Source organism: Centruroides sculpturatus, unplaced genomic scaffold (assembly GCF_000671375.1).
Source record: "Centruroides sculpturatus isolate CEXI.00-Female unplaced genomic scaffold, Cexi_2.0 scaffold15, whole genome shotgun sequence".
NCBI classification, from domain to species: Eukaryota; Metazoa; Arthropoda; class Arachnida; order Scorpiones; family Buthidae; genus Centruroides; species Centruroides sculpturatus.
This window is the reverse complement of record NW_019384585.1, coordinates 557885-682746: the sequence shown is the minus strand read 5'-3', so window position 1 is coordinate 682746 and position 124862 is coordinate 557885. Positions and strand designations below refer to the sequence as shown.

The following is a 124862-nucleotide window of genomic DNA, read 5'->3' as shown; positions in this document are numbered from 1 at the left end:
TTTCTTGTGAAAGAAACATTTCTTATTCAACGGCCATAAAAATTATTTATATTAATGATGTCTCCAAAGTTCAACGAAGTTTTCGCAGAAAAATAACATCAGAAATCGCGGCCGCGGTTTGCTGCGCTGTTCCGCGACGAAAACAAGGTTGAGCAACGGAGACGTCGAACGGTGCACACTCGGTAAGTAATCCTACAATTTTTTGTTTTTAGCGTAGTTTATACAGATTATTTTCAAAAAAAATATACGTATTTTGGAAATGTTGAGTCGAATTAGTCTAGAATCGATTAATTTTATGGAAGAAAACCTTTCAAACAGCCGTAGTCCGTAAACTTCACACGTGTCAGGCTGTGATTGACTGTGATTCCTACAAAATTGATTCATAAAGAACGGAACGTATCTACCGTCTTATAGGGGGATCGACTGTAATGCAATTATAGAAATTTTCAATAAAAATGATTTATGCAGTATATTGTTTCCAATTAATTAAACCTGTTAATCCTCAAAACAGCAATATTGAGAGGCACTAGATACTTGCATTATAGTACTGAAGATATTCATATTTATCCAGAACAGAAATTTTCAAATTCTGGCAACATGGCTTCAAATACACGAAATACTCAATGCAAATACAAATCTCAAACGACACGAAAATGTCATTTCCTTCTATGGACACTAATTGTTTAATACTATCATAATGAAATTATTTAATTTATTTCGGATAGGAATATTCTAAATTCGATGAAGAAAGCACATGCCATGCCTTTGCCATAAAGACGGATTTTCTTATTCTGTGTCAAATTTCTCCGCATAAGACAGGAATAGGTTTAACTTGCACCTGTTAAATTCCGTCCANTGAATGTTTTCCGATGCTAGAAAGATTAAATTAAGTGAGAATTAAGTTGAATTCGCTGTGGTGGGAGACGTCATATTTCAATGATTAATACCGTTCATTGTAGACTAGACTCATTCATAATGGGCCTTAGTCCATTAGGGATGAAACTAATCTCCAATAATATTGATAAGCATACAAGTACATTGAATTATAGGATTGACGCTTCGATTCAAACTAAAAGTTACAATTAACATAATGTGACGCCTTTTGTCTCTATTTTTTTAAAAGTGTTTTGAAGAGTATAATATTTATTATTTTGGACAGTTATGCAATTTATAATGAAAGACCAGCGTACGCTTGTTATTGTGATTCCTATGACGTAAAAATGAATAAAAATAGAATTTTATTCTTTACTTAAAAAGAAATTTCATAATATCTAAAATTTTAATTTTGAGGAATGTAGAATGCAACTCTATAGATTCTATATTCGATTAGAGCTTAGCAAATTGTATTATTCTATTTTGAAACTTTTTATTATAGGATTTATAATTTTGGATAATGCTATAAAGTTTTATTAGTCTTTTCAAAGGAGGTTTGGATTGACTACGTATCGATATACGTACGAATCTAGTCAAATACTAGAAAGCTTTTGCTCCTCTTTGTGCCTGGATCTTACGAAAAACTCTAAGCTATATTAAAGAAGATCGAACCTCTGGTATAAATTAGTAAATAGGGTTTTTAAATATTTATATAAATAATTAAATATTTGTAGTATTAATTTATTTTTACTAAACGTGCGGTATCATCTTTTCTCTAGAATATTAACGAACTAAAAAAAAAGAGAACATTTTGCTGTCTTATGCCAAACAGAAATCTATCGTATTTAAAACGTCGAATCGTATCGTATTTAAAATGTCGAATTTAAAACGCATTCTACTCTTAAAAATAAATTTTCGGAAAAAATTTGCTAATAATTAGAAATAAATATATTTTTAAAATTTATTGAACGTCAATAACGTATTTAAAATAAACGTAGTCTATATAATTTTTCATTAGGCTTATATACAAGCTTTTGAAGAGTGAAAAAGAATACCTTAAATTTAGTCTTATTCTAATTTTAAGTCTAAAAACACGTAAAATGTGTCTTAAATTCGTAACTATACAGTACATATTTTATACGTCTAATCTTATTTCTTTTCTTACAATACATTAATAATCTTTCTATCTTTGGATTGGTTTTCCGTTAGGTGAGACATTTCCATTCTGTTCTGGCAGAGTTTCATCGTGATATATTTTACTGTTCCTACACATTTGCATATTTGTCTAAGAAAGGAAATCCTAAACTTTTCTTTGAGGTTCTTTCCCTCAATATGTCCTACAGCAAGCTGTTGTAATCGCGTAATGTATCCCCACTACTCTAATATTCGTTTTTTTATTACTGAAAATTATTCTCCAATTTCTCTAGAATTGTTTCATTTGGTTTCTATTCTATCCAACTACTCGTACTTTTAATATATTTTACTTTTCTTTTTGTTATTCTCTAAAATATTTCATGTATTTATAGCCTGATAATCAGACTTTTGAAACAGTTATTTTTCACAGTCATAAATTATAATAAAATTTTGCACTTTCGACTTCATAAAAACAATACTACAACGTCATGGTCAGCCATGAATTGACAGAACTTTGTACTGTTCTAGCTAAACTTACCTTTCGCAGCTTATTAATAATAATTATGCGGAAATTTATGTTAAAATTATATATTTAATTTAATATTTATTAAAATAAGTTTATTAATTAAATAAATAACTAAGTCGGCAATTATATAATAGCCTGTACAGGATTAAAATTAATTACTCATATTCATAATTTATAATCTGCAATAACATTCAATAACACTTCCAAAATTAGCGTCTCATTAATCCAGGTAGTAATTAGTTCGATTTTATTTGTCTAATTTAGCTTATATTAAGAATTATTACTCTCAATCTCTCCTTTAGAGATGTGATTAGCGTGCTTCAAATTCCTCAGCAGATTTTATTGATTTTATTGTTTAGGAGAGAGGGCTCAAGTTACTGGAAGTGACAAACATGACTGACAAGTGAATACATTTCAATTATAAATTTATTTATTTTCATTTAATAGAATGGATATAAATAAATTTAGAATTGAAATATGCTAAAATTTATATGGTAGTGGATAGAGCTGCGTAGAGGGGGTCCGGGAGTATAATGGGCTCCCTCTTCGCCTTAGCGGACCTTTCTTTTTAAAACAAACGAAATGCATAAAATGTTTCTTTATTAATTAAAGGCGGTCTTAAACAACACTTGTTTGTTAGTAAAAACAACACTAATTTTTAGGGGTTAAAAACACTACGGGCCGCTAAGTTTTCTCCGGACTTGAGGAAAATTTCTTCGCTCTCCATCTTTTTCGACTTGTAGGTCTATGTGAATGATTGATGGTTAGCCAATAAAATATTAAATGTTAAGTAATCACAAAATGGAAATTTAGCAATTATTTTGAAGTAATTACGTAGTAATTGTCGTAAACAACAATTACTACTTACAATTACATAGAAAGAAAAATGTAACAACTTTCTTTCAAAGGTAGGACGTATCAAGGATATATTTAATTATTTCGAAAGAAAATAATAAACTATATCCTTGATATGTCATTTTTTTCTAATGTAAAATTTACATCTTTAGAAGATACTTTTGATATATCTATAAATTATATTTAAATAGTACAACCATTATTAAATAATTATTTACATGATTTTATATCCCAGTAAAAGTTAGAGGTTGTCTATGAGTATTCAAAGTATCCTATTTTCCCCTTCAATTTTAGAAATATTTTTGGATTAAATAATTAATAGCTGTAAAAACGTTTTATCGTGTATATAAAAGTATTTTGCATATAAAAGAAGGAAGTGAACTGTCTTTGTACCGGAAATCTAGTGAATTGTCACTGGTTATGAGTAATGAATATAAATAATAAATTTAAGAAGGAAAACTAGGAAAGTAATTGAATATGTGCATTACTCATATTAAGTGCTATTTGACTTAATTTCCGTTATCAAAGATTTGTCTGAAGTCATTGTTTAAGTATGCATAATAAATACGTATTTTATGAAGAATTGTTTAATACTCGCCTGATTTAACTTTTTAGTACTTTTATTGAAATTCTTTTGTGCATTGTCAAGCTTATTGAGAACGATTTGATAACTATTATGGCTTATTCTTTGATAAAATATTGTTACCTCTGAAGAATCGCTAAGAAATCACATGTGGTATGAAGACACAGCGCGGTTTTAGCCACAAGCAATTAGAATTTTACTTCATAATCCGTGAAAGACATTTCTATATAAAAGCAAATATAATAACAATAATATTTAAATTTATTTTTAATAATTTTAATGAGAATTAATAATTGAATGAACAAATAATAAACATGATATAAATCACATGAAATACAAATGAGAATAAGATAAAAATATTACACATTTATATCTAACTTATTAAAAATGTATGAAATGAAAATGAACATTAAAATTTTTAATATACTAATTTAGTGTTAAATATAATAACTTTTAATAATATTTAGAAAATAATATTAATAATATATTTTTATTTTACAGTAAAACTGGTGTAAGCCGGAATCGCAATACCGAGTACATTATCCGGCTTTGAAGGTTTCCGTTTTGAACAGGTCTTTTTAACAGAGAAAATCCCTCTGTTCCGAAGAATTTTTTCCGTTTTATTTAGGTTCCATTTTGGACAGTTTTTACTGTATATAAAAATTTAGATTCAGATAAAATTCGAAGAATAAACTAAAGTTTAATTATCTGTTTATTTTAGTGAAGGAAAATAGGTGTTAAAATTGTTATTATTATAATCATTAGATTTTAACACCTAGTTTCTTCACTAAATTAAACAAATAACTAACCCTTAAATTATTCTTCGAATTATTTATTTATTTATTTATTAAACCTGATTCAATCAGCGGTACTTCTGTGAAGCATATTCTGATTGCCAGATGTTTCACAAAATAAAATGCTCAAATAAATTTGTTATTGTGATGTAAATAAATGAATGTATAAACATAAAAGTCATTTTTTTATAAACACTAAATCTAATAGTATAAATATTTGATGTTATGTACCAACGAAAGAATTCACAAAGTTTTTAATAAAACAATAATATTATTATTTCAGATTTGTTGGGAAACACTGAGAAAAATTTACACAATAGAAACCGTAATAAGCTTATAAATTTTTCCATACAGCAAACTCTACACATTATATACCGTACATTATTAATCACTGACGTGGATGAGGAGGTACTGTAGTTTCCAAAAGAATAATTTAATAAAAAAACTTAAAACTTTATTTTTTTTTAATCAATATTAATTTAAATATAATACTCGTATAAACTTATTATTGTTTTAATATAGTTCTCGTTTTAAAAACATTCTATGTTCTTATATTTTGTTAACGTAATAAGTTTTTATAGCCCCTATCAGACTTAATTCTTGACTATACCACTGATATTAAACGTTGGCAAATTTTAAGTTAAAAGTCTTTAAGTTCAGGAATTTAATAAAGAGTCAGGAATTTAATACTAATATGACCTCGATCGTAGGACCAATTGATCGAAGGTATTACTGTAATACTTTTATTACATGCTTTTATTTAACTTGCTTTGTATCGTGTCCTGAAATCTTACAACTCAAATTTCATTCACTTCTAATTAAGACAAGAGGCCAAAATTTTGAAGACACATCTAAGTCCAATGATAATGCATCTTAACTACTCGTATATTTTCCGAATTATCAAAACCATTTATTGATTGTATTTATGGGTTACAGCTACAACATTTGAAATAATTACTGTTCTCGTAGTTAACCGATTCAGCGTCTTCCAGTTCGTTTATTATGTTGTCATTCGTGTCTGTTTCGAAGTCGTTTCAGGAATCAAGATCTTGACTCCCATTTTCTAGTTTAAATTCACCGTCTCTTTTGGAAAGAGATGATGAGTTTGAATCAGTTTTTTCTTAAATTACCCTTCGGATGATAAGCTCTCGACTAATGAATTCGATCGCAACTTCTCCACGCTCAATAATACTCCTTATCTACACTGTCCTATACATTAACATATACAGTTCATTACTTTAACATATTTCTCACGCATTTCAACCCAGGATTTAATCGAAGAACATTTTATATCATATTAACAATTCAAGTTTTCTTCAAGTAATATGCAATTGCGTCTACATTATAATTAATATCCCAGTATATTAATTATATTAATAGTTATATTAATATACAATTTGAAAAACAAATGTTTTAAAAAAATCACGTTGAAAAATATTTTATAAATTAATGGGCAATAAAAGTTAATAGGTTAGGCACGCCCAAAGGGAAGCTCTTCTGAATCCTATTTCCTGAAAAAAATCCTTATCAAAGTGAAAAAACGAAATTGAATCATCAATGAATGACTATTCGAAAAAGTATTTCGATTAATACAAATAAATTTATGCAATTTTGGAATATATTGATCTTGTACATTCTAGAAAATTTCTTTGAATTACCTAAAAAAAAAAAAAGCGATTTAGAAGGTGTTTATAACGAAAAACTCAACGAAATATGATATAATTTCAACGTTCCTTTTTTTATAGAAATGAAATATATTTGTTAGTCTGTGTGATAATTTAATGGCAGCTTATTTACTAAGTGTTGAAAATTCAATTATTTTTTGAGGCTATCTATCGTCTATCAAGATATTTTGTTGGAATTTGAGGCGAAAATTTCAGAAATCAATGAAATTTTCACACGTTTTGTAATGAAATCTAAAGAATTTATGTTTTGATTTTCTGAAATCTTAATGCAACTTAACATACTTTTGGTATTATTGAGTATTACGAAGTATTAAAAGATACAATAAGAAATGTCCTAAAAAGTGTAGTATATTAGATTTAAACAAAATAAATTTGGATATTTAATTATAACTTATAAATAACGCTGAAAGGATTCATATAATTATAGTATATACTGTATACGGTAAGATTTATCTATACAAATTCATCTAAATTCTGTTATTTTGTATTAATAATTACATATTAAAAATTTTCCAATCTTAATATATGTCAGATTAAATATAATTGTATTGATACATAATGAAAAACTCTCATAAAAGAAGTAATGGTGAAACAAGAAAAAGTTATCAAATTGAGGTACCGCTATTACAAAAACGTTGAAAAACACTGATGTAGAGCATATACAAGCCAAGATTTTGCGGAAATGAGGAGAATGACGTTGAGATAAAGTAAATGAAGTAAACGAAAATGACGTAGATGAAAATAAGGAAACAAAGTGGATAGTTCTTCAAGATTTTACGTCACTATATTCATAACTTATCTAATAAATATTAGTAATAATTACTCATAGCAAAACAGTCAATCAAATTTATAATTAATTACAGATGCGTATACAAAGGCTTTCGAATAAATAAAATCTAAGAAGTCTAGTTTCAAAAATTACATTTTATACTTTCCCGGGTGTTATATATAGCCTAATAGAGAGAAAGTACGGCATTTAGTCAAAAATGACTCTTCCCAGATTTCTACATATTGAATATTTGGACTCAGGAGACCTTACAAAGTCGAGAAATGCAAAAAAAAAAAAAAACTCTGAAATTTTGCAAGTAGGTTTGTTTATTAGGAGGATTAATGCTATTAAATTTTGGTGGTTAAAGATCGAGAAGGTGGGAAGATAAGAGACGGTCATGTATCGTATATCGAGACTTAACAAAGATTCTATTTATTATTAGCATTTACAACTTTTTTTTTTAATAAAATTCGTCTCTATCCTCAAAATTAGGGTTTTCGCCATTTCATAATAATAATATAAAGAATTTTTAAAATAAAATATTATAACAAATGACAGCACTACAATTTTAAAATTTTGCGGGGAAAGTTAAGCAATTCATTGCTGGATTGTTTAGATTTAATTGTTGATTTTCATAAGTTCTCAGGAAAAAAAATATATCTTTATTACGACATACGTATCTTTAATAATCGAATAAATTATTTTAAACGCAATATTCTAATAACATAACAAACTGTAATTGTCATTAAAGTCCATTCCCCTCCATCGATACTAAAAAAGCTAAAGTGACTTCATTTCCGGGCCATTTAATTGCAGTTAACACGATGGGTAAAGCTAAAGCAAGTGTTGAAAGTACAGTAATGACAAATATGAAGAGAACTTCACATAAAAGAATGATTGATAGATAACTAAAATCAAGGTTAGTTTTATTGTTAAAAAGATGTTGCAATATTCTGAAATTCCGGTAAATCGATAATTGCACAGCTTCTAATGATTCGTTGCATCTAACGGTGAAATTGGAACAATTTGCAACTTGTTTTAAGTGATAAATTCCAAGTATTATCGTGACAATAGACACTAAATTCTCTAGAAGGAGTGGTAAAATAATATGACTAAGCTCGCACCTTTAAAAAAAATTCCGAGAAGAAACTACCGAAATTAGTTGTAAATATCAACTTCCATAAACACTGTTTTATTTTAAAATTTTCAGTTTTAAATAAATAAACAATGTTTTTTAATTTCAGAAATATAAAATTAATTAGAGGAGCTGTTCATTCGCTGTTATTTTTATTTGTTTAGATATATTACAAATTTGAATTACCTGTATAGAGTTGCCATATGCTCTTTATTTTAGCCTAACTATCCTTGCCCTTTATTAAAAGTTATATATCAACAGTACCGTAACTAGGCAGGTACAACAGGTGCATCCACACAGGGCTCACTTGAAAAGGGAGGCCAAAAATGCATGTATTATAGTTGGATGCACAATTAAGAGGCCTAAATCCAAATTCTTGCACAGGGCACAGGAATGGCTAGTTACGGCACTGTATATCAATCTACATCCTTCCTAACAGAAAGCTATGATTTGCCATTAAATATTTTATATTCTAAATTGAAGTAAAATTTGCAAATGTTTATAGTTAATATGAAAACTGTAATTTTTAAAATCAAAATCTAAAAGAAAAAAATATATATATAAACAGAATGTTAAATTATTAACGAAAAAATCATTTAATTTTATTTTCGGAGTGACAAAGACGGAGTGAAGTTAAACTTAGAGAATGATGACATTAATCATTTTTATGTGTCCTTTAATCCAGTTGTAGAAATCTGACAAAATTGTACGTAAAGGTGATGAAAATATGAGAAAAACGTAATTAAATTTACACGATTCAATTTTAAATAATGTATAATTATTTAATGTTTAAATTAAATTGTTTTTGTTGTAAAGAAAACTACATAGGGCCGGCCTGACGTCGGTTTTTTGGGCCCCAGACTGAAACCTCGCCTTTTCACATTTATAAGAAAATTCGATTAAAAAGAATTCCTTTTTTGCAAATATTTTGGGGCCTCACCAATAACTTTTTCTCAAGGCTCACAAAACCTTTAGCCTGCCCTGAAAATACATAAAAATCTAATGATAAATGTGAAGTAAAAAATTCCGTAATTGCTCAAGATCGATATTTGTTATACAAATATAAAAATATCGAAGAATTATATTGCGTGGCAATGAATAAGGGGGATTTTTAAAAATTTGTAATAGTACTTTTCCACGTAAATAATTAAATACAGGTATAAATATAGTGTACTGTATGTGTAAAAAACTTATTCTATGATTATTTATCTCACGCTAATCAAAAGAATACGAAGAATTTTTCATAATTTTTTTATTTATAGTATGGCATAACATTAACTCCGTGCTATTAATCTCATTAGCTCTTTCAATTTCCTCGAAATTTCGTGGACAGACAGATGTTTTGCGGATGGCAAACAGACCGATAAAATCAACAAAAAACTTATTTTTTAAAAGATAAAAATATAATTTTAAATTTTTATGAAAATATTTCAAATTCAAAAATATTATTTTGAAAAGATTAATTATAATATACTGGGTGGCCCAAAAGTCCACTCACAGTAAAGACTAGAGAGGTTTGAGGCCGAAGTTTTAACGCGAAAACGTGTACGTCGGACGTTCAGCGCCGCTTTCCTGTAAGCTTAGAAGTTTGACAATGGTATTTGGAATGTCGAGCATGATTCCACTAACTATCCAAACACCATTGTCAAACTTCTCGGCTTACAGGAAAGCGGCGCTGAACGTCCGACGTACACGTTTTCGCGTTTTAAACTTCTGCCTCAACCTCGCTACTAACTTGCTATCTTATTCAAACACTTAATTGCTTACAACTTCTTGTTCAATACAAAAATTAAAACACTTGTTAAATTTTCTGGTAGAATATAGTTAACTGATTTTTAGGACATCCTGTATGTAATTTCATACGAGTAATTAAAATTAAGTGATTTAATCATGGGAAATGAAATTTCTGGTATTAGAACAATATTACAGATGAAATAGAAATTATAATAAAAACAACCAGACAACATGAAAATTTCGAGAAAATTCAGATTAAATCTTTTTCATCTGATATTAGAATATCAGATGAAAAAGGCAATCTACTTTAGAAAGCAGATTGCCTTAAAACTTACATATTAATAAATATTCTTAAATAAATTTTAATTATATAGTATTATTTATCATGAGAAATTCCAGACTGTTAAAACAACATATTAATTATTTTTATTCTTGTTTTTGTGCAATTTTATGCTTGTTCACATTAGCATAAAATTAATTTATAAAATTATTCAGTTAGATTTTTTTAATTTTTATTTTTTATAAAGTTCGATAGAACTCCTAGCAGTTCAGAAAACAGTCATTTACAAAGATTCTTCTAAAATTAGAATAATTAGAAAACCCACAACTGTTAAAAACAACAGTTACAAGCTAATTTACGGGTAATAGCATCTGTTATTAACGTAGATCATTGTGTAATCCTGGAGTTCAATAAATGTCAAAACAACTTTAAACATTTTTATTTATCGCTGTACGAACAGGACTATTTTATAACTAAAAAACTAAGTTTATGTTTTCTATAATCCTTATTTTTTTATTTTTGTTAAATAGTCTTTTTTTATTAAATAATCTATACAAATATTGTTTAATTCAATTATCCGAAAATTATAGTTTACTATGAAATTTGTAGGTCAAGGTCGGCACGCAGGGGTTTTGGAGATTTAATTTCCCTCCATTTGCCAATTCAAGCAGAAACATGTTAGTGTGTTAATAAAACAGTATTGTATATACTGTAATATTTATTTTTTTTACCCGTTCAGTTCGTATTGTGTATACTGTATGGTATATAGGCCTATCTAAAAATTAATGAACTACGTTATGAAAAAATAATATTTTGTTTTTAAAACACACTTAAAAATCCTACGCACGGTCCTATCGTAAGTGTATAATTATTTTTAAAAAGTCCATAAAATTTTATATATGCTGTTAAAAGATAATAATGCCTAACTCGTAATCAGTTATCATTAAACAGAACATCATAACAATTGTTTCGGTTATATTTTCTGTGTTAATAAAGCCCTTCTGTAAAGTAAATGTGCATTTCCCCAAGTCCCATTAAACAAATTCAAGCAGTTTTAATTATATAAATCATATAACCAGAACCACGAAAACTTGTATGGAGCCTGGGGATAGAGCGGACCCCTTTCTACCTCGAGCCCCCTTTTTCCATGTGTTTTGAACAAAGGAACTATGTAGAATGTTTCTTTATTAATAGAATGCAGTTTTAAAGATTTTATTAGTTATTAATAAAAATAACACTAATTTATAAAAATAGGAATCACTACGAGCCTTTATGCTTTACCAAAGCCCGAAGAAAAATCCCTACCTATCCCTCCCGATGGCCCTGTATATTACTGTATATACTGTATTTTATATTAAACCCTAAATTTTATAATAAAAACTAAGAAAAAACATTTGAAAAAACGAATAGAATATATTAAAATCTATTAATTAAAATCCATTTCCTTGAAGGAAAGAAAAGTAGGTTATTTAGATGGATGCACAAGACAGTAATTACATCTATTATTAAAATTAAATTTAATAAGCAGTTTATGTCCTGCTTAATATGCAGATTATCATTTGACCGAATTAAATTTCATTTTTATAAGTTTATAAATTAATTTTAATGTATATATGTGATGTTTAGTAAATTATATCATTTAATTCGTACATTGTGGCCTAAGGTTAGTAAACAATACGAAATGGCCGTGAGATATTATTTAGAAGTAAAAATTTATCGACATCTGTTAATTCATCTAGACATTGACAGATTAATACTAAGAAAACTTATCTAGTTACTCGTGTTGTTGTATATAGAAAACCGTACCCTTCGTGTCACATATTATGCTGTGACGTAAGTGAGTGTGACGTTGCTTATCAGAGTCCTAATATGATCATAATATACAATCTTCGTTGATGTCATATTGATATTTAATACGCACTCGTGCAAAGAATTTTCTTAAGAATATTGCAGCTACTGGTTTTAACAATACAGAAAAAAATAATATCGGTATGCTGGATATAAAATATTCAAACAGAATTTCTGATATGCAATCTACGAATGTCTCTAGAGTGATGGTGTGGTGAATATTTTATCTACATGAATAATTCATATTAATATCACTAGATGGAGCTTATTGTTTTATTACTTTAATGATAACATTATATTTATATAGTGTGATATTGGTAGTCGTAGCGCTTTAAAGTGTTGTAGTATATTTTATAAGTTAAATTTATGAAGTCAGATGTGGAATATCGAATATTATATACAGACATGTGTACGAACATTGCCTCTAAACAACCTGTTGAATCTGATATGGCAGTTTATCTCAGTTTACAAGAGGAATATATGAATACAGTAATGCAATTAAGCATCAGATTTACGAACTAGACAAAGTGTAAATCAAGATATGTGAAACGATATATATAAAAAAAGAGTTTTAATTATGCGTGTCTACAGGGAGAGAAACGTAAGAAGCACTTACTTTAATCATTTGCAGCCGTATTTATTAGATGGAGAAAATTGCTTGGTAGGGAAAAAATACATTAATCTGCCATATCCATAATTAATTAGACCGGGGATTGCACCCAATAATCACTGATTGAATGGATAAAGAGTAAATCTGAAAAAAATATATTTTATTGACTTATTCTATATGCACGTTTCTTGATTAGGTTGTAACTTTGCTCGTTAACTCACCTGCCACTTTGAAATTCGGCATCCTGCTTAGTTTAAAGTATAGATTTGCAAAACAGTACAGTGTACTTAGCATTTACATCGGCTTCGTTTAATTGACGAAAGTTTCGAGCTGTTAAAAAAAAGAGAAAAAAAAACTTAAATTTAAATCGACACCTGTTTGAATAGAATTTTATCTTTAATCTTTCTGCATTCCTTTAATAAAAAAGACTAAGGAATACCGCGAATGTTTTCTGTAACCTCCTCGCAACTTAAAAAGAAAGTTGAGATGTAGTAAAAGTAGTCCCGGTCAAAAACCGAAGTATAAAAGTACTCAGGTTTCGTTATTGCTATTAAAGTCGAGGATGTATAGCTAACCAGTGGTATGCCGTGTCTCGCGATCGTTAAACTTGCATCCAAGCATCAGAGATATCGAAGTAGTAGCTGCATTAGTTTGCTATTCGTCCGCCAGGTTGAGTAAGTAGTGAAGTGCAGGCGAGACGGGAGGCCAGACAAGTTTTAGTAGAAAGTGCTTGTTGGTGCGCGAGTGTGTGGAGAGGTATGGCGGTCTTAGGAAGGGTGACTGAATGTCTGGCTGTGATGACTATATGGCTTTCTGCCCAGGTGTGCACATTTAACTTAGAACCAAGGCTACCTGTGATAAAACAAGGAGACAGAGGATCCTATTTCGGATATTCAGTTGCAGAACATCAAATATTAGAACCCGCAACTAATGAAGTTTCAGAACAAGTGTAAGTGACTCGTGTTTACCTTAGAGGTTCGTAACTTTAAGCCACAAATTTTAAGGATATTCAGAAAATTTTTCTTATATACAGTATGTGTAAACTTATTTTTAGCTTATGAAGTAGTTTTAAAATAATAATATGCTAACGAATATTAATATATAATCGAGCAATGGTATGTATTGCTAATGGTAGAAAAAGTTAACAGATTTAATAGGAAGAGACAAAAATGAATCTGAAATAATTCTTAGTAGAACTGGTTTGAGAAGAATACTTTGTGGGGGTTAATTTCTGTGGGCGTGCCTCACCCTAAGGCTTTGCTAGGGATGTCATCTAGGGATATAGTTTGACCCACACACACTAGTGGGAAGAGGAAAATTGGTCAACTTGGTGAAATCATCAATTTTATTGAATATAAGGTCATGTGCCAATGATGTTTATACCTATATTTGGATGTGCCAATTGCTTGGTTACGTCGGTTAGAGGTTTTTCTTTTTTGACCCACATAACCGATTATGTAATTTTTGAAGTAGGTATATAATCAAACGAGACTTTAAACTAAGTGGAATGAGCCACTTTTTAATGCGGGGGTATGCGTAAATTGTTTCATTTATGAATTATTGGTGAATAATATATTAGGTGTTGGTGAAACTGAAGTGAATAATATAGGTAAACTAGCATCGGTAATAAAATTTTTGTTGCATAGTATTTTGTAAAAGATCAAAAACCGATATGTCAGTCGAGTGTATCCTTATACAAATCTCTGACTGAAGATCGATTGCATTTTCTCTAAAGAAAGAAATTCTCGAAAACAGTCAGACATTTCTATTTCTAGACGTAAAAAAATAAAAAAAATGAAAGTTGGTGAAGTGTCGGAAAAAGGATTAGAGACCACCCACGTGAGCAAAAGATTGGAAATCTCTACTTGGTAGTTTATCGACTTTTGCCTTTATTGAATTTTAAGGACGTTGACATGAAGAGATGTCATTTTTAGAATTATACGTTTTCACTACATTATAGGATATATAGGCTATATATATATATATGAGTGTATATCTGTGTTTGTGGATATATGTTATATAACATATATATATTAATAGGAAATATATATATATATTTTTTTTTATAAACTTTGACCTTCTATTGTAGGCTACTGGCTATAGTCCAGGAATTTCCTTTTCGTGCAGCCTGTCCCCCCTTTGTGCATTGTGCTATCAACCTTGTCCAGGGATTTCTCCGCTTTCTGCTCACTCTACCTGTAACAGGTGTGAAGGACCGAGCTTTATTCCTGTGTAAACGCTTGATTTCTGGCATATTATGTCACGTGATTTCTTTTTATCTGATAAGGTAGACGTTTACGATGTACTTTGGTCATTTTTTTAAGTAGGAGCGTAGACAACTTCTGCATAATGATTTTTACTTGGGAGGGAAGAATCGTTCTTTGTATAATCCCGACTAGCATTATCCATAGAATACACTCCATCGACTTACATAAGAGACAGATATCCAACTGAGAGTGTACCGAATGTATAAGGACGTTCAAATGATGTCCGGCTACATGTGAGTCATCTGATCAGTAGAAGTTAGACAATGGGCTCTGTTTCTCCGAGTTTCTAGTTAAATTATCCTATTCTTCCGCTAGAAGAATTCACTTTTAGGTCAAAATGTATACACAGGAATGAACGGATGGTGTTGTAATATTACCGAAAAGTATCTTAAGAATCCCTTTTCTCACTTGAAAAGTGACCGCTGCAACGTGATCTAATGTCATGTGACTACAGTGGAAAAGGTTGGTTTATGCCAATTATGCGAGAGCAAGAAGAGGATAATCAGTTTTAATATTGAAGAAAATATGCCAAGAATTTATATGAGAGCCACGTGAATTATTTCAAACCTATATTTTACGTTTTATTATAAATTAATAATCGCCAACTAATAATATAAAGTCTATTTAAACACAGAAGTTTTAAACAAGTTTAATATATATATATACCCTAAGAGGTCTTTAAAGCTGGTAGAAATAAATTTAATTAAAAATTATAATTTCGAGTAATAACACCACCTTAAATTTTTAAATAATTATTATTTAACGTCACCTGTATTTTTATTATTGTCACATGATCGAATTTCAAAGCATAAAAGACTTGCTAACGTTTGCGTCACGGATAATTATATATTTGTCACGTGGTTTTAAATTTGAAAAAAGTTGGAAGATTGTGATTGGCTGGCAACTTCACGTTCATATTACGCTAAACAGAAGCAGACGATCATTTAAAATTCGCGCGATAATACAAATTATCTTCTTAAAATGTAGATAAAATTCGAATATTTTACTCGATTTGAAGTTTAAAAATCTTTAAGAGCTATTCATATTTAATATAGAAAAACTAAATTTAACATTCGATTTATCACGTGATAGTCAATCGATCACGTGATATTACAGTAGCAGACGAACTTTTGTTAAGTTCGATTTTTTCGAATTTACGAATGTAAAAGGCGAATTAAATATTGCAACTTATAAAAAGTCTAGAAAATATCAGTAAAATACTTGCATGTGGGCTGATGTTTTCATTTTTCGATCGCGAATGATTTAGGAAGAAAGCAGATAGGAGACGCGTTTTTAAAACGTCATTTGACGTCATTCTAGCGTCATCGAAGTAAATTTTTACCAATTAGAGATCAGGTTACACTAGAGTGAAAAAATAAATTTTTTTCTTAAAACAGTTATGTAAATTGTCAAAAAATCCTAGTACGTTCTCGAAAAGTAATTAAAATACAATAACGTAGGAAAAAAAAAAACCTATCTAAAATTACGCGCGAGACTCCTAGTTTTCGTCACATTATCTATATTTAACTGTTACGTATGCTTTTTTAGAAGATAAAGTGGAGGTGGATAACCTCAATTATTTGGCAGAATAATATTAAAGAATGTTAATTTAGATGTTATAAATGAGAGATTTGATCGGCGATGTCCAAATTAAAATGTTATTTTAAATTTTCCCCACGGGCTTCTCACGTGACTCTGACGTCATTTTCAAAGACGATAATTTAATTGCTCCAGTTTTGCCGTCAGTTTAATTTTATTATTTTGTAGAAACAATTAACCCAATACTTGAGTATTTGATGACACATTTATAGTAACATTAAAAATAAACTAATAGTGTCTGATACAGTAATTGGATATTTTTATTTATAAATTATAACCGATCATTTGATAGAGGCGGGTCAAGCGTTTAACAACTATTTTAAAAAGATTTATTGTTAAATATTTAAAAAGAAACATTAATTTATAACTCCTAGTTTAAATTCCTTTAAAATAAACATGCGAAAAAAATTTTTCTTAGCATATAGCAGTATTACTGTTAAGAAACATGAGCCCGACCTCTGGCAGCTGAAGTTAAGACGTTTGACGAATTCAATCATAAAATTAAGCTTATACTCTTCATTATAGCATATTAATAACTTTTAAAGAATTTATTAATTAAAACTTGTAACTAAACGTTTCTTTCGGTTAATTTTGAAATAAATATTACCAGTCAAAGTTTAAATAATTGAAAAATTTGAATACGATTGGTCAACATTAATCACGTGACAGATTTAAATGCAGTAAAATTTTTAGATTGAGTAAAATTTATATCTTCGAATCTTATTCGTTAATAATATTGGACAGTTAAATTAAAATATAAATTGCTTAATGGTGCAAAGCTAGACCTAAATACGAATTTAAGCTTTAATTAATTACAGTTACTGCATTCAAATTAAAAATAAAAGGGACGCTCCCTTTCATAATAGAGCCTAATATGATACGGCCTTTTGTCCGACCTGTCTGGTTCAAAACAATAAAAGTTTCGTATTTCCGGGAAGCAGGTATTCTTCATTTCTCAGTAAAGAAAGTAACCTGAACCAGAAAATGTCATTCGAAGAGCGAGAGAAGGAGAGAGATTTATCAAGCAGAAACTTTAATATGTTTACTTAACCCCAATCAAAAAAACATGCCTAAGTATCCCGTGTGACACGAAAAAGTCTTTTAACGAATGGAATTTCAAAAAAGGCTATCCTCTTCGATCACAAGATTAACTTGTCTTAACATAGCTCCTTTACCTCGTAGAACATGTGGTGCAGGGTTTTCCGATGTCATATTCCCCCAACCTACCCCCCAAAAAAATGCAAAAAAATATATCAATTCCCAAGCTTACGTCCTGAGACATAATTTTTAAGTAATTTATGAATTTAAACACACATCTAAACTTTGCTTTCGATAAAATTTCAACTTCTATAAGCTATAATTTAAATAAATCGAAATTGCTCTTTTATTGGTTAAAATTGATCATGTGATAAATTCGAATTTAAATCGGTAACGATTATAGGCTAATTTTAATTTTGAATCTGATTGGTTAAAACACAGCATGCAGCAAAATTTAAATTTGAATCGATAAGCGACAAATTCGAAACTTTAAATAATTGAATAAATGTGTAAAAATATTTAAATTCCTTTGTAGGAAAGTATCCAACATCGATTGGATGGAAGTTACGCTTAAAATGTTATTCTTATCGTTGCGATTTTCTTTTAACATGATGACTTTTTATTGTTCATCTTGGAAAATTGCCACTTCTCAACGTTTTTGGCAGTGGATTAGAGGTTATACTGTATTAAATTCTGTCGGAAACATGTACATTTTTCGAGTGTGAATGTTCTCTTTTCGTTATTTGCGTGCCTTGTCCTTTGATAACATTACTTTGCGGTAAAAAATGGCCTGTAATTTTACTTTTTTCTATAGAAAAATGTAGCACGAAACTCGTGCAATTCTGTACTTAAATTGTATTTATTTAAATTTCAAAATGCTGCTTAAAATTATATAATACTATGCTTTAAGTTTATGGGTCCTTTTTTTGTAAAGATGAAATATTGTTTATTTTGTATTTTCAAAGGAAAAATTTTTGTAGAATGTTCCAAGAAAGCGAGATAAAGATTTTATTTATTTATTTTTGTAAACCTTTATCCAGCTTCTTAGAATTTTGTAGGAAGTAAATTTCTTGTAAGAAATTTAGCCTTTATAAAGCCCTCTATAAGAAATTTATTCCTTACAATTTCCCACAAAGATTTCTAAAGATTTTTCAGAGATGTATGGGAAGAAAATCTTATAAATTATTTGCAAGAAATTTGAAAATAAATTTAAAATATTTAGCAGTAAACCTGAAAAATAATTATTGTAATTTTTATATTTTGATTATAAAAATGTAATAATTTAATATTAATATTTGATTATATTTCTATGAGGAATTGCTATAGGAATTGTAAGATATCTTGAGTTTTTTCCTTGTAGAATCGTTTAGTATTTGACAGAAAAAAGTTTAAATATTCTTTCAAGAAAACTCTCGAATATCCTCTGTTAAGGAGAAGTTAAAAATGGAAAATCTAGATGCTACAGTAACTATCCGCAGGAAATTTAAAACCAAGAAACCAGGAAGAATCTTGATGCGGTATCAACAAGCATTGAATTATTTAATGAAAACTCATTCAGGAAGTCATATATATAGTTTAGATAGCGCGCTCAGTTATTTTTGGTGCAAATGTAACAGCATTTTTACAATGAGAATTTTTACAGTTTCTTCCAATTAAACTGTGTTACAATGGATTACACACGGTAGAACTGTTCATTTAACTTTTTCCCGTGTGCATGATGTAACCATTTTATCTTTTTGTAATGTTATTTTTGTTGAAATTGCTACAGTAAACTCACCACTTTGCACGTTATCTTATAATCAATCACCATTTGTAGTATACTAACCGAGCAAATAATAAAGCGTGAGAACTATGCAAAGAGTCACTCGTAATGCATTCATTCACGTTCATTTCGTGCTGGAGCATCATGCTGAAAACCTGTCTGTTTATATTTTTCTTTCCCTTCCTTCTAATGTCGTAGGTCTTTCATAAAGGGAAAAAGTAAATGTTCTTTCCTCTTAATCTGATATATTTTTCTTTCTGTGCGTATTTTTCTGTTATTTTTTAGGATGCGTCACACATTATTCTTGAGCATTTTATTCCTTTCTTAATTAAAGATGCAATTCGAGTTATGACAACTTTCAGTTATGGCTTTACAGTAAAATCTCTTTGGAATTCCGCGTTTTGTTAGTGCAAGATATGAAAAATTGCTAAGTAAACGAATTTCAGCAAGTTTCATATTTCACCGTTTTGTCGTCACTTCAACAGAACTGCGACTTTTCTCTATATTTAGAATATTTGAAACACTTGTATAATTGATGTTACCACGTACTCATAACGTAAAAATGATTATAAAAATACTCTACGACTCCGATATTAACAGAGGAAGTTGCTAAGAACAAATTAAATAGAGATCAAAGTGCAGAATAGATAACCGAAGGCGGTTCAGCATGTCTGTATAAGTAAAAAAATGGATGCATCTAGCGTAACTTTTTCCGATTTATTGAAGATGTACTCCTGAGAACTACAGTGATTTTTTACTCTAGCAGGGTAAAATTTGGGGAAAAGCAGGCGTCTTTCATTCACTGTCTTAGTTGGATATTTAATAAGGCAGCTGTCCGAACATTTCTCACTGTCATTAAATCGCCTAGATAGGGTAGGAGGTGGGGATCTAATTGACAAGACCATTACTTATTAACTACGTTAGGGTCTTTCTACATTGTTCCTCGACGTTAACTAGCTCCGTACAATAGACGAACCAATCAATTTGTAAAGTTTTCAACAATAATAAACGGAAGGTTAACATTCTAAACAACCGCAAGAGTTTTTTTAAATCAGATAAAAGGAAAAAGATAAGCGAAGTGGACTCTGAAAGACAAACAACAAAAACGATCTCTCCTGGGTTTTTCATGCAACGGATTCGTAGCTCCTATACTACGCTTCGTTGCAATGTAAACACGATTAGCAGTAGTCCAATTAAAATATGGTGTTTGCTGTAACTTTATATTTTTCAGCTGGTGTTGTATGTCGAACTGTTTTTTTCATTATCTTCGTCACTCAGCTATGCAACATCTTCCCTCTCTATATATAGTCTACTCATCGAAACTGTTGTGTAACATGCATTACATGTGAAAATTTGCTAAACATGAACGATAACAGTTGATATAGCACTGTATTATAGAATTTACTAGTATAAATGTGTTTTCTGTTTTGTCGTTTACTACCGACAAACGTTATCTGTCAGCAGTAAACGGCGAATGGCTCTTCAGAACTTGGTTGTTTTGAATGAAATTTACTACGCTGGGTGATCGTGTTTAGTTCTGTAAGCATGAATGAAATGAGGGGGGAGAGATATCCTTTTATTGTGACGTAATTCGGACTGCGATTGGATTCTTTACGGTCGAACAGGACGTATCACTCATTGAGCCATTTAGGGGCGCCTACTCCCTTCTTGCGGTCGATCCTGTGGGAAGTTTGGTGTACAATTCTCTTTTGCAACAGTCGAAAATATTATCCTGAAGCCACAGGAAAAAATTACAAATATCGTACGTCAGCATGACCGATGTTAAATAAAAATTAAATTACACGCTTTTTTTCTTGCATTAAGGTAAATACGTTACAAACCAATTAATCCAGATGGTGTATCACAGGTGGATAGTTTAGTGTGCTGAGTCACGTGTCTAAACGACGCCATGATTGCAGATTGAATGATTTGTTACACCGAACTTGTAACGGCTGAACAGACGGACCCTTAAAATCATTCAACCAATAAAATTATGGAGATAAGTCACGTTTTATGACGAGCATGTTCTGGCCTCCAGGCCCATATTATTAGGCGCCTTATTACGTTTCTAGTACATTAGAACATGATAAAAAAAGTCCATTCAACCGAGAGAGGAATTGTTTAATTAGGCTACACTTCACTGCTTTTAAACAGGATATCTTGTAATTTTTGGAAGTTCAATTCTTTTTACTTTTCTACCAGCGAATTACATGCCAACTTGTCCATTTCTCGAGATTTATTTGCGAGAAAAAGAAAAAAAAAAAATGTTAAAGTCGTGCCAACAGTAGAGGTTGCCACCCCGCATAATCGGTCAAATGTTAATGGCCTTTGTTGCTGACGTCAAGCTGGACCCACAAGGTCAGATTGTTAAACATTGTTTCTAGATCGCCTAATTTTCCCGTGATTTACGATACACGAGTCAATGCAATTTGCAATTCTGCACTAAGTTGGGCATTTTGCACGTCGTTCACAAGAAATCGTCAATACTATCTTATATTTTTTGGCACAAATATTACTTTTTTAAAACATTAAGTTGGAGCCACGTAAGTAGAATTGCATTAGATATCCCCCGTATCGATTTTTGCACATGTTAAAAATGCTACCATTAATCAATTTTCCTCTTACCCACTGTTTGGAATCGTTTTACAACAAACGAAAGACACTTTAAACAAGTCATCGAACCTATACACAAGGGATCAAATATGCATCGTATAAGATTACCATATAAAAAAGGTTATGATTCAGCATAACACGAGGAAACATTAATTCATTGTCATTACTGTGACTGACATTGATTAAAATAAATGCAAGCAGCACACAGAAATCACCATTGTTGTCTGCTCCCAAAGAAACAAACTTGACGTCAAAAGACAAATGTGGCGCCTGTAAGGTAAAAACTACAGGTGATAATGGTCGAGTCCACCTGACCTGAACAACTTCAAGTGAAGTGGAGTTGGGGTGAATGTTTTTTCTTCAAGTTTCTTATTCTTTCTCTCAATCCCCGAGGGTAGATAGACGGAAAAAGACCTTGAAAGAAAGGCGTGTATCTTCGCTATTGTAGACGACACAAACAGCAACCACCCTTCGCCTTTCGTGTCCTTCGCAATCGTCTTTATTTCTTTTCTATTGTGTTAACGTGTGGGACAGACGGAATGATTGAATTTGTAAAAATATACTTCAGTGCTCACGAATTATGAAACATCACACAGAAAAGGATGTAAAGATTTTTTTTCTTTTCTTCAATATTTACCCACGCCTACCACGTCTAAACATAAGTTTGTTATCTTATCTACATTGCAGGCTGGTACGACATTGATAGATTGTTTTAAAACGAATTTTATTCTGCAAGATTTATATTTGTTTACTTAACAACCATTAATCGCATAACTATAAAGTGATTAACATCGACTTTGCTACCTATTTTAGACGTAATAATAAGGCGAAGTGAGGTATTAACGGAAACTGGAGGCGGCAGTGAGTCGTCTGCAGAAAATCCCTCTAATTTTAACCGTTATTTATCGTTTGCAATAGAAACAGACAATTACTATTTGTTTCTGTCTCAAAATGGCGTCGTTTATACTTCAGACCTGTATAGAAGCGAATAAATTAGCTGCAACAAGGAGGAGTTTCAGAGCATCGCTATAAATGACAAAATAATAATACTTTACGTGTTTACAGAGCCATAACGAGTTTCAATCATCCGAATTAAAGATTAGATTAGCCATATCTAGTTACTGAAGATGTGCAGGAAGGTGAAGACACCGTTTCCTGTTCTGCCATATTTCACGCCGGTGACACGTGCTGATAATCGTCCCTAAGCCCTCTTGTATTTGGGGGCGTCCATTTGTCTGTACCTAAGTGATCATCCGGGTTTAGTACAGTGCTTGGGGGAAATTTATCACGATCAGCAAAAATTCGAAATCTTCTAATTTAAATCTAACGCTCGGAGGTGAAGTGTCATGTACAGGATAGGAAGGAGCAGATGTGGGGGGACGTAAAAGCTTTGTTCATTGAACGAAATCTTAACAACTAGAAGTGAGTATCGGGTTTCGTACGTGAGTCAGCGTATACTATCGAATTCGTGATTCATGTAGGCGAACGAAGCCGAGATAGGCACGATCGCGCGATTCTTTCGTGTTTGTTACAAAACACCTGTGCTAATTTGCATAAGTCTTCCATAAATAGGTCAGATGTAAGTAACCGAAACGAAATAATATTTTGCCATCATGCCACACCCAGTTTAGTTCATTTGCCAAAATAAACACGAAAGCAGTTATGAACATGACTGTTAGAGGTAAGGTTCTAGTATTACAAGACGTGTAGGGCAATTGTCGAGCATCTGTTTACGAATCTAACCTGGTTAAGGAGGAGGATGATTTACCAGCAAAGTACCATTATGCCTAAACATTCGTCTTGGCACGATAATATCATTCTGTTTAACAGAGACAAAAGTTGCGCGCAAGAGTGTTCATCAGACGATCTATATATAGAGAGAGCAGGAAATGAGGTAACACTCGACTCATTCGACGAAAGTAGGACTCGCTTCTCTGTATACTGTTGATAGCCAACTGTTCTATTTTAGCAATTTTAGCAACTAGTAATCGGATCACTTCCGTAACCCTTCGATTTATTTCTTTATCGATCATCCACACTTGGCATCATCTCTTCATATCGACTTAATACCTTAGACTTCTACTCTCGTCCATATGGCGTCACCTGCTCCTAACCTAATGGCACTCTTAACATCATTCAGATAAGAATTTTTATCGTTCTGGTTCCTGTTCTATCTCGACCCCACCGGTGCAACCCTTATCTCAACTCTCCTATCGCTAATAATGCATTAGGAGGTACAAGAAGAGTAGCAATTTGGCATTGTCTCGTAACTAAAAGAATATTATAATATCAACGCACGTGCTGTTTATCATAACAAAATTTATGCTTTATTTATAAAACAGAAATTAATTTACAAAATTAACGAATAATCACGTGTTATGGGGAGTGTTCATCGGAAAGGCACACTTCAGGAGGTTCGTGACGAACCGCAGGAGTCATCGCCACCAACGGTGGCTATTTATATTTGACAAATGAAGCAATGCAGGAAACATATTTCCGTCGTCTTGTCATTCAGCACTTTTTGATGTTTGAAAAACTATCCCAATAAATATTGTTAGAGTTTGAAAAGCGGAAAGAGATCAGTCAAGTTACAGAAGGAAGAGTTAGTCAGGAAATGTTCTTCCGCATGAGTAGGAAGTCACATTTTTTTATTTTATCGTTTGTTTCTCACAGCTTTGGGATGGTGAATCAACTAGTAGCTTTTTCTTTTTTGTTTTACGTAGGCATACAGGTCAAATCGGTTGTGGAGGTGGCTTAATTATACATGCATCTCTCGTATACCTTCTGACACCCACTAGAAACGTGCTGATATATCTTAATATAGCAATAAAAACAAACGTTTTGTAGGCATTACCTTGAAAAATATCTGTATTTACATATTGGGATTGACAAGATAAATATGACACTCCAAGGAAAATTCTTGTAATCAGCACAATGGAATTCTATATCATAGATTAAACTATGGAATTTAGTAAGAAAAATTTAAAAAGTGGATTAATATTACAATTAAAAAATTGGGTGGATTCATTTTAAATATCAGTTTCAGATATAGAATCAAGCATGAATGTGTTCTGGTTTGTTTGAATATTTAAAGTTTTTTTTAGGTAGACATTTTAGCATTAAAAATCTTGATTTATTTCGTGAAAGTCTTAAGTTTGCCTCATAACTGATCTTAGTTATTAATTTCCTTTAATGCAGATCAGTACCTGTAAATGTATTTTATATTGATATATGAAATAGATTTACAGTTATTGATCTGCATTAAAGGAAATTAATAACTAAGATCAGTTATGAGGCAAACTTAAGACTTTCACGGAATAAATCAAGATTTTTAATGCTAAAATGTCTACAAAAAAGAAGTTCAAATATTAAAAGCCCCCGATATTGAAAATCTTTAATCCCTGGGTTTTAGGGTTTTCAGTGTCAACCAGATATAACCTAATGTTTTCCTTACAGTAGAACCTAAAATATTGCACCTTATGATTCGATCCTTAAGCTTAAGTATCTTCAAGCTTAAATTTAACCTTAGAATTCACGGTTTGAAAATCATAAAATTACCAGGTTGTAAGATTTTCAACAATATGTAAAATAATCTATAACAAATGTCAAAAATTCTAAGAATTAAGAAATTGGAAATACTGCAGATCTTAAAAACAAAGCATATGATGAATTTAATCCAAAAACAAACTTGTATTCAAATACAGACCAAAGTATAAACATTGAATTGAGAACACCAATTGAACCTTTAAATAGATTCACAACAAATTTTAGGATAAACAATCACGCAAAGATAAGATAGAATGAATTTTACATCATTTAAAACAAAGCTGAAGTTAGACAAGATGGACGTACCCCCAAGAGACTATTCCCATTATCTTGTCTAACTTCTACTTGTCCGTTTTGTAAGCTTTAAACGAGTGAACACCCTTTAAAACTAGACAAGTACAACGAGAAAAATACCTTCTATGCTTTTTCAAATACGAGAGCAAACAAACTAGACGATTAAACAGTAGAATAAATATCATAAAAACGTGCTTTGTTTAGGCTCTAGTGTAAATACTAGGACAAATTTGTTCCCGTGTTTAGACACGAAATGGGTGGCTTTCAAACGAAAACAAATAGTTGCTTATTCGAAAAGCTGTACCAGTTTTCCTGTTACTAAATGCTAGATTAAAACGAATATTCGTCATGTAAGTCGAAACCTTTACCGAATGATTGATAGATAATAGGAAATTAAGTCACGTAAGTCACGGGCTTGCATCCAAATTAGTATAAATGGCATCCTTCTAATGATATTCTGGATATTTAAATGAAGAATATTCTAAGTTTAGAAATGGGCAATGGCCCCGTTGATGTCTAAACTGTTAATGCTAACAGGATAGATGAAGACGGATGCAGGTGGAAGTCGTTGCTTTTATAGTGTTTACGTCATTTATTTCAATTGTCAACAGGTGTTTCGTATCAGAACGTAGACTTTGCTACACCATAAGTACCGTACATTCGTCGATTAAGTTTTAATTAAAAGCGTATTTTATTAATCAAAACTTACTACATTTCCTTTTTCAAACGCAATTTTCTATTTAAAATCTACTTTGCATTAGTTTTCTATTTAAGTTCGTAATTTTTTAAAATTGAATGTAACCAATCACGCGCTTGTAATTAAAATAAATAATTACGCAATACTGTAATACGTTTTAATTGTAACGTTTAATAAGTTTACATTGATCGGTTATTTCAAATTTAAAAAAGTTATTATTATATTTTCGCTTATAATTATTCAAATAAAATTATTTATATTACAATTTTATTATTTTAAGTTTTACGCCATCTTTATTAGAAGTTTACACAGCTGATATTTAAAATGTTTTAAAATATTAAATGTCATCCGAATGTATTATCATGATTGGCTAATTTTGAAATTTTTTTTATTTCGAACATATTTTTGTATTTTTCAAGTGAAATTTATCGATTTGGTTAATAACAGGTTTTAAAATGAATATAAATAAATTATAGATAAATATTCATGAGATATTTTCAGATTAAAGTAACATTTATTTCGGTGTTATTGCTGTGACGTCACCGAGAGTGATCTGTTCATAAATTTCTTCGGGGATGATGGTGAGGACAATTAAAATGGGATAACTCGATGGGGGAACCATCATCAAAGTGGAAACGAACTCTCGGTCGGGGTTAACGTCGAAAGTTATAGTCAACAATATCGAATGGTACCGGTTTCGATAACAGATGGATCCACTTGTGTGGGTGAAGAGGGGTGGACACCTGAGTTTTTCCTTTGCGTGCAGAGAACCACCTTGTTCTCCACCTTTTGGTTCTCCACCTTCACGCCTCATTTCCGACCACCAGTTCTGCGGGCATTCGAGGGTCATGGGTCATCCCATTTGAAAGCTGGGGTTATCGCCGCTAGCATCTGAAGGCGGATTTATTCAACTATAACAGAAGTTATGAGGGAAAATGCATTTTTGAAATGTTTAGGGGAGTCTCTTTTACCTCTAGGGAAATTTTTATGCTGTTTTTCTTTTGTCGAGTTAAAGTATTAGGTAGCATCTTTGAATTCAGAGAAGTTTTAATAACCTATTTTTCGATGTTTTTTTCGTTTGAGTGGAAGATTAGTAACACATATTTGAATTTAGGGAAGGTTTTAGGATTTTTCTTTCTTAGATATGAAATTTTATTTTTAAAGCTAGGGAAATTTTAGATAGATATATTGAAATCTATAAACTTAGACAATTTTATTGGTTCAATTTATTGTTATGGTTTAGGTATATTTCGTCATTTTCGTTATTATTTCGAATTTCGTGTAATATAAAAACACATGACAAATAGTATTAATTTAAGAAAATTTCAAAGATAAAAAAAATTTAGAAAAAATTTTAGAGAATTTAAAGAAACAATCTTAAATTCTTTAAGACTGATTATTTCTTTAATTTTCTTAAAATTTCTCTGAAATATTATCTAGTATTCGATAATAAATGGTAAAAATTCGCAAAGTTTTTAAAAAAATTTCGAGGTACCGCAAGGTTCTTGGAAAAGTATATGAAAAATTCAGAATGGTTTGAGGGGAATATTTTACAAAACGTGTTCCTAGATAGGGAAGAGTATGGAGATGAAGTAGCATTCTGGTTTTGAGGCTGTCATTCGGGGGGTTCAAACAAGGATTGATTTTTATAGCGTGACTCACCATTAGGTCAGATTGCGACATTCTTTTAATGACTCCAGATGCTCCCGACATATAAGAGGATTTTTATCTTTTTCTTCTGACTCATTGTGGCCTTTTCTGATTCACTTGCAAAATAAGAAATATTAATCAATACTTCCATTATTCAGAAATTAATTTTTGTAATCGATCTTTCCGTATTAACCTAGCTCCATCTATTGTTATAATATATTACTAGAGCGCATCGTAACGGTTACTCGTTATTAAAAGGCTGATGTATTTAATTAAAAATACTTTAAATGTTTCGAAATTTATGTAAAAAGCTAAAGAAACACGTACATATTTGAATTACTTGAAGAATTGATGAACGACGAATAATCGAGCAAAGTGATAGATTGTCTTATCTCCCATCATTGACTACAAAGGAATGAAGATGACCCTAGACAGGCGCACGTGCAGGAAATAGCCACTTTAGATAGTTTTATATCTTGAAGGCATAAAATAAAAACAGTTATCTCTTGAAAATTTGTAGAAATATATTATTTTAGCAGAAAGAAAAAGCGTGTTTTTAGTTACCTACATTCGTTCCATGTTTACGGAAATTGTTCGCTTGGCAGATCGACTTTGTTTATTTTGTTCGAAAAATAAATTGAGATGCCAGAGTAGCGGTAGTGTTACCAATGACAGTGAGAAAGAGAAACGTGGTTTAATTAAGGGAGTATCCAGAATAACTTCCTGCTTCGGTTGTCACTAGATCTCTACCAGACTAATTGAGATCTGTATAAATCTTGTGGGAAACACTATATTCTCCCTCATATTGTTTCCCATATTTGTCAATGCTACTATCGGACGGAAGATAAATGAAAAGATAAATTCACTTCATTCGAGTTTACATTCGTCGAAAGGCTAATTTTTATAGATATATGTTCAGTCACATGATTGTTAGCCGATAAAATTCCTGATATCGTGTAACTAGGCGATTAGATTGCTTAATAAATATAATTTATGGCTAGGTTATTACATGGCGTTTCTAAACTGAATTTCTTCAACAGCACCCCTAACTTCCTTATTAATTGTTAAAAAATAAAATAAAAAAATAGACCTTTTTAGTGTCTTGGTTAAAAGAATAAACCTATAAATTACATTTGAGATGAAAAAACAAGCAATTTTTATTTTAAAAGCTTAGTTTAAGAATTTAACCTGGTCCATGACCCATTTTGAGCCCCTTCAATAAGAAAAAAAATAATAAAAAAAAGGTTCTTCACGGCCTCGAGCAATATTTACTAGCAGCTTTAAAAGCTACTACCTTAAAATTCCCAACCATTAGGGATATTTTCAAAGTAATCCGATAATATCTTAAGTGGTTGGGGATAATTTTAAAATTTAGCGAATTATTTTAAATTTCAACTGTGAAAATCGAAAGTATATTAAACAATGGGATAACTCGATGGGGGAACCATCATCAAANCGAAAGTATATTAAACTCAAAAATATTTTTAAATTCATAAAAAATTTTCCTGAAACTGCCCTCATGATATAAGAATATTTTAAAAAAATAATCTGATATTTTAAATTTAAGGAAGTAATTCGAATTTCAGCTGTTTGCGATAGGGATATTGGGAAAATTGAAAGGGATATTACTTTATTTTTTAAATTCTAAAAAAAATATATATATTTTTAAATTGAGAAAACTGTTCTCATAATTTTTCAAACTTTTCTTTTAGGATACATTTCCTGAAGCAATTTTTGGGGAGATTGTAAAAGAATGCAAGCGTGCAAAAGCAATCTCGAAAATGATTTCGACCCATTAAACCGGAAAAATTTCTTATTCTAGATTTTAAAATAGATATTTTCTATGCAATTTAATTCTCAATTGAAATACGATAAAATATTTAAATTTCCGAGTATCGACACTTCACTATCGTTTTCTGTCAAGTATAGAATTTCTGACTTCCTTTTCGGTGGAAGTAAATTTTCAGATACTTCACTAAAGGAAGTTAAATTAAAATTTTGATAAGATGGAAGAAAAGCAAAAATAGTGCCATTTTATAAGACAGATCATTGTATAGATTTTTTTCAAGGTTAAGAACGTAAAGACAAGGAAATGTTTTATATGATCAAGAGTGAAATATTCTGTTACAATCAAGTGAAAGGTTTTTTTGCAATATATTTTGAATAATATTTCTGTATGACCTCTACAATGTTGAGATATTTTCTCCTTAAGAGATTTAACATTTAGATTCACAGAAGTTTGATAAATGGAGTAAATTACTCTCGTGTTGTGTATTGAAATTCAATACTACAAAATGGCGCCTTGTAAACTACATTAAACACATTTCTTTATACCGTAATATTTTTCGTACGATTTCTAAAAAGCTAAGTAATAAATTTATTATTAGTATTTAAGATAGGAAATTGGGGAAAATCGAAGGGATATTACCCTATAGAAGGGGGATATATTATCTAAGATAGGAAATAGAGAAAAATCGAAAAGGATGTTACCCTATTTTTTAAACTCTAAAAGTTTAATAAATAGAGCAAATTGCTCTTATGTCACGCATAGAAATCCGATACTTCAAAATGGTGCGTGTGTAAGTTACTTTAAAAAGTATGTTACATGTGTTTACGTTATACTGGATTTTTATTTTAATAAAAATAAAATCGTAACAAGAATTATACATTGTATACTACATATTATATTAACCAGAATATCATAAATTCATAAACTGCGAATTTTAGGGGAGTCATGAAATCAAATCCGCAGATTAAATAAGTAGATCTTTCTGCAATTTATTTAAAATTTCGAGTACCGTGCGGCCACTTCAGTAACGAGAATTGGTTGAGTGACATTCAGGGACACTAACCTCATAAGTGAAATTTACATTAAAGAAAGGTCACTGTCCACTTTGTGCCATTTAAAATAACAAGACAGATGCGCCTTGTTTAATATAATTAGTGAACTTCTGGTATCAGCTCTTTAGAAGTGAAAACATATGCAGTAGGAGGGATGAAAAAATAATAACGACAGGTGCGATCGAGTTACTGTACCTTATATGGTAACTGTTGCGGTTTAGTATTGTCCTATATACATATTCCTATGACAGGTGTGTGTCGCTTGACCGGTTTTTTCACCTTTGCCCTCAGTGACGTCATGTCTATACGTGAAATGAAGGTTGATGCTTTGTAATAGGGCGTAAATTATTTCCTGTTGTTTTTTACCCCGATTTGGTCTGGCGGAATTTAAATTTCACAGTGTTTTGTTACGAAAATTACCCTAAACAATTTCATTTTCTATCCGCTGGGATATTACAGTAAACAGTTTTATTAAACAATCGCGAAGAGGAGAAAGTGAAATGTTTGTTTTGAATTCTACTTAATCATTAAAAATCTGTAAACAGAATAATAATAAAAAATGTCCTTAACAAAATGTCTAGAGGAAACAATTTATTTATTTAATTAATAAATTATAGTCTAAGAGAATNTATTAAAATTGTATTTTATTTATTTTTTAGTAATAACTTTTAGTTGCATTTCTTATTTTATTTTAAATAATTTTTTTAAAAAAAAAAGAGCAAAATGTCTAGATCCATTCAAGGAGCAAAGTTTCTTGGTCCATCGGATTTTTAGTTTAATAAACATTCTATCCACGCAAAAGCTCCATAAACGTGAAATGTTTATTGATACCAATCGTAAATTATGTATCTGAAAGAAAAATATTTTTACTTCATCCTTATTTACCAATTTCTTTGAAGTGATCTTATTTAGGGAATATTCCCCAAATATTTAATTTAAACTATATGAAAAAAAATTATTTAATTATGAAAATATATAAAAGAAAATTTATTCTAAACTGTGCAACGTTTGCTTTTTTATTTTTTAGGGTATATATATATATATATACCCTAAAAAATAAAAAAGCAAACGTTGCACAGTTTAGAATAAATTTTCTTTTATATATTTTCATAATTAAATAATTTTTTTTCATATAGTTTAAATTAAATATTTGGGAAATATTCCCTAAATAAGATCACTTCAAAGAAATTGGTAAATAAGGATGAAGTAAAAATATTTTTCTTTCAGATACATAATTTACGATTGGTATCAATAAACATTTCACGTTTATGGAGCTTTTGCGTGGATAGAATGTTTATTAAACTAAAAATCCGATGGACCAAGAACCTTTGCTCCTTGAATGGATCTAGACATTTTGCTCTTTTTTTTTTAAAAAAATTATTTAAAATAAAATAAGAAATGCAACTAAAAGTTATTACTAAAAAATAAATAAAATACAATTTTAATACGAAACGAGGAAAACTTATCATTTTTAAACGAATAAAAAAAAATAATAAATAAAAGGAAATGCAAAGTTAGGGAAATTTAGGGATATTTTACACGACTATAAAAAATGAATTTTACGACACATCTTATTAGAAAGCCATTATAATTATTTCCGAACTCCAGCAGACGAGAGACATCTGCTCATTCATCTCCTTCGAGTGAAGAGAAACAGGAAATTCTATAATTATATTGGTATGAGTAAGGGAAAATTCAGTCGAGAGAACTTATACGTCGGGATTTTATTGGACGCATTTTATTAAACAATTTTTATAAAATTGTCCTTGAAACAATATAACGTAAAAGTTGAAACAATTCAACAAATTTAAATCTCGTTTAAATAAAGTAAAAAAAAAAAAACCCCACATGCGAGTCATGTGACAAGGCGAAAGTTTAAATAATTTATTGGCCTGTTTTTCGTATCGGTTTATGTGTGAATGCTTTGTTATCTTTCACGAATTCCGTATAATAATATTGACAAAAGCATATTTATCGAAATTACTGTTTGTTTATAGAGATTTATAGTGCAAATATTTTAATAAGTTATTACTTCTGAGAAAGGCATTAGAATTGTGAATTGAGGGTTGCTATGTGCTTGACATAATTGAAAAATCCTAGAAACAGTTAGTAAATTGTTAAAGAGGTTAAGTTACACCACTTTAACTTGCATTGATTAATTAAGATCTGTTGAAAACAGTTGCTTTACTCAACCTCTTCAGATGATTCTGTGGGCTAGTTACATGTTTATTTTAATTTAAAAGACCGATACTTCATTTGTATCTATGCCTCGTTGTTGTCCGCTGTGTGGACTGTGTTAGCCACACATTGTGCGCGATTAAAATTAACGACTGTTGGTGGTTAATTCGAAAGGCATTTAATGACTAAAAAAAACAGGAAAGAAAGCTGTAAAAATGTCAAAATGCTACCATAATTCAATAAATATCTAAATTATTTACAAGATGATAAAAATAATTCATTTAATTCGTCTTAAATGAAATATTTTTGTGTTACGCCAATGTTGTTAACATTTACATTAATTTGAATGAAATTTGTGCCATGAACTTTCTCGTTTAAGTTCGTTGTATGCATTTCCGGTAATAAAGACTTGGTTTGAATTGTTTAACCGAATAATAATTTGTTTGGTCGAATGACGAGTGTTATTGTTCGGTTAAACGGAGCCTAATCTGTATTTGAATTGAGTAATAATTGGTTTAAATGGAGATATTCAGTTTTACAGTCTTGATAATACCGCTATCAGTTGCTTATTTGAGCTCAAGGTTACTCTGTATATTATAGATATGACTAAAGTGTATAACAAGCAAGATAATATATATAGAAGCATGATTCTTTTACAACTGCCTCCTTAGGTAACTAAAAAGAGATGATGATGACACTTTCTGTTGCATGTTTAGTTGTAAGAACTGTTTAGTATAGCTTGCTTACAGAGCATATTTGGAAAATTAAAGCAAATTTTCTAGATTTTAATTTATTATTTTTATTTATTTTGTCAGTATGTCTTAAGTGTAATAATAAAGTAGAATAACTTAAAATTTATTGTTACAGAGATATTTTTTGATAAAATTAAAAAGTAATAACAATAAATTGATTTTGACATTTCTAAAATAATATGATTTTAAATATTGTTAATTAAGATTATTTGAACAAAAGTATACTTTATTTTGTAATTGTAATATAGTATTTTGATTAATGCTTGTTATTTAATAAATTATTATTTTTTTTTTTATAGATTATTAATAGGAGCACCTAGAGCACAGACGAATCAACCTGGTACAAATCGTTCAGGTGCTGTATATAGATGTCCTATTTCAACTTGGAGAAAGGATTGCCATCAGATACTAATAGATCAACAAAATGCTCGTAAGTATACATATTTTCTTCCCACTTTCTTAATATTAATAGTTTGATGAAAAATATAAAGAAGTTCATTTTATTTTGATTACGGAAAGTTTTGCACATGCATTATAAATAATTGCATAAGTAACTTCATTGGTTAGTTTTAGGTCTCTTTTAAAAAGTTATCAAAGGGTTGATTAAATAACAGAAATAAGTATTAGATTCATTTATATATTTTAAATCTGACTGTTTGTTTTGGATATTTTTTTTACTTTCAAGGTCAAAAGTGCTTGGCAATTAGCCATATTTATTAATGAATAAATAAATGTTTATATTTTTGTCATAATCTTTGCTTTGTCAATTACAATAAATTCATATTGCTTTCTGTTTTTAGCTCCTGATAACTCAACAATTAAAGATGATCAGTGGTTGGGTGTTACTGTTAAAAGTCAAGGTCCAGGAAAACATGTTATGGTAAGATATATGCAGTCTGAAAACAGTTTTAAAAATACAGTATGTGTTTTCATAATTTTGATAAAATATTGTTTAAATCAGTCATATGTTTTGAAATAAAACTCATTTCTTTATTTTCAGGCTTGTGCTCATAGATACGTATCCAGAGGTGTTGATTATCAGTGGGGGTTAGGTATATGTTATTCTCTTACACCTTTTCTAGATATTCATCAGCCATGGGAACCTTGTTTAAATCGACCTGTAGCAAAAGCACATGAACAATTTGGTTACTGTCAAGCTGGTACTAGTGGAGATATATCTGAGGTTAGTAATTTTTGGTGATAAAATATAAAACATCATCACACACACCTTTTTATAAATGACAAAATGATAATCAAGCATACTGTTAAAATTATTTAATAATAACTAACTCAATTTATTTTTAAGTTAGATAAATAATTCATATGATCATTTTTATGAAAATCATTACTATTTGATTAAATTTTAATTAGCATTCATTTATTCAAAATGTAGAATGGATGACTATTCTGCAAGGATCTATATTCAATTGAACTATTGTGATTTTTTATGAATAATACAAGCTAGAATACATTTTCTTTCCTAGCTGAGCCTATAGTAGTTCAGACATGTCTGTAAAAAGTAAAATTTAGGCTAACCATGTATAGTCATATTGTAAGTTTGATGTCTTGCATCACATATGCAGTCTAATCTATTTAGGCAAAGCTTTTTAAATATATGAGCTGTTGGTTTAATTATAACAGATAAATTGATAGTATTTAGTAAGTAATAATTATTTTTAATTGATTAAACAAAAAAATATAGTTACACTATTTGGACATTTGAATGACATAAAATGTTGTTGTTATGCAATATTTGCTTGTCTTTGTTTTATTTTATATTATTAAATATTTACATCAATTAAGTGGAAAATCAGTAATAAAGATTAATCCGGAAATACTTTTTAAATTTAGAAAACTAAATAACATATTTTCAGTTTCTATTGTAAACAGTAATAAATCACTAATAATGTATTATGTAAAGAATAAACTACAGTAATTTAAAACTTGTTTAATAGATTTAAAATGTTTATATATATATACACACACACACACAAGCATTTTAAATTTATTATATCATGTTTATGAGCATTTCAAAGTACATTAATTTCATATATATGGAATTACTGGCCTTCAAAATTACTGTAACATTTATTTGGTATGCTATACAAACTTTCTTTGTTGAATTAATAAATATCAAACAGCTATATTTCATAAGAACATAACATGCATATTATGCAACAGAAAATATATTTTCGTATTTAAATTGATTGAAAAATAAAAATACACTAATAGTGATATAAAATTCAAATAGAATATATTTTATATTACCGTTATGTATGCATACATGTGTTTTGTTATATTAATTTAATATTTTTACTTTGGTCACAACCATCAATATGAATTATTAGATTAGTACAAAGATAATTGAAATATTACNAAGAATAAACTACAGTAATTTAAAACTTGTTTAATAGATTTAAAATGTTTATATATATATATATATACATACACACACACAAGCATTTTAAATTTATTATATCATGTTTATGAGCATTTCAAAGTACATTAATTTCATATATATGGAATTACTGGCCTTCAAAATTACTGTAACATTTATTTGGTATGCTATACAAACTTTCTTTGTTGAATTAATAAATATCAAACAGCTATATTTCATAAGAACATAACATGCATATTATGCAACAGAAAATATATTTTCGTATTTAAATTGATTGAAAAATAAAAATACACTAATAGTGATATAAAATTCAAATAGAATATATTTTATATTACCGTTATGTATGCATACATGTGTTTTGTTATATTAATTTAATATTTTTACTTTGGTCACAACCATCAATATGAATTATTAGATTAGTACAAAGATAATTGAAATATTACTAAATAAAGTAAAATATAAAATGATGTATTATATTTCATATTTATTTTGTTTTCCTGATATACTTTTATATAATGAATTCATAGAATTTAAAATTGAGTAATGCAATATGAAGAAATATAATATATAATATTGTATTCTTGATTTATATTAAAAAAATTGGAATAAAATTAACTGTTAATTTATGCATATTTTGCCTCTCTCTCTCATCTTCTATCCATTCTTCCATTCAGCAACACATGGCAAATATTTCACTTCCATTTGAGAAATATCAAACCAGCAAAGCTGATGTTGATGCACACACAGTATAACATTAACCTTTCAAGTTATATTCTACAATTTAACGATCAAGTAATATAAATGATGAAGACATAAGTTGTAAATAACAGAATGATTTTCAATTATTTATTCTTTATCTGAAGTATAATTCTTTTTACAAAAGAATTACATTGATAGGAATTGAATCTCATAATTATTGAATAAACACTTCAATTATATTACTCTGACAATTGTTTAACTTTCACAAATCAAAAATTAACCAGAAATCTGGTCATAACTTTAAATTTTTACCAATGATATTAATGTTATTAAATTATAAAAAAGTAATTTTACAAAAGAAATTATAAAATAATTATAAATTTTATTAAAAAATTAATTTTTATTGGAACATGTCATATAAAAAATTCAAATAACATATTTTTATTTGGTTTATTAATATAATTTAAAATTATGATGAATGCTGACTGTGTTCTTTTAAGCATACAGTTTTGAAGACAATTTACCAAAAATCCCAATTAGATATAACTGTATAATTTAAAAACTAAGCTATCATAGATTTTTTTTCAGACATTTTCGCTAAGAAATTTATTTTATAATTAAATGTAATTATATTATAAGTTTATTAAATATCTGTAACAAGAATTATACTATTCTATTACAAATAAATTACATCTACTAATACGTTAATTTGATTAGAGTATTGAAATTGTTAAATAATTAACATCATTAAGTGGAACATACTTCAAATTTCAAACAATATAAAAAAACTGTTTTATTGGAGTTAAAGAGGAAATAAACATCATTTCCATAATATTTTTTAATCTCCTAAACCATCATCAGGAGATCAACATTTACAAAAATAAAACTTACATAAATTGAAAAATAGTCATATGTTGTTATGATAATAAATAAATAAATGCTATTTTCAGGAACCAAACAAATTGTTTTTTAATAAGAAACGTTTTTATTCTTTTATAAGAACATCTTCAGCAGAAAATAGTTTTGGTTCCTGAAAATATTTATTTATTTATTTATTTAATATGGTGCCAAGTATGGAAGTATTCTCTGTTATGATAATAGTTTTCACTTCAAAAACAGTTATTTAAGTTAAACATAGTTATTTATTCATATAAATTTATAATTAAGGTTTTTTAATGAATAGTAAAATCTTAAAAATTTATCAGACAATAAAAGATGACATACAAATATCAGTATATTTGTACAGTTATGAATATATTCAAGATATTGGCACAGATTGAATAAAAACTGATGAAATGATCATTTGGTACATTTAACATGTATAAAACAATTTTAATAGTCAAATTTTTATTTTTAAAGTTTTTATGAGTTTATTAACATTGAATAGGAGTACCTTAGTTACAATCACCTGGTATTTTATAAACAAATTTAATGTTTCTTGTATTTGTTTCATTCTGCCATTTGTATTATAGTGTTTGAAGACTGTTTTAATCTGTTTCTTTTCTTATAATGGATAGATTTATCTAATCTTTTATGCTTCATTCAAATCTTGCAATATAACATTTTCCTGTCCAACTCCTTTGCTAGCCATTTTCATAAAACAAAATTCTTCACAAAATGCAAGGAAAAAGAAAAAATGTACAGAATAAACACAACAATTATTGCATGGACTTAAACAAGAGTATAAACAATATAATAGTAATAATAGTAACTTATATGCTGTTTTCTTCTATATGTACAGTACTATTTAAAAGTTAGTGTAAATAGTTCCTCAAATTGAACAAATAATATTTTCAATAATTAATTTTTAATTATTGAAAAACTTTATAAAAGTATAGATTTATGTTTATAGTCTGTACTTAATTGCAGACAATTGAACTTTTGAATTTATGATTTGAAATTAATTTAGTTTCAAATATCAAACTAAGTGAACTATGAATATAATTTCTTAAACTTATTATATATAAATACCTTAAAAGTGATAAAATATATATTTAACAGTAAAAAAAAGTTTATTGTTTACAATTATTTCTTTTTGAATTGTTTGCCAGCAAATTTCAAGAAAGCATTTGTTTAATTTTTCATTGTATTGCATGGAAATTTTTAATTATCTGCTTCTGAGTCACTAATCATTTTTATTTTAAATATTTTTTTTTTTTTGTTATAAGGATTATGCCATAATTGTATTATTTCTGTTAGAGATGAGATAAATCTTTATATTGCTCCACCAATTTCCAAAAAATTCTTATTCAATTTCCATATTTCCATTCACACTTTATGTTATAACCTTCTATTTGATTACAAATTAATAAAATCTATTTTGTTTTACATTTAATTTCTTTATTGATATTATTACACTTTTTTTCATAACTAATTCATTAAAATAATATGTTTTTTAATGTCTTGCTTGATTAATTATTCATGATTAATAAAAATACAGTAAGACCCTGCTTAACGTGGGAGGATGCATTCCTAGACAACAAAGCGCTAAACGAAACAGCATTAAACTAGGTCATTTTAACATAGAGTAAATAGGGATAGGGGAACACACAACCAAAAATTAAAAATTTTAACTTTAATTTTAAGTTATTTTTATATTAATTTGTATAATATATGTTAAATAACACATAAACATATGCACACAGAAATGTATAATAATATATTAATTACTTTATTTTTTCTATATTAATAGTTCATTTTTTGTGACAAAGGTCCTGACTTTCCTGAAATTCTTGTTTTTTTTTTTTTTTTTGCAATAAAGTCATGAAGTTTCATTTGTTGCTTTTTTCTTTCCTTAAGCAAATGTCAGTAGCAGAAGATTGCATCCAAAATGCCTCGTTTTGCTTTTGCACTCATTTCAAAATCTAGATCATTCGCTACAATTTGATCAACAATTTTAGTTATCATTACCAAACTTTTACTAAGGAAATCTGTAGAGAAATTTTTTAGATTCTTTGTTTTCAGAATCACTATTTTCCGGTTCTACATGGATTCCTTGTTCTGCCAGTTCTTGAAGGTCGTCGTTGATAAGACTCACCAGAAACCTGCGATAACTCCTCAATATTCTGTTCGTCTACATCTCCTAGTCCTGCTGTATTGATTAGGTTGACAATTTGATCAACCTAATGATACAGCGATAGGCTCTTCTCATTGAAAATTCTTGGATACCTTCAGCCATAATTTCTTCCACACTTCGTTCCACACTCCACAAGTTAATTCTTGCCAAGCGAAGTTGATATTGCGTACGGCATCCATGATGTTATATTTTTTTCCAAAGTTGCACCAAAGAAACATAGATTTAACGAAAGTACACCTTTTTTCCACCTTTTTGTCACCTTTTGCTAACTGGTTCTTGTTCCTAAATAATTGTATTATGTACAAATCAATAAAATGCTGCATAATTTAAATCAGCGTAAATTTTGAGCTTTTTTTTAGGCTTCAAGCAGACAGCGTTATATCATATCAGCGTTAAGCGAGGCAGCATTAAGTGGGGTCTTACTGTAATTCATATTTTATATGGTGAAAAATACACAATGTAAAATTTTGTGCAAGTGAACATCTTACTTGTATGATTTTAGAATGTTTTTACTTGATTATTTTAATTAAAAACAGTAGTGACAGTATAAAGGTTTTATTAAATGTAGAATTTTTTAACTTAAATTTTGTTTTTTTTATTTAAATTAGTGAAATATTTTTTCTGTTAAATCTTGTACACTGATATTACTATCAAACATAAAAAACATAATTAAAAATATTATAAACCCAGGAATGATAACTATATGGTACTTTCAAGTTCAAGCATAAAAATTGCATTAAAAATTTTCTCATTAAGAAATGCATTGGTATATATAAATCTATATTACATATATTGAACAAAAATTAAGCACTTGCAGGATTTTAGTGTCTAAGTATTTAAAGATAAAATAATTTTTGAGACTTTTCATCTTGGCTTTCATGTCAAAAAAATTTCATCTTTAAATACTTAGTCTCTTATAATCCTGCAAATGCTTAATTTTTGTTAAAACTTTTATCTTAAAATAAAATAATAATTGATATTTAATTAACAAAATAAAGTTAAATTTTTTAACATTAATTCTTGCTAAAATAAACGAATCATCTAAAGAATATATCCACTTATGTTCAAGTACGTTTGGTGCTTTCAATTGAAATGGAAAACTTACATAAGCATATTTATTTTGTTACTATGTTACAAAATTTTAAAAAATTAACTGAAATATTTTTATTTATGCAAATTTATTATAAATAGCAATTTGTGTAAATATTAATAATTGTATATTTTTAAAAAAGCTATTAACATTTTGTTTCCATCTAATTTATAAAATAAAATTTTCAAGTTTTGTTTTAGTAGTTAAATAAGGAATTGGTACAAATAAATGTTTAATGTGTTGTGAAAATTTCTATGAAATTAAGTTATTATATTTTTTTGAAATTTTAGAAAAAACTAACTTTTTCAGAACATTTTTAAATATTAAATAATGCTAGTATTTCTAAATAGAATCTTTTCTGAATTCTAAAAGTTTTTGTAAACAAACATCTAATCTGAAATCTGATAGAAAATGACCTTATACAAGATAGGATTTCAATAGATAATTGGTTAAATTTGTTTGTATATTTACTATTCCTGTACATTAAACATATAGAGTTACTTGAATGGTTACATAAAACTTTAGTTCTTTTGAATTTTCCTTATTGGTTCAAATTTTTAATTCTTTATTCTTCTTTCAAAATTCTGATGAAGCTTCTAAGAACAAAACATAAAAAAAGAAGACCTGTAATATTAAGTAAAAAAGTCCTAAATTATAGCTCATCTAAAAACTACAGTACATTAAAATTAGAAATAGGATAGCTAAATAGATACAGCTATGATAGGATAGCTATTATCAGCTACATTGTAGTGTTTTAGATCTATCTTAATTTTTTAAAAATATTTTTAGTTTCTAGAATTTATTTCATTTAAAGAAAAATAACTTAATAGACTAAATAAAATGTAGGGAAAAAAATAAAAATAGGACAGAATGAGAAAATAAATCAAATTTCCTTCAAAATAACCGACATTAATTTATAAACATCAATACATCCTTAACATTTCTATAAACTTACATTTCTAAATTGAAAATAAAATAATTAAATTTTAGTTTAATTTAAAATCATAAAGGATCATAGAATGCTGTTACTATAGTAACATAGTTGTAATATTTTACTGTTGTAATGGTATTCTATGATTTTTATAGTGTTCCTGAAGATGGATGCAAATGGAAAAAAAATTTGTTTTAATTTAAAAAAAGAAGTTTAGATTTCATTTTTGAAAATATAAAAAATTTAAATATTTACTTCTTTATACTTTACAATTTAAATAGTGAAAATATCATTTTGCAGAGATGACAGCCTGTTGATAAGATTGACAGAATGCCAGATGATATGGATTTGTCAAACTATTGAAAAAGATTTTGTTAGAAAATAATATAATGCTACACTGTTTAGTTAAACTGAAATTTTAAAATTTGTGTTTATTTTGTAAGAAGTTTCCTTCCTTAATAAAAACTTGAGTTCATTGCACTCAATTCTTTTCCAATCTAATTTGTTATAGTAATAAGAAACAGTTTTGAGAGCTTTCATTCCAAGTTTAATTTATCAGATTAGAAAAATTGATGGAGCAAAATTTTGCAGGTATCCCTTAACAGTTTTGCTTAATGCAGGATTTGATTAATGTGCAAATTTAATTGTGACAATTCCTTATATACATAGCAGAAGTTTTAATTAACATGGCTTTATCAGTTGTCTTTACTTAACATAGATATTGTATGTAACATAGATATTGTATATAACATAGATATTTGATGTATACAGTAGCATCAAGGGATTAATTAACTGTGTTAATTAAGGGATACCTGTAAATGAATATAAAATTTTGCTCCATCAGTCTTTTTAATCTAGCAAGTGAACTTATTAAAAAAGTTCTGAAATTAAATTTAAAATTCTAACTTACTTAAGTTGATATAATAATTACCCTATGAAAATGTTTGGGAAATTTCATTTTAGACCATTTTATAAAATACTTTAAAATATAAAATGAATTTGATCAAAATATTTTGTTAAAATCATACAATTTTTATATCTTAATTAAAATGTACATTTTTAATTTCATATTATTACTGTATTTAACAATATTTTAATGAATTTAATTAAAATTTTCAGTATACTATAATGAATTTCATGCATTTATAATCACAAATTTACATATTTATGTAGATTTAAGATTTCTATAATAAATATATTTTAAAAAATTGTTAAAAATATATGAAAGTATTAAATATTTTATACTTTGTATATATTTATACACTATCAATATTTTCAAATTCATATATACTTATATTTATAATAATTTCAAATTACAAATTTCATGTTTTCAGTTTTAGAAATATATTTAATATTATATGTATGGAATTAAATTATTTTTATTTAAATTGTAATATTGCCTAGATGTGTGTCAGAGTTTGCCTATATTTGTTTCAGTTTTGTGAATTTTATTATTAAATTGAAGTTTCAAATAGAAATTTTCCTTATTGTTCAGGTGAATTTCAAAAAGGAATATTATACAATATTATTTATATAACATTTATACTGTTTTCAATTGTCTAAGATAAATTTTTATCCAAAAATAAGAAAATTTGTACTCTTCATAATGAATACAGTGGCACATGGGAGCAGCCATATTGTTGCACTGATGGAAAACTGATTCTAAGTACAGTGTACTTAGTACCTGCACTGGAAGCAACTGGTTTTTATCTGAACTGCTACATATTGAAACACTTCTTTTACTAAGGATCCACACCTGCACTAATGCAATCATTTACTGAACTCATCTTTAGCTATCAAGATGATTTAAAGTTGCAGCTGTTTTCTTCATTTAAATTTTAATAAATTAACAAAAATATTTAAAAAAAATGATTACTTAAATTAAATAATTTAGAATTTCTTCCATGAATATTCTAAATTATTTAATAATTACATACTCTTGTTTCTGTTATATATACTTTTTTTATAATAAATTATTCTGATTTATATTATTTTTTTACAAAAAACTGATTCATTAAGTCATAAAACAAAGTTTCTTTGTATTAATTCTTTTTTAAACAGGACAATAACATAATTATTGGTTCACCTGGTCCATACACTTGGAGAGGAACAGTCTTTACTAATAGTGTGAGATTTCGAATGCGGGATGATAAAACCTGGTATATGGGACCATTATCTGATGAAGCTGCACCAGTTGATAAATACAGTTATCTTGGTAAATGTAACAACATTTTAAAAAATTTTATTTTACAGTAGAGCATCGATTATCCGACCCCCGATTAACCGTCACCTCAGTTAACCGACCGTGTTCTAGTCAGCAAATTCAAATGTCTGCTAGTGATGTGGCGCTACAATATTTGGCTATGTCTTGCCTACTTTAATATTATTTTTACGTGTTTTAGCTGGCAACACTGGATCGACCATGAAAGGGAGCCAGTATTTAAATGAGGCTTAATTTTCTAATTTTTAACAATACAATAGCGACAATTATTATTTTAAAAAAGTTTTGTTAGGCTTAACATGGAGGAAAATTCAACGCAAAGTAGGTTAATAGTGATATACTAATATACTAATACATGGGATATAATAATATACTACACTAATAATGAATTTTTTCATACATTTTGGTTATCCGACTTTTCAATTATCCAACCAACCCCAGTCCCCAATTGAGTCGGATAATCGATGTTCTACTGTATTATCCTTATTGGTTACATTATTGATGTAGATAAAAATTTATTATAATTTCATCAGTAAATATAAAATATGTTAATAAGAGCTGAATAATTATTTCTGAAGTTTATTAATTTATTTCTTATTTAGTTACTACATAAATACATTTTAAGACTTTCTGTATTGATAAATGTAGATGTGTAATATAAAAAAATTCTAATATTTTAGAAAAGAGATTCAAAATAAAATAAACTATGATATCAATATAAAAAAAGAAACAAAATTATTACAATTTTTTAGAATTTTTTTTTATATTAGTTTTTCTTTGTTAAACAAGAATGTTATAGTGATTTTAATTTTATTAATGCTTCTGATATTTGATGTCCTTGACATGCAAAAGATGTATTACTGACCTTGTATTTCTTAGTGCAATTAGCTATTGAAATGACAGTTTTTTTAAATAATTAGAACAGTTGGCATATAAATGTTACAAAAAATTGATAATACAATGTTGACAGTTTGTTGATTTTATTTTATTTTATAAAATTTTAATATTTATAATAATTAAATTAGTTCAGGGCCATAGATGTAGGGGCTATGAGGTGGCTAAGCTCCCTCAACTTAATTGGTAGGCCTTTATGCAATATGTATATTATATTGCTTTTGCTTTCATCATGTAAACTTATGCTACCGTTACATTTTTTACACTTGGACTAAATCTAATAGGCACAGTGCTTGCTGGTAAAAAGAAAAGTACCTGTCAGAATATTTTAGCTTGTTCTTATACCTCCAATTATTTATTCCTAGCTGTGGACTGAATTAATTTTAGTTAACATATATATTTTTTAAATTTGTTTAATTTGCAATTTTTTAAAATCAAGCCTATTTTTAAGCTGTTTTTGTATCACTTTTGTATATAAGGGAATAAAACATATATATGTATACTATAATTTTGTTATGGTTTTAAGTGTATGATTGTCATCTGTTTAATATACCACCTAGCATTATACCTTTGATTAATATATCATTCAGTTCTATTCTCTTATAGTTTATGAAATATACAAATAGTCATNTGTCCACTAGTGAGGTGCACTACAATATTTGGCTATGTCTTGGCTACTTTAATATTATTTTTGTTAAATTTTGCATGTTTTAGTTGGCAACATGGCTTGACCATTGAAGGGAGGCCAGTATTTAAACAAAACTTAATTTTATAATTATGAGTGGTTGTTTGTTTTGTGAGCAATAAAGTAATTTAAAAATAATTTTTAACAATACAATAGCGACGATTATTATTTTTAAAAAATTTTTGTTAGGCTTACCATCAATGAAAATTCAATGCGAACTTGGTTAATAGCAATATACTAATATACTAATTACGTGGGATATACTAATATACTATACTAATAATGTATTTTTTTCATTCTTTTCGGTTATCTGATTTTTTTCAGTTATCTGACCAACCTGAGTCCCCAATTGAGTCAGATAATTGATGCTCTACTGTATATCAATATATATAATAAGGCCAAGAAACTGTTTATTTATACCATTCTTTCTAGTAGAGCCCATAAAAGTTTATGATTAACAGTGTCAAAAGCAGATTGAAAGTCCACAAAAACAACATAAAGCTTTCCTCTCTTTTTTTGCATAAATTAAAATATAAACTTTAGATAATTGTGCTATCATTTTATTATTTATTTACTATAAAAACAATTATAATATTTAATAGAAATTTTATTTCAGATAACTGTAAAACATTTTTTGAGCTTAAACATATAAAACTGTATCAAACTTCATTCAAAGATTCAAATATTTTATTTATCATAACATTTTAAAGACATTAAAGACAACATTTTGGAACATGAAGTCATATTTCCCAAATTATCAAGATTATGTAGAAGCCAAGAAACAATATATAGTGTTACAATCAATGAAGATGGAGTTTCTCTTAAACATTATGAAAAATTATTTAACTTCTTGAGTAAGGTTAGAGACAGTTTTAGATGTTTTATGAAAGTAAAGTTGTATTTTCCAAGATTTTTAGACTTATATTTCCTTTGATTTTATCTGGATGGATACAACAAATAGCAGTTTTATGAATTATTTTGAAAATATCTAGGATAAAGAAATTCAAANATTAATAATTATTATGATTTAAATTAAATTCATCCTAGAAAAAGTTATTAAGTAGTAATAAAATAATTGATTACGTATGTTACCATCTTCATTCACAATTCTATAATAAATGAATGTAATTTCTGTTTTTTCTTATTGAAATATTTAGACACTCCCACAGAATTTGGAAGAAAGTAGAATATTTAGTGTTTGCATGTAGGTTGTTAGCATTGGGAAAAACAGATTGTCGTTAGCACAGATTGAGAAAAACACAAATATACTTTTGAGAAAAAGAAACCAATGACTGCACCAGCCATTTTTGCAACAGAGTCAGGAGTTGAAGCACATTTAGATGACATATGATCATATTCACAATCAAGGATCAATAGTTAGAGTTAGAAGTTAACTAATTACCATCCACTTTACTTTTAGTATGTGAAAGCTTATTGGTTAACTTCAACTCTAACTCTTGATCATCAGTTGTGATTATGGCTGATAGAGATGAAATATACCAATTTTAGAGAGGTGAAACATATCAACTCTAAAGTTGGTATGTTTCATCTCAATCAGCCACATTAAAAATAAATACATTAGAATTCTTGAGGTGTTAGAAATATTTAAAGCAACTAATAAAGGATGAAGCATCAACCTTAAAGATGCAGAGGGGTTATCATCAGCTTGGAAGGCAATCTACAATACAGTTAGAAGAGAGAGATAAAACAATAAGAACAAAGCCTTCAAAATTAAATTAACAAATAGCTTTAAAACTATTGGTGGTGTTAATGTTGTTTAGTTATTTCTACAAGTTTGTTTCATCTGTAAAAATAAGTTCTCGAATTTTATGAAAGTTTTAGTTATTCATCATAAGATTTTTTTTTTGCAGATTTTCATTTGTTTCTGGTGAAAAAGATAATTTTTTTGGTCACACTACCTTCAGTGGTTAGTTTGTTTTTTAATTTGAACTGCTATATTCAAATTGGAATATGTCAATCCAATAGAATGTTTAATTTTTAAGAAGATGGCTCATAAAGTGAGGCTAAAAGGGTTTTAATGTGAGGAAATAAATGCTGGGACATTACAAAAAAAAGGTGTTGAAATTTTGAGTTATTTCATTTTTGAATTTTAGGTTTAAAAGTTACATGTAAACAATAATTTAATTTAAATTTTACCATAAAATCTTTTATTAAGAATACAGCTATTAGATAGAAAACAGGCTGTATCCAGACTTCCCACCAGTCACAATGGTCTTGATATAGCATTTTAAATTATGCTTCATGCTGACTGAGGGTTCTTATCATCAGAATAACTTAAATTTGTTCCTTCATACTAGCATAGTGCTTCACTTGTAAAAAAAATAAACATCGACAGAACTCTTTTGGGGTCAGTGAGGGATACCCTATATACTTGTATTTTACAATTAGAACTAAAATTTAGACATTTGTTACCTTGTTATGTTATATTTATTTCTCTTGTACTTTTATTAATTATTTTAGGTATGTCAGTGACATCTGGCAAATTTTTTGGGGAAGTTACATCATTTGTAAGTGGAGCTCCACGTTCTAAAGGAACAGGCCAAGTTGTGTTTTTCAAAAAACAGAAAGGAAGCTCATTATTTAAGGTTGAGTTAATTTTAGATGGTGAACAATTTGCATCTTCATTTGGATATTCTCTTACATCTTTAGATATTGATAACAATGGGTAAGAATTATGTTTTAATGACTTTATATCAATTTTTATTTAAAATATTTCATTTTATATACAAATATTTAAAGATATACTTAGAATTAAAGGGTTTAGAATTGTTAAAAATAATTGGCTGGTATTAGTATGTTCTGTATGTGTTAAAAAATAATGCATATAAAATTTTTCACAAAATAATTATCATCTATTAATTTGATAATTGTTCTTGATTTTAGAGATAATTAACATATTTAATAAATTCAGATATAAGCTCACAATTAGATTTTAAATTTCAGTGTCTTTGAACTCCTCCATATTCATTCAGTATGATCTATTAATAAATTGTTATAAAGACAGAATGATAAAATGTTCTTTGCAGAAATACTAGTACTGAAATTTTTTCTTTAGAAGCATTAAAGAAAACAAATAGGAAAATGACAAAAGTATCAAGCTACATTTTTCCAATAATAATATATTTTAGAAACATCAACAAATATAAGAAAAACATGAAAAATGTTTAGATTCAACTGAAGTTGTAAAAATTTATATAGCTCTGTTATCAAAAAGTGTCAGGAATGGTTCAATAAAACATAAGATTTGAATTTATTCATAAAAATTTATTTGTTTCAAAATAATCCCCTCCCACTGCATTGAACTTAGGCCAATTTTTTTGTTTTGTTTTTTTTTCAATTCTTAAACATTCTTTAAAGTTGTTTTTGTGAAACCCTTTCAAGACATGCAGTGAATTTTGTTTTATGGCATCAATCGACTCAAAATGGTGATCATGAAGTGGAAATTTTAGTTGAGGAAACAAGAAAAAATCATAGTGCCACATCTGCTCACAATGCTCTTATTTGTGACCAAAAATTCATGAACAAGATCATTGTCATGGTGCAAAATCCATGAGTTTTCTTTCCTCAAATCAGGTTGTTTTCTATGAATTGCTTCACACAAATGATGTAAAATGCTCAAATAATGTTCTTTGTTGAGAGTTTGGTCAGTTAGAAGGAATTTGTGATGCATAACACCATGACAATTGAAGAAAACTGTCAAGATTATGATGACTGTTTTCTTCAATTCTGATGTAGTCTTTTCAGTCTTGCTTCATCTTTTGAACACCATTTACTTGATTATTGGACTATTTTGATGTCAAAAGTGTATATCTATGTTTCATCACCTGTAATGATGTGTTTTAACCTTTCAAAAGTGGGATAGTCAGGTATGGTGCTACCCCAAAGTAGTGGAGAATAAATATGGGAAATTTTTAAAGTATTTGCCCATGTGTTTTTTCTCATTACCGTTTCGGAAAAAGATTTTGTAAACAGTTATGTCTAGTAAAGAAAAGTCTTTTTTTATTGTTACATAATTCATTTTTTACATGGATTTTTTTCGTGGTAGTTTTTGGCGATACCCCAAAAAGAATTTAACAGATATATCCATTCTTCACCACTGCCACATGATTGCCCTGGATGGATATATCTGTCCTTCACTGTTGAGTGGTTAAGAACAATTTACCTTGATAAAGCATTTCCTTGCCACTTGAAAATGTTATTTTTGGAAAAAATTCAATGTTTTTGGGATGATTTCAGAAATGTCATGCCACAAGTCCAAATAATCTTTTAAAATTGCTTGACAAGATCCAAATGATACTGGAACATGTTCAATAATGTCCCTAATTGATAAATGACAATCATTGAGCACCAAATTTCTGACTCGGGCAATGTGTTGTTCATCAGTTGAAGTGGATGATATATGAGAGCATTCTTCACCTTCAACATGTTCTCTGCTTTCCTTGAACATCTTGTGCCACTCAAAAACTCTTGTTTTTGATAGACTATCGTCACCAAAGATTTTGCAACATTTCCAATGTTTCTGTAGCAATAATTCCATTAAAAAAACAAAATTTAATGCAGGTTATTTACTCAGTTACACTGGACATTTTGAAAAATTGCTGACGCAAAAATTCTTTACATACAAAACAAGTGTTTACTTGCAAACAAAAATAGACAATAATGTATGGATTGCTGATAAATGTTGATGAAAGTCATAAACAAAGAAATAAAACGACAGTGCCCTCTTGCATGCGTACAGTTTAAATGAACCATTCCTGATACTTTTTGATCATAGTAGTATATTAAGAAAAATTATATAATATTAGAGTAAAAATATTCCCATGTGTTCTTATAGGATATATGGTCCTCTGGATTCTTTGCAAGTACTCTACAAGGTGTACAGGCATTACTAATTTTTATCTAACTTTAATCCTCTCTGGATTGCTTCAAATATTCATTTCAAAGAGTTTATAGGGGCTCAGATCTGGATGATACAAGCTTAAAGAGAAATCAAAATTGCACTTTTGTGTAAACATTGCAAATATATTCTGTGTAGCAGATAGACAATATACTACTTAAACTGTTTAAGTTCTTTCTTATTATATATATAAATTTCTAATGCCTCAAGGTTCTGAAGATGTTCATTTTGATGAGACAATCTGACCAGTTTGGCTTTATGGAGGTCGGCCCATATATCAGGGTCTGTGGCATAGGTGCATAGGGCGGTGGTATGCCTTTTGTTAGTGATATCATATCTGTGCTTCTGTAATCTTTTGCTTATAGAGTGCTTTGTGGACTTGATGTATACTAAATCCCTTTATCTGTGCTCCTGTAATTTACAAAGCCAGCTTGCATGGCAAATGTATTAACACAAATGATGCCATTAAGGTTTCCTATGCATGGAAGTACTGTTATAAAAAAATGGGCAACACTAGCAATTAGCAACCTTTTTCTATACCATTATTTATATTGTATTATTCACTGTTTATGGTATAGATATATATCTATTGCCATGGTAACATATATGGATAAAAGTTGTCTACACGCACTTAGATTGTTCCATAGATTTTAAAATAAGTTTTGAACATGTTCTACACATTTCATAGGTTTTATAAAAATAATTTGTAAATATTGTTCTTTGCATTCCAAGTTTGAATCTTACTGGTTAAAAACTTGAGGAATACCAGGGTACAGTCAAAAACATTAGTTATCCATTAAAGTGTTGTTGTTACTAGACTCCTAAGGTTCTCGAATGTGAACTAGTACTGATAAAATGTACATTTTCTTTTATTACAATAGACATATAAAAAAATTAATGTATTGTAATGTAAGTTAAGCAATATTGGACTATGTTACATACATCAAAATCCTGTTTAGAATCTAACAGTTTTTGAAGAAATGTAAATCTGAAATGGAAATACATCTTTTTAATAAAATAGTGATTATCCCAGTGATCTTGATATAACTTGTTCTGAATATTAGAGTGGATGAGAACCTAAGAATAAAGATAAACTCTGTTGTGGTTCTCTTTAGACTATTTTATTTGATCTTGAGGTGTGGAGAAAAGGACAAATTGTGAAGAGATTTGTTTTTGTTTAGTGTTTCTTCTGAACTTGTGACATTATAGAAAACTGGATTAGTAACTATAATATTTTTATCAATTTATATTCTTGATATATATTTTTAGAATCAAACAGATCATCAAAAATACTAGAAAAATTCAAATTATAAAAAATAGAATGAAGTATGTTTGTTAGAGATAATAAAAGTTGATAGCTTTTCTAATTCTAAAATAAGTTGCTTCTTCATGTTTGACATTATTTTAGTAATTCTTCTACAACTGATTAAGATTAGTAAGATCATTATTGAATTTGGTGTTAGAAATTTTTTACACAGGCCCATTTTGTTTCTGAAGTTTTTTGAAGTTATTGGATCCCAAAAAATATTGTTTAGATATTCTGTAATTGAATATAATATTCTTTTTTATTCTACAAATTTTTTTTTGAGTTAATTATTTTGCACAAAATTTACTTGATATAATTATTTTATTTATATTTAGCTTATAAATATAACATTAAATAAATTTTAATCAAAGTTAAAATTAAATAAATTCTACAAAGAAAAACATTGAGTATGAATGTATCTAATACTTAATATTACAATATGTGTAAAAAATATAGTTTAAACTTACAATTGCACATTAAAAAATTGAATACTAGTTAATTTTTAAATTTATAAAATAAAAACTGAAATCAAAAAGTTAAAATATTAAGCAATTATTTAAATATTTTTAAATTCAAAACTTCTAAAACTGTTTAAGAGTTTTTATTATTTTATTTACAATGTTTATTAACTTAACAAAAATTACAAATATTAATTTCAAAATCTACCAAGAATTTATAAGAAAGCAAAGAATGTGATATTAAATGAGAAAAAGCATACATATCCATTATATTCTCCTTCTGTTACTCTGATTGTATTCTTTTGAAAAATTTTTGCTGATGTCAACATCTTTGAATGACATTAAATTTTTATTTTTAACTTTGTAATGATTGTAGAAGAAAGATTTACACTATTTTATAATTATATTTTAAAGCATATTAAATTAAATTAAATTTCTTCTTTTAAATTAAAATATTTTTATTTTTGTAACTTGTCTGTAAAATGTTTTTGTTTTGAATTGAAACATTATATATTAATTATTTATTAATTAATACATTTTAATAAAAACTTATTTATCAATAATCAATCAAAGTTTTATTTGCATATAAGGCTATAGCCTGTTGCAGGGGGTATTAGCTTTACAATTTCTTTTCTCTTAATTTATATTATTTAATAATCATATTTTTAAAACTTTTTCTAACATTATTATAGTATCTATATATTTTGCTAATACTGGCTTTATCCAACTTTCTATACATTTCTTTTTCTTCCTTACAATTATTATTTTGTTCTTTATTAGTTTTTAGTTCATGTTCTTTATTCTCCACACTTACATATAATAAATGTAATTTCGATAGTTTTTTCTTACATATTGGACATTTGAATTGTTCATATTCTACGTACTTATCGTTAATCATCAATCCTTTTTGGTTAAGTCTAAACTGTATAAAAATTTTTTTAACATTAAATGCAATATTAGTTTTCATATAATTATTAATTGATGGAAAGTTTAAGATCTCAGAATAACAATTATTTTTTGTTTTTTGAATATCTTCTGTATCTTGTATTATTGAGTGTTCCGTTACTCTATATATTAGTTGACTGATTCGTTGATCATTATTTTGGAGATATTCAAACACTAATTCTATCGAGAATCCGTATATATTAAAGATTTTCGATATTTGCGTTATCCAATAGCGCTTAATATCTTTAATTCTTGATTTTTTATATAATAAATTTACAAGTTTTGTCATCAAANGCAACCTTTTTCTGTACCATTATTTATATTGTATTATTCACTGTTTATGGTATAGATATATATCTATTGCCATGGTAACATATATGGATAAAAGTTGTCTACACGCACTTAGATTGTTCCATAGATTTTAAAATAAGTTTTGAACATGTTCTACACATTTCATAGGTTTTATAAAAATAATTTGTAAATATTGTTCTTTGCATTCCAAGTTTGAATCTTACTGGTTAAAAACTTGAGGAATACCAGGGTACAGTCAAAAACATTAGTTATCCATTAAAGTGTTGTTGTTACTAGACTCCTAAGGTTCTCGAATGTGAACTAGTACTGATAAAATGTACATTTTCTTTTATTACAATAGACATATAAAAAAATTAATGTATTGTAATGTAAGTTAAGCAATATTGGACTATGTTACATACATCAAAATCCTGTTTAGAATCTAACAGTTTTTGAAGAAATGTAAATCTGAAATGGAAATACATCTTTTTAATAAAATAGTGATTATCCCAGTGATCTTGATATAACTTGTTCTGAATATTAGAGTGGATGAGAACCTAAGAATAAAGATAAACTCTGTTGTGGTTCTCTTTAGACTATTTTATTTGATCTTGAGGTGTGGAGAAAAGGACAAATTGTGAAGAGATTTGTTTTTGTTTAGTGTTTCTTCTGAACTTGTGACATTATAGAAAACTGGATTAGTAACTATAATATTTTTATCAATTTATATTCTTGATATATATTTTTAGAATCAAACAGATCATCAAAAATACTAGAAAAATTCAAATTATAAAAAATAGAATGAAGTATGTTTGTTAGAGATAATAAAAGTTGATAGCTTTTCTAATTCTAAAATAAGTTGCTTCTTCATGTTTGACATTATTTTAGTAATTCTTCTACAACTGATTAAGATTAGTAAGATCATTATTGAATTTGGTGTTAGAAATTTTTTACACAGGCCCATTTTGTTTCTGAAGTTTTTTGAAGTTATTGGATCCCAAAAAATATTGTTTAGATATTCTGTAATTGAATATAATATTCTTTTTTATTCTACAAATTTTTTTTTGAGTTAATTATTTTGCACAAAATTTACTTGATATAATTATTTTATTTATATTTAGCTTATAAATATAACATTAAATAAATTTTAATCAAAGTTAAAATTAAATAAATTCTACAAAGAAAAACATTGAGTATGAATGTATCTAATACTTAATATTACAATATGTGTAAAAAATATAGTTTAAACTTACAATTGCACATTAAAAAATTGAATACTAGTTAATTTTTAAATTTATAAAATAAAAACTGAAATCAAAAAGTTAAAATATTAAGCAATTATTTAAATATTTTTAAATTCAAAACTTCTAAAACTGTTTAAGAGTTTTTATTATTTTATTTACAATGTTTATTAACTTAACAAAAATTACAAATATTAATTTCAAAATCTACCAAGAATTTATAAGAAAGCAAAGAATGTGATATTAAATGAGAAAAAGCATACATATCCATTATATTCTCCTTCTGTTACTCTGATTGTATTCTTTTGAAAAATTTTTGCTGATGTCAACATCTTTGAATGACATTAAATTTTTATTTTTAACTTTNAAATTATACTTCAGATGTTAATTTAGTATCAAAAACGTAAAATATTTGAGTAGCCCGAGAAATAGCCGAAGATTGCAGCGCCACATCACTAGCGAAAATTTAAATTTGCCGACTGGAATGCTTTCGGATAACAGATGTTTCGGATAACCAGCTTTCGGATAAACGAAGCTCTACTGTATTTATATATTTTGCTAATATTGGTTTTATCCAACTTTATATACATTTCTTTTTCTTCATTACAATTATTATTTTGTTCTTTATTAGTTTTTAGTTCATGTTCTTTATTCTCCACACTTACATGTAATAAATGTACTTTCAATAGTTTTTTCTTACATATTGGACAGTTGAATTTTTCATATTCTACGTACTTATCGTTAATCATCAATCCTTTTTGGTTAAGTCTAAACTGTATAAAAAATTTTTTAACATTAAATGCAATATTAGTTTGTTATTCTGATATCTTAAACTTCCCATCAATTAATAATTATATGANGTATAAAAATTTTTTTAACATTAAATGCAATATTAGTTTTCATATAATTATTAATTGATGGAAAGTTTAAGATCTCAGAATAACAATTATTTTTTGTTTTTTGAATATCTTCTGTATCTTGTATTATTGAGTGTTCTGTTACTCTATATATTAGTTGACTGATTCGTTGATCATTATTTTGGAGATATTCAAACACTAATTCTATCGAGAACCCGTATATTAAAGATTTTCGATATTTGTGTTATCCAATTGCACAATATTTGTCAATAGCTTTTAATATATATTAAACTGTTAAAATATAAGTTTAAGTTATTGTATATGATACTATATTATTCCAATTAGAAGTGATGAACAATTATTTTAAAAATAATAATAATTCTAATTGATATTAATTTGAATTATTCTGTAAATTTTAATATTGAAATATCATTTAAATTTAGGTAATTATGTAGCAATCTTACTTAATTATATTAATTGATTTCCAGGAAATATAAACTGTAGTAAATAATAATGTTGCCAAGTGTAAGCTTAAATTTTTAAATTGTTTTACCTATTTTATTAGTTTTTTTTTTTTTTAAAGCTCTGTGTGTACTATGAAAGTCTTTTGTATACCCATTGTGAGTTTGGCTGATTCCACATGGGTGTGACTGGACGGTGAGAGTTGGTGTCTGATATATTTAGGATGGAACATACATGAAAAATTTTTGGAGTTTTTTAAATACCTGGACTCATTTCCTGATTCTCCAGAGTGGTGGACTGACACCTTAGTTGCCTTGGCCATTTAGCCATTTGCTACATTATTACTAATTATTAATTAATTAATATCAAAATTTAGTCTAAAGAAAGTCAATATTAATTATTTAATAATTACTTATCATGTAGTCCAAAAATAATTCATCAGTTCAGGCTTACTTTGGTAATAAGAATTGGGTTATAGTTTGTATTAAGATAATATCACCTTATTATAAGTGTTCAAATTAATTGATGATGATGCTCTACAATTATTGCATAATGTAAAAATAATTAAATGTGAATTTTAGAATAGTAGTTAATTTGTCCAAATTTTATTTAGCCTCATTGATTTAGTTGTTGGTGCTCCATTTTACTATGATAAAAATGAAGGTGGTGCCATTTATATTTATATGAATCATGAAGAGGTATTTAAACATTTTTGAGTAAAATTACTTGAAATTAAAGTTGATACAATATTAAAAAATATTTAAATATTATATTCTATTGAAGGGTCTTTCACGAAAGCCTGAGAAATTAACAGGGAAACCAGAATCTAGATATGGATTTGCAATTGCTAATGCTGGAGATATAAACAGGGATGGTTATGTTGGTAAGTATTTTTAATAAGAACAAGTTAAAGTTATTACGAATTATTAATGAAAATTGTATATTTAATTAAAATATAATTACAACAGATCTTGCTGTTGGGGCTCCTTATGAAGGTCAAGGTGCTGTGTATATTTATCTAGGATCTCCAGAAGGCCTTCGTAAAGAACCTTCACAGGTATATTAAATCATTAATTGAAAAGATGCTAGTTCTTGTTTTATTTTAAATGATAAAAATAGTACATGTAACATTTGAAATGTAAGGTATTAAAAATTTATAAATTTTGTTTGTATATACTATAGATAATTTATGCCAAAGATTTTCCTAAACAAGTATTGTCTAGAGTAAATATTACAAGTTTTGGATATTCTCTTTCTGGTGGAATGGATATGGATAGAAATGGGTATTCTGATCTTCTTGTAGGAGCATATGATAGTGATGCAGTTATTTTATTAAGGTATTATATTTTTCTTATTGAAATTATTATAATAAAAATTAATAATGCTTGCATTTAATAAGTTAAATATATGGATACATATATAAAAATCATTTAAGGGTAAATTTTAAAATTTAGAGCACGTCCAATTATCAACATTGTAACGTCAGTGAAAGGAAAGTTAACTAACATAGATCCAAGTGTTCTTGGATGTCCAGCTGACAGAGATGCTGATCTTGTTTGGTAAAAACTAAATATTTCATTCTAATAAAATAATGCGTGAAGGAAATATATATTTAAGATATTTATTAAATTAATTTTAATTATTATTACAGCTTTTCATTTCAAGCGTGCTTCCAATTCAATTCATCTGTTTTATCTGAAGGGACAAGTATTAAATTGCGTTATAGAATTGAGGCAGAAACATTTACAGGAAAAAAATATTATCGTGTAACATTTGGTTCTTCTTTGAGTAATACACCAAATGTTGTGACAAAAGATATCAGAGTAAAAGAAGATAATGTATATAAACTTTCTTGTTTTGATGAAATTGTATATTTAAAGGTAAATGTCATAAACGTTAATCTATACCAGTAGTTCTTAACCTTTCTGAGGCTGCAGAACCCCATTTATATATTTTTTATTATGCAGGGCATTAACATCAATATATTCAAAACTTAATAAGCAATTCCATGTTTACTATTTTCATGAAACAATAAAGCAATAAACTAATAAACTTTATTGTATTGAATAAAATAGTAAACATAGAAGTATCTATGAATAAAGTATTATGCTACATTAAAATAAATTTGCAATAAAATTTTAAAATCCTTTCTCTGTGGAACATTCAGGGCATGTTTGCTGAAAACTGGTGTTTCGCAGAACATAGGTTGAGAACATTGATCTTTATTTATATTTTAATTTGACAAATTTTAATTTATTTTATTATTTTTTAGAACAAATCTGACATCCAAAATCCTATTAAATTTAAAATGACATATAGTTTGATTCAGAAAGATCCTATTATGCCATCTGAAGGAACCAGACTTCCAGATATAAATCAATATCCAATATTAAATCAAGTTGAAGCATCAAAAGTTTTTGAGGTAAATATTTATAATATTCAAATAAACAATTGATTTCTTTACAAATATATAATTATTGATTAAAATTCACATTAGGCCAAATTTTTGAAAGCTTGTGGTTCAAATGAAATCTGTGAATGTGATTTGCATTTAGAAGCTGAACTTAATCTGCAAAAGTGAGAATAATATGAATTATTCAACATTTTTCTTTATAATTATAATTGAATTTCATGCATTATTGAATTTGTTTATTAGGAAAGGCAATATCTTTGAATTTCCTCTTGGAGAAAAGTTTATTAATATGTCTCTTAAAATTACAAACACTAATGAATCTGCATATGATGCAACTGTATATGTTACTCATTCCCCTAGTTTGACTTACGGAAATAAGAAAATGATAGTAAGTATGATTTTAATTCTTAATGATAGAATGAATAACATTATTTAGTAATATTAATTCATTTTTGTAGAAAGGTGACCCTGTGAACTGTATTCCAATGGAATCTGTATTAAAATGTGAACTAAATAATCCAATGGAATCAGGAGAAGTAGGTCATTTTGTACATTCAATAAATATCTTATTTAATAAAAATTAATGAATAATCTTTTATGTTCAGGTTGAATTTCAAATTTGGTTTAGTGCAAAAAATATTTTACCTGAAGAAAAAAAACTTCATTTTGAAGTAAAAGTTAATACGTATGTTAAAATATATTCTTAATTTTATTATAAAATTTAAAATAATATATTTCTTCATTATTCTAATTTAAAAAAATATTTCCTTTAGAACAAGCGTTGAATTAACACCTGAAGATGATTTAACTTTGGATGCGGATGTTATTATTGTTGCAGAATTAGAGTTGAGAGGGTAAGATTTTAATTTGTCTAATGTAAATATCTATATATTTAACAATAAGCAAATATATTTCACATTTTTATAAAATACAATTAAATAAAAACAATTTTACAATAGTGGGCATGACAAAGAACAGATATTCTATGGTGGGGAAGTAGTAGGCGAAACTGGAATAACATACTTGGAAGATATAGGAAGTCCAGTTGATCATACCTATTTTGTAAGTGAACAGTTTATATTTATAGATTATAAAATTTGAGTAATGTGTTTTGAAGAGAATTTGATAATTTTAGCTCATCAACAATGGTCCTGCTAAAGTTAGTTCTATTGAAATTGTATTCTCTTGGCCATATGAAGTAGCAAACAAAGGAGAAGAAGGAAAATGGATATTGTATATGACTGAGGTTCCAGAGGTAAGTACATGATAAGCCATTAATTACATATTTAATGAATATTCATAATCAATCATAAATAGGCATAAAATAAAAACTATATATTAATATTTTCTATATTATAGATACGTGGAAATGGTTTCTGTAAAATGCAACCTGGTCAAGTTAATCCTTTGCGATATAAAGTAAGTTTTGTAAATAATAATTAAATTAGTTTGAAAGACTTTTAATTTGTTTTGATGTAGTTTGAGATCAGTAAGAAATGTCTTTCATGTAGAATAATATTTTAAAATATATAAGTATTTAAGACCTTAAAAACTTAGTAATGTACATACTTCAGATAAAGAAAACCAATAATTATATATTCTTTACATAGTGAGCAATTATTGTTTATAGGCTTAAAAAGAGTTTTTTGTTTGATTGTAAATACAAATTTCAGTTTAAATGGTATCGTACTTAAAATTAATAAAAATATTTTCATTAATATTTACATTACTTGTTAATGTTTTAAGTGAAAGAAATATTTTTAATCCCAGTTTAAAACTTTTTTAGTAACATATTTAATATCTAAACACATTTTATTCAAACTTTGTTTTAAAAATCAATTTTAAATCAATTATTGTCAGAATGTACTCTATTAAAATGTTAGTTAGTGGTTCATGGTTCATATTCCAGCATTTTTTTATTAACTTTTTTTGGACATTTTTGTTTATTTTATAATGGACAATGCCTTATTAAAATTATATTTGAAGATATGAAGTTTAGTTTAATATAAGTAACTAACTAGAGTTTTTTTATATTTATGGAATTTTAAAATATGTTTTTCATTTTGACATATTCCTATTGATGCTGTTGATCTGGCAGATGAATGTATTAAAACATTGCTCTTAATGTCATATTATGGATTTAGATGCTTATGTTTTTAGATTTTAATAAAAATTGTTTTTTGTGAGATATTCACCATAACTGATGTAGTTTGCATAATGCTTAAATCACGTAATTAAAGAAAAATGTATTTTAAACTATATATTTCTCTTATATGCATAAAACTTCATCTATAATTGGGCTGAAATTTGAAAAGATTGTAGATCTATAAATTCCCACTGTTATCCGCCCGTCTTTCCTTAATCTTGAGAATAGAGTTAGATAGATGAAAGACGAGACCAGATATGGAAACCTTAGGGGCAAGAGGCCCCGATTAACTATATACAAACTTTTGATGCAAACTGTAAGTCACGCTATTTCAATTTAAAAGTTTTACCCTGAAAGGAGTTAGATATATGACCTGCATGACTCTATTTTTAAAGGAAAAGTATGATGTACAGGGGCAAGACACTACTAATTTGAGGTGGAGAGCATTGCAGCCTGGTATTGTGATGATGTCACAATAAATAATTACTTGTTAGTTTATAGAACAAGTTTTTTTTATTAGCTGAATTGCTTAAAAATTTTACAAAATTTAATTTTGTTTATTTACCAAAGAATAATGCCTATTTTTCTTTGAAACATTTGATGATAATTTCTAAAGAAAAAAAAACCTATAAATTAAAGAATATCAATCAATCTTTATTGTATGAACCTTAGTTTGGCACAAGGGGTAACAAAAACAAAAAAATAGTAATAATAAAAATAAAAATAAATTAGGAATAAAATTTCACAGTTAATAATTTAGTACAAAATATCACAAAATAAAATATAGAGTAATAATTATTTTTTGAAAAAGATGATATATTAATAATATCTTTCCAAGATTTAAACCTAATTAAATACTTGTCCCTACTAACATTAAATTTTACACAGTGAAGAAATACATGTTCCCAAGTTTGATATGCTTGCATAGTACAATTAATACATATTTTTTCAGGATCTATTGTTAGTCTGCTATTATACATTAAGATATAATTTTGACCACATCTCAAATGAAGGATTAGTTATTTAACATAATAATTTATATCTGTAAGGAAATAATCTTCACATATAAAAGACGTTTTAATGCTACAATATAATAGAAAGTGCTTATTCTTTTCTAACAGAGACCAATCTTGATGCTTTGCTCACAGCACATTCTTATAATTAACGGTTGATAACATTCGATCAGATGAGGATCCTGAGATAACCATAAAAAAGAAAAACCAATTTGATCCAGCAGATGCCGATGCCCAATTATATGTGCAATCGTTTAACATTGAACACAATTTATGAAATTTATCATACGCTCGTTTAACGTAACTTTTTTTGTCTAATTTTAAAAGATGTATCCAAAATCAAATTATTACTTTTATTGTAATTATTGATATTCTGGAAACTCCAAACTCCAATCACAACATGTACACTGGAATTTTATTATATAACATGAAGCATTTCCTAAACTATAAAGCAACGACAATTTCCAGTTTATCATAGTAAGTGATTGCCCATATAGGAGCGGCATAAAGTAATACAGATGAAATAATTTTATATAAGTTGAAACAGAATTAATTTTTGCTCTTGAGAGAATAGGTTACATAGAACCCAGTGCCATTTTAGCTTTATGTATACTATGATTTTTAGCTTGTAAGAATTGTCCAGAAGACAAAAATAAAACTCCCAAGTATACGTAATTTGAAGCAACTTGTAAAGGTTGATTGTTAAGAAACCATCTCTCTTTGGGTGACAGCTGACCTTTCTTCTTGAATACCATTTCTTTATTACCTTTGTTTTTTAAACACTTAGAGATAACTCATAGTCATGAAAAAATTTTTCTAGAATTATAATTTTCTTTTGTAATATTAGTGAAGTGTTTGCCAAAATTAGTGTCATAAGCATACATTAATACATGTTTCAACTTGATCAGAGAGAGAAATCCCAGGTAAACCAGATTTAACAAGTCACACTATCAGACCATTGACATACAAATTAAAAAACAGTGGACTCAAAATTGTATCCTGCAAAACTCCTATATTGACACCAAATGAATCGGTTATTTCAGATAATATTTTCACTCTTACAGTAGCTTTGGAATACACAGTAGAGCATCGATTATCCAACCCCCGATTAACCATTATATCGGTTAACCGACCGTTCTAGTCAGAAAATTTCAAATGTCCGCTAGTGATGTGGCGCTACAATATTTGGCTATGTCTTGGATACTTTAATATTATTTTTGTTAAATTTTTGCATGTTTTAGCTGGCAACATAGCTCGACCATAGAAGGGAGGCCAGTATTTAAACAAAACTTAATTTTATAATTATGAGTGGTTGTTTGTTTTGTGAGCAATAAAGTAATTTAAAAATAATTTTTAACAATACAATAGCGACGATTATTATTTTTAAAAAATTTTTGTTAGGCTTACCATCAATGAAAATTCAATGCGAACTTGGTTAATAGCAATATACTAATATACTAATTACGTGGGATATACTAATATACTATACTAATAATGTATTTTTTTCATTCTTTTCGGTTATCTGATTTTTTTCAGTTATCTGACCAACCTGAGTCCCCAATTGAGTCAGATAATTGATGCTCTACTGTATATCAATATATATAATAAGGCCAAGAAACTGTTTATTTATACCATTCTTTCTAGTAGAGCCCATAAAAGTTTATGATTAACAGTGTCAAAAGCAGATTGAAAGTCCACAAAAACAACATAAAGCTTTCCTCTCTTTTTTTGCATAAATTAAAATATAAACTTTAGATAATTGTGCTATCATTTTATTATTTATTTACTATAAAAACAATTATAATATTTAATAGAAATTTTATTTCAGATAACTGTAAAACATTTTTTGAGCTTAAACATATAAAACTGTATCAAACTTCATTCAAAGATTCAAATATTTTATTTATCATAACATTTTAAAGACATTAAAGACAACATTTTGGAACATGAAGTCATATTTCCCAAATTATCAAGATTATGTAGAAGCCAAGAAACAATATATAGTGTTACAATCAATGAAGATGGAGTTTCTCTTAAACATTATGAAAAATTATTTAACTTCTTGAGTAAGGTTAGAGACAGTTTTAGATGTTTTATGAAAGTAAAGTTGTATTTTCCAAGATTTTTAGACTTATATTTCCTTTGATTTTATCTGGATGGATACAACAAATAGCAGTTTTATGAATTATTTTGAAAATATCTAGGATAAAGAAATTCAAAACATTTATTTTATTCTAAAATCTTTATTCTTCAAAAAATTTATTAAGACTTTTTGAAGATACAGTTTACATTACATATTTATATTTTTAAAGTAAATATATAAGTGAAATTTGATACTAAATATCTAATAAATTAAAATCTTAACTTATTAAATTTTTAATTTTTTAGATATTTAGTATCAAATTTCATTTATAAAAGAAGTTTGATAGAAATTAATTATAAAAAAGTAGCAATACAATAAATTGTTTTTTAAAATCAATTATAAATTTGAATAATGATCTCAAATTACAATTTCAGCATATTTTTTAAAATAAAGAGAAATAATATATATCAATATAAAAGGTGAACTTTTTATACTGATAAAATAAATTCAAAAATAATTTATAACTCATTTTGTATGAATATTTTTAAAATTATCTGATACATTTATAAATTTAATGATTTATTCATGTTTCAGTTGCATGATATTCCATGTGCATGAAAGTTTTGACTTTTAAAGATATTTTTAAGTTGTTATTTGATTATTTTGACAACATATCAGTTCTGTAGTCATTAAAATAAATTGTATTTTCAAGTTGAAAATTTCTTGAAAATCTAACAATTTATTTTTAATGAGAAAAACATTAGTTTTTCATTTTTGTAGATTAAAAGCTTAGTTATATCTGCATGAGTAAATTTTTATTATGCTATCATACTTTGAACCATCAGCATGATTTTATCAGAAGACATCACATTGTATTTTTGAGTATATCATGAATGTGCTCAGCTGCATGCATGAAACTCAAAATATGTAAAAACTAGTTTAATTGCCATTAGTAGTAATAGAATAAAGAAAGTGATTTTCTTTGTCATGAATTATCAGAATTGAAATGTTGTATAATGTATGAATTTATGGATTTTTTGAGATAATTGGTATGTTTTAATTAAAGAATGTTGTTTTTTTTCAAATTTTTACATTTTGTGCAATCAGGAAAATCCAATATACCAGATACCGACAGTAAGTGAGTCAAGGACAAATGTTTATAAACATTTTTGACTTGTAATTTTGTGTTGTTTTGTGATATTTTTTTGTTTTTTGTTTGTTTTGTTCATTTGCATGGCATGACATGCTACATTTTGTTTGCTTTATATGTTTTTTAATGCATGTAATTTCGAAAATTTCAAATATATTTTTATTATTATATGCTAATTAATTTTTTTTTGTATTAAAATCAAAATAAATTTATCTTAATTTTGAAAAAATAAAAGTTTATTAGATACATATTTATGTTTACATATTACTGTTTATTCTAACAGGGTATTTCTAAAATAAGCAAAACTTTAAAAACTGTTCTGATGAAAACACATCATAAAGGGTAAAGCATAAAACTGAAAACAAACCTTTTAAACAGGCAAATTTTTTAGAACACTAACATTTTTGACTACATTAATTAGCTTCAGGTTTAGAAACAAAATTCAAAGTTGTAAAATGTTAACGTGTGTTAATTTTTAAATATTATGCATTTTGCAATGTAAATCAGTGTAAATTTAGAACTTTCTTCTCTGAACATGAAGCTGATTAATTAAAGCAGTTGAAATATGCTTGTATAAATGGTTTATTTTCAACAGTATGATTGGAAATAGATTTAGTACTCTGAAAATGAGCTATAGTTCAGGAGGGAGTACTTCCAACCTTCTGATCAAAAATATTTTATAAACATAACAGGCTGTAGAGAATATTCTCAAAAATTTTTTAAGATATTTTAAAAAGATCCTATTCATAACTTTCAAAATATGAAATGTATCATAGTCAGCATATAACCACATTGATATCATTAAAGATATAAATTTTATAACTAAAACAATGCATCATATATTACTGCCTAAAACAGGTGTGTCAAACTGATTTAAACAATGGACCATTAATGCACTGGTAAGATTCACACAGGCCACATCACATTTACAAATTTTCTTAAAATTGTAATTTGAAGTGAGAATGCAGGAATATAGATAGGGCAATTAAAACATATTATGTAGTTCAATGAATTCAACTCAACAATATATTATTGCTATAGTATTGTTTTTATTTAAACATTTATTTTATATAATGTACAGTGCATATTTGTAAAACTAAAATTAATTGTTTTCACCAGAAACTTGCCAGCACTACCTTCCTCCTACTAGTTTTCCAATATCTGGATTCAAAGACTGAGAACAATCATTATGGCAAATAGATGTTTATCAGTTAATCTTGATCTGTAAACCATTTTATTTAATTTCAGAAAAATCACATCAGGGGTCGCCAGTTTGATACTCCTGACCTAGGACATTAGTGACATAACACCAAAACTATTGATTTTCAGTTATGCACACCTCCAGATTTCTAATTATTTACACTAAAATATGTGTCATGTCAGTATTCTACTACAAAATTTTCAAACTTATTCAAATTATAATGCATTAATGATGTAATTAAAATAAAAAAAATTGAAACCAGTAAGGATAATATGTTAGGTGAATGTGCTCCATTGTTTTTGGTGTAAAAAAGCAGTCAGATTTGTTTAAACATGGTAGAGAGAGTTCGGAAAACAATCCTCAAAGTGAATGACTGTCAACAGCAATGGATGAAGAAACCATCAACAAACTTCATGATAGTGTTGCAAGACCTCTGAATTGAAGCGTGTGAGATTTATCAGGTTACAGGCATCTCAACTGAATGGGCACATTGTATCCTACCCAAAAAATTGGCATGTCAGAGGTTTTGCAAGACACAGTTAAAATTGTGATGCTAAATTTCACAAACTCTACTTCAAATTGTTACCATATGTTCCATATTAATCTGTTATGTCAGACTTCCTCCTTTCTCTGAAATTCAAAAATTTCTTGGACAGAAAGGAATGTTTTATCGGAGGAAGAAGTTATTGAAATATCTGCATCTATAAACTAATAAATTAGGATGGATTTTATGAACTTATATACAGGCTGTATTTTCCTGTTTAAGTGTTGGCCCGAAAGTCAGGTAACTAGTTTTTGCGTGCGTGTTTGTCCTGGTGCATTTATAAATACGAATTGTAAATTGACTGTTAATCTGCTATAATTTGCCTATTGAACAAGAAGGATCTGGTTTGGTTTGATTAAAGTATTTGAATAAGACAGTGTAAATACTAAATTGTTAACCAACTTTTGGGCCACCCTGTATAAATAACTTTTTAATTCTGTTCGTGCAAATTACATCTGAAGGAACAAAACCATTCTGCTCACGCTTTAATGTTACCGCATTTAAAATTGTACGAATACAGTGGAAAGAATTGATTTTTTTCTTTGTTTACAATAATTTGTAATGCATGTTTATACATAATTGCATGCTACTGTGCTAAATAACCGTGACTGCTACTGACATTTTAAAAAGTATATTTATAATGTATATTAAAGAAAAGTTAATTTCAGAAAAAACCGGACATAAATCTGACGGGGGAGGAGGAAGGCCTGAAAACTGCTCCGCGCCAGCGAAAGAAGAGGGAAGTGGTAATAAAACCGGAAGAACTTAGGATGGAGGGGAAGATGGTGAAGATCGTCACCATGGTAATTTAATAAATTTTAAACTTACACGTGACGATTTCACTCGATGCTAATCAAGAAGTTTTTCAGGATTGCGACATAGGCACAGCACAATGTTTTAATTTTAGTTGCTTCATAAAGGATCTGGATGGAGAGAAGAGCGCTCGAATTGTCATCAGGTCTCGTCTGTGGAGCAGCACCTTTGTTTCGGTAATCAACAAATCAAAATAAGTATTCAGACGACGTTTTCGAATTTCTATCTCATTAGTAATTGTCATTACAGGATTACAGAGACGTAAATTTTGTCAGGATAATATCTAGAGGCGGAATCCATCTGGATCCTAAGCTCGGAATCAAACAGAAGGATTTGGAAAACGACAGGGCAATGGTAAGGTTTAATTCACTAGGGTAGTTAGACAGAGATTGTTAGTGTTAATGGGTCCTTCAAATTTAGGCGGAGAGCAAAGTTCAGCCCGACAAATCGCTGTATCAAAAACCGGAACCCGTTCCGTTATGGATAATCATTTTGGCAGTTTGCGGAGGAGTGTTGTTGTTAATCATCGTTATCCTATGTCTGTGGAAAGTAAGTAGAATTTTCTCGTGAATATGTTAAAAATTTATTAGAAAATTTAATTTAAAAAAAAAATGTTTTTTCAGTTTGGATTCTTCAAGAGGAGGAAACCCGGGTACATGCCTGCAGAAACGAGTGATAAAGAAAAAGAAGCCAACAACATATGACCCGTACCGAGCACGTAGAAGCTGTAAAAACTGTTCCGCTTTGGGATTTTGAGAGTAAAGTTTCGTCATCCCAAAGCAAAAAAAAACTATTTAATTCTAGAAAAAACTGCCAACACGCTTCCACGTGTGATTCGTCACTTAACACGGAATACAAAAGTTTGTTTCCAAAATGACATCTTTTGGTGAAGCGGAACATGAACTACAGCCATCTATGGAAAGAAAGTTCTCTTAAACCAATTTTTCGGTCGCACTACCAGAAATTTTAATACAACTTTCGAACATTTTGTACGCGGTCGTAATGGATGTACAGATTCGTTCACGGTTATCCCGAATTTTAAGGTCACTAGTGCTACTAGCAATTTTTTTAAAGCTATTTATATTAATTTAGACAATCTAGCAGTGCTAGATACTATCCAATTTGTGTCGAAAACAATGTTTACAATTGTACAGATCCATTACAGAAGGCAAACTGTTTAATAATAGAAATTCGAAGAAGAGAAATGGAGCGCATTTCTGTTCTTCGGATGCAATTTTGTAAACTCACAAGCCATTGGCCCACTAAGTGCTCAAGATGGTCACGGGCAATTCGGTCGTCTTTCACAGTTTAGTTGTATAATTTCCATTGTAGCTAACGTCTAACTTCAGGGAAAAAGGTAGGAAAAAATCTACGCAGGTTTGCAGGTAGCCAGAAATCTTCCCGACTTGCAGACAGCCAGGTCGCTTTTGTTAACGAAAATTTATGCCATTTCATTGTCTACTCGAAACCGTAACAGAATTTACCAGTGTCGTTGCCGTAACGGGTGCTTTGTATTATCAATTCGTATGTCGTTAAGGTGTTTCTAGAATCTGGTGCTACGTGTAAATATTGAAACCGAACAGACTATCGGCACCCGGTTCCCGCATTCACTCCAGGTTGTGCCAAAATTCGGACCGGCCATCGCGGTTACCAAAATTGTTGATTGTAGCGGTATGTTAATGGAGGAAGTGCGAAATTCAATAGTTGTTCGTTCGCCACAGTGTCTTCGGCCCTGTCTTTTTTTTTTGCTATGCTATATTTAAAAAGGTTTTAAAATTTAATAATTGTTATAATAAAGTTTATAAAAATTAATTTTGTTCGAATTTGGAATGGATGAATTGGTAGACGCTTGCGCCGTGTATCGCGGCACGTGGCCCCTTATCGTCTGTGTTGACCTTTCCTAATCCCAAGGGGCAGCGGCCAGATGGCCGAGCAGTCAAGGTGGCAGCCTACCGTTCTGGGGGACCCGGGTTCGAATCCGAACGGGTCGAAAAATCCCCACGAATTTTTCGGGGTGTGATCCGTTCGGATATGTCGGGCCCCGTCTCTCACCACCCGGCAGCCCCATTGTGGACCTGGCCGAACCCATAATGGGCTTGCAAAAAGAAGCCCTCTTAGTGCCCACAGGGCGGAAAGAGTTAAAAAAATCCCCAAGGGGCTCCAAATTACACGATCGACAAACAGAAAATTCACGACTTCTAGACTAATGAACAAATATAGCTCATTGGTTTCTTTGGCCTGTGTAACTTCGTCGTTCCTTGTTTCGAGGCCAAGTTTCTTGTCCTGCATCAGTGGTTGGGCATGAGCTTCTAGTCTATATCGCCCCCGTGGTAAAGTGTGACGTAATTGTTATGTAATAGCAGTAGTATGCGTTTATGATGGTCGTTACGCGGGGAATAATGTCTTCCAGGAGGTCTCTGGCCTCTATTCGGGCGTTACAAACGTGGAGAAAATCCGGAAAACTCCGCATGGCCAGCCCGTCCGGGCGAGGCGCGAACCCACGACCGAACTCTGTGTTCAGGGAACTGAACCACTTGGCCACTGGTGGGCCCGATACCAAGTTAGTGTCGATCTGACGTTGAGTCATAGTTTGAAGCTTGCATAATGTACGATGCCCTTTTTTTATAGTTTGAGGATGCCACTGTCCATGATAAGTTCCTAATTCAAACAAACTATGGTCGAAACATTCGCGCGAGTCAAGTGGTATGCGGCCACACGATCCAACAGAACACCTCGAACCCACCAATGGCAGGAGTGGATAAAATCATCGAACACTTGATCGTGGGTTCGCGCCTGGCCAGGGAGTTTTGTTACTAACATGAATAAAATCCCGGGAGACATGGCCTATGTGTCGCGTTGCCTTATACGGATAAAACCAAACTAAAGGGAACACCTCGAAGAGCGTGTTTATTCCGTCAGAATTTTGTTTACATCATAATTAGTATTATGATGTAAACAAAATTCTGAGCTTAGGAATATAATATACAAGCTGTCAGAACGTTTGAGGTCAAACTCAGAACGAAAAGCAGCGTGCATGTCTGTTTTAACCGGGTGGATTTACTTAGAAGGATGCATGCATGAACCCACCACTCGTTTTAAAATATGGTAACGACTAAATTTTTAGCATTTATCATAACCACACACAACACAAAATATTCCACTTACTACATGTTAGTCGAGTACAAATGCACGAGAGTATAGGCAAGTATTCAAGCGTATACCCCTACTTCTTTCTCGTGGGGCCAAATCCTATCTGTACTACTACGGATGCGTTTTAAACAGCCACTATCTCAGGAGCCAAGATGGGATTTGTCCCCAACAAAGAGGTTAGGGGTGCAAGGCGATTATGTCGCCAATAGCCTACTACTGATTAGCTATACTCTGGTGCACTCTAATTTGTAGCTAGAGCAAGAAACTCTAGCTCGGTATTCTTGTCTTGAATTTTTCGGTTTGTAATAAAGATAAAATACTAAAAAAAATTCAATTGCTAAAATATCAAAACTTGCATAAATTATTAGTCCCGAAGTATACTGTATTTTTGAGCCTATATTCGGATGTATTTTAGATAAATATTTGTTTTGTTGCATCCTATATTAATAATGCAAAGAATTATGGGATATAAAACTTTCTTTGCATTTCCACAAACCAAGAGAACAAATACATCGCAAACATTGTATTGTTACACTCACGTGGTATTGCCAGATGCCCCGGATCTTTTCCGACTGCCATCTAGCGACGGAATTTTATTCTAAACACTTCCTACAATGTAGTATCTATTTTCTTTTTTCACGTGTTAGATGTAATTTGTCATTGGCAGAGTAAAAATACACGTCCCGAATGTGTAGTGGAATGGAAGGGACCAGATTGACAAAATCACTACACACTACCAAAACGAGCCCTCTAACTTTTTAAAATTTCCAGATCCCCGCGCATGGCCCGGCCAAGACACGCCAATCTTTCCATTCTTTCACGATTCGACTTTTCAATTTGTGTATTTTCTAAAAAGACAAAAACAACAAAGAACCAAGCTGTTGATTTTGAAGATTTATTGTTTTCGGGAATAAACAAGTGTTTGTATAAGGCACAAACTGGAAGGACTCCTACCAAGAATTTTCTGGTGCCAGAATTTTGCAGAAAGTACTGGGCATTTGGTAAAAACCTATTCGTTCTATCAAAAATCATACACTCGAATGTTATCCCTGCAGTTACAATATATTTTTTTTCTGTACAGTAACTTTGTACACGAATTCATCAATTCTTATTTTACTTCCGGGAATGTACAACAAATGATTTAGCACTGAACACAAGATTATACGAAAGGAAAATAATAATAATAACAATAATAATAACGACAAAAAATATTCCCTGGTCGTAACTACGAGGAAGAAAACAAAAAGAAACCCCTAAATTTACTAAGTTACGGTAGACCTGCCTAATTAAAAAATTGTCCCATCACGTTACAGTCTCGGTGGAATGTCGCCGCCCGTCCACAGACGGTCACACGATATCACACGTGCTTTGAAGTATTATGGAATGTCTTTCTCGTGTTGGGCTTCCTCGTTTCGGAAATAAATCGTCGCTACTCGAAATTGTCAACACTACCGATTTACGTCGGCCATTACGCCGTTACGACGATACACTTAAGGCACGTGATGGGGGTTTGGCATCCCTCGTTTTAGACTGTCTTAAGGCAATTTTTTCTTGTTTACAAGTGTTTTTGCATGTTTTTCGAAAGAGATCTTCCTTGGTCCTCGACGGGTCGGAGTTCCACGGCCGTTAATACTGCGAGAACAAAAATGGCACTTTCGTTGACGATTCGTCGACGGTCGCACGTTTCTCTCTCTCCACGTCTTTCGAGCGGAATCCCGATTATCCGGACGACCGGAGGGAAGTAAAATTTGCAACGCGACTAAGTTTATCGATCGTTAATTGCCGGCCGCTTTTGAAGCATCGTAGTTTTGAAAGTTCCATTGCTGCCTCACTTCGGACGAGCACTCTCTCATCAACAGATGCTGCTTGTCTGTGGACATCTCCAGACACTTGCCGCTGCTCCCGTGTCTTATTCTGTGAGTCTAAACAGAGAAAAATAGATCCGGTTAGGTGTTTCAATTATGTAAAACCAAAGAACAAAATCCACCCTTTCGCCACTTACATCCGGATTATATATCCACAGCTGATTACCCTTGGAGCCGTGACAGGGGTAGAGAATGACGTCTTTTCCCGCATAATCCAGACAAGCTTCGTCTCTCCTAATCTCGCCTTGTTTGCTAAGCATCCAGAACTGAAAGATACCAACGTAATTCAATCAACATTATGTAACTTTGTATACAAATAAACATAATAATTAACTAATTTTTATGAGTAATATGGAGAACATTCGTTAACATAAAATGTATGCAAATGTTTATGGTATGGCAGGATTTTAACTTACAATGCCTACTAGTTGAATAACGAATACGATTTCAATGTAATTTTTAATGATGCAAGAAGTTTTGGCACACAGGATCAGAAATCGAGTGTTGGAGGTGTTCCCTGTATTAATCACATTGCCAAGTGTTAAATACTGCCAACAGTTTCTCATGTTTATCGATATCAAAAATATCATTTTATAATATTTACAAAATAATTCTGTTGATACAGAATCATATTGTCATCGTGTTACACGGCTTACATTCGTGTTCGGCATTGTGAAAATGGTAAAATATATTACCAAAAACATCTGCACTTGTCTACATTATAATATGCATTATCCTGTCCTGTGTGTAGTCATAAATGTATGTTAAATAAAAGAGATGGTGGAGGCTTAAAGGCATTGATCTATTGCTCTGAAGATCCGGATTCAAGTTCAGGTGGGGACTTTGGTATTTAGATAATTTAGATAATGGGCACTATCTGCATTCAGGGTATGTTGGGTTTTGACAATTGCCACGTTAACATTATGTAATGTGACAGAATGAAAGTTTAAGTTTGCTAGACATAGCTGTAATTTTCTTTTGTGAAACTTTCTTTGAAGAAAGAATACATGTGATACAGTCTTCTGTGCTTCATTATTTATTTTATGTCTACTCTCATTTACAATATGGTACCATATTTTTGCTCCAAGCTTCACATATCTCATGAGATGTTTCTTTGGGTTCTTTTCAGAATATTGGAATAACGGCAGCAAAACAAATTGGTCCTGGCTTTTTCAATCAATAACAATATGTTTGCTTTGTCAAGTGATGTAAAAAGACAGAATTACTTATACTTTTGATCTCTTATGGACTACAGCCTTTACCATTATACCCTTACCCCTTAGCCTTATACCTTTGTATGGGTAATTGTGACTAGAAGTTAATAATGATGTTAATTAAGTTTAGAAAGGAATCATTTAATGCAGGGGTCACAAAATGGCGACCCATTGGCTGGATATGGCCCGTTAAAGCTTCTTATCTGGCCCGCAGGCTTGATTTCTTATCTAAATACCAATGTTTCCAACATTTCCGAGGGAACAAAGCAGAAAAAAAATTCAAACGTCTAACTGTTTATGTAAGTCATAAAGGCCTGGCAACAAAAGGACCTATGTTAGAGACCTTTTTTAATTGCAGCACGTTTTGGTTTACCAAATAATATTGAATATGGTCCGTGTCTGATATACATCTATTTGACAGGTTCCTTGATGCATTTGAATTTGAGACCCCTGATTTAATGTTTTTAAAATTTTTAATGTTTTAATTTTCAAATTCTCTAAACTTTGGTTAAGTTCAACTGTAAGTCAATGAAATAAAATTGTCAAATAAATAGACTATATTTGTCTAGTGTTTGTAATCTGTACTTGACAGCAGTGTGGTGCATGATGTAAAGACACTACTCTGAGTTAAAAATCCAAATCTGAACCTGGATCAAATCCTCAATATTTTCGGGGGGGGTGGAGTTTGACATTTGGTGATATCATTGTGAACTTAATCAAACCTGTGATGGATGTGAAAAGCAGCTCTCTCAGTGAGCACAGGGAGGAGAGAGAAAAGAAGAAAAAGTAATTTGTACAAAATATAATTTATAAATACCGTATTTTGACGAGTATAAGTTGCTGTCGAGTATAAGACGCACCGCTATTTTGAGACAGAAAATTTAGAAAAAACTTTTTTAATGGGAGATTGCATTTTATTCGTTTTTTTATTCAAGAATGTGACGGATGCATTTTATTCATTTTTATTATTAAAAAGATGCATTTTATTCGTTTTTTATTCAAGAATATGATGGATGGATGAATCGACACCTTTATTAAACTGAAATAATCATCATTTCTTAATGTAAACTCAGAGGTCACACAATGACAGTCGACAGAACATGGCGGCGATGACTCGTGTGTCGCTATTCTGATAATCTAGGTACTCTAGCCATTCGGTTGAGAGACCATATGCTTAACAGATCACTGCACAGGTTGGTCCCTAGAGTGGACCACTACTGTAAATAATTTCACTGTAAAAATGGTTACCAGTCGAGTATAAGACGCACCATGATTTTGAGCCCCAAAAAGTAGTAAAAAAGTGCAACTTATACTCGTCAAAATACGGTACCATGAATTAGAGTAAAATCTACTCGACACATCTATTATTTATACTTAATTAACAGATTCCAAATCTACAGTAAAAGTTTCAATGTATCACATCTGGTAGATGCCAATAAAAAATTTCAAGTCAAATTCCTTCTATTAATTGACAATTCAATTATCTGTAAATTTAAAAGGATTCTAAAATTAAAAGTTTTCATGTAAAGTGATAGATTGAGAGACACAGACAGACAAGGATAGAACTGTCTTAGAAAAAGGATCTATGGACATGACAATGACATGCAGGATCATATCATTGGGTTATCCTGTGCAAAACAATTACTAATACAGTATTATAACCAGGTGTGTCAGTTTCTCTGTCCAATGGAACAAAATTTTATTTGACTATCAAAACATAAATTTGCTAACAACAATAAGGAAAAGATGTGTGTGTAATTTATCAATAAGACTGTAAAAAATGTCATAAGTAGATTTTACTGAACTGTAATGTCTAAATTAATAAAATCTTAATGTATAAAATAAGAAAAGACACATTAAATATAGATGATATAACATTTACCTGTACATACTCTAAAACAAACCTTTCTTTGTTTAGTCTGCACGTAAATATTTGATGATTTATACTAATCAAAGTAGCATCCTTCTGTATTTTGATTAAATTAAATGGAAAATGACTACCTGTCTCTTTCTTCCTAGTACACACTCCCACATCTGAAGTTTGTAGTATGCTCCTAGTTTAAATGGCGATTTTTCGATACACCAAGCCATTTCTTTGTCCGCCAAGCTGCTGATCTACATGGCAATTTTTCATAGAAACTTTTTAGATACCTTTCTCCTCGTGCAGTTTTTGTTACCGTTAGGGAGTTAGAAAGACACGAAGCAACAGACGGGACGAAGAGAGAAACGTTAAGTCAGTTACTCACCTGGTTACCACCCTGCCCGTGGCATGGATAGAGTCCTACAGGTTTGTGTAGGTCGTCCCGTCTCGCGGGGCTGTCAAGGCAGGTACCAGAACCCATACCGAGATTACGAACCTGGACAAGAGAGAGCATGCAGAGTTAGAAGAGGGTTCCACCCAGAAACTTCGGTGGTACGTAAATTATTTATGTATGTAACTAAATAACTATACATATATGAAAATTATAATTCATATTATAAAAATTAGCTTGCTGCTTAATTTGTAACATACAAAATCATATTATAAAAGCAAATATGTAATAGCAATTTACCACATTACAGGAATCTGTAAAGTCATTTTTTTAATTTACCATTTTAATTGATCAATTTGCTGAAATGATAACTGTAATAAATTAACATGCATTAAATTTATTTCTCTAAAATTTAAAGTGGAAAATTTACGAGGGGAAAAAAACATTAAAAAAATGCAAAGTTTCTAGATGGAATAATCAAACTGCAAAAGGCATGCATGCAGCAAATCATAAATTTTGGATTTATTAGTGATTTTAGTCATTTTAATTGAAGAAAACATGAAAAATTCAAGCACAAAGTGAGAAATATTCACAGAATATAGTAAAAAAAAATGCTAAAAATTTATATTGAAATTTGATTATGTAGACCCTCACAACAATAAAATACATCATCATCATCATATACAATTCTTTAGATTTATTACTTTACACTAAATAATTTGATTATAAATATGTCAAAAAGTCAATTTGTGTTGAAATATACAGGATGTATATCCTGTATATTTCATGTGATGTATACATTATATTGTATACAATACATTCTCTAAAATTGGATTCAAGAAAACAGGATATGTCAAACTTTTAAAAAGGATATTCAACAGTTGACATCCTGTTTTCTTGAATCTGATTTTAGAAAACTTAAAAATATACATCAGCATAATAAATTACATCAAAGATATTTAAGATTTGATATCATTCATTTATTTAGAAATTTTTAATCAGAAGAGTTCAAGTTCTCTAGTTGTTTACATGTTCAAAAATAAGTTAAAGTGAGGTACTACATATAATATCTTACAAGCCATGCTATTGTAAAATTTGGAAATCCTTTTATAATCCTATGGTTGATGGTTGCAGGATCAATTTTACTAAGATTTGTTCATTTAAAATTGATTTTACACAAATATCAATGCACTCTTGGATTTGTGATGCATTTGCAAGCATAAAATGAATATGTAAGGTAGAATTAGGAAGCCATCTATCTGCTTTTGAATGTTATTAAATACATAATTATTTTCTCAAAATTATCACAATGACAGGAGAAACAAAAAAATAGTGAAAAGTAAAGATTTTTTGAGCTTCATGAAAGAAATCATTGTTACATTTTGCAATTGCTAGTTTAAAGTGTAGATGGGTTCCAAGATCTGGGACAGATTAGCAATAGAAAACCAGGTTTGGAAAATCCAAAAATTGATCAGAGACAAACACAGCCAACTGATTGCCTTAAATACTTGGGCTATAAATCTGCTAATTTTAATAATTAATACTAAGTAATTTGCTACTAGAGGTAAATGTTAGGCACCATCTCTTATCTAAATTAATAATTATAATTTATCAACAAACACATTTGGCAAACAGTCTGAAGCATGTCAAAGTTGGTCTCATTTTCAACTTATTGGCTGAAAGACATGAGAGATATGAAACAAAACTATGTAAAACACTATGTTTTACATAGTTTTGACATGGAATAAGTAACATAGTTTTGACATAGTTTTGACATGGAATAAGTAATGAGAAAGCAAAGTGTGTAGCATCAGAAACAAATCCAGATCAAGAACTGAGACAAAAGTCACCAATTATCTGCTCTCATAAAAGGCACCCGAGATGCTGTTTTCATACTAGATATAATTATGGACAATGACAGTTACAGTCTTCCCTGCATCATTCATAAACTTACTTTGTAAAAATAAATCAAAAATATATAATAAAACCAAAAACTGTTGCCTACATTATTTATTTTGGAAAGGGTGTGAAAATCTCAAAACATTTTTTATGTTGAATTGTATCTTTTATCTTTCAACAACTTTCTAAGTTAAAACAGAAAATTAAAAAGCAAAAGCCTTGAAAAAGAAAAACTTACAGTAAAAGAACAGAAGGGTTTACAAAATGCAAATAAACAATTTTAAAATTTGTACTAAGATGATAACTGTGATAAAGTGAAAAATTATTAAGAGTTTGCTTTTATATTTAAAGTATGGTTCATTTAATAATGATCTAAGTGTAGTATACTAGAATAATTAAATAAAAATTCAGTGATTCAAATAAATTTTAGAAAAACTAAAATTCTTATTAAACTGGTTGCTTTTCTCAGACTAAGCTAAATAATAGTTCTAAACAAATAATTGTTATCATCAAACTGTCAGAATGTTAATAAGAAAGAAAATTACAGTAAAGTGACATTTGATGTCAAAAAAAGTTCATAAAATAGTTAAAACTCAAGTTTGTTTGTATATGGTAATGTGATGCATAAGTGATCTACCATGGAATTCTTCCAGAAGGACTTTCTATAGAAAACTGGCCTTTAGGTGTTACAAATATGAAGAAAACCTTGAAAAATTCTTTCAGCCACCCCTTAAGCAAGACATGAACCCACAACTGAATACAAAACTCAAGTACTTTTGCCTTTACTATATAAAGCTTGTTTGAATTAGAGCAGATTTAAACAGAAAAATTAAAAACAGTTTAGAACAAAACAATAAAAATTATTTAAATTTATAGCAATTCATGATATGTTAAAATATATGAGTTTACTTAAATACAAATTCGATTAACATCTGTATTCAAGTAAACATAGTAAAACAAACTAACACAGGACATCATTAGTGTGTTTGTCAGTTATAGTCTCAAAATCAAAACACTTTTCATTTTAAAATTCCTGTTTTAATGATTTTTATGAACGATTTTGGTTTAAAATACCATTTTATCATAATTTCCACTTTATAATTCTTTTTATTTGAATTGTAGAATTGAGTTAAATAGCTAGAAGTTATTTGAAATAAAAAAACATATCTGGATTTAGCATTATTATATGAAATTTTCTCTCTTGTAGGTTCCAAATTTCAAACTAACAATGTTCTAGAACTGTTTGGAAAAGTTCCTAAATAGGGATAAAACGTTTTTGGCAATTTTTGCATAAAATACTTTGTTATATAGATTTCATTAATTTTTATAGAAAATATGGTGCTTTCCAAATATCATATTTTACTGTGTGTCATGCACAAATTTGCATTTTATGGCCAAATTTATTAGGGAAAATAAGGATGTGAATTATATATACATGGATAGTACTAATTCTATATCTATATAAATGTTTTTAATTCTTACTTATGCTTACAAGTTAAAAGAAGTAACTCTAGAAATCTATAATGACAGTGATAAAAAGTTCTTGGCCTTCTATGATGTGTAAATCATCATAAATTTAATAATACCAATATATAAAATTTCTTGGTCTCTTATATCTGTTCTTGTGTTTTGTGATTATTTGTTACATAAAATTTCTTGCACCATAATATTTTAAAAAATAAATGCTAAAATTTCTTTATAATACAAAAAACATGTATGTAAATATAAACAAATAAAAATTTGAATTAAAAAATTAAAATGAAAGATTTTCCTCTGAAAGTTTGGGTAAAAAATGTGGGTGTGCATTATACATGGCAAAATATATGAATTAAACATATGTTGATTTAAAATTAAAAAAAAAAACAACTTAGTTACTTCAATTAGACAAAATATATCTTTAATCATGTTTATTACATGAATTAAATGCTACAAAGTCATATGCTCCCATATATTTTTTTAAAATTGGCATAAAGAAATTTTATCCTGTCCTAAAAAATTATCAACTTAAGTGAATTGCATATAAAAAAAAGTAAGAATTAGTAACCAATCAACTTGCCACTTAAATTAAATAGTTTAAATATCTGATTTTTCATAGATTTAATTAATTTTTAAGAATTTTTTTAGGAATTATGTTCCAAACATCACAAATTGCAGCCTTCAAGTCTAACATTAAAAAATTACAGGCCATTCTTATGTACCATCTTGTGATGATTCCCCCACACATTTTCTTACAGATTTATATCAGGACTTAATGCAGGCCAATCCAAAAGTTGAATGTTTTTCTGGCAAACCACTCTGGATGACTGAGAAATATGAACTGAGGTATTATCCTGTTAAAAGATTTAATTCCTAGCACAAATTTGATGGCACATGACAACAAATTAATGCAAAGCGTGTTTTGATAATCAACTGAGTACCTCCTGCTATTTATCTATATTAATATTATAAAGAGGTAACGTTTGTAAGTTTGGATGTAGGGGTAATCTCCGAAACTATTCATCCGATTTCAAAAATTCTTTCACCAATATTTAGAATGGAACTTCAGGGTGGACATAGGCTGTATATTATTCCGTTAAACATTCATATAAATTAAAAGATATCATCTAGGGTTAAGGCTTTTATGTCCAACAGATGGCGCTACGAGTACGATGACCTAAGTTTGCTTTTCTGTGAGGATGAACTAAAGCAGATCATCTTCTATCTATGTATATAAATAAAAATGTAATGTTCGTTTGTTCCTACCGATTCCTTTGAAATTTTGACACAACGCTGCATTCGAATACGCACGTGTTTTTATATAATATACGTGTCGAAATTCCCCCCACTGGGGGAGATGAACAGGATTAAGGCTTACTGTAAAGAACTCTGCTTCTATTTATACTATTTTAGATGCGGTTTTTTGCGATTTTGATTGCGTTTTAATAGGGTACGTCAACAGAATATACACTAAAAAGGGATTTTTCGAAAAATTACCTCCCCACGAGGGAAGTGTTATACATTTATAATAGATACATTTTGAGCCACAACAACGCGTGGCGGGATCTGCTAGTTTCTGATAAAGGCTTTACCCATTAATCCAGTCATCTCAAACCATTACTGATCCTCCACTTTGCATCTTTTTGCTACAGTAATGTTCTTCCCCGTGTTGATCATTCCAGTAAAATTTAAAACCATCTTGCCCATATAATTAAACTTCTTTTTGTTCCTAAAATAACTTTGGCCTATTCTTTGTCCCAGATACATGATTTTTGATTCAGGTGAGCCTAACCTCTTTGTGATATGGTTTATGACATGGTCTTCTCTTCATTCTTTTGGATTTGGCTTTTCCAGATTGCAACAAAGTATGACAAACAGTTGATTTTGAAACACAACCATGCACATGTTCTATTACTTTCCTTATGAAACATTGGCTTTTTGTTGCCGAATGAAATATATGCATGCCTTTGCTGTTAAGAGTCACTTTTGTTTTCATCCAGAATATGATTTTCCTGCTGAACTTTGAAAGGAAACTCAGCAGGAAAATCACAAAAGTTTGCTTGTCAACTTAGCTATACTTAATCTTTGAGCTATTATAGTTTTGAAAATGCCTTTTTCATAGTCACTTATATAACATTTTTTACAAATACTAACAAACAACTTTCCAATGCTTCAAATGTGTCAAATATTTTCATATGATTACACAGGAGTGATATAAATATGAAAATGCAAACTGATTTGCACATATTTTCTTGGTATTTTTAACAAACAGTTGATAATTTTTTGGGATGGTAAAATTTTTTTCTGCCAATTTAAAAATGCTATGGAAGTTAGAACTTTGTAGCATTTAATTTATGTAATAAACACAATTAAGAACAACATTGGTTTTTTTATCTAGTTAATATAATATAACCAATATTTTAATTTTAAAACAACATATGTTGATAATTATTTGAGATACACTATCAATTCTTTGAATTTTTTAAATTATTACACAATATTGTCAGTCATGAAAATGGTATGTCATAAGAATGACATTTAAAATCCCTTTTTATAAAGTTATTCTTATTTCAATTTAAAATTTTAAAACAAACTTTACATAATTTTATTCTGATTTTACAGTCTTTTATAACTATATTCCAAACCTTATCAATTCTCAAGAAGTTTTTTAATTGGCCAAGTCCACCAGTGCCTAGTGGATGCAAACTACTAGTGTTACTACTAGTAGTTAGTTTTGGGTCTGTCTCCCCCTAAAGGGCTGGCCATGTGGCATTTTTACACCTATCTAACACCTAAGTAGGGGCCAATTTTTCATATAAACTCCACCTAGGAGGCATCATCCTTGGCAGATAAATCCAGATATTGACATTCTTCACATTTATTAAAAGGCATGACATATGTTCAAGTACTACAGTAAAAATAAAGTGAATTGTAATTGGCTAACTTCTAATTCTTGAACCTTGGTTATGAATATGAACAATGATGACATTTAATTTTGTAAAAAAATTGGCTACAGATGAAATTAATTATGTAATATTTTGAACAATTCTGTAGCAGATTTCTGAGGTTGATTAATTTAACAGCATGGCTTGTAAGATAAAGTAAATATTGTCTTTAAAATTTTTGTATTTAAATTTATCAATTATTAATCATTCATACCTCTCCTGAAGCAACTGCTTCTCCTGGGATAAATAATTCAGGATACACATTTTTTAAATACCAGTCAAAAGTTTTGCATTTCAGCTTTTTACGTAACTCCGACCGCTTGCTAATATCACCATAGTCACCCTGTAAAGTCACTTATGTATATTAAATCAAACTATTTTGTTTATCTTAAATATAAAATTGATCAGAAATAACTTTTTACCAAGTCGTAGCCAATGCGCTGATAATAATATTTAGAGTAATCGTCTAACCATACAGCTGCTAGTCGTACAGAATTTCTTTTAAGCACATTGACTCCAGACCTCCATTTATAAGGACTACGTTTACGGAAGATGTGCCCCACATGAGAGCAGGGAACAATTTCTAAAGTCCCTCCACACATCCAAGTCTGAAACGAATCAGGCAATTTACATACATATTTTATTAGTTAATTGTATAAAACTGGGAGGAATTATTTGTACCTTAAAGGATAATTCTAAGTTTTCCCCTCCCCAAATGTCAAACCCGCTGTCGTAAGTACCTAATTTCTCAAAAAATTGTTTGTCTATTGCAAATAAGCCACCGGCCATCGTGGGAGACCTGTATATTTAGAATTTAATTAATAATTTTATAAGTAATCTTAATTTCAGTTAAACTGATTAGCAATTACTATTAAGAAGATCCTCACCAGACAGGGTCCCACATGTGTTTTCTCCTCCTCTTCTCCCTATCTGGTACAGCATGCCAGTTAAACTGAAGATTCCAATCAAATCCTCCGACATTCAACCCCGAGGAATCTCTAAAATGGTACTCGAACGTGTCGTCATTAATTACATCAATAACTGGGCACACCACAGTCGAGGAGTTTCGTGCAATACGATCTAAGAGCGGTTCTAACCATCCTGTTTTACAAAAAAATATCATTTTTATTAGTTAATGCCTTTCTTTATCATATATTAATTGTTTTCTAATCACATTTTTTAAAATATATATTAAAAATATTCTATATTTAATAGCATATGATTTATAACATGTACAGTTACTACCAACTGATGCATATTTAGTTCAACTACACATACTACTTCAGACATTGCAGCTATAACTTGATTTTAAAAGAGAAAGAAAATCAATAAAAGTTGTATGTAATTAAAGTAGAGAAGGCCAGATAATGATAAAAATAAAGAAATGCCAATTCACTACCAACAACTCTCTTTCAAGTCTGCTCTAATCTATTTACTACAGATAGCCTCGGGGAAACATCTGATTGAGGCAAATAGTTATTAGAGTTGCATTCTTTCAACATCAATCATTTCCCAGATCTCTCATACAAATGCGTACAGAGATAGATACGAGCTTCAACGGGTTCTCCTTTCGAGCAACGAGAATGAATAGCCGATGCAACGATCATTAGCTTACATAACTAGGCATTCAGAAAGTTCGAAGAACGTTACTATCAAACGAATGATAACTTAAAAACTAACAAAGACGGAGCATTGAGAGAACTGGAATTTACTTAAATCTTTTAAAGAAGGCACAGAAATACTTACCTTCTGTACATTCACAATGTGAGTCTAGATAAGTGAGGATAGGTGCAGTGGCAGCGGATGCACCCAACAGACGAGCGCGGATGAGACCTTCCCTGCGTTTGGCGCGGACCAGCCGAACCTTTTTGGTCTGATTGACGAATTCTTCCAGTTGCTTACCTAAATGAGCTGGAAAATGATATTTTGGTATGAAAAACTTTGCATAAAGATGTATGAACTTATCAGTTTTAAGAAGTTTAAAATTGATGCGGGACATAATAATTTAGCGAAGAGAAGGAACAGGAGGAACAGAAAAAAAAAATTGGTGAGAAATCGATGAACTTGACAAGCCATCAACTTTTCCAGTATGGGATTAGAGATATGAAAGCACTAGAAGAAAAAAAAAACAACTAGGAGTATCTTGTTATTTACAGTGGTTAAAAAACTCAGCAGAGGCCACCGAGATGAAAACTTTTCAAGCATTTCTTTCTATCCACTTCTATTTTTATGTTCAAGAACTTCAAGATCAATACTGGAGATTTCTGCATTAAACCAGCTCAGGGATAATAATTAAAGGGAGAGGAGGATGAAGAGGGGGGAAAAGAAGAGAAAGAAAAAAAAAAAAAGGAATTCCAAAGACCCCAGGCTAAAATTTCGAAGGCAAAACTTTCCAGTTTAATAAAGTTGTGAAGAAAACCAACCGATAATTAAGCTAGAGTACGATGAAAATACCCAAAAGATAAGATCCAGTAAAAAAAATACATATATATATATATACACACATTCTGTAAGCCACCATTTTGTCTCATTATCGTTATTTCTAAGAATATATCAGGAGAGGGAGGGCAGGAGAATAAAATGGAGACAGGTCATTCATCATCGCATCCGAAGCAACAATCGGTTTAATTAATACGAGGCCGTGACGTCACGCTTCCTATACCCATTCCACTTCATTGATTGGCTGTCGACGCGGCCCGCTATATTTCATTGAGTCAAATGCATCAGTGGATCACTTAAGGTAATGAGCCATAGTGAAAATCCTCTTTTCTGCTATTGATTCTTCTTCGAAAAAAGTGCAAAAACGGGTCCTTTTTCTTCGAATTTTTTACTATTTTCAGGATATTTTCTGTAATACATTTTGCTATCCTTTTTTTTGGTTATCATTGTAATCTTTTTACGCAACCAAGGACTAATTAATTCGCTAAATAAAACAGTCTGTGTTACATCCGGTTGTTTGTTGTTTCACAACTTTGTTTTTTTCCTCCCCAAATCCTTGGTGACACTACTAATTAGCAATTTTAGTATCATTTAATTAGCTCAGGGCAACAAAAATATATTAATTTGTTAATCATGCGCGAGTTTTTAACCGTTTTTTTTTCCGGCTAGAAAATACTTACGAAGATCGGAGAAGTCGTCCACGAGTATCACTTCTTTCACATAATCGTCGGGAGATCTGTCCAGAACGCTGTATACAGTACGCAGGAGTACACTCCACGCTTCATTATGGAAGCATATTATAACACTCGTGGCTGGAAGTTTTTTTTGATATTTCTCGTTCCTGCACCTGTAAAACAAAGGACGAAAACTCATTACCGCCGAGAGACAACCCCTAAATAGTGCTGCCATCTGTTGTGCACACCCTCAACTAACACGTGTACGAGAGAAAATTGCATACAAGAAGGGAACATTATCAATTCCTTCCTGAAAACATTTCCATCTCGTTATTGATTTAGCATTGGGGTATAAGCCTAACAGTTCAATGGGAAACTGCGGATTGTCAAACCAATGCCGAGTAAAACAATAGCATGAGTCATATTATACACCCCCCTGCAATTCCCTTTAGAAATGGCCAACGATTGGATCTAGATTAAACATCTGTTCTTCCCTTTCTAATATCATAACAGTCATTTAAACTCGAAAAAATGATAGAAATACGGTTTATTTGAATTCACAGATTAGATTTTTTGGAAGTACGGAGGCACTTTTTTTTTAATGTTTAACGCTTCAGAAACGTCTCGAAAAACTGCTTACTTTGAAAAATGTAGGAAGCGAAAACGCAGTGGGGATCTGGAACTAAATTAGGTGCGAAGGAACCGAACCGGAAAAATATTCTACACGTTCAAAAATGTATATCCCAAGTTGAATAACCCATTGAAAACATACAGTGGAAGAAAACCAATTTATAATTTTCGCATTGTTAACTTAAATGAAGCGTCTAGTAAAAAAGCTTCAGTGGAGGGAGAGAGATTGCAGCCATTAGTTCCACCTCTAACTTTACGAAAACAGGGGGAAGAAGGTACCAAAAAATAATATATCCACGTTTATTACAACTTCCTATCGAAAGAATTAATGTGTTATACATATTTCCGGTTACTTCGAGGCTCCGGCAACGATAGCTTTTATACTATTTTGCACGGGAGTGGCAAGCAATTTTGATTAATGCGAGTGACGTGTGCCGGACAGAATGACCTCATCTGGCTAACCCCTAGATGCGAGTTAACCGCCTGGTTCAAAGTTGAATTGACCCAGAATGCGATAAACTTTTGCTGGAGTGAATAGAGGGAGGAGGAAGAGAGAAGAGGAGAAAGAAAGGAAAAAAAAGTTGAAGCTGTTATCACGGCGATGTTTTCAGCCTAATGGTTTTCCAATATTTTAAAACGTTTCATGTCTTTGAAAGGTTTTTGGCGCCAAAAACAGTTAATAGTTTGGATAAGATTTCATAAAATTACTTTGGTCCACATTAAGAATGCTTAGAAAATAAATGATCCTTCCAGCAATCTAGTAGCAGTTACCTGAAACCATTTTAACGCATCCTGTATGTAGACGAGCATCGTGCAAAATTTAATCAAGGTTATTTTCCGGCAGAAACGTTTTATTCTATTATTTAGACGGCGTTATGGTGAAGAACGAGAGGAAAATTTATATATATATTTTAACCAGACACGCATTAAATTTTTAAAAATCATTCTAAAGGGTAAGTGTCGCCCCGTAGATGATTCTACGTAGCGAATCATACATAAAAGTCTATATTTAAGTTTTAAATTGAAGAAGCTCTGACTTAGACCCTTAGAATTAAAGGGAAAAATGCTGATAAACATAATCTCGATCATTATCTTAAGGGAAGACATTGAGGTCTATTTTATTGCATACAACTAGACCGCATTAAGAGCAATTAGATAGAAACAAAGTCGAGGAAACAAAGATAGATTAAACGAAAATCCGAAGTTGCAGTAAAATCCGTGATTCCATTGCTTTGTCTTACTTCATGGGGTCGGTAATAAAAGCCAAGGAGAGAGAGATGTGCTCTGAACAGTCATGCTGTAATCCAGGCACTCCAAGAAATAGAAGTCACTAGCAACACTGTTGTAAGTCAAGAAGGGACACTGCCAAAGCTACAAAATAAAAGTGCATTTTTGGATGCATCCCCTGCAGAAATTTTCCTTTTCTTTTGGAAATTATTTAATCTGATATCTTTCTGGTTTGTGTAGCGGGGTTATAAATTAGATTGTAACGTTAGCAGAATGTTATACATGACATAAAATTGGTTAGTTGGGAATGATATAGAGTGCAATTAACAAACTCTTGATAACTGAATGAAAGGCAAGCTATTCTGCAATCTAAACCATTAATCATGGAGTGTTTTGTTCACGATTGTCTGAAGGATAAATTTAGAATTTTATGATAAATTCGATAATTGCTACATCGTACTTCGATTCGTATCTAGAGTGCTGGATTCCGAAGCGTTTTCCTCCGTTTTTATTAATGTATACGAGATGAATTTGAAAATAATATATTAAATTTTAAACCTACTCTTTATCCCGAACATCCGGTAAGCTCCTGTGAAGTGAAATCATATCGCTGACGTACTGATTAAATGCATTCTTCTGCCATCCTTCTTTGACTATGCGTTGCTGCTCGTCCGTGAGATTGGATAATTTTACGGGCTTACCCAATTCACCAGGACCATTTGGTTCGTGCGGAATAGGTAGGACACCCTTCTGCTCTACGCTATCTCGCTTCTGATGACCTCTGACCCCATCGTTTTCACCTTTTCCTATGTATACGGAATTTGGAAGCACCACTTTGGCCGCCCTGCCATCTAGGTCATCTTTGGTGTCTGGATGTAGTTTGTCGCCGTGGGTCAATAGCAGGGTCACAACGAACCACGTGATGGGAACTAACAGGATAAGTTTGAGGATGAGACTTCGTCTCCTTGGTAGCAGCATGGTGATTTCGGGAGGTCAAAGGTCGAAAGGATCGAAAGTCCGATTCTAACATAGGTACGGCCAAACCTGAGGGAAAAAACATAAATTGTTAGTGTCTGTGAACAATTTTTGCGTATAGCGTAGTTAAAATAAATGATAATGAGGTAATTTATTTGGCATGATCAAAAGTAGATTATAATGAACTACGAAGAGTTACTTTAATTGCACCACTTAAAAAAAAATTTTTTTTTCACTCGAAATTATGTTTAAGAAGCTCTACACACACACACACACACACACACACAAGCAATAAGCAGTGAAAGTGTTTATAAGTGCCAATCTAATTACATAGCTGAAGAACATTTTAATAAAGTTCAGAAAAGAAACAAGAAGGAAACAGATTGTGCAATTTTCACAGAAAATAATCCATGAGATGATAGATGACATTCGGCAGGAGGATAATTAATAATTTCACAATATCTTTTTCTTCTTCCAAAAAATATTTTTCTAATTAAAATAAATCTCGCTTATAAATAAATCTTAGAAGAAATGAAATATGGAAAACCGACGGCAGATAAAGTGCGTGTGTTTCTATTCTAAGAAATTCGATTTAATACTAATAAGACGGGGCAGACAATCTATAATACGATGTACAGTACATTATCGGCTGAATTACTATACTTCAGTAACTGGAATACCGATCAGTAACCGGAAAGGTTGTTAATTATAGTGGTGGGCTCATTAAGGCTAACCACCTGACTGCGGCAAGGATCATTAATTGATTAGGAAATGTTGCTAATCAGCTACAGGAGGAGAAAAAAAAGGAACAAAAACAGCAGCAAAAAAAGGGGCAAATTTAGTATATAAACAGCAGAGTTAAACGAGAAGTTCTGATGCTCGTATAGTTTAAATACAATAGACTGATAGAAAATAACAAAAACTATATGCAATGTTTCATTACCTAGTTAACTGAGTGGGATGTATATCTGTAGAAGTAATGAGTAATAGTAATGACTGAAACAGTTTAAACTAAACCTAATTATTTACGCCTGTGACACAGCTATATTTAAATGGTTTGGCTAAATTGTTTTGCCTTGAAAAGATAAATGCATTAAATAAAAAAAAAATTGATTCGAAATTATATTAGTCAGGTCGGAAATTTTCGCAAAATTAATTAAATTGGGATCTACTTCGGGGCCTTTAATTATAAATAAAATCACATTTATATGGATTTCAAAGTATTAATTCTTCATACATGATCAATCATAACTTATCTGATTGATTTTATACGTTAACATTATTAAGCTTTTATGATATAAGTTATACCAACTTTACTGTATGTAAATGCATGCATGAATACAATCATCAGAACGCATGGAACTCTTACTAAATAAATGAAACTGTAAGACACGTGTTGATTTATTAATGTAAAAGATTACTTATTGTAATTGTAATCTGATAAGTGTAATTCCCAACTGGTGACATTATTAAGCTTTTATCACTTTTTAAATTTATTTTAGGATAGTCGATGAATATTTAATTGTCTTTCCATAAATTTAATAGAAATATAACCTAAAATATGAGATATTAAATGTATAAAAATCCAGCAGTGTGTTGCGTAACTTTCCGGCAAAAACATTTAAAATTGCTTATGGCGCCATCTGTTATGTTTTATTAAAAAACTTTTTATATTATTAATTACTAAAAAAATGGCAAAAAGCTTAATTTTGAAATTTTGATTTATAAAAAAATTGTAAATAATAACGAGTAAAATCTTCATTAACTCCGATCCTATTGGAGATACGACACACAACCTCCCTCTATCTCCCCACCCCGTCTACTTTTAACCACCAAAATTTAAAAGCATCAATTCTCTAATATCCAAACTTCCCTGTAAAATTTTAGAAATTTTCGAAAAAAATCACAAGTTATTAAGCTTCAAAGTGGGTGAACAAAATCGTGTCCCCACAAACACAACATCCACCCATACATACAGAAAAAAAAAACCCAAATTATTTTGTGTTTTTCAACTGATTGCCATACCTTCCCTCTGTTATATACTGTATAACAGTCAGGAAAGTAAAATATAGAATATTTCTATAGAAGCAATATTTAAATTTCCATATAGATCGAAATAAACTTCAATGAAACAAATTTAATCTAAAAAGTCGGTAGTAAAACTCTTCAGATATTTCTCAATTGCCTTTCCCCCGCTTCTTTCAAAGATGAAAAGACAACACTTTTAAGAGAAAAAGGTCACAAATTAGGTTTGCAACATCGACTAGAAAGAAAGAAAGGAAACAAAAAAAAAAAAACAGTTTTTTTTTTCTTTCAGAAAAGCCGCACTGAAAACTCCAGACTAAAAAGTCACTAGCTATACATTACTAGATAGCCAGTAAGCAGTATCATAAATCCAAGAAGATGGTCTAGAGTCAAGTAAAGGGGCTTAAACGTCAGGTCCAGTCATTTATTACCACTAGAAGCAAGTATAACAAGATTCAGTCTCACCTGGGTGAGAAAAATTTAAAGAAAATATTCAAAAATTGATATAAATTTATGAGTACAGCGGAGTGCTATGTTCAATCATTGCAGGCATTTATGTATTGATTTATGATAGTGTTTTATTTTATTTTTTTTTCAAAAAATGAAATGAATAATGTTCGTATAACTTATATAGGACAATCTATATATAAACTTAAATTTAAACTTTTATGAGCTATAAGTAATTTAACGTCTGTAGGCTATTAATGACTATCTGCGAATGATATAAACAATTTGAACGTTAATTTTTGAATGTATTAAATCAAAATTTATTAACCAGAACCAGCAACATTATTACCAGCTGGTCGTAAATTTATCAAGCTAATAACGGAGCAGATAGATGATTTTTAAAAAAGAGGAGTCAATTCTCAAGGGTAAGTGTTTAAATTTAACAAATTCTACTTTCAAAGGCACCGCAGTATGATAAATCAATGTCAGAGTTTAGCAAAAAGTGATATATAATAAGCAAGCTTTAAAACCTATAATGAAGATTTCAAAACAGAAACATTACATGTGTAGACGCAAAAACTATAAACGAATATAACAAAACCCTGCAATTAGTCAACAAATTTAAAGGAATCTCTTTCTGGAAGCCTGTCAACTTTTTCACTTTCAACATGGATCGATATAGGTCCTATTGACAGGGATGTATTCAAAGTCTTCCATCTGGAGAGTGCAAGAGCGGAAATGAGACAGATGTGAACGAAACTGTCATACGATTCTTTCTCTAATACTACCAAGCGAAAACTATTAACGACCCAGTTAAAGTGGAGTAAGATACAAAGTATAAAATAGTTCAATATCTTAAAAACTGTACACTTAAATCGAACGTTTGCGCCTTGTATAAATCATGAAGAAAACTTGTTTTATTTATTTCCAGATGGCTTAACTTGGAGTAATAAAATTAAAGAACAGGATACTTCACTGTCTAACTCCCCCAATTTACAGTAAGAAAGTGCTTTAGTTCAGACATCTAATAAACAGTCATTTACTTCCATCGCAACCTCTGTACTTTTGAAGTTTAATACATTATGAGCAAGAAAACTTTTCCTTTTTTCCTCTTATTTTTATGACTGGTATTTCTTAAAAGCAATTTTCTACCCGTTTCTTTGCTAATAAACGCAATACCTTCAACCACTCCACCCCGTCAAATTATACACATTCTTTAAGCCATCAGACTTTTCAAAGTAGTTTCCTATTACTCCAACTTTATAATTTTAAACTTATATGGACACATGATTTATTCCACGTCTTAAAGTATAATTCACAAATTCAAAAAAAGTTCTTAGAAACGCTTATAGGTCGAATAAATCACGTGATACAACGAAGAATCGAATAAACCTATCCGGTCGAGAAATTATTTTAATCTGCAATTTAATTGGACGACGTCAGACTTTAAAAATATAAGCTCTCTTACGTTTCGTTTATCGATTTGTTGGTCAATTTTTATGCATTTATGCCTTTAAGTGAAGTTAATTAAAGTTAAATTGGAAAAATTTAAATACTTACTCAATCTTTCGTTCTGTTTTGCAAGAAATCAACTATTAGGCTATCTTCATAAAACAAATCCGACATGATCTCAAGGAAACAGAACTTCCTGCAAGATTAATATTTAAAAAATGGTTAATAATAATAATAATAATGGTTAAAAAAATATTTTAAAATGTACTGTAAGTCTGCTTTTACTCATCCAGTCACGTGACACGTCACGCTACCAATCCCGCACGAATTGATTCCGCCGTGTCATTTAAAGAAAAAAAAAATATTACGATATTTGAATTTTTACATTTTTAACGATCGTAAAAAACATCCGATAAATTTATTATCTTATCGAATAATATTAATGAGATTAATAATAAATATTGATAACGGATAAGGAACGGAAAGTTTATTATAATTACGTCATAACTCTTCCGATCAGATCCATTTTAATTTGAAATTTTTTAAAAATATCTAGCACATAAACGTAGATTTTGTAGAATTTTATGAAAGTATATTTTTATAATATAAATCCGCATTTTCGTGTACGTAAAATAAAATAATTAATTTAAAATATTAAAGAGGCCATAGACATCATCAATTTATTAGAATTTAAAATTTCAAACCGATCATGTGACCGCATCGACCAATCGCGGGAAAGAATTTAAAAAATTTTAAATTTGAATAGAGCACGTGCCGAAATAATCCAATCGGGTCACGTTATTTATTTGAATTCAAAAACTTTTTTATATTACTTATTTATTTATTTTTTTATAGATTTGGAGGATAAAGGAGTTATTTTATTAGGCTATTATAATTATTATATTGTGTATATATATTTCCTGCTTCCAGCCAAGTCACAAAGCCCTCAGTTGGATATATATTTTTATTATTATTCAGCGATGCGATAAAATCGAGGTGACACACTAGGGAAAAATATGGCATTCAATATGAAAAATTAATAATAAAATCCAGAATAGATATCATTGTTTGCAATGAAAAGATGTATTTTTTTTTGAAATTTTTTAAGCTCTTTTATGCAGTTAATACATATTCATCCCCGATATCTCTCAGGAAAAAAGGTGGTAAGATAGATTTTTGGATATAACTAGAACATTGTCAAGGATCAAAATGTAGTAGAGTCCTGTATCAGGAAAGTTATTATGTTCGAACAGAAGAGGAAGATGATTACAGAATCTCATATAATAATACAGCTTTACTTGATATATCATTGTTTTCGAAGGAAGGGATTTTTGGCAATGGATAAAAGAGAACAAAAGGAGGAGACACGAACAAACGAGTATGAGAACAACAGAAAAGAGCGACTTGCTTTCTTTGACAGAAAATGTCTGCCTGCAGCTATTCTTCTTTTCCGGAAACCGAAATCATTTTTTTCCTTTTTTTCTTTTTCTGTTTTTCCCTCTCGCAGCCGAAAGCGTCATTTTAACAGAAACAAGAACACGGGGGATATCGTCTACCTTGGAGCCAAATTTCTATGGCGCTCCCTCTCTCCCCCGGGGAGCATCAATAGTAGTAAATCAGAAATTTGATATTATTGAATGATTTAATTGGTGAAAAATGTGTCAAGTGATGTCGTTCTTCGATAGGATTTTCGCGCTGCGACATTAATTACAAAACGCAACATATTGCCTTTACACTTTGAAAGAAGAGAACAATAATTAATTTCGTCTTCCCCCTTCTCCTCTTTTTATACACTGTATATATATAAAACTATTATCTTGTTTATTTTTGATTGTAGAAGAGAAATCTTACGCTTACTTCCATTAAAAAAATTTAATTAAAAATCATTTTAATAAATCATTATTGTATTAATTATTACACATAAAAAAGGATATTTAATTAATGTAAATGATAGAAAATTTGACTGTTAATTTTTGAATTTTTAGTAAAAAGCCAAGCTAATAAATTTCATTTTAAACATTCATGCTAGATATTAAAAAAAACAATTGTAAATCATTAAATTATTTCTACTTTATTATTAAATTGGCAAAAATCATTCTGGTTTACTATTACGCTGAATATATTATTTGTATGTCGATAGGAATTTGTACTCTCGTAATCTCGCGTTACAATCGGTTTAACGACTCTAGATAACTTTCATTTAAACATAGAACAACACTACGAAGTGTCTGCATGTTGCAAAACTGAGGAAGTTTCTAGCTCGAGAGCATCTAGCCTAATTCTAGTTCGATTTCTAAACAGTACGCGAATGAAAAGTATAAAATTACCCTTGAAAACAATTAAAACAATGCGGTGTCAACAGTAATTTAAAATAAATATTCAGATCATAAAAATTGGGTGAATAGCGTACATGCATACTCATACATACGTTTTTTTTGCATAAATCATCATTATAACGCGGTTCACACTCATTGTAATGCTTTAACGTTGCAGCTATTAGTAGCCAAAATGTTTAGAAAATATTAAAATATGTTGGCAGAATGTTTACTTAGAACTTCTGCCAACTTCGATTTAAAATTCTGTTTTAAAATGTAGCAAAATTTCGATAATTTGATACCTATAAATTACTACATAAACATTAAAATGTTGACTAAATAAAAGACTAAACCGTGTTTTCAAACACCAAAAATGCTAAAAATGCAAATATTTTTTGCGAATAAAATACATATTTTGATGTATCACGTTTAATATATTCGAAAAATGTTATTTACAATGAAATTCGCGCGATAAATCGCTAGCAATAAGCGATTTATCGCGCGATACTTTCACGAATCCTTTATTTTAAAGTCTCTTTACGCTTCAATAACGAACGAAACACGATTTTAGAAGAGTGTGTACATCGCAAAACAACACGATACATCGTTATTGTAAAGGATTCGACTCGCTGATGTGTTTCACTAACGGAAACACGTCAGCAACATTTCGAATTGTTCAGTTGAAGCTTAATTAGTTTGCAGGAATTATTTTCTGGCAGGGTGGAAGAATATGGACGAAGAGAAAGCGTTATCTGGTTGAACATTAGAAAGGAGAAGAACATTACCAACATACAACAAATGGCGAGATACTAAAAGCGATAAAAGGAATTTGTGAAAAATCAATGACTTTTGAGAATAAACGTTACGACTCTATTAATGCAGACATATTTTATACTAAGCGAGTTCTTTAAAAAAAAAATAAACCAGTCGAGGGCGACGAATGGTCTGTTAATATCTTCCAGCGGTTGGAGGAAAAAAGGAATATAATATAGAGAATAATATTTTTCTTTTACCGGCATAAATTTTATTCCAGCAAAGAAACTCGAAACTTTGAAGTAAATTCACTGGAGATCTTCTTGCATTATCGGGAATAAGCTAACACAATTGGGTATTATAGTTTTTCTCTTGTGTACACTAGGAAACGGAGCACAAACACTCCAGACAATTAACACATCGAGAACACGCATGCAAATTGTGAAAAGTATTTATTAAATTTTCTCGCGTTTAAAAGTACTTTCGTTTCTGTATAATATTTTCTTTCGTGCACTTATGCTTGCGCATAAATTGTTACGCTGTAAAGACATTAATGAGTGATACAGTATATGCGTGACGATTATCCAAGTACATGATGCGTTCTTCAATTTTTGTAAAATAAATGCACCAAAACATGAATAATAATGGTAAAAAGTTTTCTACGTCTATAAGATTTTATTTTATGCAAAATTTTCATCAACAATAAAATAAATTATACCCCACAGAAAAATTATAATTGTTGTCATTCTCTGAGAGAGCTTTTCTCACGAGCGTTTTCAAATTTCATCTCATGTTTCTGAGACACCTTCATTGATAAGAAACAACTTTATTACGAGGCTTTTTTTTGTCCTACTGTAAACCGAGATCGTGTTTCGATAGGAGAAAGACGAGAGATAAAGTAGAAATAAGAAGGATGAAAGCGAAAGGAGAGAGGAAAAAATGCTGCTCATTTTTTAATATCTACTCTCGGAAAATTCGTTAATTAAAATCAGTCTAGCTTCCTCTTTCGGAATTTCGAAAGAATTTTGTTGATAGTTACCTCGTTACTCGAATATTTTCCCTAATCTATCACTCTAACTACGTCACTGACTTCATTGATTGTCGATTCGCTTTTATTAGTGTGTCAATTTCCCAATATGCAATGCGCAATATATCGTCGGCAATGGATTGTGGGATTTTGGAAAGTAAAAAATTTGGCCACCAATCACGGGATAGTTCGACCAATTAAGTAACTCAAACGAGTTATATTTATAAAAACAAAATTTCGTCCTTCGTCTCACATTCGATAAGTTTAAAATTAATTTCATTTGAAAATTAAAGTAAAAATAAAATTATCAATTTACTTAAGTTATTATTAATTTCCAATAATTTAAAAGTACAAAGTTTACTATTAATAATAAATACTAAAAATAAATTCGGAGAAAATCGTTAAAATTTAAATATATATTCTCTCGTTTTGCTTACACAGAAAACAAAGTTCAAATATTTTTAATCATAACAACTAAAAATTATTATCGTTATTTTTCGTGTTTATCGTCAAAAACCAAAGTTTATCTTTAAAAATAAAATAATAAAATTAAATAAAAATTTATTTTTTATAACCAAAACTTTCGATTCTTGAATAACTAATGCGCCATTTTTAACGACTTCTTAGCTTATTATCTTTACTGTACTTTTTATTTCTATTTTTTAAAATTTAAATATTCTACTTGTTAGAAACGTTAAAATTTAGAATATTAATATGCATTTATATAAAAAAAATTACATAAACAAACAAGAATAGAAAAATCGCGAGACGTCCATTTATTATCTCCTATCTTATAACGTCACGGTGTGTAATCAGTTTAATACTAGGATATTAGCGGTCCTATCAAAAATTTTATTCTACAGTATCATTTTTAGCAAGAAAATAATAAATTTTTATTAAAAAAAATGAAATATTTGCGCGTTAAATTGATGTATTAGCGTCACGGCACGTAAACGATTTAATGAATGTCAACTTGAAAATTCTGTTTTAACATATAATTCTTTTATTAATATATCATTTGCATTGTAGGATGATTTACCATTTGTTTTCTTAGAAAGTAAACTATAGTTCAATCAGTTTCGTTAGAAATGAATTTTTTTCGCTTAAGTAACGTGCGTGCGAATTTAATGCGGCATCCGAGCGTGTTTCCGCAGTTGACATCAATTTTTTTGTATTAAATTACTATAATGTATGTATTAACATAATGATTTTCGAATTATTTAAACTTTTTTAATGTTTAAAATAAAAATTCGAATGTGGAATATATTACCCGTTGCGTCTTACGTCTTAAGAATGCTATTTTGGTCTTGTGCTGTCAGAAAATTTACTGCAAATTAACCTCATTCTGAGACCAAAAAAATATCAATAAGCTTCGTTTACTGGAAGGAATACTTTAACGAATCCTGAACTAAATCGTTTTTCACAACATTACAGTCATTTAGAGAGGGGAGACTTGGAAAAAAAATTGAAAGAGTAAAGTTACTTGGAATGTTTCAAAATAAAAAAAAAGTAGGATTAAAAAATGTGCGTAGCAAACTGGAGGATGAGAAATATCCCAGAGTCGAAACGTCCTTACAAACTGTGTCAAAGCATTTGTCTTCGAGTTGAAGGGGAAAGCAAGAGGAAGAAAATCGTGAACGTCTACTCCCACACATCTATGACCTTAATCAGACAAAGATTCCGTCATAAATGACCAAATTCTATTTTAATATTAGAGGAAAGTTTTCTATTTTATTAAGGTTAAAGTTCACAAACGGCACAACATTCATAAAAAACAATTATTCAATCATTTTTAATTTTACTCGCTTCTTTGTTTTCTTCTACGTTCCAGGAAGATGGCACTCGACTTGCTCATTTCTAAATTTATTATCCTTGGAATTTAATGCAGTATTTTATATTGTAAGACCGTTAAAATGATTGAAAAATAGCATTTTGGATGCACGCATCAGTAACTCAAGCATTTTACCTCCGCCCAAATTCTGAAAATTCTGCTAACAAATCCAAGTTTAATGCTCTTAAGAACTAAACACTCCACCCCTGTAATATCAGCCACGCTTCTCGTAATCATTTGAGAAATTTGGCAAGGAATGTATCTAAAAATACAGTTTAAAATTTTTCACATAAATATACTTAAGTTTTAATTGGAGAAGAGTGCAATTATAAAATAGAGGGCCATTAATATTCTCCATTTTTATAATGTAATTTAATCACGAGACCAAAGAAGTTGCTTATCAGGTGTATTTATATTCGCTGTATTCCTTACCAGTTTGGTAAGGAATACAGCGAATTCTAGGTTTCTAGAGTCACGTTCAGCACAGAAAAAGCAAGTTATTCTAGTTAATAACTTGGAAAATTTTTTAAGTTCTTCATTTAAAATCTCATTCAGTCTGAAATTTAATCTAAACGACGGTTGAATCTAACTGTAATCAATTACAAGACCACAGATGAATTTTCTGAAGATTAGTTAATTACATTTATAAATTTTGGGTTTTATAATTAAATTTTTAAGGTTTAAAGTGTTTTAAAAACATTTACGTACCTCTAAACACGTTAGAAAACTTCAAATTCATTAGAGTAAACCATAGAAGAACTTCAAGAAAAACTAGTTTTGAACCAACTCCTTAAGCACAAAACATGAGAAATTTCTGTCCAGTGACAATTTAATCACGAAAAATGTTAATAAAAACATATTTTAAAAGAAATTATACGACTCAACCCTCTTATTTTTCTTGGAATTTTATCTAAATTCGCATAACGGATAATGGTAACTTAGGCATGGATGAATGACATTTAAGAACTGGGAATGGGGAGATTTCTCTCATATAGTCACGAATTTTGAAATTTAAGAAATTAATAGTCAAAGTAGGTCAAAAGAACAGATGTATACACATACAATTTATGGCAATACTATATATAGTTTATTGAATATCTCGGAATAAAGGGGTTAGTCGGAATGGGATTTCTTCTAGTGTTTTGTTATTCTTTCTTATCAATCCCCATTGGATACGTAAAGATCGACACACATGCGGCCGTCATCACGTTGGATAAACAAAGAATTCACATAATCTAGTTACTAGAGTATCGCAAGAGTCACGTTCGACACCAACTCCCACTGGTAGCGATGCTATTTCGCCATTTTTGCCTTAACAAGCAATTTCGTTTGGTTAGTTCCATCGATTGTAATCGTTTAGGTAAATAGGAAGAACACGGATTAAGTCTCTCATTTTTTCCCCTCCTTCTTCTATTTTATTTTTACTTACTTTACTTTCGTATAGTTGAAATGATCAATCATCTCTTACGAGTTTCTATATATATGAACTGTCAAAATATCCAGGGATACTTGAAATATGGAAATTTAATATCCGAAAAATGATAAATGAATGGATTTTGATTTTGTAGAATTGATAGGAATTCCTTTTCTAGTTTATTTAAATTGGCTTTGCTCTATGTTTCAGAGCCGTTGCGTGGTTTTTCAAGATGGTAAATTCTCGTTTTTCTTGATTTACTCGCTTTTTTTATGGTATAATAAAGTAAGTATTTGCCATGTAGAGTGGGGAAAACTACAGATGAGTGCTTAGTGAAGGGTATCGAGAAGTTTGAACTAAGTTAAAACAATTTAAAATATGTATACGTTACGGATTAGAGTGGGTGCTTCAGGAAGTTTTCACAGGATGCTGCTCTCTAGTATCAGAATCGGGATGTAAAAAGAGCAACATCACACAAGAAATTTGGTAAGAATTTTTTTAAAAACAATTTTTTTTGTTAGTTTGTGGGAAATAAAAGTTTCCTATCGCAAGATTATATGGAATCGAATTGCTACAGAACTGATTGTCAGATAAAATTACACCATGATGGAGGATAACAAGGGATAGAGCAAGATAAAGCTATCGTTGAGACCACAGAAAGTGGAGGATTATAATCGAAAACGTCCGAATAAAGATTCGTAACGAGCCATAAAAAAGTACAAACGAAATCTTGATGCTTTGGAACAGAAAAATGGGCAATTATACGTACCTGATAATGCCCATATCCTTTACCCAGTTCTGTCTTATTAAGTTTTATACGAGAAGGCGTAGATGGATATCAAACAGAGTCAAAAGGTACTTTAAAAGAATATGTGACTCCATCTGATAAATTATAACTATATCCTTTGAACCCGGATGTGTTTTTAACTAACTTTTTTTGTAGATAGGATAAGTTGAATTGTATGATAAAAGTTTTAGTTATATTATTTTTTAAGTAGGATGGAAGATTACCTTTCACTACAATTATTTTGTAATAAAACAGAACAAAATTTTTTCCACAAGAAAACATACTACTTTTCACTAATGGATATGAAAAAATTACCGCATTTTCTGTATTATCTATGTTTAAAAGACACTTTGAACCATTGCTCCAAAAGGCATTGCATTTGGAACAATGGTTCCTATCGTAAGCACGGGATATGCAGTGGTGTGGGTTATGTGAAGGTTTTTATTTTCTATAGGGGGTTAGAAAAATACCTAGATTATACGCAAGAAAATAAGGCGCTGTACTAAAGACAAAACACTACTTTTTCACTGGGAGCAAATGTTACTTTTCCTCTAAGGGACTAGAAAAAGAATTACTTTTCACAAGTGGACAAGTGGATCGAAAAAAAATTCACTGGAGGCAAAAGAAATACTTTTCACTAGGGACAAAAATTACTTTTCACTAAAGGCTATATAACTCACTTTTCACTAGAGGTTAGAGGGAAAAANAAGGTTGCAGATAAGCATGATAAAATTCGCGGAACAATTTTATCCAAGACAATCGCTGATAATACGTATAAAAGTTTTCCGTTAATTTCAAAAGGTTATATGACGTCTGTGATTTTGTAAAAAAATCTGCATAAAATTTTCATTGGAAAACTAAATTTATTTCAAAATTTTTAAATGTATTATTTGTATGATTACTACACATTAATAGTAATGTGTATTTCATGTAAACCATGATAATTACTCAAATGCACAAAAATAATATTCTTGTAATACTAGATTAATTAATATTCGTATTCCACTATTTATTCAATGAGGAAATTTATAATAATTCGTATGAAACTTTTTTAAAATTTTTGTTTTCTAAAACGACCAAAGTACTTTTCATTTAATATCAGTAAATTTCAAATATAAAATAAAATTACTGTTCACTAGAGGCTAAAAATCTTTTATTGTAAAAAAATTCTTTTTTATTATTATTTTAAGGCGGAGCCATGAGCCGTATTTGCTTAGCCGTAAGATTAGTTTCCCAGAACACCTCTAACAAGATAGAATTTTTATTTTTAAATTACGTCACGGGTCGTAATCTCCATCTTTAAAAAAAAGGTATCGAATCTTTATTCGCGAAAGGTCAGAAACGCCTGAACTGATTCAGTAAACTGTCTCGGCTCAGGAGAAGACGTGTGTTGACAAAAGAGAAGGAGAACTGTTTAAGAAGCCGCGAAGCAGAAAGACATAACATGACACTTCTATAAAGGAAAAGATCCCCCGATGACAACGAAAGGGTGTGACACCGCTACACTATCTGAGCATGCGTGAAATGACAAGCCAAAGTGACACGTCGGCACTTAAACCATCGATAATAAAATTAAACTTTTCTTATTGATGTTTAAAAATAAAGAATAATTAAGATGCGACCGACCTTTATACGCTATGAGAATTCTTTGTTTGGAAAGAAAATATGGAAGAGTCGTCTACCTTGAACCCCTTCGTGTCTTAAATTATCCTTGAAGACCGTATTTACGATGTTTTTAAAAACAATTCTAATGTCTGAAAATATTTAAAAATAAATTATATTTCCTGTGACGTGTTGTTTTTCCTGGAAACAGAATTATCGCTCGTAACTAGAAACTGCACACGAAACTTTCCTGTACTTAAGAGTGAGTTTTTCGTTTCTACACTCGTCTCCTGCTTGATTAGTAAAGGCGGAAGGGTGACTTTTGACCTGATGGCGTCCCACTTCGAGTCACTCTACGCAACCTCCGCATTTACAAAGAAAAAATTCACGACATTTTCATTACCAGTATCTTCTTTGCTGTAAGAACCGGTTAGTGAAGTGTCGTGACCCCAGACAATGACATCCACGACCCACATCTACCTGGGTGTCTAACCTACATACCTGACAACTTTCCCGGACACATGTTTGATGTTTCCCAGAAGAAAGGGGGTTGTGTTAATTTAGTCGCTGATTGTGTGCAGAGTAGTTTGAAAGAAAGAAAAAAAAAGAGATAGTAACCTTTGACCTAGCTTAAAGATTGACCTCAGTTCAAACGTCAGAATTCGATAGGTGTAACTATTAAACGCTTACGTTCCCTATATTAATAATATGCAGCTGGCTACATCTGTTATGCATCTGTTTATCTTTCTCTGTAGATGCATAAATATATAATTAACTAGAATATAGCTTAAGCCATTTATTATTAATAAACAAGTATATAGTATGTATGTACAAGCGTGTTTTTTAAATATGAATGTAAGTCAAAAACACAAGCAACTAATATACGAAAGTGATACATATTCTTTGGTATAGTTTCTGTATGATGTTAACTAGTCTTGTAATGCATCGACTACGTGTTTATGAAGTTACCGGAATTACTGTACATAAATCAAGACTGATTAAACACGACGATGAAACCAACAGAGGAATGTCAAGCAGTACAAAGTCGCATACCGGGGCCAACAATTAAGAATTGAGATAACACACAACACCGCATGTAACCCGACATTCGCTGAAATTTAATTATATCTTTAATGTAAATGCTATAGTGAGAAAGAGAGACGTTTCTTCTGATTATTACTACTAACACTACAACTACTGTACATTTCTTAGTGTTTCTTCTATCTAATTTTGTATAAATTAGGAGAGGATCCACGTGCAAATCTCTACAAATGATTTACTTTTTAATTATTTTAATTGTGTTCAGGTTGTAGGTGAGTCATCGTTTTTTGTTTCGTCCCCACGTGTGTAACTCACATCCTGATCGATGTAGGGTGGTGGAGCTTTTGTTCAATGAGAAAACACCATAAAACAGAGTGACTAATTTATTTTATCGACGGGGGATTCTGCATTAGACATCAGCACACTATGCACTAGAATAAAATTAGTCGAATGAATGTTAAAATAAGAATTATTTTTTCTGTACGTTAAAGAAGCGTTACAACTGCTTTTATAATGCTTCTATTCCTAAAACTTCAACTGTTATATACACTAATAGTTACCATAATAGTTGCTGCGATAGGTTTAATTGTGTTTACTGTATTGGATTTGATATGCGAATATAACTTAATAGTTGCTGTTATCAGGTAGTTGGAGGTCCAATTTGTATGCTCTATAGTGTATATAACTGCCATTAAACATGTATATAGAGAGATTTTAGCGAAGTGAATCCAACTACTACTTACATTATTAACTATGACACACAATGCAATAATTAGCTGAAGATCCACTTTGAAATGTTCACTATAAGTGTGGGTCAATCATCACTCTGCAATTTTAGCAAATGTATTAAAATTATAGATCCAACTGATGTTACCATCACTCCAACTGAAGGTTCCACTAGTTGAACTGCTAACTGAAACAATCAGGTGTTTGAATTTAGGGTTCTAATATTAATTGAACTGGAGGTTCCAGCAGTTAAACTTATAACTAGAGCCACCAGTACTAGAAGATCTATTATTAATTGTATTACTGATGGTTCCAGCGATTAAACATAACCGATGTCTCAATATTTAAATTTGGAGCTTTATTACTAGAGCCACTTTATTATTTGAAAGCAATTGCAAACTCCCAAAAGGCTAAACATAGTTTTATCATAACTCTTGGTAGTTGAACCTGGATCTAGTTCATCACACGAAGAATCGCTTCCACTCTTTACCATTACAAGATTTAGATAACGTGACAAATTCTACGATGGCAACATGTTGGAAGTTCGAATTTCGCCTATCATTTGATGCCATCTAGCGGAGGAAAAAGCCGAAAGTTTGAGATATCGATTTACTTCATAAAGGCACCATCACTCATTCGAGAATGTTAAACCATACGTTTGATTTAGTTCATCTATAAACACAGAAGATAAATGGCAAAATAGCCAGATGTTTGGAAATTCTTTAATTTCAGGCTTATGAGAAATTCCCAATTCTTCCTCCCTCTTATGTTTTTCTTATTTCTTCCTTCTTTTTTTTTTTCATTTTAACAGAATCAATAGAGTTTGTGCTTTTCAATGACATTAGAACTTCTCATTTCAAGGGTCAACTTTCGACTCGACTGTTTACAAACGTTCTTGTTACAAGATTGAAATAAATACTTTATTTTCTTTTTTTTTATATTTCAATAAAGGAAACAAACCATTTAAAAATAGGAAAAAATAGTTTTCCTTAAAGAGAAAGTTAAACGGGGGTTAGAAAAATATCTATTGAAATCAAAGAAAGGAAGGTTTTTCTAAAGGATGTTTGTTGAAGGGGAATTTAACGAGGTAAAAAGTCAATTTTAAAGTCTTAACAGGGAATACAACTTGAAGGAAACCCTTTCCAATTACTTTAATAAACTTTAACTACATTTTAAAGGCTGGATTGGCTACAAATTTCCGTTAGTAACGTCTCTGTTGGGGGGCCTCCACAATGACTCGAATCCTCTTTGCATCTGAGAAACTAACCAGCGGCATAGTGCCAAAAATGGCAGGTGGGCCTTTCTATAAATACTCCAAAGTGGCCACCTCGGTTCCACATTCTTGCGAGAGGAGGCCCAAAAGCTTGGAAGTAGTCCAAGAATTCCAAAGGAGGAGGTTTTTATTTTCTTTTTTTCTCCTCCTCCTTGGAAACCACAACAAAGAAAGAAACAGTTGTATAAAATAGCATCACTTCTTACAAATTTGTTAATTTGACCTTCGGAATTTTTATTGATCTCCAACGTTTATTATGGGGATAAATGAGGATTTTTATGTGCTACAAAAATCAATAGATCATAGTACGAGTTGGGTGGAAAATTCTCTCTTCTCTCTCCTTTATTTACTTTTAAACAAAATTAAACTTCTAAGAATGGATATTTTTAGAAAATTCATTTTCTAAGTTTGTACTTTAAGATTAGTAATTATGCAAAATGGGTGCTATTTTTGAGCGAGAAAATTTAATTTTATAAAATTAAATCTTTGAATACTTCTTTTTTTTAAAGGTAAAATTCTTTGAAATATGATACCAATAGGACCGTCTGAAAATGAGAGTTGCTTACGTTGTAAGTATCTGAACCTTGATTAAAGGAGAAATTCCTATTTATCCTCCTACTAGTCAGTAGATTTTCCCCCGAGGGGATGAATATTTGATCGCCTGGCGAATCACTGTTTGGTTTTTTCCCTCTTCATCTTCGTTCCAGCGAATAGAAAATTCATCTTCTTCTTTAAAGTTGAAATATCTTCAGGGACGAATTCCCTCATTTTAATAATTCATCTTTCCTAGAAACTAACAAATTTTCGATCTCTTTTATAAAATTATTTTTTTTAGAAAAACAAACTTTGCGACATAAAAATAATATTAAGTTTTCTCCGAATTTTGTGCATTTACTACAAGAAAAATCCATATTTAATCTCCGAAATATATATTAAGTCAGAGGATTTTCCTCCAAAAAGAAGAATGCTATATTGTTATAGTGGATTAGTAATTTTGTCCAGCTTAACTCCATCAAAGGGATACTAAGCTAACACTAAAAAGAGAAATGAAGATCTTAACTTCTGATCGAGTTTTTGAGCTTACACTTAAGGAAATTGGATAAAAATTAATAAAATAACTCTTCTAATTTAAGAATAAAATAATAATAATCTAATTTCCTCAATAATATTCAAGCGCCATTAAAAACGCGAACAGAATTTATCCTCTGACACGTTTAAAAAAAAATCAGAGGATTTTCCTCCGAATGAAAGAGAGAATACTTTAAATGCTGTACAGTCAAACAAATTTTCCACTCGACTATCTAAAATTACTCTTAAAATTACAAAATTTGACCTCGATTTAAGCAAAACCATCCTTTAAAAAAAGTTTATCACGAATTTTAAGTTCTTCCTAGAGACAAACGGGGGGAAACTTGATAAAAAAAAATATTATATATATATGACGAAACAACTTTCTAGTTTAATAAAGAAAAAAATAAATAAATAAAGTTTAGTTTTTCCTCTTTCGAGAGAGAGAGAAACACATTCTGAAGTGTGGAAGTGAGTAGAACACAGTTCCATCTAGGTTATTTTACCCATAGGGGTTGTCAATCATATCCTCTCTACCTGCAGCTGACTTCATTGAAATTCAAAAGACAGAATTGGATATGTCTGTAGAATAATAAAAGATATGCTACTATAGTAACAACTAAATGTTAAAAGTCAAAATTGTTCTATGCAAAATTATAAATTCTATTATGAAAACACGCTCGCTAAATTACAAATCGTATATCTTCGTTTAGAATTAAGTCAGACGTAAGCTAATTACGAATAAAAATCGAATATATTTCTTAATAAATAAACGAATATTCCTTTAATATAGCTTTTGCGAGGTGTGAATTTTATATTATTGGATTAATTTGAATGCTTTAACTTCATTTTCCACCCCCATCTTTTTATCAATAAGTCTAAGTCTAGGAGCAGATGTTAGAGTTCGCAGACGAGATGAGTTGCACCTGTCAACTCCTTAAGAAGATAAGTAAACACGAACACTTGAAGAATATCACAAGATATGAGGTTTTGATACTATATATACAGATATGCAGCTTTACTTCCTCTTCGTGACTTCTACGCTGAGCCAGAACTAAATTGGAAGCTTAAGTTTATGACGCCAACTTCTCTATTGAAATTTTGGGAGATAAATAGGGTAAAATTTTATTGTGTCATGTTAAAACTCTGTGTAAACATGCTCTTTTCCTTTGTGTAAACGTGTTTTTATGAGTATGGGATCAATACGGGTCATAGAACAAAGTATGCTCGATTTATGCTGATTCCTCAACCATGTGGGAAATTCCTGGTTAATTATAAAAAATTACCTAATCTGTAATCAAATTTTATTGTTAAATTCGTTGCAAATGAGTAAATTATGTAGGAATTTCTTGCAAATTTTTTCTAATTTTAATTATGAACAAATAATGGAGTCATTGCTTACATTACTTTAGTAGAATTTTCTTCACAACGCTTATGAATATGAAATAAATGTTTAACGATCGGGAATGTTTTAACTCATGTTAATTGCAGGTCATATGGTGAAGAGTTTAATGAAACACCCCCTTGTTAAAGCTTAAAAATTTATGTAAAACTTGATACAGATGTTATTTTTATAGCTAGAGTTGCTACATAAAAGCATTTTTTTTTTCTATTAAATCCCTGTACATTTGCTTCATTTAGGCTCTCTTCCAAGAAAAACTTATAAATATTTTGAGAGAATCATCACGTATTGATGTTAGGAAATTTAATTTATTTTGTAAATAGTATAAATTTTTAGCAAAAATTTCTCTGAATCTTCATTATGAATCGTCATGTCAACTTTGAGCATAAACAATTTTACAGATAAATTTTCCCTCAATTTATCTGTAATTTTGAAGATTTAACTTAACTGCTGAGGATTTAGATTCTTAACGATGATTCATGCAAAATACAATTGAACAAAATGCTTTGAATCCCATAGAAAATGCATGCAAAGGGGTTGCAATAGTCAAAGTCCACAGTAAGAAACCGGTTATAATCGATTTTTGGTGTAGAATTACTAGATAAAAACAAACCTTCCATTGCCATAAGTTAAGATGAACGATGCTTAATATATTTTTCTTTAAGGGAGGAACATTTTTGTGAAAAATCATCCGGTTTAAAATTCGTAAATTTTAATACGAATCGATTTTCCTGCACTAGAAGTGTGTGGTGGAGTGGCAATGCACTCGCAAACAGAGGAAGTAGAGAAGAGCAGGAGGAGAGAAAAAAAATCATATCCTCTTGTTCGGTGATGTCTGTTCAATCCAGGTCAGCCGAATTTGACGATTGGCTGACCTTCCATCAGGGAAAAAAGTTATTTTTAAAATATTGCAAGATGTAACATAATACAATACTGGATGAATTAGCACGAAAATTAACATGAAATTAATCATTATTGTATTTGTTTATGATTCGTAAGCATAGGTTTTATGATTTATTTTATTGCTGAAACCTATTTTATATGATTTTTTATAATGTATCGATAGCAGAATATAATAAATTACATATAACTGCAGATGGTTTCGTTAATAAATTTTAATATTTCAGCTTGTAAATTGGTTAATAAATAAATAACGTATCAATAAAACTAATTTTGTTATAAATAACGTTCAGAACGTAATTATCCGTGTACAAATCCCAAAAATTATAAAGGAGCGAGATTAACAACGTGTGAGTTTATATCTCACCAGGAGCTACACGTTTACACTGGTGGTGAGATCAGAACTCGCGCCTTTTGGCATTGTATCCAATTCTCTAGCAGTTGGACACTTTTGCAGATGCAAGTTCAGTTCATACCAGGAACTAATATGTACAGGTTTGCATGTAGCGAGATCTGAACCCACATCTGGTAATTTAATGTTCTAACAGGTTGGATGCTTTCCAAACTGTAGGTTTTGTTCATAACATAAGCTGCCTCCTAGTGAGATCCGAACCCACGTATTTTGGCAATAAATATAATGCTTTAACAGTTGGATACTTTCAAAAACATGGATTCATATAACGAGTCAAACACTTCAGTATATAAGAGCCATTCGAAAAAACTGGGCGTTATTCACTAAATTAGTTCTCACTTATTAAATTTAAAAAGAAATAAACACGCTTAATATTTTTATTTCCAATAAGAAGGGCGTGTAGGAACGAAGCGTAACTAGCGAACCGAATCTGTTTTTATTATTGCATTTTTTTTTTATTTTGTATTTTTTCCTTAATGAATCTCACGTCACACGCGCGACTTTCTTTCACAGAACTGATTCTGAACTTGAATAACAGACTTATAATTAAATCTTTTATGCTAAAATATGCGCTACTTCCGCATATTTTTAATCTAAAATTCTATTTTTAAGTCACCTCCAGAGTAACGAAGCGAGGAGCGATTTTTCTCACTAGTGATGCGCTCTATTGCCGTCGCTTTTGCAAAATCCTTCCATCACGTTTCGTGTAATTTCGTGCATATCAAATTTTAAATTCCACATTCTATTGTTCGTTCGCAACGTGACAGCTAAGTCGGTCGCGACGTGGCGTCGCTTTGTCGCGCGCGACACGGCGAGTCCGCAAGCGACGAATCGCTCTCAGAACGCGACTCTGTTCTCTTAATGATCCTCTTTTAATATATTAAAACGCTACAAAAGACACCGAAAAGAGGTTTAAATGACTACTTTTAGATCATAGAAGATACTTAAAAACCCATAAAAATAGCATCACCTCATTACCTACGTCAATAATTATCCAAGAAGTTCTTTGTGAAAAATACAAAACTCCCCAAGAACTTTCAATTAAACGAGATTTTTATGATTAATCGTACGAGATAATCTGTTAAAAGTATCCGAGATACTCAGAAAAAGTGCTAATGAGTACATTTATCTCGGTAAATCTCTGGTATGCAATTTGTTCTCGCAGCAGCACGCCCCATAGCCGACATCAAACTGCGCCCATCGTTACGTAAATCTTAATGAAATTGACAAAGAATGTCTTCAGATACCCGTAAAAAATTTACTTGGAAACTTAAAATACAAACAAAAGAGCGCGAGATCAAGAGAAACAAAATGGTTATCGCCAAGTTGGAGTATCTTCTATACTCTCAATTGACATACGTGAAAGCTGCAAGTGACGATGCGACAAGCTCAAGTGGTTGTCCCATCGTGGAATGTTTACACAGCTTCGCTTTGACAAGATAAGACACGTACGACTGCTCTTCCCAATCGCCATGATGAATGGATTAGTGTGTCGACTAAGTTGTTGGTCAGAGAAGCCCAACTGGAGAGTTTTATGGCCTCTCTATAAAATAGGAAATACGGAAACTCAGCTATTGACTGTTTATTGGTCGTGATATAGTTCCACTGTATTTTTTTCCCTGCTCTGCTACACGTAATTGAAGCACGAAAGTTCTATAGAAAGTTACGCGCGCCGATAAGCAAAGAAGAAACAAAGTCAATCGAAAAGTGCTCCTTCGACCTACTTATGTACAAAGTTTATATATTATTACTCGTACACACATGTAAATTTTACTTGTATGCTAATTATATCAGAAGAGACGAGAACGTATACGTGTAAATTATAGTTACGTGAGAAATGATGTGAGCAAATTTTACATGTAACTTGCTCATACCAGGAAGATATTTATATATTTTAAGTATATTTCCGCCCTTAAATGTGTAAGAATGCCATTAAGTATGAAGATCATCACTTTTACAAAATTATAAGACCCTCAAAAAATTTACAAGTTTGTATAAGAGACTTTTACCTAACGAATTAAAGAGTTCTATGAGGATTTACAGCGGAGAAAATTATAAAAAAAATGACAATTAACAGCATTAAAATTAGGCGTGTATACGTTTACACAGGAAGCCACACTCGGAGGAAATTACTTATCGCACTAAAACACTCTACTGTCGCAAGCGGAAAAAATTTAAGCACACATCCCGAAGTAGTATTTAATTATCCAAAAAATCTAATATTTTTTCTACAAAATAAAGAAGAGAGTTGACTTACTTAGCTTGAAAATTTAATACGTGTCATTCGTCCATTAACTCAGCATACTCAAGAGTAACACGGGCACATGCTTCACACCGGGGTGAGGAGTATATGTGTTTGTACTCTCTGCCAGTTGCACACCGATGCAAGTGGCGAGCGGCACTTTTACTCCCGAATGTGACGTCACGACTGGTCGTATTCCACTTTTACAATAGGGAGAGAGTACAACGGCAGGATCGCTTTTTACTGCGATACCGGGAAAAAATTGAAGCAATTTCTACCCCAACAGACGAGGGAAGATGTATCTGCCGTATGCACGCTGCTTATGAATTTTGTATATTATTGATTTAGTGATTGCCGGTGAAGTAATGTTGGGGTGTTCTCGAGGTTCGTTATCCGTGGCGATTGTGTTTGTGACAGTGATACCGGCGGCGTAGGTTAATGTATCGTTTGAACAGTTCGTGATTATATGGGTTTTATATAGCTGTGTTTGATATAACAACTTATCAGATATGTACAGGTTAACTTGTATAATATACGTAAACATCCTGAATTTTCTTTCTAACTGCAAACACATGCCGAACACACACCATACTTGCTATAAAAGTCAACATCCCGAATAAATCCCAAAAATACTTACGTGAATACGTTGTAAACGTCCTCGATTATCTATCTAAGCCATTAGTTATCTCGTAAACACCCTAACGTTGCAAACAAACCCTCAATATACCGTCATACAGCTGATATCCCGCGCACACCCATTCAAACTACACATGCCAGTTTCTAGTAGTTGAATGGGTGTGTACAAAATATTTCCATAGCACGTTCCAAAGGGGTTATTTTCGATAGTATAAAGACTTTTCTAAGTACAGGATACGTGTCTTCAATTTAGCAACGTGTTAAATTATAGTCAATGTTTCGATAGGGTTGTATACCTTTACGAGTTAGCACACGCGATGCATATGATAACTGAATTTTTGGAAGAATAAAAGTAATGACCAGTAGCCGGACAAATTGATCGGTTAAATCGATGGAACAGCTAAAAATAATTCTCCCAGTACACGTCATTGTTCTACTATTGGTCGATTTTGAAAACATCACGCGTCTCATTCAGCCATTTATTAGCCAAGATAATTTTTATTGACGTTTATTCACACGTACACCTCGTTTGTTTGTCCTCCTATTTAAAAAGTTCACTGGAGCATCCAAGTTTTTAGATCAGTTTTCAGACATCTGAAAGTGTAGAAGAGAAGATGAATTTATATCCCGCAGCTCTTAATGTAAAAATTTCATAACCCCGTTGGCAAATATTCAGCGTAACAGATGGTTAGTATCAAAACTGTCGCCTGAAACATGACAAATAATGATATTAACTCTACGTAATGCGCCCGTTAACAAGAAAAGTAACAGTAAAACTGAGCTATTGTATGATGGAATACAGTACGTTGCAGGGTATGCATGGGATATTTTTGGGTAGGAGCAATAAATTAGCCTTGAAACTGTTAAAGGAAAGCTACTGACACTATATGAAGATAATCGGTGTTATAATAAAGCTTTCTGCAAGAAGGTGACACTGTAACGAGACCGAATGCGTTATAGAGAGGCAAAACTTTTTGAAGAAAGGCTACCGTGTTACAGAGACTAGTGAAGGCTTAAGAAAGGCTAGCTGTGTTATAAAAATACTTTTGTAGTGAGGCTAGTGACACTAGATATTAATGTAATCATAGATAATGCGATATATTGTCTATGATGCCATAGAAAACACCGCATTGTCTACGATGCCAACAATCAGTCTATGAGATAAACACAGGATATTGCAAGTAAAAAAGCGTGGAGGAATGCTTAGGATAATACACTTAATAAATGCTGCATAGCTAGACTCTCGCAGCTTGAATTTCAGGTTATGCACTTTTCATGACTTGACTCTGCAACGAACATAATCACAGCGCTTTTTTTTATCCTTTTTTATGGAAGATTTGTCACTAAACTTGTATAACTTTCTCTCCTTTTTATAAAAATGGCGTTAGACTCACCATTTTCAACTTTTACATTCTAAAAAAAGGAAAGAATATAAAGTAAACCGAGTCAACTCATGCATTTTAATGTTGCCATCACGAGGGACAATAGGATATGATAGAAGGTTCGACTTAAAAGTAAAGACATGTAACCGCCTCCCGAAGTTTCACGGATCGTTTAGTACAGTTTAAAATAAATTTTTGACCACAATCCGCAGTTTAAAAAGTCATAGAAAACAATAGAATCGAACTGTGAAGAAAGAAGCAAACCCTTTAGCCAGTTTTTAAAAGGTATTTTCAAGGTTAATTTTAAAGAAGATAATTAAATAAATTGCCCGCTAGCATTCGTTAGATATTCTATGATTTAAAGGTATGGTTCACGCTCTGTGTGGGAATAACCCTTTAATACCAAGAACTGAACAACCTTGAACCCTGCTTGACTTGTCAGGACGCAACCTTGAATAAGTAGAATCTAAAATGCGATAGATCCCATGCAGAATTTAAGGAGGTGAATAAATTCAGCTCTGGTAACCCGACAATTTTCAGGTATTCCATCAAAACTGTCAAATTTTGTCAAAGAGAATTAATATTTGTTAATTAACTAGGCATTGAAATTTGTCATTTACTCGAAGAAATATATTAAATTACACCTCTGTGCTATCTCATGGCTAAATATATAGCAATTTGAGACGTATAAAGTCAGCACGGAGCTGATAGAGGACATAGAAATCTTATCTCTGTAAATAATAAATTATTTTATCGTAGGAATGATGTATGCTGTTTCAGGTACAAAGTATTTGCTGTTATAGAAACAATAATTAGTTTCGTAATATCTGAATATAAAGCTGATATATTTTGAAATGATAATGTTCTATATCTATGTAGAACTCGTTACCGAATAATTATGTTTATTAATAATTAATATAACTTAACACGTTATATTATGCGTTTATATTATATTAACATTAACAGTAATAATATATAATGAAGGAGGATTCATGTTTCAGCAGCTGTAGTAATAGAAAATACAAAAAAAAAGTTTAAAGTTTGTGTGTTTTTTCAATAGAAAAATGAAAAAAATGTACATTTCATCAGCTGTTTTTCTACACTGTATTAATAATTTATACATTTCATAAATTGAAAATTATATTTTCTAGTAGAAAAACACGTTTCGTCATATATATATATGAAAAAAAAAATACATTTCTGAAATTAAAATCTGTACTTTTCAACTGTCGAAAGGAAGAAAATCAGCTGATGAACGTTTCCTTTATTTAGAATATTTGTATATTTCAGATATGAAAACTACAGTTTTTCAATAGTAAAAAAATAAATTGTACATTTCTGAAACCAAAATTAATATTTTTCTATAAGCAACGAGGGATGGGGGAAATGTAAATTTCATCAGCTGACGAAATGCTTTATATTAAAAATTTGTATATTTTAAATATGAAAATTAACTTTTTTGACGGAATTTTATTAATAAAAAAAAAAACTATATTTTTTAAAATTAAAATTGTTAAGAGGAGGAAAGAGAGGGGGGGGTGTACAATTCATCAGCTGACCAAATTTTCTATACTAAACAATTTAACATATGTTTTTAAAAAATTCTTAATTTTCATTAATTTATAAAACTAAAATTTATATTTCTCGACATGCAAAAGAGGGAAGAGAAATATAAAACTCATCAGCTGACGAGCATTTTTTAAAATCTAAAACTCATGTTTACAGCTGTATGACTCGAGCAAAAGAAGTAAATATTCCCCTCGCAAAAACAAACTCCGAACATCTGAGAATGATTCATAGATTTGAAAATTATACGTCTCGCAAATTTAGAAAATTGTTCACGAATTATAAAATTTCGTATCAAAAACTTATTTATATACAAGTATAAATATACTTAACGAGATATTCATACTTACTTGAAAACAAGAATGAGGAAGCATTTTAATGTTGAAAGTAAATCAGAACCAGGATGTTACGACAAATACACACAATATACAAACGAGAACACGATAATTACAAACCAAATACAAACCCGGATGATATTTAGAAAGTGTATCTACTCAGGAAACAGGCTCAACCTATATTAAAGTATATGTGTTACATCTCTATAGTCTATACATTCAATTGGAACAAAAGTTAATCATTCTTCTGGACCATTATTGAATACATTTAAATTCAATAGTTTCTCGTATACATCTGATATCAATTATCTTCGGTTATGCGAAGCGTTACGGGGTATCAGAATTCAGAAATACGCCCATTTTTCGCTGGGTTATCAGTACAATTTACAAAACAGAACAAAAGATTTGGCACTGTTCCACACCTTTGTTTGAAAGGAACACGTTTTCTTACCGCCTAGCCCCAAATCTGAGTCATTAACGTCAGAGGTAATCATCATTCATGCACCTTCGATCATTTTTAAAGTGGTTTGCATCACCCATTTTTTTTTTTTTTTTTCCTGAGCCATGCATGGAGGAGACAATTCGAGCCTCGCCAATTTTTATTATCGTCTCTAATTGTTAAAAAAAAAAATGATAATTTGGCAAGCTAAACGTGTTAATTCGGAGCCGAAACCAGCAAAAAAAATTCCTGGCATATCGGCGTACAAACTCCATATCAAATGATTTGCATCAATTATACTACTTATGTAATTTGTTTATTTATGTAGCAACCCTTAAATAAATTCAAGTGTTGCACAATACACGACACACGTTGCGAATGCAAACTTTCTACACGAAAAAAAACAATTTTTAAGAATATTTTTACGTGCGCATCCTCTGGATATTAACGATGGAAACGGAGTTTTTACTCCAAACAAACGTCACACGGAGCTAATACACAGAAAGTGAAAACGTGTAGAAGAAAAGACCCGGCGAAACGGGGCAAAGTACCGCGACTTAGTAACCCCCAGGCTAAACATACCAATCCGGTCATGTACACCACTCACCTTATATATCAAGTCTTGCAGAATTTACTGTTTCCCATTGGCTCCCTGTGCATAATAACACATCGTTATATCGTAAAGTATCTTAGTATCGAGGGGCTAAACATCATATCACACAACCAACAACTTTTACCAACCACACATACTTCTGTTCGACAAGCTTCTGTCTCGGCCTCCTAGCGGATGTATGCCGCTAACGCCGTATTGATCATGTCGTAGCATTTCCCGGCAAGTGGCGCCCTCTAGTGGTGTATAAATGTCAATTGATTTTTCTCCTCTAGTGTTGCCAGGAATATAAAAAAAATAATAGAAAAAAAAATGGCTCGTAAATAAAATAAGAAAATCGTGTTGGGAATTGGCCGCCGGTTCTTTTTTTTCGTTTCCTTAATTTTATTTTTAGAAATTTTATGCTTGAAAATAGATACAATTAATTAGTTAAGTATCCGTAGTGCAATCTTCCATCCTACACTCTTCAACTTTTATTCGGCGCTTGTTGAAAGATGATTCTGTTTAAAGGTATCGGGTGAGCCTTTGTTTAACTAGAATTTAATTTATTTAAGTTTTAAAATTAAATTCTGATCTCTTCTTTTAAGATGGCTTCCAGGATTTTCTCCCCTTATTCCCTTTTAAATTAGAATATTTTGAAGTGAATCTGCAGTAAAAAGTGCTTCGAGTGTGTTGACTCGAATGTCAAGTGAAAGAACGTTAACTGGAATTTTATTTTTGGTGGGTTTATTAACGCCTGACATCGGCAAGTTTTTATACGACTAGACATAATTACGCTTATTATGGGTGAACCTGACCCTCAATGGGTTCAAACAGCATGGACGAGGAACGGGAAACGATGTCCCGATTCCTATTGCCCATGATAAGTAATGGGGTATATACATAGTTCGAACCTCGCCCTAGATTATAATGATCAATTATGGTAGTCTGATAGTCCGAATTTGGGTTCCTCAGAGGTTTAGTTTATTTGTATACGGCAACGCGACACACGGGCCATATTCTGAAGGGAGAGGACTTTCTAAGGTAAATTGACCCCTGTTTAGGTGTTACAAACGTGAATGAAATGCGGAAAACTCTACGCGGCCAGCCCTTTGGCGAGGCACGAACCCACGACTAATTGTGTTATGGGGCTTTAACCACTGGTGGTCTCTTATTGCGCGACTATATGACAAACAAATTGTATTTCAAATATATTTTTCGTATGAATTTTTAACAAATTTCAGAAATTAATGTTTATTTTCAATATTTCTAGAATACTAAATGCTGTTTATATCTGTTACGTTTTATGTTGCCTATCGTTTTTTGGGCTTTTAAAAGTTCCTGCGTTATGTACAGTTCTTTGCGTTATTAATAGATAAGTAATTAAAAATATATATAAAATGATTACGGAAAATATGACTTTTAAGGTAATTGCTAGCATCCAGAAAGTGAAAAATTACAAATTTTTACCGAGAGCGACTAGTTCAAACGGCAAGCGAATCAATAATATGGCAGTAAGTAAACACTTGCAAAAATTGTTTCAGAAGATTAAACATCTGGAAAACACGTAAATCGGTAAACACTTGTCAGGTTAAAGTAGGGGGAGGAAGTATCAATGGCTAAAAAGTAAAGTTCTTGTCAAAAATAAAGTTTCAAACAGCAATTTCCTTAATGCAACAACTCAAAAATCATTAAATTTAATGTAATCAACTCGTAGTTTGATCGTCAAGAATATCGTGTAAAAAAGTTATATTATTGATCATGTAACATTTCAGTGTTAATTATTTAAAACTTTAATTTTTTACATCCATTACTTTGCACAGAAAAACCTGTAATCACGTTCAAATTAAGATAAAAACCAGTTAATTTATGAAATGTATTTTTAAAACACAGTCGCGCAATTTTATCGCAAATCTCTAGCGATATCGCGCGTTAATTTAGCGACGATTTTCAATCGCTAACCTTTAAAAATCCATTTTTATCTCTTAAAAATAATTTATAAAAAAGATAAAACTTTTGTATACTATATCATGCTTATCCCAAGATGATGGGAAAATTATAATATGCCAATATAAACAGTAGGCTAGAAAGTAGAGAGGCTTATGAGAAGGTAAGGAGAATAATAACGTCATTCGTATGCAGAGATGCATCACGTGACCGTCCGAGTATTAATGATATATATACTTGACGAAGCAAATATCGAGTTACCATCCATCACATATCGATCTAGCATTTCGTATGATAAATAATGAATTTAAAATATTCATAAATACTCGAAAATCCACGATATGAGGAAAAGTAGAATAACCTATGAATAATGGAATTATCGTACCAGAAAGGAGCATAAATAATGAATTTAAATACCGGATAATAAATTGCTAGAATGAGAAGCAATACGAGAGAAGGAGAGAGAGAGATCCTTTTAAATTTCAATATTTAAAATAAAAAAAAAAGAAGAAAATATAGAAATATATATACAATTTTAAAGTTTTTTTGGCCATCTATCGAGCTTCTAATTTTGCATTTTTAATGATTTAGATACGTTTATACAAAGTAGAATTCGCTGGATATTAAGTATAGAATCCGCAATACGCATCGTTTGTATCAAATTTGTCTTACTACATTAAAGAAAAATCGATAAACTCGTGTAAAATCTCAATGGATCAATCGTAAAGCAGCGATCTAAACCAACCTCCGAATGCGATCTGATGAACTAGATATTATAAATCAGATACTAGGCATCGATAAGTACTTTATAGACTATAAGTGATTGATGAGACATTGTTATAACTGGCAAAAGAAAGAAAAGAAAGTTAGAAAGAACTTTCGTCGATACTTGAAAATGATTTATCGTTTAACATCAGTTATAAATCGGATTTATGCGAACATAAACTTTAAAATTAGATCTTTTCTGGTTTTACCATCTTCGCATCTTTCTTATCAATGACTTTATCTTGTTTACGAGATTCGAATTTAGTTAAATTCTCCATCGTTTATGCTGTCACACTTCACTTTTTAAGGTCAGCATCTGCCTTAAAACACTTTTTGCTGAAGTAGATCCAGCTGTAACATATGGGTGCTACCGGATCCATACGTCTAGTGGTAAATCTATCAGCAAAGAAAGAATCCCCTCAGAGTTAGCTAATTGCAAAGAAATCTGGTAATCCACAAGGAAACAAACGAGAGAAGGTCCTTCCCATCAACTTCCTCAAATCTCTTCTGCTCTTTATCTAAAGGAAATGAATAGATGAAGCGGTGTTTTTTTATGTAGGAACCGCAGGAGTACCGAAATTGAAGGTTGAAATAAGGAGCCATTCACGAGAGTAACCCGATACGTCACACCAGAAAGGAGGGGAAGAAAAAACCCTAAACAATAATTGTAATTTGTGCACCAGTCACGATTCACTTTACTCCAATTCCGCCAATATACTAAAGGTCCTAACACCAGGCGTGGCTGATCGAATCCCGGAAATCGATTGTACGTTGGAAGAAGTTTGATGGAGTCGGCGGAACAGTAAGTAAGGAAAGAAAGCTACTTCCCTTCACTACTCTTAGTTTTAATTAACTAACGGATAGGGTGTGGTGTTCCTATGATTGAGGCTGCGGAAGTTCCAAAGTCGTTGTTCTTTTAATAGCATTTTCACTATTTTCAAGAACTTTTTTGGTCTCTTGTAAGTATTTTAAGCTACTAAAATGCTTAGTTTTAATAGTTCTGAGAATAATTTTTACTCTCTCGCGCATTCTAAATATTGTCATGAGCACTATAGAAGAGATAGAATCAACATTTAACCAACTGAATAAACTTTTAGCATAATTTATAGACTTATATATAACAAATGTAATCATTCACACCGTGCAACTCTCACTATTTACATCAAATCTAGTTCAATATAATTCCAGCTGAATCAACTGCAACTGTCTAAACAGCTCTTATTCATCTATATCTGCTGTAATATTTACACACATATCAACTACTGATAACTCATCAATTCTTATCACATCCTTCTTAACCAATATTAATCACCTTTCAACTTCACATATGCTGAATATAACTCTCTTTTAACAACTCTCTACGTATATTCATATATAATTTATAGTGTATTGCAATATATCTCAATAGTTAAGTTTAAGCAACAGAATTATAATAGTTGTAAGTCGTGTTATATTTTAAGATGTTATTTAATAATTAAGCTGAAACCCAATATCTTAGATGTAAAGCGGAGGATTAGTGAGGTGTACAGGTAGTTCATAAAACAGTTAACCTTTATAAATGCTGATTTTTTGCCTTATTTGATGCAAAAATTGTTCAATATGATAATGGTTAATTGACTTTTGGATGTATTTAGAGTCTTAATTATACGTCATAATATTTAATACGTCATAATATATAATATTTATATGAATATATGCGTGTATTTTAACCAATTAGCTTCAAAATAACAGCATTTTAATCCAATTATTAATGCTTTACAAATAATGTATCTCTCAGCACAATGCTTACGTTAGAAGTACAGTACATTTTCTACTAATTGTTTAATACACGTATTTTATTTTTTAAATTACAGTTTTACACGATAATAATCCACGATATTTCTAGATATACAGTAAATATACTTTAACTTAGAATCAATAGGATTCTATATTGCGACTCGAACTCGCTAGATAGGTTATTGATGTTATTCCAGAGGCGCTTTCAGCAACGAACCCCCGACTCTTTATCTAAATTTAAACGTACTGCGAAAAGGCATATCCATTCGAAAAAGGATTTTAATAAATGTTGATGAAAGATATTTCAAATTTAATACTTTCGCCGTTTCCAACATTCTTTAGCCTTCTTCAAAATAGCTTTTTCAATGGACTTTGTTTCACTCTGACAATCAAAGACGAATACTTTATTGGAAATCTGCACAGTATCTATTCAAATATCCTTAAGAAACGTCCTCTCTTCTCGGATGGAATTGCATTTCATCGAAAATAAAGACAGAAGAAGATAAAAAAAGAAGGAAAAAAATGATTCACTCAGACAGAAGAGTGCATTTTATTGGTTTACTTCACTTCTATACTTCGATATTTTCAAATATACTTTCACTTCTTCCATTTATCTTCTCTAATGATGAACTAGACAGCATATTCCAGCCAAGATTATCTTTATTAGGTGAATAATTATTATCGCATTTATACAAGAATGAAAGTTTTATAAGAAAGGGTGAGCCTCACTTGTAGACTGTATGCAATTTTTATAATTCATAAAAAAAGTGAAGGCACGGATGTATAAATCATACTAAGACATCTAAAGCCACACCCTTGTCTTTTCCATTTGAAAAAGGTGTTTTTCCTATTCACAGCTTTCATATATCATACTACGTCCGACTGCACTCAAACGGATTACATACATTTTTACATCTAACACAAACACAGCAAGGGATGGAAGACATTTTAAGTAAAAATTTTATTGAAATATTCAAAATAAAAACGGGCATATAAACAATATAAAATTTTAAACAGCTGGTTTTGTTACTGATGTAGCATCTGTTTTATAAAACATCTCCCCATTTTCAGTTCAAGTTTGTTTTTTTTGCTCTCCAAGAAGATGAAGAGGAGCAGGAGGAGGAGGGGGGATAAAACTACAAATTTGACCGCTCATTACCCGATCCACTGTAATGAACTGTCATCACAATCAACCCTCTTTATGAGAGGAAACGTCTTGATTAAATTCAATAAAGGAAGAGAAAGATCATTTTCGTGAAATACGATTACTTACCAACTTGGAAAAAGTATATGGCACCCAAAGGGATGTGAAATTGCGATGTGGTAGACTAAGCAGAACGATAAATAGGCTATTAAGAGGTGCGATGAGCAGCGGTGCATCTGCTAAGAATAATGTCATGTTTGGGGGAAAATATCCCATTCTAAGAATGTATGAAATTGTTTAAAATTTACTTTCACGCCCCGTTCCCCCTACTTTTATAAAGTTTCTACTCAGGATGGTATCTTACGTGTGACAGATTTCACTGACGTGTTTATTGACGTCAAAGCGTATATTCAGAGGTAGGCGATATATCAGTGAATAAGTTGGACACGAATGAGAAGAATAAAAAAAAAATGTAGGAGGACATCTGCGGTTGACACCTATAGCAAAGGTGATGGACCACATAAAAGTTCTATTTTATCGTAAAACCCGGAGAATTTTTTAAAAAACCTAGTGTAGAATTACTGCTTTAGAGTCTTCTAAACATTAAAATAATAAAAAATAATTCATTTTTATGAAAGAATTAAGCAATTCACGTACCAACTCGAGGATTAGAGAAAGACGACAAATGTGGCTACGTCCAAAAGGGCAAATAAATTTTATAAAAGGAATAAAAATAAATAAATAAATATTGGGAATTTATAAAAGAAGCGTATAAAAAATAAAATAAATTTAAAAATAATTATAGTAACAGCATCGAAAGTTTAACCAAAGCAAGTTGTACCTCCGATTTTATTTGAAAGGAATATCCGTTCCATTATATGGACGTAACTTCCGGGACGACAGACAACCGGAAGTCATAACCTCGTTAGTAGCAGAGCTGAATGAAAGACAACCCAATTCCCAGTAATGTTTCCGGGAGGAGCACTTTCTGGGACGAAGAAAGTGAAAGAGTGTGTTTAAGTTACTAATCGTTGGAAAAGCATTGTTTAATTATTGTTTGTAATTCGTTTAATAATGGACGAAACCCTTTACCAAAGAGGATATTATTATCTAAACTAACAAGCCGTAACGATTATAATTAATTTTGCTCAGTTAATTGTTTAAATGACGATTAATTATGTAACCGTTATTTACCGATTCTTGTATATATAACGTGGAAACACACGGATGAGTTCGGTTATTGTCAACCTCTGATGATCCTTTCTCTTTATCGATGCTATCGCATCCTGTTAGTGGATATGACAGAAAAATACGTCGTATCAGTTAAATATTCTGTTATACCATGTTATTGATAAGGCATTATTCTTCTTCCATAACCTATTTTTAGATAATTAGATATTTTTTAAAATAAACTTATAATTTACTTTAATAAATGACTACCGAAACATTTCCTGAATTAATTTCATTTTTCTAACTAATTTTAACATCTAATAAATCTTTTATGACATTCTTTAAGCTCATTTCTTAGTTTTTAACTATTCGTTTTTATGTTCAAAATCGTTATTTACAGTAAATCACTTGAAAATTATGATTCTAGATATATGTAATATTTTATCTTTATGCTTATTTTTAACGAATTCTAACATATATTTTCCTAAATTTAAACGTATTTAAGAAGTTTAGGTCATAAAATATGAATCAATATTAAATAAATTAGTTTAATTACTTAAAAAATTTATATCAGCAATTATTTATAATAAAAATTTAAATTTCTAAATTACGAGAAAATTAATGATGATAACTAAATTCATGCCGTTTTCATTAATTTTGAAGTTATCATTTAGATGAATATTCACTATAAAACTGTATTTTCACCCACTTACCGCCACCTTACTTCATTTTCACTCACTCATTATGGTCTTTTTGTGCTCTCTGAGCGGTAAAGGGCCTAAAACCACAAATAAAAAAAGAGCTCAATGCATTTTTACCCCACTATCACAAACTCACTACATTTTTTATCCATCCACCACAAAACTCATTATGTTTTTCACCCCATCCATAAACTCACTACATTTTCATCCACTCACCAAACGTACTACACTTCTCTGCTATTTTACCAAATTCATGTTAATAACTTTAATTTGTATATATTTAAAAGTAGTAGGCTCGGTTCCTTCTCATTTAATGTCAGATAAGGTGTTCGATATGAATTTTTATAGAAATTTATATCATTATTACTTAAATATTAGGTTCATAAAATTTAAATTTTTCTCAGACTGTTCAGAAGAAGGTTCTGTTTAACTTCTTTGTTGTTTTATTCGCATAATTAGCCTTGTAGCCTTAACATGATCAATTTGATTATGGAAAGATTTTATCAATATACTTCATATTAAATTATTTTATATTTTAAGTTGTCTGAGAGTAAATTGCCAAAAGTGAGCCTTATTTAACCAAATTGTATAGAGTAAGTTCACACATCTACCTGTTTAGAAGGTCCTGTAAGGAAATTACTTTCTCAAAACACGCTTAAAATTACTTAAAAAACAGCAAAATAATTCGAAAACCAGCCTACTTACAACACTTTTCTGAGTGAATATTCTACAATAACACGTTTATGAACAGTGTAATTTCAAGGCTAACACGAACAATAACAGCCGAAAGTAATTTTTTTAAACTCTAAATATAGATTAAATGAAAAGAATCGAACGATTGACATGTATACAGAGAAAAATCAATTTGATACTCACCATCGACGTTGTGACAATTGCGTGACGTGGCAACTAAATCACTCATTAACGAGTATAATATTTTACTCATTACTTACGAAAATATTATTTTACGCGATGGCAAACGTCCGAAAATAGTTATAATGAAAACTAATAACAATTTATTATAATCCACTTCACAATTTCCCCCGGGAAA

The 124862-nt window shown here is 30.1% G+C and overlaps 2 protein-coding genes and 1 long non-coding RNA gene across 13 annotated transcripts; 1 reads left to right on the top strand and 2 right to left on the bottom strand.

Annotated features, from left to right (window-relative positions):
- Nucleotides 1-3643: 3643 nt before the first annotated feature.
- Nucleotides 3644-13160, bottom strand: LOC111624563. Of its 2 annotated transcripts, none has more exons than XR_002756596.1 (3): nucleotides 13048-13160; nucleotides 12833-12970; nucleotides 3644-4194 (listed from the first exon to the last, which is right to left on the bottom strand). It is a non-coding gene; the product is annotated as an uncharacterized LOC111624563 (long non-coding RNA). The 2 variants fall into 2 exon arrangements; XR_002756597.1 differs by lacking the exon at nucleotides 3644-4194 and adding an exon at nucleotides 9062-9335.
- Nucleotides 13161-13364: 204 nt separating this feature from the next.
- LOC111624560 (integrin alpha-PS1-like) lies at nucleotides 13365-69710 on the top strand. 3 transcript variants are annotated; one of them, XM_023367433.1, is made up of 27 exons: nucleotides 13365-13775; nucleotides 34363-34493; nucleotides 34864-34943; nucleotides 35064-35246; nucleotides 44319-44472; nucleotides 48539-48743; nucleotides 57149-57233; nucleotides 57319-57418; nucleotides 57504-57592; nucleotides 57718-57872; nucleotides 57990-58094; nucleotides 58187-58415; nucleotides 58808-58957; nucleotides 59033-59112; nucleotides 59192-59336; nucleotides 59407-59484; nucleotides 59554-59633; nucleotides 59722-59802; nucleotides 59908-60010; nucleotides 60084-60203; nucleotides 60308-60367; nucleotides 65298-65324; nucleotides 67754-67888; nucleotides 67955-68074; nucleotides 68148-68252; nucleotides 68319-68447; nucleotides 68522-69710. In XM_023367433.1, exons 1-27 carry the CDS (start codon nucleotides 13585-13587, stop codon nucleotides 68600-68602), a joined length of 3201 nt encoding a protein of 1066 aa, XP_023223201.1. In that variant the 5' UTR covers nucleotides 13365-13584; the 3' UTR covers nucleotides 68603-69710. The 3 variants fall into 3 exon arrangements, with proteins under 3 accessions (XP_023223201.1, XP_023223203.1, XP_023223204.1); XM_023367436.1 differs by lacking the exon at nucleotides 13365-13775 and adding an exon at nucleotides 33618-33982; XM_023367435.1 differs by lacking the exon at nucleotides 65298-65324.
- A 2217-nt stretch (nucleotides 69711-71927) lies between these two features.
- LOC111624561 (putative polypeptide N-acetylgalactosaminyltransferase 9) lies at nucleotides 71928-116504 on the bottom strand. Of its 8 annotated transcripts, none has more exons than XM_023367437.1 (12): nucleotides 116327-116502; nucleotides 92677-92764; nucleotides 88232-88713; nucleotides 85819-85985; nucleotides 84446-84610; nucleotides 83587-83800; nucleotides 83381-83498; nucleotides 83122-83307; nucleotides 82914-83042; nucleotides 76374-76484; nucleotides 73051-73179; nucleotides 71928-72970 (listed from the first exon to the last, which is right to left on the bottom strand). In XM_023367437.1, the coding sequence occupies exons 3-12, from the start codon at nucleotides 88645-88647 to the stop codon at nucleotides 72824-72826; spliced, it is 1782 nt and encodes a 593-aa protein (XP_023223205.1). In that variant the 5' UTR covers nucleotides 88648-88713; nucleotides 92677-92764; nucleotides 116327-116502; the 3' UTR covers nucleotides 71928-72823. The 8 variants fall into 8 exon arrangements, with proteins under 8 accessions (XP_023223205.1, XP_023223210.1, XP_023223209.1 ...); XM_023367442.1 differs by lacking the exon at nucleotides 116327-116502 and adding an exon at nucleotides 115296-115790; XM_023367441.1 differs by lacking the exon at nucleotides 116327-116502 and adding an exon at nucleotides 111999-113083.
- Between the last annotated feature and the right edge of the window lie 8358 nt (nucleotides 116505-124862).

Coding starts and splice junctions, on each gene's coding strand:
- LOC111624560 (XM_023367433.1), top strand. CDS start 13,585: ATGGCGGTCTTAGGAAGGGTGACTGAATGTCTGGCTGTGATGACTATA. Junction 60,011..60,083: donor CAGTTGATCATACCTATTTT/GTAAGTGAACAG, acceptor TGATAATTTTAG/CTCATCAACAATGGTCCTGC. Junction 60,204..60,307: donor ATATGACTGAGGTTCCAGAG/GTAAGTACATGA, acceptor TCTATATTATAG/ATACGTGGAAATGGTTTCTG.
- LOC111624561 (XM_023367437.1), bottom strand. CDS start 88,647: ATGCTGCTACCAAGGAGACGAAGTCTCATCCTCAAACTTATCCTGTTA. Junction 83,308..83,380: donor ACTTAGAATTATCCTTTAAG/GTACAAATAATT, acceptor GATTCGTTTCAG/ACTTGGATGTGTGGAGGGAC. Junction 76,485..82,913: donor AAGCAGTTGCTTCAGGAGAG/GTATGAATGATT, acceptor TCTCTTGTCCAG/GTTCGTAATCTCGGTATGGG.